The sequence below is a fragment of the Polypterus senegalus genome, chromosome 10 (assembly GCF_016835505.1).
Source record: "Polypterus senegalus isolate Bchr_013 chromosome 10, ASM1683550v1, whole genome shotgun sequence".
Lineage (NCBI taxonomy): Eukaryota > Metazoa > Chordata > Cladistia > Polypteriformes > Polypteridae > Polypterus > Polypterus senegalus.
The window spans coordinates 106,389,534-106,533,712 of NC_053163.1; the positions used below are offsets into that span (position 1 = coordinate 106,389,534).

The 144,179-nt window shown below is 39.0% G+C and overlaps 3 protein-coding genes across 4 annotated transcripts; all 3 read right to left on the reverse strand.

Moving 5' to 3' along the window:
- Positions 1-10,406: 10,406 nt before the first annotated feature.
- gjb1a (gap junction protein beta 1a) lies at positions 10,407-14,771 on the reverse strand. The gene is made up of 2 exons (XM_039766299.1): positions 14,656-14,771; positions 10,407-12,282 (listed from the first exon to the last, which is right to left on the reverse strand). Exon 2 carries the CDS (start codon positions 12,266-12,268, stop codon positions 11,456-11,458), a length of 813 nt encoding a protein of 270 aa, XP_039622233.1. The 5' UTR covers positions 12,269-12,282; positions 14,656-14,771; the 3' UTR covers positions 10,407-11,455.
- A 5,715-nt stretch (positions 14,772-20,486) lies between these two features.
- LOC120537394 lies at positions 20,487-71,717 on the reverse strand. Of its 2 annotated transcripts, XM_039766300.1 has the most exons (11): positions 71,533-71,717; positions 70,349-70,477; positions 64,063-64,112; positions 63,618-63,743; positions 58,163-58,301; positions 51,910-53,092; positions 49,206-49,336; positions 36,994-37,157; positions 32,089-32,243; positions 22,195-22,277; positions 20,487-20,885 (listed from the first exon to the last, which is right to left on the reverse strand). In XM_039766300.1, the coding sequence occupies exons 4-11, from the start codon at positions 63,735-63,737 to the stop codon at positions 20,803-20,805; spliced, it is 2,058 nt and encodes a 685-aa protein (XP_039622234.1). In that variant the 5' UTR covers positions 63,738-63,743; positions 64,063-64,112; positions 70,349-70,477; positions 71,533-71,717; the 3' UTR covers positions 20,487-20,802. The 2 variants fall into 2 exon arrangements, with proteins under 2 accessions (XP_039622234.1, XP_039622235.1); XM_039766301.1 differs by lacking the exon at positions 64,063-64,112.
- Positions 71,718-74,821: 3,104 nt separating this feature from the next.
- On the reverse strand, positions 74,822-93,139 carry igbp1 (immunoglobulin (CD79A) binding protein 1). The gene is made up of 6 exons (XM_039766303.1): positions 92,776-93,139; positions 89,071-89,376; positions 83,984-84,176; positions 82,845-82,927; positions 82,643-82,752; positions 74,822-76,592 (listed from the first exon to the last, which is right to left on the reverse strand). Exons 1-6 carry the CDS (start codon positions 92,988-92,990, stop codon positions 76,444-76,446), a joined length of 1,056 nt encoding a protein of 351 aa, XP_039622237.1. The 5' UTR covers positions 92,991-93,139; the 3' UTR covers positions 74,822-76,443.
- Between the last annotated feature and the right edge of the window lie 51,040 nt (positions 93,140-144,179).

Here is a 144,179-nt window from a genome sequence, read left to right on the forward strand (position 1 = left end):
GACTTTTATTAACCTATATAATTATTCAGTTCATGCTTAAACGTTTCTTCAGCATTGACATTAAGAAATGGTAGTAAACTATAAATGGCTATCTTAAATTCAAAATAATATTATTGGAAGTGCAATACATGCTTTGTCCATGCTTACATTAAACCAAAACAGTAATGATAGTGCTCTAAAGATATCTCCCTAATTGTGGATCCTGTGCACCCATGCAGGTCTCTGGGGTCTTAGGGAAATGACGTCATTGTCCAGACAAACCAAGTCTGAACGGGGTGGCACTTCATGTATGCTTCCATGGTCACTCATAGCTTGTCGGCTCAAAGTTAACACTCTGTCTTCCAACCACTCTTGGGGGGTTGATGTGTGGAAGTCCCCCGCAGAGACTGCTGCCAGTCCAGAATTCAGGATTGAAATGGCCTCACCTGGAAGTGGTAGGTACAAGTGCTAAGCACACAATTAGCTAATTCTCTGGGCTTTTATTCAATCACGATACGGTATATGAGCTGAATTTCCTTGTATTTGGAGCTCTCATTTGGGTCAACATGCAAGTTCAGGCTTTTGAAGGGAGTTTTGGGTGGTTGCATTTGTAAGTTAGCTCACTGACAAAGAAATGAAGAGTCTCTAATTTTTATGGTAGTTTCATTTTAATGGAGAGAGACAGAATCTCAACCAAAAATCCAGAAATAAGTATTTGATCCCTTACAACCCAGAGAGAATTCTGGCTCCCACAGATTGGCTGTGTGCCCCACAGATTACAATCAATCAATCGATCAATTACAGATACTCCCGATCTCAACTCAACTCGTTATATGTATAAAGCACACCTCTCCACAGAATCAATTTCTTCCATTCCAACCTCTCCACCAACAAGGACAAGACCAAAGAGCTGTCAAAGGATGTCAGGGACAAGATTGTAGACCTGCATAAGGCTGGAATGGGCTCCAAGACCACCAGCAAGAAGCTTGGTGACAACTGTTGGTGAGGTTATTCAGAAACGAAAGAAGTATAAAATGACAATCAGTCGCTCTCGGTCTGGAGCTCCATGCAAGATCTTGCCTCATAAGGTGAGGAATCGTCCCAAAACTACACGATGAGAGCTTGTTAATGATCTGAAGGCAGTCGAGACCACAGTCACCAAGAACCCCACTGGTAACACACTACACCATAATGGTTTGAAATCTTCAAGACTGTGGGCCCACAAGGTCTTGATCAAGAAGGCACACGTACAGGCCAGGATGTTCACTGGCAAACTTAGACAGGCCTGTATGTGTGCCTTCTTGAGACTCTTCATTTCTTTGCAAGTGAGCAAACGTACAAATTCAGCAGGGGATCAAATATTCCCCCCATTGTATATGTTGTATTTGGACTGTTTTCAAATGAGTAACTATCATACAAGGAGAGAGAGAGAGAATCATGCAATTATAAGCCTGCAGCCATTTTGTTCAAGTTGTATTTTGTTTTAGTGTGACAGCCAGTTTGTGTTGCCTTTAGTTTAATAAATGCCAGAGTAAAACAAAAATCAAAATTAGAAAAACTAGCTCTATGTAGCGATACATTTATAAAAGTCAATGTAAACTTATACATGATCCAAGATGACCTAATGTAATCGTGTTGGTACTCGTTTCAGCTCAACACAACTGGGTAGCCACTTGGATATTTCTCTCTATTACAAAAGAAAATCTAGAGACGAGACTATTGCCAAGAGATTTTTTTCAAGTCCCGCCCTCCTCTCAACCATTTCCGGTTAACAGCCCACGCCTGCGGTCCTCTCGCCTCTCATTTGTGTGAATGTTTTTGTCAGACACAGTTCCTGCGCTCTTAACTCTAATAAATGTTTACATTTTCCTCACATTAAGTTCCAATAAAAGAAGACTTCTGTCCAAATCTTATTGAAAAACTTCATCCCGTGGGGTTATCAACAGGAAAAATGAGTACACGGGCAATCCTAGCACCGAGAAACTATGAAGTCAAAAGCATCCATCCATTATCCAACCTGCTATATCCTAACTACAGGGTCACGGGGGTCTGCTGGAGGCAATAACTCAAAAGCATTAAAGCGAAAATTGTCGATCGGTTGCAAATTGGTTAAATGTGTATCAACAGACTATGCTGAAACAGTTGGAGGTGATGGTGCGGAAGATGAAAACATCAACTTACAATATGCCGTAGAATATCTACAATGGTTAACAACGTCCGGTCTTGCACCAGCTTAATTACTGTTGAAAGAAGGATGTATCGTAATGTTATTGTGTAAAGTATGTATGAGTGATGGGCGTGACAAGAAAGGTAATGTAGTACATCTTCCACGGATAGCATTAGACACCAAAGGAGATCTTGATATGCCATTTGTATTAAAACGTTTACTGTTTCCTGTTAGAATAGCTTTTGCTATGACAACAAATCACAGGGACAAACATTCGAAAAAAGTCGGTTTATTTATTAGAGAAAAAGAAACAATATTCACTCATGGGCGGTTATACATTACGTTGTCACGATATAAGTCCAAACATGGAATCAAAATTCAATGCGATATTGATGAAAAGTTAATTCCAAATATTGTTTTTACTGAGGTTTTACAGTAAAGGTTCGCGGGATCCCCTCAAGATGTCTGCATATCATGGCAGGCCTGTACACTGGTGTTGTGAGTGCTGTGCAGAGTAGAGGCAGAACCTCTGTGTTTTTCCCAGCTGATTCTGGGGTTCGTCAGGGGTGCGTTTTTGCTCCAATTCTGTTCAGTACTCGCATGGTCGTGGGGTCTGGCGGATGTGGGGCATCTGTTGGTGAAGAAAGATTCATGGATCTTGACTTTGCTGACGAGGCTGTGATCTTTGCGGAGTCAATGGAGCCTCTGATCAGGGAGCTCGAAAGACTGAGCGAGGAGTCTGTGTCTGGGCTTATGAGTGTCCTGAATAAAAACCAAGATCCAGGCCTTTAATGACCTCTTGGGCACGGCCATCAGCAGTGTGTCTGTCTGCAGAGAGAGTGTCGACATTGTCGAGAGGTTTACTTACCTCAGCAGTGATGTTAATGTCTCTGGTGACTCTTCCTATGAAGTCAGTAGATGGATTGGGAGACCATGGGGGGTCATGAGGTCACTGAAAAGGGGTGTGTGGCGCTCTTGATATCCATGCAATATGTCTTGCTATATGGTTGTGAGACATGGACGCTATCCAGTGACCTGAGACAAAGACTGGACTCCTTTGGCACTGTGTCTCTCCAGAAAATCTTCGGGTACCGTTGGTTTGACTTTGTGTCGAATGAGCGGTCGCTCATGGAGTCCCGAATGAGGCACATTACCTGCATTGTGAGGGAGCGTCAGTTACGGCACTACGGCCATGTGGCGCGTTTCCCCGAGGGTGATCTGGCTTGTAAGATCCTCATTGTTGGGGACACGAGTGGCTGGACCAGGCCAAGGGGTCGCCCACATAACACCTGGCTGCGGCAGATAGAGGGTCATTTCCGGAGGGTGAGACTGGACCACGCGTCTGCCTGGGGGGTTGCAAACCGGGATCCCGAGTTGTTTCGCCGTGTAGTGGGTGCGGCAGCGCACTGTACCAGTGCATGCTCCCCAACTTGACTTGACAGTAAAAGTGTACGCTTAAAAAGTATTACCGTGTTAATTTCAAAGCCAAAAAGAACAAAAACGTATAACACACCAAATACCTCTAACGCAACATGAAACATAATTTTCTTTCAATTTATTACGTTACTATTTTTTACTATGGTTATTTGCTGTAATGTAAAATAGTTATGCATATGTAATAATTACCATGAAAATAACAATCTGTTTAAATTGTACATCCGCTTCCCAATATGAGAGTGGCAAAGCCGTGAAGTGGCTAGCGTGTAGCGCACATACGGGGGCTGGCGAGCAAAGTGAGCAGGGGGCAGAGCCTCCTAGTCTCTTAAGAAATGGAGGATGCATTTCCTATTGAGTTCATTTCATTTCAGACAAGTTTTCACATTGCAAAAAGGAGTGGCAGGGCTTTATATACACAAAGGTGTTTGCGTTCTCATTCATCTTTAAGGTCAATTCAATCCAATTAAACACCTTTATACATTTCAAAACTCTTATTTTTGTCATTTATGATTTATCGTGAAGACAATGAAAATCACAATTTTTCCTTTGTGTTCTTTTCAGTTAACCTCACTTAAGTCTTGTTGAGAAATAAGGAGAGGTTACATATTTGCATTTGTGAGATATCTCCATTATAAATGAGGCAGTGTGGTGTAGTGGTGAAGGTTTTGGACGTGAAACCCTGAGGTGGTGGGTTTGAATCCCATTACTGACATTGTGTGACCTTCTAAGCAAATCACTTCACCTGCCTGTGCTACAATTGGAAAACCAAAAGAAATGAGCCGATTGTAGCACAAATGTTGGAAGTCGCCTTGGATAAAGGTGTCTCCCAGCTCTGACCCATTCAGGATACAATTTCATCATATGGGCAGGTTGCCGATGCCACTGTGAATATTCATAACGTTCGTTTGTAATGTACAACTCACATATATATTTGTGAGCTTCTGGTAGAAAATAAGGAATAGCTCCGAGTATTCAATTTTGTAGTAAAATTGTCCATCCTGTTAAAACAAAGGTCTGAGAACCTCAGCCAAGGATTACGGCGACACGAATGTGCAAACGCCCACGATGTATGTCGCATCGAAACACAAGAGCTTCAGTGCAGCGACAGCAACCACCGAACAGAGTCCACTAAAAGAGAACCTCCGGGCAACCTCTGAAACATGAGGCTCGACGCCAGTTGCGTTTGTCTCCAGAAGAACACGTTGTTCGAGTGCTTTATACCGTGTATAATTCAAATTTGGAATGGAATTGGATTTAATGTATTGCCTCGAGATTTTCCATTCGTAATGGAAACTGTTGCCAACAATGAGCCATACGTCAACGACAGTGGGTATATCCAAAATTATATGTATCTGTTCGCCTTTATTGGGAATTAACAATCTGAATTTAATACAACACCCGAATAAGATGCAGTTTTCTATTTCTTGCAAACGATGCTATAGTTAGTAGCGCTACTGCCTCTCGTATCCAGCGTCAGTACAGCAGATTCTCTACTCAGTTAACGTGTTCTCTTCGGAACTGCGTGCGATTTCCTATCATTTTCTGTTAGCCTTATGCAGTTATTCTAAGCTTACTGTTCTCATTAGCGCGCCACTGGAGGCCTGGCACCCGCACCACGATTGACTCCTTCCTTATACAATTGAATAACACCGGGACAGACATCACGAAACAACGCGAGTGTAACCACAGCCCGCAGTGGGCGGTCCGTGACTGACGTCATAGGTATTTCGGGCTACATTCACACCCAGGTTTGAGAATGTTGTTCGTGGGGTTAATTTCTGATGCTGATATGTGTCTTAGCATGCGAGAGCTGTAGCGGCAATAAAGTTTGATAACATCTGGAAGTTTCACGATTTGTCTTTGAAGTTTGTATTCACTCCAATCAATGAACATTATTCGGACATCTCGTTTTAGCAAAGCCGGAGTTTATATCATTCTTAGGTGAGTTTACTCCGGACCTTGTGCGTATGAGATTTCCCTTTCTTGTGTAGCTCTGAGAAAAGAGCGAGCCAAATAAAACTTAATGAGGCTAAAATCTTGGCAACAAGAAGAAGCGCGATTAAAAAGACTGGATTATAAAAATTAAATATATGTTACACAAAGAGTCGGAGTATATTTACAGACGTAACAGAGGCATCTTCTCTCCCAATGCAGTCACCGCGGCACCCCAGGATAGTTGTGACCCCACCTTCAGCCTCCGCGAAAACAATTCACAAAAGAAAGAAAGAAAGAAATGAGGCCAGTGGGCCACTAGATGTTCCTGAATTGCTGCCGACCTCTAGTGGTCGTCATTTTAAAATACTGTGCACACATCCCGGCTTTCTGAGCATCACTCAGGGCTCCCAACACACGCCTTATATGAGAACCCATAGTGCGATTTTCGTTAAAGCGCCTGTCGCTGCCGCCCAGCTTAACACACAGCAGTTTGTCACAAAAGCCACTCGTAGCCTTCAACAAAGGAGGACCGAATGTTTATTCAAGCACAGTTTCTAAATGATTGCCGCAAAGCACGACTATAAATCAAATGAATACGTTGTGATACTGAAAGGCAGGCAGACAAAATCGGCAGTGGTCTCCCCTAGACTTTCTCAGATAATGGGGATGGATATTTGAGGAGTAAACCGCAAGACAATGATTATATTTTTTAAATCATGTACATTACAGAACCATCAACAATAAATCAAATCAAATGAATAATATATTGAACAATTACTATAAAAGTAAACTTGAATAAATCGGACTCTGCAACTGCCTGAATAAAAGGTAAAGTATTACTTCTGGTTAACGGAAATCCCACAAAAGTTGATAGAAACCCACGTTTTGTACCTAATGCTTGAATGCACAATTTGGTTGACCGAACTGAAAGCGTATTCAATTACCGTGTTTACACACACACACACACACACACAGACATAATCCCAAAGATGGTATTTTCGGACTCGGGGAGGTCTAAAGCGTCGAGATTCATCAAAATCTCGAAATGGAATTTTTAGAGGATTCCAATACTTCGTATACCAGACGGTCGGTCCGCTTAGTAGGTTTTGAAGAGCCCATAATATCGGATTACTAGACGCCACCGTGCCGTGATAGCTACTCCATATTTTATAAACACCGTCTCTTGTCATTCAAACTATCTGATCACTCCTTGTATTAAAGGCTTGTTCGCGTGGTGTTTTAGTCAGAATATTTTCCCATCATGGCGCTAGATCACCAGTTTGGGCTCATAAAAATGGTGACAACACAAACCTGTCAGTATTTTAAGGCTTCCCAAACCGCTTGTAGAGGTGTGCCCAGTCCCACCCACTTTCAAGCTTTTGGATGGGGTGATCTTAGGCTGTGTAAACGGTGCCAGTCCTAAATGTTTGACATGCAGGACACACTGCAGATGAGCTCCTCTTGTAGTCTAGAAGCGCTGAAGCATCTCTCCCAATAATGCATACATCTCTGCCACAATGACTTTATGTAGTCACTAGTGTGCGCCTGCTCCTTCACATTTCTAAATCGATTTACTAGGCAGTTTTTTTAACCCCACTTACCCGGTTCAGGATTTTGAGCGGCTGCAGTCCCTCACAGGAATAAAGCCAGCATGCAATTAAAGCAGGAGCCACCCTGAAAGAGATGCCAGATCATCGCATGGCGAAAGAAAACAGCAACTTCAAACCTGCTCAGTCCGTTTCAGGGTGGTGAGGACGGAGGCCTTGTCTGGCAGCACTTGGCGCAGGGCAGCAAACCGCTCTGGACATGGCGACAGGCCATCGCAGGGCCCACTCATACGCACTGGCACACTCGCCTTAACACAAGTTCTTACTTTTGTCACATTTGTTTATTTAATTCTCCAGCTGCCTAAGTGAAAAAAATGTAACAGAGTATAACCAGACAAATACACAATGGATTTAATAAAGCTGGGGTTGAGCTGCTGTTGGGAGGAAAAGCGAAAAAACAAAACAACAACTGCTAGTGGAGTGTGGAGATCTCCGCCATCTCTGCCTTTGTGAAAGTCCTTCCTGTTTGATATCGGGGTCTCACTATGGCAAGCCAGAATAAAAAGTACTTTGGCATCTCTAAATTTTAAGAGGTCGTGAAAAACATTTAAGACATCTGAAAAAACTCTTTTTCATTATTTCTCACGATATCTTGTATGCACTTCGTTTGAGATCGACTGCCGTTCCTGTACGTGGTGAGATCATTCAAACACATTGTGAGGCATCTTAAAATACATTTGTGAACATTTCTAGGTATCTGAAATTCAAGTCCAGATATTTCAAAATGACTTTTCAATGGCAGTTGTTGGGAATCTTAAGATGTATGGAAACGCACGTGAGAAATCTCGTCTTACTGTATAATAACTTTAAGATATCTTAGGATGTATTGTGGCTATTTTCAAATAATCAGGAAGCTTTTTAAAAACATGTAGAAATGTATTTGAGGTATCCATCCATCCATTTTCTAACCCGCTGAATCCAAATACAGGGTCACAGGGGTCTGCTGGAGCCAATCCCAGCCAACACAGGGCACAAGGCAGGAACGAATCCTGGGCAGGGTGCCAACCCACCGCAGGACACACACAAACACACCAAGCACACACTAGGGCCAATTTAGAATCGCCAATCCACCTAACCTGCATGTCTTTGGATTGTGGGAGGAAACCCACGCAGACACGGGGAGAACATGAAAACTCCACGCAGGGAGGACCCGGGAAGCAAACCCAGGTCTCCTAACTGCAAGGCAGCAGCGCTACCACTCACTGCGCCACCGTGCCGCCCTGTATTTGAGGTATTTATAAATTAATTTCAGATCACTTAATATATTAAAACAACAAAGAGGCCTTAAATATATATTTGAGATATCTTCATAGTGAAGTATGTTTGATATCCAACATACATTTTTAAACATCTCCAATTGATTTCATGTCTTAATACAGATCGCTGCCCTCTTTCTGATATCTTAAGGGGCATTTCAAGATTTTAAGATTTCTTTAAAAATATATTCTCTTATTTTAAGATGTCTGAATTAGACTTTATGAAATCTACGATGCAATTCCAGATCATCTCAAATACATTTTCAGTTTCCTCAGAATAGCTTCCTGGCAAGTTCAGATATTTAAAATGTTGTTCAAAATATTTTAAAATAACTTCCTGCTCATTTTGAGACGTGTCAGACGCATGTCAAGATACCTTAAAAAAGAGAGGAAGTCCCATTAAATGACAGGGCTGTCCGACTCCAGTCCCGGTGGGCCGCCTTCTCCTAACCTGTGACCAGTTTTCACTGCTAATTCACTCCTTTTCCCTTCCTTTTAACAGCCCTGTTTTTAAGGATTCAGTCCTCTGAATTGATTCCTTTCTTCATTAAATGGCAGCCAAACAGAAATGAGACGTGAAACGAGCCAACAGATGACCAGCTAAACTGGAACATCAACCTCCAACCAGTTTCTTCATGAGAAGCCAATTCTTGTTGTGAATTGAAGCCGTTATTGAATATCATGACTCGTTGCTGCTCTCATTCTGCCACAGCAGGCTGTTCATTTTTTATTTTGGTGACCTGAGCAGATCCAAGATGACCGAGACCTCCACCTTTCTTTATGTTCAGGTTAACTGTTCATGAGGGGGCTTGTTTTGTGTCTCATTAAGGAACAAGAAATGACTAAGGGGTCGGAGTCACACCACTTAAAACTAAGGCAAAACGAGTTAATCGGCAGCAAAAAACAGCTCACTAATGAAGAAGATGGTTAGAATGAAAACCTGCAGCCACTGCGGCCCACCGGGACCGGCGCTGGCCACCCCTGCATTAAAAGGAATATTTTACAAGAAGTGATTTTAAGGTATCTGAAAATATCTGTTCATGTGACATAACTGAAAATGTAAACTTCGCATATCCTGAGGTGCATTTGACATATCTTAAAATGTAAAGGGGCATATTTTAAAGGGTGAACTTTGCTTTTAGATCTCTGGAAATTCGTTTAAAGTTATCACAAAATGTTCATTTGGCTTGCTGTCTCCCTGTTGTGCTCATAGATGGTTAAGGGGTCTTTCTTCCACTCATTTAACTGACCACCAGTAAGTGTGGCTTATCGCCCTGGTAGACACATGAATGGCTAGAACAGGGGTCCCCAACTCCGGGCCTGGAGGGCCGCAGTGGCTGCAGGTTTTCATTCTAACCCTTTTCTTAATTAGTGACCTGTTTCTGCTCCTAATTAAACTTCTTTTGAATGACTTTTATGTGACTTGCTCTTGAAGACTCCGATCCCTCAATTGTTTCTTTTTCTTTAATTAGCAGCCAAACAATAATGAGGTACAAACTGAGCCAAAATAGGACCATCAAACTGTGTCTGCCATACAATATCTGAAAACAAAGAATGATGAAGGTCGTAGAAATGCTGATCTGCTCAGGTCCACAAAACATTTTACCGGTGCTCTTAGAAAAGAGAAAATCAACAGTTTCAGAAATGTCTGCTAATGCACCACGAGAACAGCAACAAGCCATGGAATTAAAGAACGAGTTTAATTAACAACAAGAATCGTCACCTAATTAAGAAACTGGTTGGAGTTTGAGGCCCTGATTTAGTTGGTCTTCTGTTAGCTCACTCATTTCTCATTTCATTTCTGTTTGGGTGCCACTTAGGGAAAGAAATGAAGCAATTCAGAGGAAAGATGAAGAAATTCAGGGGAACAAATCTTAAAACAAGTCAATTAAAATGAATTCAAAAGAAGTTAATTAGCAGGAAAAACAGGTCACTAATTAAGAAAAGGGTTAGAATGAAAACCTGCAGCCACTGCGGCCCTCCAGGCCCGGAGTTGGGGACCCCTGGCTAGAACATACAGGAGGGTGGTAGTGGAAGAGTACCCTGAAAACCTGGTAGTGACTGTGCTGGCCCTCATTTCACTACAAACTACAAAAAAGTCCTGTAGGCGGTCAGGGTGTCTCGCCTGTTGTGCAGCTGGTTGAAAATAAATAAATATTCAGATGTGCCATTTTAAAAGATCACGTAGGAGAGACCAATTAAGTAGGAATACAAAGAAAATTAAACCATTTTGGCTGAGCACAGCTTTGAAAGGATCGCTACAGTTAATTTAAGTGGAAAGCAAAAAAAAAAAACAAAAAAACACACACGCAACCAACAAAAGGCCGCCCCACCTCGAGAGTCCTCAAGGAGTCCAACACCCGTGGCTGAAGTGCGAGTCGGAGCGGATTACGGAGTGCCCAGCTGGATGTGGACCTCAGAATGGGGCCTGCAAGTTCAGGCTTTTCTGATACAGAAGTAAACAGTGTAGCAAGAGGATGGTGAGGCACAAGAACTCAGCCTGGCTCCTTCCCTTCTTCTACAGATCTGAAATATGCCCAAGATAAGCCACTCCGGCCTAAAACATCGCTAATGCGTCTCCTTCTTGCAGTCCACCGAGCCTCTCCCAGAGCACACAGAATGGTTCAACCAGCGTCGCTTTTGATTCTGTTCACAGTTTAGAAATATGAAGTTGTCTCTTAAACGCAGCTGGTGTAGCCAACTCTCCAGCAAGCACTGTTTATTTTCACTGGAACTGATATTGCACACTAGTCCCTGGTGGCGATGCACTCGATTTTGAACTTGAAATCGAGGCTATCCAGCTGAAATTTTCATGTCACGTCAGCGGGCATAGTTAAGAAAAAAACGTTAAAGGGGCTAAACTGGCAATGACAAGTGGACTTGTAAATCTCTCTATAAGCTTGTGTGTCAAGTGGTGCTACTTAAGGTTTCTGGTCGCACAAGATGTGGAGCGTTTACCCGCTTTAAGAAAAGTTAAAAAAAAAAACAAAAAACAAAAAACAGTAATCAAGCTTTGATTAAATGGGTGAGAATAGGGACAAGGCGTCAACCACCAACCGCAGGCGGTACGTAGTCTAAGATGGAGAGCATCTCTCCCACTTATCGGACCCGGGGTTCCTCCTCATCTTGCTCAGAGCAGCGTGGTCCGACAGGAGCTGGTCACCCTGGCCTTCTTTGTATCCAGAGAACTTCTGACCATAGAAAGGGCCGGACTCTGTGTCCCTCACACTTCTCGAACAAGCCTTGGCAATCAAGTAGACAATCTCTGCAATATTCAGGAGGATGCAGACACCGGACACTACCAGCATGAAGATTGTAAAAATGGTTTTTTCAGTGGGCCGCGACACAAAGCAGTCGACAGTGTTGGGGCAAGGGTAAGAATCGCACTTGACCAGTCGAAACATCTTGTAGCCCGGGTAGATCATGTAGAAGATATACATGAAAGCAGCTTCAAAGAGCACACGGAAAATGACACTGATCATGTAGGTCCACCACAAGGCTCCAGTAATTTTCATTTTTTTGGTCTTGATTTGCTCCAGGTCTTTGCTGCTGGAGCGCCCTGACAGTCGGAGAATCTTCTTATCCATGTGTCGCCGGTGAGCTACGTGCATAGCAACAAGAAGGGCTGGGGTGGAAACCAGGATAAGCTGCAGGGACCAAAGACGCACATGAGAGATGGGAAAGAACTGGTCATAACAGACACTGTTGCAGCCAGGCTGCTGGGTGTTGCAGGTAAAGCCCGACTTCTCATCGCCCCACACCGTCTCTGCTGCCACAACCAAGATCATGATCCGGAAGATGAAGAGGACAGAAAGCCAGATGCGGCCGATCCCAGTGGAGTGCCTGTTGACGCCGCCAAGAACGGCATAAAAAGACGCCCAGTTCATTTTGGGTTCCAGGTCTGTTGGGAAGAAAGCAAAGAAAGAAAACCAGTTACTTTATACTTCATACATCCAAACTGCTCAGCTTTGTGCTCACAGTCCAAAAATGGACTTGAATAAAAGACGACATTTTTGTTTCCCCAAAGCAAAGTTGCTGCAGCTTTCTTATTAGTCTCTCGTTTGACTGCCTGTTTGGGAGAAATATTGTCTTCAAGGACCCTACGCCTAATTTATTTGTGTGCCCTAAAGTCACAGTTTCAACTGTCCCTGAGCCTAAATCAATCCTGAATGGTGCAACAAGGAGCAAAAAATGGCCACAGATGGCTGCCTTGACTGATCACCTCCTAACCAGAAAGAGCGATACGTAACAAAAATAGTGGTGCCCTCCACATGCCTTGACCTTTGTGGAGCTCGTAAACATTAGACTTATCCCACACCGTCTTCTCCTTCTTTTATTCATTTGCTCGGTTATTCTTGGTAACTCCCTAAGCCACAGAAATGCGTCCCCAAATGCCTTTGCAAGGGTCGCTGGAAAATGTTGTTGTCACCTGTTGTGGCTCAGTGTGACATACTGCTGTTAAGTGAAGCAGTGGCACCACCTCACTCCTCAAGGAAAGCAGAACTCAAAAAGTGTGTGCCAACTGCAAAATGCTTATGCCAGTGGGATGTGTTTTAGAACAATCGCTAGGCAGCATGTGAAGAGTCTAAATCCAGTAATACAGACAAATAAGTGACAAACCCCACTGAAAGCTACATTTAACAAGTACCTAAGCTTTATTAAGGTCACCAAGCAGTGAAATGACGTCAATCTATATCTATATACTTATATATAAAATACGACGTCTGTCTGTCTGTCTGTCCACTTTTCTCGAGAGAACTACTTAACGGATTTTTTCTATAATTTGCTTGAACTTCCTATCATAGTTCACTTGCAGTGCCGATTTATTTGTGTCAATCCAAGAGAGACTCAGGGGGCCGAGGGGCAGAGCTCTCCGTTTTGCGAGTCGCTGTACGTCTCGCCATGTGTTGGAGCGTACCTTGCCTCTGCTTAGCTAGCAATACCTGTTTGTTCAACAGACATTATTATCTACAGATTGATAAGGAGTGACGTTTGACATTTTTGACAGAGAGAGAGATCAGAGCTACGTGTGTGTTAGAGGGTAGCTGCCAATTGCCAGACATACCACAGTCACGTGCTTTTCTCCCCTTGCAGGGGATGCTCTCCCGTCAGAGCTGAACACGATCAGATACAGTACCAGCGTTTGACGTTTGAGCGTGCCTACCTCCCGCTTGGCCAGAATTACATTTTTTATTGATTTTGTCCTGTTTCACTACGAGCCTCTAATAAGCATAAACCTGAAAGGTCGGTGCAGGTGTAATTTAAGGTTACGTCTTTAGCGTGCGTCAGACTAGGCAGTGAAGGTATGGGAAACTGACTTTAACAGGTGAGGTGGGAGCACACAGTTGAGGAACGGGGACTACAAAGTGCAATACAAGTTTCTATATACAGTGCAGCCATACATGGAGTGCATGCAGACAGCCCAAGACCGAGCAGTCTGCTCAAGCATTTCAGAGACTTCACGTAACTACTGACACTTACAAATGATGTCATCTGTGGGCAAGTAACTTTACCTTCTGCAATTCCTTATACATGGGAGATTTCAGTGCATGCCTCCAGCCTTCCCTTACTTACATACCTGAAGCAGCAGTCCTGTTTTAACAGGCTTAGATACAATTTTTTAAATGAGCGGACACAATAAAGCAGCATTTCTGGGGCAAACGTCTAGATCAGAGACTTGAATGGCTGCCTCTTTCTACCCCGTTCTCTAGACTCGCTTCTGGTCGCAGGAAGCCAATCTACCTAGCAGATGTCTCTGCATGTTACCACTCACCTTCTCTTAATACCTACACCATCACATGTAAAGAATGGCTTCTTCATTAAACCCAAGACTTTTCAGTAAATGTACAAAACCTAAAAAAATGTTCATTGTATTAGTTAAAGATTCTCTGTATGAGGTCAGTCATGAAATTAAGGAGACAGATCAAAAATGTCTAAAGAGTCATAACCAACATCCTGATGGACACACAGATGTGATTTCGAAGAATACTTCTGAGAGGGAAGGACCAACATGTAATAATTGTACAATAAAGTTCAGTCTCATTTCATGATAGACATGATATCCACAGTATTTTACCTTGGTAAGTATTCATCTGTGAGGCAAATAAACAATTTCTCCGTAAGCCTCCTTCAGCCACACCCTACCATTCATCAATTTTGACTGATACACACTCCTCCAGTGTTTTATTTTACTTTCATTTACAATTCCATCTCTGACAGTAATATCCTAGCTGATCAGTTTCGTATACAGAGATATATGTTTAGATTGATTTACCTTCAGGTTAGTCCAAGCTCGACTACGTCCTTAAATGGAAAGCTCAGCATCAGAGTGGCCACTAGTCAGAAAGCAGCAGCTCCCCAGAACACCATGTCTCCAGGAATCGGTAATGAATTCCCTCACGCTAGACACTGCCCTCCACTGCCACAGTCATATGCTCTTATATAAGCCATTTGCATACAATGGATACTATTATGAGACTAACAAGACGCTTTAGAATTCAGATCAAACGCCTTGATTTCCGCCCACCCCACTTGCAAAAGAAAGAATCTGTGTGGACACACAAAAGCTGCGGCCCCATTATGCATTGTTTGTAATAGGATATGTGCTAAGGAAGGGTGACTTTGACATCAGTTGGAACAGAAGGCCATACACTCTGCAGGGAGATGGTCTGGCGCACTTTTGGCTGCTGAGCCTTCAAAGTTACATGCCACACTGACGTCAAAAAAGAAAGGAAAGGGTGCAGTGGGGCACACAGACACAGCACTCCATGTGTCTTCCCCACGCGTACAGTCAGCTAATCCATCACACATTTTTTGTTTTCAACTCTCACAATGTGTTTATCGGGTATTTCTGCGTCAGGACTGTCCTCAAACGTCATGCAGGTATTGGCTCAGGAGCAGAACAGAATCTGTCCGTTTCAGCGGGTGCATCAAATTAAAGATCTGGAAGTACAAGGCTTGTTGACAGGTGCACAAAATAAATGGTGACTACTGCTTCTCTTCAGGCTCAGCTTTACTTTCACTCTAAGACAAGTTCTCAGAACAGTCAGTGATATCACCCACCCATGAGAATGTGCAACTGAAATTCAAAAAACCTCTGACAAAAAAAAAAAAAAAAAAGGTTAAATGCCACGGGCTGACAATACAAAACAATTTCAGAGTCCTTCTAATGCCATTATGAATCATTTTTACTAAGTTATAGGGTGATAATTCAGTTTTAAGGTGGGGTCATGCACAGCAGCAGAAAAAAAGAGAACTACATTTTTTAACAATAGGATGAATTTTCAAGAGCTGGAGGATACATCTGAATGCTAAGTCACTCTCCTGTTGGAGCTTTATGCTTTCTGGGACCCAGTGAAGAACCTGCTTCAATAAATATCCACCTCTGCTTTTCATTGAGTCAGCCCCCCAAGTACATGCCACAGGCTAAGGGCCGAGGAGAATATCAATGGCTGAAAATGATTTTCCAGCCAGTATTAAGATTGTTTTCTTTCTTGGCTAGACCTTTCTATAATTAGGCTTCTCAGGGCATGAACTGGCACTACAGTACTGTCCTCCAAGGCCAAAGCTTTGGATCCCTAAACTTACTCAACTACATTGTTGCTAAGCTGTAATTCAGATGTTCCCAGAATTGCTCCTTTCACTGTTTGTGAAGTATAACTCAGGAGCCACATAATGACACCTTTTATTGGCTAACTAAAAAGATTACAATAGGCAAGTTTTCAAGGCAACTCAGGCCCCTTCTTCAGGCAAGTTGTAATCAGAAGGGGCCTGAGTTGCCTTGAAAACTTGCATATTGTAATCTTTTTAGTTAGCCAATAAAAGGTGTCATGTTGCTTGGCTTTTCTCTACATTCATAATGGCTAACACGGTACAACACCCTAGTACTACAGGAGCCACATAACTAATCAGCTGGAATGGGTCCCGATTTTAATTCATATCTTCTAGTTAGAATGTTGCTGTCATTGTCTTTAGTACAATACAATTTATTTTTTGTATAGCCCAAAATCACACAAGAAGTGCCGCAATGGGCTTTAACAGGCCCTGCCTCTTGACAGCCCCCCAGCCTTGACTCTCTGAGAAGACAAGAATAAAAAAAGGAAGAAACCTCGGGAAAGGCAGTTCTAAGACAGACAGACCCCTTTCCAGGTAGATTGGGCGTGCAGTGGGTGTCAAAAAGAAGGGGGTCAATACAATACAATACAATACAATACAATACACAGAAGAGAACAAATCCTCAATACAGTATAAAAATAAAAATTTTAGAAGTACAGAGTAGAATTTAACAGTGGATGACATCACATAATATGATTTAGATTTGTTTAGAGTCCTGGAGACCTCATCCATCAAGCTGCCTCCCCCATTTGGCCATTCCACAGCTGAAATAGCGCTAATCACTTGAAAGGACCCCTCTTTCCCATGATTCCTGCGATCCTCCATCAGGGATGACTTTACCTTAGGCAGTCAAAACAACTTGGCAGGTGGGCATACTTGCTTGGCAAGTATAAGTAACTTGTTATCATCTTTATAAATGTTGTTCTATTTAAATATGCATTTACTTTTAAATAGACTTTATGAAAAAAAAAAACTGACAACGTTTGCTAAACATAACAAAATTATCTAAAACACGCTTAATCCAGTGCAGAATAATGGCAGGTCAGATCCTAGCCGGTCAGTGCTGACCACAAGGCAGTAATCAGCTCTAGACAGGGTGCCAGTCTACGGCAGAGCCTGCTCACACACATAGGGACAGTTTAGAGTTACCAATCAGCATAGCAAGCACACACATACTGTGTATATGGAGGCAAAGGTCTGTGATATGGTTTGCATATTTGTAGCTAGTAATCCACAAGGGGATAAAATGAATCACGTATCTTAAAATAGTTTGTTCCTAAGCTTTTCACAACCTACAAGATGTCATCATCAGAGTTAAATGATTAAGCATACAGGAATCAAAGGCAATATATAGCAAATGAGCGTATGGGGATGCAAGGCTGGGGTCAATAAGGTGGGGTTTGAATAGTGTTGGTCACAAAATCTTTTTAATTATTTAGATGTTCTTCTTTTTAAGCCTGCATGCTGGGTTTATGTCCAAATGTCTGTTAATGGCATTTTCATTTGAGAGCCATGTTTCAGCCAGCTCTCTGGCACTTTTAATGTTAGCCCTGACTTTTACTTGCACCGTGTCCTGGTTAAATTTGTATGTGTGTATATCAATGTCTGTGGGTCCTTCATTTTGACAGCGTTGTGATGTTCTTGTATGTGTGTTGCGAGTGTTTTAGATGTTTGTCCCATGTACACATGGAGTTACTATGTTCTGGGTCTCTGATGCCGATTTCTTGCTTTTTGCATTAAAAAGAACTGTTTGGAGAATGTTTGCAGGTTTATGGGCTATGTTGCTGCCCGATTTGGAGAGGATAAGCACTATGCTTTCTGATACACCACTGTGATAGGGAAGGGTGTGCCAAGTAGGACATATGATCAGGTTAGAGTCGATTGTTTGCCGAGGTCTTTGGTGCCTCCTATATAAGCATTGTTTGATAAACGTCTTGGGGTAGCCATTTGATGTGAACAGATGAACAAAGATAATGTCTTTCATCTTTTGACTCTAACCTGATTTATGCTAACAGCCTGCAGCCACAAGCATACTGGAATTTAAAATGGGACAAAGGTAACTTTAAAAAACACAGCGTCCCGTGTAGATTTGAGTTAAATCATGGAATTCAGTGTGTGTAAAATGAAATGCCACAGAAAAAAAAAAACCAAAAAGAAGTTTTGGAAACATGTGCCCAGCAGCGATTAGGAAGAGACATGTGCATTGGCATAATCAATAAAAACAGCCAATTTGGTCTAATAAATTTACAGGTTTACATTTCAAATAAAATGTCAAAAATGGGAACAGCACTACATAAACAAAATGTACTACAGTAGAGTTTTGCTTATCCAACATTCTGTATTATAAGACATCCCACCGCAAAAAAAAAAAGAGCATCAATCGGCAACAAGAACTGCAAGTTGCAAGCGTAGTCTATTTTTAGTTGCTAAGTTCAATTTTTCAGTAAAATTTTTCTGTTTTGTTGTAAAACATGATTACAGTGGATTATGTGGCCAGCCCTCTCTGGCGTGTGCGCGTGTGTGTGCCTGTGTGTGTGTACGCGTGTCTCTCTTTCTCTCTCGTGTGTGTGTGTCTGTCTGTCTCTGTCTGTCGGTCTGTGTCTCTTTCTCTCTTGCTGCACAGGGAATGCACAGGGAGAGACTGAACACGCGCAGAAATCATCAGCACACACAAACCGAAAGGGAAACTGGCTCATTCGAATACCTAGTGTGTGGTCGTGAACAGATGCAAAAGTTTGTCGAACTTTTTGGTCATAACCTGATTTGTACGTGTCCAGAGATGTTCGTGAACCGAGGTTCGTAATGTGTAAAATTCTAACATAGTTTGACGTTTAATAGACTTTTTCTTAACACCTCCCATTATCCAACATTTTCGCTTATGCGACGTTCTGCCGGCCCATTTATGTCGGATAAGCGAGACTCTACTGTATTACCATTAACAACTATTACCTTAATACCAAGCAAGATGACTGAAAAATTAAATGCCTTTAAGAAAGGCTGCCTGTTTAAAATTAAAATTGCTGTAAATTTCTAATGTACTATATTCCAAATAACTACAACTGGCAAATGTTTCACATTCAGTGTTCATTCCAGAAATGTAAAAGGACAAAAATAAATCAACAAACTGTATATTGTAATCAATTAAAATCATGGTCATATCTTCTGCCAAAGTTAAAAGAAAACTGTAAATCATCCATCTATCCATTATCCAACCTGCTATATCCTAACTACAGGGTCCAGTTTTGCTAAAACAATACCTTGAGCACAAAACAATAACAAACTCAATGTAACTGTCTCCCAATGGCATGCGTTTTTTATATACACAGCATAGTGACTTTCACTGTAGACACTTACCTGTGGCAATCAGCAGCTTCACAACACTCAGCCTGGCTTATAACTTGTTGCGCAGTAGCTTATTTGTTTTTTTCTCACATAATTACTTTTTGGTACATCTACTTTCAGTTTTTTAAATAACATTAAAAGTTTAATTAAATGTTTATTATAGTTTTGTTATTTTAACTACCTTCAACACAATGGATAGATTTTATAAGTTACATAAGTATCATAATGAAACATGGATTTAAACTACTACAAAAGAGACATTAAAACAAGAACAAATTAACTCACAAAAACTTGTCCAAGTGAGATCAGAGCACTTTGTAACTCATACTTACAATGGAACACCAGCTGTTATTCTACAATCTCCTGAAGAGATGGCAACACTAACCGTTTATCAGCTGAGCACTGAACTTAAGACATTCTGGGCGAACACCACACTGACTGCCCCCGCTATCACTGTCAGGTATGAACACTTAAACATTTACTAGAGATATTGACTTTGCTGATGTAAACGGATTAGGATGTTTTCAAATAGCTGACTTGTTTTTAATATGATGTCAGGAATATGCTTAAGTTAAAACAAAAATGATTCTGGATAACATGTATAAAAACAAAACAAAAAGAAACACAAAGTAAAGTTTAATTACTGAATTAATGCTGTGACACAAAGGTTTAACTTTGTACTTTGTATGATAAGGAAGTGTAGCTGCCAAGTGTTTGACAACTGCCAGCACTGTCAAGGTCATATGTTTCTGCAGTACTAGCCTCTAGCCTAGGCCTAAAAAAATTGAGTTTTCAAAAAGGTATTTTGATGGTATGTGTGAAAATTGCCAATTTGTATTAATCTATATTATACTCATGAAAAAAAATATTTGGAAGAATACAACACATACATTAAACATAATATATTTATGAGTATACTCTGAGCAGACAGATCATGAAAAGATTCTTGCACATAAATTCCTGCTGTCTAGGAAGATGACATTATCCATTACATCAGAGTATGAAATCAGTAATATAGTCAGATAAACAATAGTATACAGTCTCCAATTTCCATGTAAATTGAATCAAAATATTATAATTAAAATAATATATATTTTACTCCTAGGTCTCTGGCTTAACATTTAACTTGATATGCATTTATTATAGACTCAACTTTAGCATCAAGTCAGAGAAGGAGACACATATATATAATTTAAGTTCCATCACTTTACCTTTTTAAAATACACTCTACTTCAAAAGAAATTGTATATATACACTAATGAATTACTGGCATTGCTACCTACATAAAACAGATACCTGAAGAGGTTTTGGCTATAAGTAGTAATCTATTTGTTTCACAATCTGACCAAAGAGGAGGAGGACATGGAATGAACAGACAATGTAATATGCTACACATTAGTGTTTATTACAACAGGCATCACATGGCACACTGTCAAACAATAGGATATCAAGGAATGACTGAGAATCATCTGCTGTCCTGGAAATAATAAGACAGAATCTTCTCTTCCCGTTTCGGAGACAAATCTGACTTTGTTCCAACTGTTCTGGCTGAAATAAAAAAAAAAAAAATGACTGACTTCCTCCCCCTCTCAAATAGTTTAATAGGGTCATTATTGTCCTATGTACAGAATACAGTGAAATACTTACTTGCATGTGCTAATCAGCTATAATATTATAATATTAAACAGAGTGGAACACAAACAATATTTCCACTCAAACAATCTCACTTTGATCCTAAATCATTGCTACTTAACCCACATGTTGGGTTCATGTTTTCATTGCCACCAATCTATTAGTTAACATCTTATTCTTGAGTGTAATTTGGCTTTTGACAATTTTGATTTACTGTGCATCTTTCTTTGCACTTGATCTGAAAAATTTTCAAAAATGTACGAAGAGGTATTAAGCTTTGCAAAATATTACTAGAACCATGTAAACCAACTTGTTATTGGGCATTAGTACATAACTCGATTAATTTTACCATCGAAGTTAAAGGAAACTTGTATGGAACAGGCTCAAGGGCAGTTTAAATAAGTGATTACCTAATGATTAAGCTTTATCAAAAAACAACAAAATGGTATGAGTCTGAGTGAAATTAAAGAAATATGTCTGTAAACTGCTTTAATTAAAAGAGAACAGACAGTCTTCCAGGTTTTTAATTTGTAATAAGTACAATGGAACCAAAGAGATAACAGAATGGATGGGTAGGTTGAGGTGCAGAGTGGAAGTGAGACCACATTCATCATGAACACTGTTCAGAGCTAACATTAAACGAAAAATAATGTAGAAGAACTGAATTAAGAAGAATTAAAACATCAAGATCAGAAGCATTAAACTGTCAATAAAAATGGGCATTAGTATGCTGTTTCAAAAGAGGGCCAAGGAGCTACTGCATACAGAGAAATGCAAATGCTACAAGACCAGCAGTACTAATGGAGAGCCTGAACATTTTAACTCCTCCAGTTTAAATCTGCTTAGGCATACTGAATAACACGTATGCCAAAATATTGAGCAAAATGATGAAGAAAAACAAAGCCCATTTAATGATCATATTCAAAATAATCATTCAGATATTAGGAGCTGGTAAAAATGAAGTCCAGTTAAACAAAGTTCAGTAAGACACACAAATTAACCCCTGATAAAGAGACCAGTGACAATGAAAACCTTCATCCACTGCAACCCATTATGGACATAATTGCTTAACCAGGGGCATAGTCATTACAAATAAAGAATGTAAAACAACTAAAATGTAGGATCTTTAAACTCTGCATTTTGAAACACTAGGATAGTCAAACCTCATGAAACCTAATGTTATGGAAGAATACTAATGCAGAAAAACAAACAAGCACATTCCTACCTTTGAACCCATAAAGATTTTTCATTTTACTATGCACTGCATGACCATTTTCTGTCAGTCTTACTGATATTGAAGGTCCCCGTCTAAATAAACAAACAAACAAAAAACTGTTGAAGCAGTTTAGGGAACAATGCACTTTGTATAGACACAACTGGGTTAGAATAGAATATGTTGCCAATATTAATACTTGCTACAATTCACTTTTGCTCAGGCTTATAGAAATAAACCTTGTAATACAAACATTTGACATACCAAAATACATATTAAATAATTTCACATACTGTATGTAATTTGAAACATTACTGTCATGTCAGTGTTTGGCAACATTACCTTTATATTAAAAAAAAGCTTATTAAAATAAAGACACATTTTAAAATATATAAAGAATGTTCCCCTCCTTGAACCGTCACCTTATCGTGGTGGAGGGGTTTGCGTGTCCCAATGATCCTAGGAGCTATGTTGTCCGGGGCTTTATGCTCCTGGTAGGGCCACCCAAGGCAAACTGGTCCTAGGTGAGGGATGAGACAAAGAGCGGTTCAACAAACCTCTGATGAAGAATAAAACCTTGAACGACGCTTTCCCTTGCCCGAGCGCTGGTCACCGGGCCCCCTCTGGAGCCAGGCCTGGAGGTGGGGCTCGATGACGAGCGCCTGGTGGCCGGGCCTGCACCCATGGGGCTCGGCTGGGCACAGCCCGAAAAGGTAACGTGGGTCCTCCTCCCCATGGGCTCACCACCTATGGGAGGGGCCAAGGAGGTTGGGTGCAGTGTGAATTGGGTGGTGGCCGAAGGCGGGACCTTGGCAGTCTGATCCTCGGCTACAGAAACTGGCTCTTGGGATGTGGAATGTCACCTCTCTGAAGGGGAAGGAGCCTGAGCTAGTGCGCGAGGTTGAGAGGTTCCGGCTAGATATAGTCGGACGCACAGCTTGGACTCTGGAACCAATCTCCTTGAGAGGGGCTGGACTCTCTACCACTCTGGAGTTGCCCCTGGTGAGAGGCGCCGAGCAGGTGTGGGCATACTTATTGCCCCCCGACTCGGAGCCTGTGCATTGGGGTTTACCCCGGTGGACGAGAGGGTGGCCTCCCTCCGCCTTCGGGTGGGGGGAAGGGTCCTGACTGTTGTTTGTGCGTATGCACCGAACAGCAGTTTGGAGTATCCACCCTTTTTGGAGCCTCTGGAGGGGTGCTAGAGGGCATACCTTCTGGGGATTCCCTCGTTTTGCTGGGAGACTTCAATGCTCACGTGGGCAATGACAGTGAGACCTGGAAGGGCGTGATTGGGAGGAATGGCCCCCCCGATCTGAACCCGAGCGGTGTTTTGTTATTGAACTTCTGTGCTCGTCACGGATTGTCCATAACGAACACCATGTTCAAGCATAAGGGTGTTCACATGTGCACTTGGCACCAGGACATCCTAGGCCTCAGGTCGATGATCGACTTTGTGGTCGTGTCGCCGGACTTGCGCCATATGTCTTGGACACTCGGGTGAAGAGAGGGGTGGAGCTGTCAACTGATCACCACCTGGTGGTGAGTTGGCTTCGATGGTGGGGGAAGATGCCGGTCAGACCTGGTAGGCCCAAATGTGTTGTGAGGGTCTGCTGGGAACAGCTGGCAGAGTCCCCTGTCAGAAGTAGCTTCAACTCCCACCTCCGGCATAACTTTAACCACGTCCCAAGGGAGGTGGGGGACATTGAGTCCGAATGGGCTATGTTCCGTGCCTCTATTGTTGAGGCGGCTGACCGGAGCTGTGGCCGCAAGGTGGTCAGTGCCTGTCGTGGCGGCAATCCCCGAACCCATTGGTGGACACCGGCGGTGAGGGATGCCGTCAAGCTGAAGAAGGAGTCCTATAGGACTTTTTTGTCATGTGGGTCTCTGGAGGCAGCTGATAGGTACCGCAGGCCAAGCGGAACGCGGCTTCGGTTGTTGCTGAGGCAAAAACTCGGGCGTGGGAGGAGTTTGGAGAGGCCATGGAGAACGACTTTCGGACAGCGTCGAGGAGATTCTGCCCTTAGCAGAGTTCTGGAGGGTGCATGGGAGTTTGCCCGACCAGTCTACATGTGTTTTGTGGACTTGGAAAAGGCGTTCGACCGTGTCCCTCGGGGAATCCTGTGGGGTGCTCCGGGAGTATGGGGTACCAGACCCCCTGATAAGAGCTGTTCGGTCTCTGTACAACCGGTGTCAGAGCCTGGTCCGCATTGCCGGCAGTAAGTCGAGCTCGTTTCCAGTGAGAGTTGGACTCCGCCAGGACTGCCCTTTGTCACCGATTCTGTTCATAACTTTTATGGATAGAATTTCTAGGCGCAGCCAGGGTGTTGAAGGGGTCCAGTTTGGTAGACTCAGGATTGGTCACTGCTTTTTGCAGATGATGTTGTCCTGTTTGCTTCATCAGGCCGTGATCTTCAGCTCTCTCTGGATCGGTTCGCAGCTGAGTGTGAAGCAGCTGGGATGAGAATCAGCACCTCCAAATCCGAGAGCATGGTCCTCAGCCGGAAAAGGGTGGAGTACACTCTCAGGGTTGGGGGAGAGATCCTGCCCCAAGTGGAGTTCAAGTATCTCGGGGTCTTGTTCACGAGTGAGGGAAGAATGGAGCGTGAGATCGACAGGCGGATTGGTGCGGCATCCGCAGTGATGCGGCTCTGCATCGGTCTGTCGTGGTGAAAAGGAGCTGAGCCGTAAGGCAAAGCTCTCAATTTACCAGTCGATCTACGCTCCTACCCTCACCTATGGGCATGAGCTATGGGTAGTGACCGAAAGAACGAGATCGCGAATACAAGCGGCTGAAATGAGTTTCCTCCGCAGGGTGTCTGGGCTTTCCCTTAAAGATAGGGTGAGAAGCTCAGTCATCCGGGAGGGGCTCAGAGTAGAGCCGCTGCTCCTCCGCATCGAGAGGAGTCAGATGAGGTGGCTCGGGCATCTGATCAGGATGCCTCCTGGACGCCTCCCTGGTGAGGTGTTCCGGGCACGTCCAACCGGGAGGAGGCCCCGGGGAGGACCCAGGACACGTTGGAGGGACTATGTCTCCCGGCTGGCCTGGGAACGCCTTGGGATTCTCCTGGAAGAGCTGGAAGTAGTGATCAGGGAGAGGGAAGTCTGGGCCTCTCTGCTCAAGCTGCTGCCCCCGCGACCCGATCTCGGATAAGCGGAAGAGGATGGATGGATGGATGGATGGATGGATAAAGAATGTTTTTGTAGTAATTATATTAGCGCAGCATGATGCACACTAATTATTGCTACTTCCTTAACGCACAAAATACCAAACCTGTACATTTTTTACTTATCTCCAAGATTTGTGGGTTAGTTTGAGTAGTAGACTGGTATCTATAAAATTGCCCTTTTTGGAGGTATGAGTTTTTTTCTGTGATGGATAAATGCTTTGTACATAGTTGGTTCTTGCCGTTCCCCGTGACTGACCATTTTAATATTTTCTTCCAGGATTTCAGCAAACATAATTCTATACACAAGAAGAAATGGTGAGGATGGATTAATGTAATATGCTTCTATTTATCTTTATTAATAAACATTACGCAGATTACAAAAGGTTTTCAGCTTGAACACAAAAGGGTATTATAGTGTTGTTTAAGGACCAAGTCAACACAGATGCCAAAAACTGCAAAATAAAGAATCATGTTATCACCAACTATCTAAAGCTGAAGAACAATACACCAACAAATATTCCTTTTTGCCTGGTACATATGTATCGCAACCTTCTTTTTGTCATAGTCAATAGGTGACCTGCCTATGTTTAGCTGTCCCTTGACACTGGTGACAAAAGAAAATATTTCTGTAATGGAAATATAAAAAAGTGACATTGACACTAGATAGAAGACACTACAGAAATTGGTTACAGGTCAGTTAGATTTATTGTACACTAGCAGAATACCCGCGCTTCGCAGCGGAGAAGTAGTGTGTTAAAGAAAGTACGAAAAAGAAAAGGAAAAATTTTAAAAACAACGTAACATGATTGTTAATGTAATTGTTTTGTCATTGATATGAGTGTTGTTCTCATATCTATCTATATATATATATATATATATACTGTATCTCTATCTATCTATATATATATATATACCCGCGCTTGGCAGCGGAGAAGTAGTGTGTTAAAGAAGAAAAGAGAAAGAAAAGGAAACATTTTGAAAATAACGTAACATGATTGTCAATGTAATTGTTTTGTCACTGTTATGAGTGTCGCTGTGATATATATATATATATAGCAAAATACCAGCTTCACAGCGATGTCATGTGTTAAAGAAGTTATGAAAAAGAAAAGGAAACATTTTAAAAATAATGTAACATGATTGTCAAAGTAATTGTTTTGTGTATTTGGCGGCAGCGTCACGAAGTTGTTTTTGGCAGCTGCATCAGAAAATGTACCATGACGTCTGACACGCCTCCTTTTTACTGTTTTCTCACAGCTTGGATTGCTGCTGTCATATATACACACACACACACACACACACACACACACACATACATACATACATACATACATATATATATATATATATATACACATACATATCTTCATATCTACATATCTATATACATATCTACATATACACATATATATATATACATACATACCTATGTACATCATATATACACACACATACATACATACACACACACAAATTATATATATGTGTGTATGTATGTATGTATGTGTGTGTGTATATATATATACATATACATATACTTGTGTGTATGTTTGTATGTGTCTATATGTGTGTGTATAGGTTTGGTCACTGAGTGCAAGGGAAAAATAATAAATTATAGTCTATAAGTTATTAAACAGTAAAACATTAACGTTTTAAGAAGTACAGGTACATTGAAATTACATTTTCTATGTGAACGTTCAAATTTGTGCCTCTGGTAATGTGCCTTACCGGCATTTAAAGAAAATTAGTTTTGTGTCCTCTGCAGTGTTAAGAGAGAAAGGTTTGGGATAAAAGGAAAAAAGGTGTAAAGAAAGGAAAGTTGCCTTTTTCTTTTATATAGTGTAGAGAGATGTCTTCGCTGATGATATGAGCCTTTTGGGACAGTCGCGGTGGGTCTTGTGTAGACTGGTGAGACGTCCCTGCCATTAATCGGCTGTGATGGCACTGTCAGTCCTCCACTCCTGTGCGTGTCTTCATAATTCGAGGTGAGGACCTGATGATCGTATACGTGCAAAAGAAAGTGTGAATCGCCTTAATATTATTTTGCCGTGGTGTAGAAAAGGGGTCCCGTGTTTGCACTTGTCTGGGCTATAGCGCAGGGGGAGGATGAAAAAAATTAAAAGTGCTCACTTTGACTTAAGGCAGAAGCGCAGTCAGCGTCTCAAAGGCCGGCACAGCTATGCACGCGCTGGCTGCTCGACTTTTGCTGGGCAGGAGACCCCAGTTTGCAGACACGTTCATGATATCAAAAGTCTCAGCGATCTTTGGAGGTCATTCATATATATATATATATAGCAAAATACCCGCGCCTCGCAGCGGAGAAGTAGTGTGTTAAAGAAGTAATGAAAAAGAAAAGGAAACATTTTAATAATAACGTAACATGATTGACATTGTCATGAGTGTTGCTGTCATATATATGCCTGCCTAAATAAGTCACCCTCGCTTTGCTCTTACTTTTTTACCGTTCATTTAATCATAGCTAGTGGCGGAAAAATTATAAAATGGAAGGAGGATGGCTTTACCAAAACAATTATTGATGGCGAATCGATTATTCATAAAGCTTGAATTGGTGCTGTTTTTCTTTGTTAACCTCATATTTTTTCATACTTCTTCTCAAACTAAGGTGGAGCGAGGGTAAAATAAATCGTGATGCGCTGCTCAATGTAATCCGTGTACCAGGAAATCATGCATTGACAAAAGCTCCCCTTTGCTTGTAATGCAAAGTGTGATTAAATGCATTATTTTTTAACGCGTTATGGAGCACATGCATCAAAGCTTCTCGGCTGTGCTTGTGCTAAGAAAAGGAAAGATTTTAAAAATAATGTAACACGATTGTGTTGCTTCGGAAGACAGCGTTAGCCGCGGAGCTCAGCTCAGAGCAAAATGAGGTGGGAGGGGAGATGATGACGTGACTCCCCCACCCGCCTTAACTGTCAATCCCCACAAACACAGTCTCGGAATTTGCATAAGCACACCCTTCACCTACAATTTTAACTTAGTTACAAAGTGATCAAAACTCGTTTATATCCCTGCGCCCTCTCATTAAACTTGTATCCCGCATTACCTGTGGGTATGTGAAACGCCAGCGTAGCCTGTCTATGAACTTAATTTAAAGTTTAGGTTTACACCTTACTTTCTTTCCGAGCTGGCAACACTCATGAATATGGTAGTATATGTCACTCGCTCACTTCTTATTGTTTCGCTGCCTTCTCAATTATAAAATGCATGTTTTCTTAAGCGCTTTTTGGAGGTCTTCCTGGTTTTCTACGCACGCGCTGACAGTCAGTTCACGTGATTACGGGAGGCGTGATGATGTCACACAAAACTCCGCCCCCCCACGTCATTCCAGCTCAACTCCATTACAGTTAATGGAGAAAAATACCTTCCAGTTATGACCATTAGGCGTAGAATTTCGAAATGAAACCTGCCCAACTTTTGTAAGTAAGCTGTAAGGAATGAGCCTGCCAAATTTCAGCCTTCTACCTACACGGGAAGTTGGAGAATTAGTGATGAGTGAGTGAGTGAGTGAGTGAGGGCTTTGCCTTTTATTAGTATAGATTTTGCATAAAAAAAGAAGTGTTTTTTTAGATTGTTTACTTTAAAGTTTAATAATGCTATGTGTATGTCATATGTATGAGACAATCAAATCTCAATAAATAAAGTAAATTATATTCATTGCATGTAAAGTTGTGTTTATGTGAATATTCTTAAAGGGGTCTGTGACTCAAAAAAGGTTAAGAATCTCTAGTTTAAGGTCTAGGCCAATGCTGGATAGATGACTTGATAATGTTTATGCAAGTATAGTCCAAACTGGTTTAATGCCCATAAAGGCCCCACAAACAGCTGATGTTACACTGATTTGCTTTGGTTTTTACAGCAGTCAGTCAAAGAAAAGCAATGCAGAAACTGCTTAACCATGAACATTGTGCTTCATGGCAATGTCTGTGTTCACATTGCATGGGTTATAACGGCTGCTTTGCAAAACTGTAGATCTAAAGTTATGGCACACCCATCCTATTTGTCCAGACCTAGCCCTGTATGACTTACTCTAAAACTAAAGCTGAGCTTCAAGTTCAATTATTATCAAAGTCAAAAAATTGAAGCTGACACAAATCTTACAGATAAAGATTAATTATAATAGCAGACAATTATTTTTATAATGCTCTTCACAAAGCACACAATAAAAGAAGCTTCATAAATAAGAACCCAAATCAAAGTAAAATGATGAAATAGACAATTAATATTTCATATATTTCTTTTTGAACTCCTTCATTAGCATTTGCACAAAATTATAACTTATTCAATAACTTATTTGTGAATATATTAAATATATATGCCCAGTGGGGGCTGGGTGGTCTCATGGCCTTGGAACGCTGCAGATTTTGTTTTTTTTTTCCTTTCCTCCCAGGTCATCAGACATTACTTTATTGTTTGTTAATTAGTATTGCCCAAGTTTTATATGTTATTCTTTTTTCTTTCTTCATCTTGTAAAGCACTTTGTGCTACATCATTTGTATGAAAACGTGCTATACGAATAAATGCTGTTGTTGTAGTTGTTATTTCATTGTTGCTCTCTTCTCATAGGCCAAGGTGTAAAATACAATAATTGAAATAAAACTGGTCCTGAGGTAGGTTGGCACCCTGCCCGGGATTGGTTCCTGCCTTGTGCCCGGTGTTGGCTGGGATTGGCTCCAGCAGACCCCCGTGATCCTGTGTTCGGATGCAGCGGGTTGGAAAATGGATGGATGGATGAAATAAAACTGTGAACTCAGTAAAATAAATATACAACGGTAAATGTAAAAGATAGGGGGCACCACTGAGCCCAAAAACTGCAGACACACTACACTAAACAGTCCGTAGTACAAAATAAAGGTTTTTATTTTCCACAAAATACCTTTACAGATTAATTCCATAGACTTCCAATAACTTACTCCTCCTTTTCCGCATGTAGCTGAATTTTGCCTTCTGCCTCATGACTCTGACTCACCAGAGACTGGACGGCTCCCTTTTATGTCAGACTAGGGAGTACTTCAGGTATTGTGGTGTAGTCTGACAGAAGCACTTCTGAGTCAGATGGAAGCCTTCTGAAACAGGGAGTCTTTCTCCCTGCAGTGCCCTCTAGCAGCACCCAAGGGACCCTGACAAATGTGTCTCTCTGGACTACGATTCCCATAAACCCCTGTGGGCACAGGTCCACGCCAGCACAGCAGTGCCATCTATTATACTGGGGAAGAAACTGCTCTGCATATCTCAGCTCCTCCCTACTGTCCACTAATTTATCCCTTTGCAGAGGATGTCGACCAAAGGCAATTTGAAAATTAAGTGGTACTTGCAACGGATAGAAGCTGATGCAATAAAACACATTCACATTGACTTATGGGTAGTTTGAACATGCACAGTGAGGCGTTCTGATGTTAGTCTAGTTGAAACCAAGGTGAAATTAATATGGTCGCTTTGCTGAAGGACTGCACTATTGTTAAACAATATGCTGTATTGAGATTTTTTTGGTCAGAGGGACTGAAATTTTCTAAAATTTATTGTGTATGGGAGCAACAGACATAACATTTCAGGCTTGAAATATTTCCTGCATTAGCACCATATCACAAGCAGATATGGCACTAACAAGATTATTAAATTGGAGATAATGGGTAAGTGCTTAGAGAAAGGTATACAGTGAAGAGTTTGAAAACATTTCAAGGGATTTTACACCATTCCCAGTAAAACAGTTTGAGGAGAAAATCAGGGTGTTAATTCTTTATTACAGCCATTGGTAATTTATCAATCAAATTATAAACTATGTACAAATGTTTATCAATAGTGTCTGGTTCTTTTGAATGCCATTGGTAAAACTATCACTGGAACTAGAACACAGAAGGGGCGATGTAAACATTGTGTGACCAAAATGTTTTGTTGAAAATGATGGAAAAAGAAAATAAAGAAAACTGCAGATAATTGGAAAATCAGCATATCCAACACAATTCAAGAGTATCCGTCTCTATGCAGACTTTGTGTACTTAAGAAAAGACTGGATGAATTCTTCATTGTTCCTGGACTTTGTCACAAAATTGAATACAAAAATATGCTGTCAAGAACGAAAGAGATGTCACTTGCAGAACAATGCATTAAGTCAGTCTTCCCACAGGATACTGGACAGTACAGTACAACATGATATTAAGTTTCTTTTCACTAGTTATCTTCACCCACTCAATTCAGGAATCGTTGAGTACTTCAGATCTCATTATTATGGGCTGCTGCATGCAGATTATAACAAAATCATGATCCAGACCTTGAACTCAAGCATGCAGCTTACATCATTAGAGATACCTCAAAAAACATCACTTACAAGGAAACTTCTGGGATCATAAAAAACAAAATGTCCTGAACTATTGAAAATGGACTTGTACTATTAAAGTACTTTTATAAAGGGATATTTTATTTCTCTCTTTATTAAAATAAACTAAATCCATCCATTATCCAACCCGCTATATCCTAACTACAGGGTCACAGGGGTCTGCTGGAGCCAATCCCAGCCAACACAGGGCACAAGGCAGGAAAAACCCCGGGCAGGGCGCCAACCCACCATCCATCCATTTATTTTGAATTTCCCCTTTTCACCTAATACCAAATAACACATTTATATACTAATATATGTCATTACCTGCTGTGCATTATATTCTCCCATGTTTACAAGAAAATTATCAAAGGTTATGTTCTGAATATGAGAAAAAGGTGTTCTTACCTCATAGAACAAAGTTTTCCTTTCTCCATAAACAAGTCTACTGCCACTGTGCCTTCTTTAGGATATAATCGTGCATACAATATCTTTGCTGCAACAATATTCTTGAACCAAGAGATGGCTTCAGAAGTCCAGCTGAGTCCATTAACTGGTGTAACCTACAGTGAATATTTTGAGATATTGGTGTTTTTTTCCCATATCCCACCACCTAAAACAAAAAATAACAAAACCAAACCCACCATAACTTCTGCCTAATTCTTCTCATGATATATATTGTCAACTTACAGATTTATATGTTTACAACAAGGTTCATATGTAACTTTTCACATTCTGTATTCCAAGTATCTAGGAATTTTTGTAGAAAAAAATTACATCTTGCCTGAAGGGACCTGAGTTGCCTCGAAAGCTTGCATATTGTAATCTTTTTAGTTAGCCAATAAAAGGTGTCATTTTGCTTGGCTTTTCTCTTTGTAGAAAATAAGGTATGGTTTAATACCTTGTCTAGCATGTTCAACATCAACTTTTAAGAAATAGTAAACTATATTAATTACTTCAGCCTAGTTTACTCTAAACCAGCACTGCTGGGAAAAATTCTGAAAATAACTGTGTGGACAAACATCTTACAAAAGCATCTCATCCCATGCCAGTGAAAATTTTTAGGTTATCTATCCGTTTTTTTCACCTTATTATGGAGTTGTAGGCAGTCAAAATTTATATTCATATTTAACATAATGCACACAACTTTAGGTTGTGTGAGTAAACTTGAGTAACAGGCAGAAATGAGGAAAACAGGCATACTAAATTTAGAGGACAGCTAGGCAAGACATTGAAAATAAGTTTCAGGAACTTTAAGCTAGCAATAGTCACTGCACTATAATGGTACCATAGAAAAGCTAAACTAAATTAAACAAAATAAAATTAAAGATAACTGTTACGGTTAATTGTGATACTTTTCCATGGCTTTCCTTTGCTGAGCCGACCAATTTCTAATATATATTTGACAAAATTGTACTGTACAAACTTCCAAGTGATAAACTGTAAACATGTTTTAAGTCTGACTGAGGATGGAGTTCTTAGTCAAAATATGCCAGCTTACATAAATATATGAATCCAAATATTGAAATTTTTCTCATGGTCTCACTGTAAACAACGTAAAACAGTTTAGGCTTAATTAGATAAAGCTTGTATATTATACTTTAAAGACTGAAGCTACATAAGCTCATGGCTATTTGAAAAACATCTAATTCCTTTCTGGTTGGCCTGGCACACTGCAAAATGCTGTATCAAACAGTAATAAGACAACTGAATAATTCACCTAGGACACAAACACAGCCCTCTAAAGAGGTTTTAAATAACTGTGTAAATGCTGTAGGACAAAGCACAGCTCCATCGTTAGGCTTCCAGGGGCACATAAGACCTGCTACGTAGAAAAAAGGAAAAAAAAAAAAAAAAAGACTCCTCAACTAATTTATAACTTAATTTATTATTACATTATTATTATTATTAGTGTTATTAAAACAGATTGAACAAAACTATAGGACACTGTACATCCAAGAAACCAATGGCAAAATGTTTATTTCTTCCCTTAAAACTCAGTTTTCTTTCTCTTAAATCAGCCAAGTTTAGATCTGACTTCTGCTTCATAGGGGAACACCTAACCAAGTGTAAAGTGATATGGAGTTTTTAGACTGATAACAATATTAACATGTGGGAAGAAAAGATGGCCGATTAATGATATTGCTGGTGCGTTTAAGCATTAATTTTCCTACGAAAATATGAATGAAAAGAAATGCACTACGAGTATGATGTTTACACATGAACATGTATTAATATTTCATCTTATGATGAATTGTAGTAAAATGTATAAAAATCCTTTTTGCTCCAATTGCTGAAAGATGATAAGAAGGTATAACTTAATAAATACAAGTTGGAATAAAATCAAATGTGCATAGCTGCAAGGGTCCAGAGCTAATCCCAAAGCACTGAATGCAAGGTAGGAAACAACCCTGCACAAAGCACCATTTCATCACAGGGTCCACTCACCCATACATCCACACTTGTGCTCAGCTGGGATTTATTCAACCTAAACTGCAGTTCTTTGAGGTTGTGGGAGATGAAACAAAGCATTCAAAATGTACTAAGACACAGGAGAACATGCAGACTCCACATCAAAAATGGCCAGGCATGCATTTCTAATTCATAATGATAAGCCTGTGAAGCATATCCATTAACTACTGCGATACCTTAATCTGTTTGGTCTTCTGGTTAAAAGAAAGCTTGACTTAAAAGCTGAGTAAGCACACCTTCTTTCCTTTGCAGTTGTCATCCCACATGAACATTAATAAGCACTAGACATGAAGACAATTAAAGACCATGTCACATTACATGACTTTTCCAATGATATTCAGTCATAGTCTTCATTTACATAATCTTAGAGAGTAGGAGGCAGTCAGCAGCGTGCCAATACCGTAATACAACATGTTCAGCAGCTCACTCCAATTAATCCAAATCTTGCTCCATCAAAATCAAACAGGTTTGATCAAGTATCACATTGCTTTCATCCTTCCATGTCCGTGAAAACTGTTGTGTGTGAGCCGCCATCTAAAGCTGTGCTCTTCACTTGTGGCTTTATTGCTCTGGTCACTTTGTATGATCTTCCTTTCCCACATCATATTCAAGCTGGCTGTGTACTTTGTAGTCCATGGTGTGTGAAAAACAATGTAATGTAATGCCATTTAAAGTTAGTTTATAGTGGTTTTTTTATCTAACTGAAATAACATCATCATGTGTAGTGAAACAATGTGACCAAGTACAAGTGTGACATTTTTTTTGTTGATTACTTTATAGTTCTCTGGTGAAGACAGACAGCAATTCACATGTGGGAAATAACGTTTTGTAATATCAATAACAGCATCAGGAAAAGATTTGTCAAGGTAAAAAATATATGCAAATGTGACCAAGTTCAAGTTGGAGGAGAGAGACAGGAATTCATGCCTGGGTACCAACATTCAATTAAATTGATTGTAGCAGTAATAGGTAGTCTTTTGTGTAATAAAATAAAGAAAAACATCAATCGCACCTTTCTGAAAATAATTTCAGAGTTGCAATAACATGGGTACTGGAACTGCAGCAATTTAGGAAAAAGTCAAGAAGGAGAAGAGTATGTTATGCATATGGATTGAATGATAAATATTTATAATTACAATGAGAATTGCTGTTGGACGTAGCACTTCGATTGTTGACAGTCAACTCTTATTACTATCACTGAGCAAGTTAAGGGATATCGGTTTTCAAACTGTGACGGCCTATACTAGGAAAATAACCTAATAAATAGACTTTTCTTTTAAGAGTTTCAATATCATATTAGGCGGAGTATCAATGAAGGTTACCACAATACATTTGCAGAAGGCTAATATCAGTTGATATTGGCCCTAGTGTAGCAAACAACAAAAGGCAGGAAGATAACCCATTCTTTGTGCAACTGGACACACTGACAGTCTTCTGAACACCATGTGGGGCTTACTAGTTCAGAGATCCACTCTTCTAAGCTTAACCTTTTTTCCAATGACTGAGTGTAGTCTGAGAAGACGTGGAAGCAGCACTGCTTCAAGAAGGGAACTTCTGGCATGACAGTTTAGGTGCTGATGAGTCACACTTTTACCTATGAAGTTGTTGAGGACATAACAAAATGTCTAACAATGAGCTAAAAAAAAGATGACACTGCACGTTGGACACAAAGGACCACTTCGTAAACACCACTATTACACTCCACTGAAAGCAAAGCAGTTCACTCAAACCCAGCACAATGACACACACATATCCGCACAGCTTTGGACCTAATTCTATTAGATTTGTAATTGTAAAACTGTTTATCCGTGGCAAGATAAATCAGAACTCTAAGTAGTTAGTAAACAGTCATCCAATGACTTATTTTGTTCAAGTTTGGTTGTTACTATGTAACGAGCTCATGACTATCTAAGGGAAAAGACTAGCTTTTTCAAGCGTTTAACTAATTCAAGGACAAAAAGGCCTAATGATTTAGTTCTGTCCCACCAACTGCTGGACACTAGAGTAAGAATGAGACAACTTTGATATCAGGCTAAAATTCCAAAAATGAAACACTAACTGAAAAACCTTGTAAAAATGAATATAGAAACCTTTAAATGTACAACAGAAAGCCAGACTTTTCTATGTCTGCCCCAATCTTGTGCTCCTTCTTTAATGTTGACAAAAGAGCTTATCATATATCTAATAATACAGGTATATCTAAACGTAATCTTATTTTATCAATAAATTGTATTATTCTCTTTCTTAAAACTATGGCTCAGTTACTGTGATACAAGTCTAATGACTGAGAACTCCATCTACAGAGAAAGGCAAGTAAAATAAAGTGAGAACCTTATGAATTTTCCAACTGTGTGCATTTCCAAAGGCCAAACTGATACATTTATTTAAATCATCAATGAATCCATTTCTCCTATTTTCATGTCCAGTTCTGCCAACACCAGTTTTGGCTCCCCATAACCCAAGAGATAACTTTGAAAAATGAGGCAGACTGGTCTTTTACTACTACTATTAATAATAATAATTTTCATTTCATCAGGCTATTTAGCCCAACACAGTTCATTAATCCCTATTCACCCGACTTCTGAAAACTAGTAGTGATGAAATTTCAAGGCCCTCAAAATAAAATTATGACAATATGTTGAACCTTATTGATATGAAGAAAAATGTTCTTATGTTTGTGTGTAATTTACCTTTCTACCAGTGTGCCATTTCCTAGTTGAAATACTAATCTTAAAGTAACACAAAAAACATGAAAACCTCTGCATGATTATTTGCAACAGTTTACATACATTTATTTTAAACACAGTGTGGAAAACATCTTTACAAAGAAAAACGGCTTACATGTTCAAGAGACACGCAAAGGGCTTGTCGTGGAGTAGCAAATAATTGTGAACCAAGTGGCCTCAAATCACTGAGCTGCAGATACTCGCAGTCTCCATAATCAATTCTTATCACTTCTACTAGGACATTTGGAATATCTTCATGAGCTTTACACGGGTTGTTACCTAAATAAAAAAATACAGGAATTAAGTACAATGCTTTTGTTAAAATTATAAAGTTGAAGGCTTTCTACTGCAATTCAGTAAGCTTCCATAGTAAAAAGATGTCCCACTCATTACTGAATAGAATACATTTGAATACTATTATTGTAATAACTTCAATTTCTTACTTGCGTGTTTTCCACAGACTTGTGACTGTAATACAATGCCAAGTACAGACAAAAAAAAATGAATTATCATATATAGAAATTCAGAAAAATGTTGAAATACAAGAAATTTGGTCAACATTTTGTATAAAGAATCAGAAATTATATACATTTACACAGAATTTCGAATAGCACATTATAGTAGTTCAAAATCAGCAGATTTAATTTTCAGGATATTTTTGAGTTTTCTGCTGTGCACTTGAAGACCAGGTGGACTCCTATTTATTCCATGTTTTCTGCCTATATAGCTAGTTGAAACTGAAATGTTGATTAAAGGGGTTCCAAATGTGCAGCATGCATTTTGTTTGCTATAAGGGCGCTTTTCTGCTTTTCCTGTTCTTGCCCTCTCACTGTGCACTCTCTTCTCTGTGCTGGATGCAGAAGCACAGCAGATATACAGCAGGCCAAGAAGCAGTCATGTGACATGGTGCTGCTTTTGCCTCATTCTGTTTGTTTTTTTAGCCCTTTAGCCTCAATTGAACTTGTCAAAAAAGGGAATTAAGTAAACTGGAATCTGAATGATTATGTGGGATGAGCTTTTGTAAACTAGAGAGGATCCATTTATGCAATACAGAGTATCACAATTCTTAGTTTACAAACATATGTGTGCTCACCTTCCATTACTGCTAATGTCAAAAAGTAAGTGACCTGTAAGGGAGGGCTACAAATACAAGTATTAATCATTCCAACAACATTCCATACGGAGAAAAATTACAATCTCCCCAAATGAGACATTTGTTTATTTAATATGGGAGCAAAAAATACACTGTCTTAAAAAAGTTACATTGGGAAACAGTAAGAAATGCAAGATGCTAAACCAAATTCATGAAAATGAATAGCTTGCTTAAGGTTTTTATTAAATTACTGAATCTCCAACATAACAGAAAAACCTTTACTTTTCTCATTGTTATTGTTCTAAAGTGCCTTTTGAAGAAGAGAAGGCCAACACATTTCTATTTCAACACTATTTATACATGTGGAAAGGACAGAAATATTAATTTGACAAAAGCTTGTTTCACCTATGCCTGTTATTCTACATACTACCGTTTTTCCCCGAGAATAAGATAGGGTCTTATATTAATTGTTCCTTCAAAAGATGCGCTAGGTCTTATTTTCAGGGGATGTCTGTTATAAAAAAAAAAAAAATCTTGGAAGGCTTAGAAGGACACGATATGTGATTTTCTCGGAGACACTTTAATGACCCACAAGGCAAGGCAGTGAGATAAAAGGACAGCTGCTGCACAGGATTTTAAATGATCGACATGCAGCGCGACAAGCAGAACACACAGCTCGTCAGCAGTAAGACAGTAGCTGATCCAACTGCGCCTCCTTAGCATGCGTTCAGCCTCTTCTTCACATCGCGAGTGGCAGGGACGCTAAGTGGCTGGTGCGCAGCGCGCCCCAGGGGGTGGGCAAATCAAGCGAGCCGGGGGTACAAGCCCCTAGTATTCTTGAACAAAAATCTACATTTATTCTTGAACAAAAATCTACATTAATTCAAATACAGTCATGTCATCATGTTCTGGAACATCATCATAACTCTCCAAACCCCGAATTCCATTATGAATTTCTCGCGACAATTGGCCCCAATCTCTCATGTCTAACAATAGACTAGAGCTTTCCTTAAATGAGAAACTCTTGTCCATGTAGCATGCTCGTAGTGCATTCATATATCCAACTTCTTCTCTTTGCAGAAAGTAGTAAGATTTTTGCCCTGGGACTCCTCCACAATTTCTTTCTTGTACTCGACAGAATAGCTCTTTCTTTTTGCACTCATCCTGTCGGGGCTGCAGCAAGTCCATCATGTGTCCTGTGCCAACTCGTGAATCTTGGCCACAACTCCACTGTTGCGGCCTGTCACAGCCCTAGCGCTGTCCTGCAGACTCCGACATACCTTTTCCAATTGAGTCTATTCCCTTGAACAAATGCATTCAGGAACTTGAAGATGTGTTCACCTGTAGTTCTGGTCTGAAGTGACTGACAGAACAGAAAGTCCTCTTGAGCTGCACTCTGATATTGAGATCTAATGTAAACAAGCAAACTGGCCATATCTACAATATCTGTAGTCTCATTTTTCATTCAATTTAAATATAGCAACTACTTTTAATGTACTAAATCTGCGTTTTTAACATGATCTGCCATGGCTCCTATTCTCTGCGACACCAAGTTCAGCTGTTTGGCAGCCTTCTCCCCACACGATGCGTTTTACCTCTTTGGCTAATGGTAGAGTTGTTCTCCAATTGTGTGTGGCTTACCAGCTTTTGTGATGATGAGACTGGCACAATACAAAGCTTCTTGCACTGTGGCTACGGGTGTAGCACAAAACTAAATTGTTGACTTGGACTGCTTTACGTCCTTGCGTTTTCTCAAAAAAAAAAAAAAAATCAACTAATTTGACAAGAAAATTATACTGAAACATTATTTTTCTGTAAAGGGCATTGTGATGAGTGGAGTTGGAAACGATTCAGAGCTTAGATACTGTTATTTTAAGTTCCTAAACAGCTTTCACCTTCAAATCAGCTGTGTGTATATATTAACAAATACAGACACACAAAACACAACAAGCTTCAATGTACACTTTAAAACTGTTGTACAGACCCGCTAACATCCCTTACATGCCCATGACTGTGTCATTTAATGTGTTAAGTAGCAGTGAGCATTTGCGTGGTGACTGGTGAACGTATTATTGGAAATTTCACTTTTACCCTTTGGTACTATTGTAAGAAAAGGGTTTCATATATATATATATATATATATTATGAAAAGGCTCTATATAGGCGCCTGACCCGACACAGACTGGACACGGAGGCACACATAAAATAAATAAACTATTTATTTATCTTCACCTGTGGGCACACATCTTCCCCGTGGTGTCCCTCAGGCAGTACACAGTCCCAAGCACAAACACACAAAGTAAAACACAAAGCAAAGCACCCTCTTCTTCCTCCAGCATTCCTCCTAGGCAAATTCATCCCCCGGAACATATGCTGAAGGGGCGTCCCGGCCAGGCATGGGCCTCGACCGCCTGCCACAGTGCTCCTCTCTCAGCTGAGCCCCATGGGGGCTGGTCCTATCTAGGATGGGGAGTCGGCATCCTCCAGTCCACGGCTTTGTCCTGTGGAGACAAAACAAACTGACTGGGAGTTGTCCCAGTGCCCGCGTCCTCCGGACATCCTTCATGGACAATCCCTCCAGTCGTGGCCACAGCGGTTGCGCTCGAAGCAACGGCACCTCCCTCCGGATTGACCTCTGCGGGACCGGAAGCAGGATGGGAACTCCTGCCCCTTCGTCCGCTCAGCTGAGGGCACCTGGCACCTCTGCCCCTTCGCAGTGTAGCCCTCCTCTGGCTTCGAGCAGATGGGCTCACACTGTGCACTGTTAGGAGTCCCCGTTTTCCTTTCCCGGGTTCTCCTCTTATTCTGGGGTGCACCAATGGTCTGGGTCCCTTATGGGAAGAAGAAAGACCCTATAACATCTGCGTCCCTTTGGACGCCCTTGAGACTGATGCCGGAATGCAGGCTGATTCAGTTTGACAGCCGGCATCCACCAGCTGGCTGTCTGCATGGTTCTCTATCAGCCCAGCCCCAGCTGTGCTCTCAGTCATCGCCGCGGTGTCCTGTGTTGGAGGTGTGGCTACTCCGCTTGCGGAACCAATCAATACCGCAGCCCCTTCGCTCAACTCTCCCTTTTCCTGTATGGCACAGGCGTCACTCACCTGTACCACCACATTCTGCAGGCTGGAGAATCCAACACTGCGCCACTTCAGCCACTCAAGTATGGCTCCTAAATGTGTGCCGAGCTTCTTCTCTAGCCTCTCCTTAATCTCCTGCAGTGTTTGCAATACCTGAAAGAGGGACTGCATGGGTAGGAGAACGCCCTCCAATTCCCATACAGCCCGAAGTAGGTTAGTTTCATTGGTGAACCATTGAAGTCCTGAACATTCCCCACATGCCCCTTCGGGTGTTCCTCGGGATCGGGGTGAAAGTTCGTCATCCCTGCCTCTGAGCTTTTATCGGCAGAAAGCCCACACACACCCTCCACCCCCTTACCTGTCATAGGGAGGCATTCCTGCTCCTCCACCGCCCCCGGCTCCATGGGAACATCCTCATCGGGGAGATCATCCAGGCTGCCATCCTCACGCTGTTGCTCGGCGGCGTAAAGAGGCTGCAGATTGATCTTGCTCTCTGTACAAAATCCCTGGGTCTGTCATCTACCTCATCATGGATCCTGTCATAGGGAAATGTCCGCTCCCGGGTGGCCCATCGTCAGAGACCGCCGGCCTCCAAGTCAGTACTGATGGCGCTGGCACGTCTGGACGCCGATCACTGGGCCCGCCTGGCTCTTTTCCTCCTCATGAGGTGCGGTGGATGAGGGAGCTTTCTGTGGTCCTCCTACCACGTGAGAGCGCTTCGGTACGCTGTTGTGGGATTGCAATTCGTGCTCCTGTGCTGTGCCTCGCGCTGCTGTGCCGGATTGTCACACGAATTTAAATGCAGGTCCCTGTCTTCCAGACGGCCAGGAATCCTGCCGACTATGCCAGTGTGAAAAGGCGCTATATAGGCACCAGACCTGACACAGACTGGACACGGAGGCACACATAAAATAAACTATTTGTTTATCTTCGCATGTGGGCACACGTTTTCCCCGTGGTGTCCCACAGGCAGTACACAGTCCCAAACACAAACACAATGTAAAACACAAAGCAAAGCACCCCCTTCTCTTCCTCCAGCACCTCCTAGGCAACCTCATCCTCCTCCTCCTGATTCTGGCCCCTGAGTGGTGGTCGCTTTACCAGGCACCTGAAAATGCTCCTGATACTTGATTGGCGACACCGGGCTGCATTTCCGAGTGTGGCGAAATAACTGCCCAGAAGAGCCCAGCAACACCCGCTGCAGCACTCCCTGGTGGCGCCTGCGGGACCCAACAGGGCTGCACCAAACTCCCACCCCCATGAAGCCCTACGGGAGTCCAAGGCACCGCTGCAGCCCAGGGAGGCTGCCATCTAGCATCCAGGGGGAGGTATTGAGTGTCCCATCCTTGCTCCCACGGAACATATGCTGCAGGGGTGTCCCAGCCGTTTACCTCAACTATATATTATATATATATATATATATATATATATATATATATATATATATATATGTATATACTCTATACACACACTCATACATATACATTTCTTCAGCTGAGTGGTGAGAAGGTATTAGGAAGAGAAATAGGGCTTGCCAATTTAAACAATTAAGGGCAACCAGCAAAAACAAAGTGGAAGGGTGAAAACACGCAGTACTTCTTATGTACTCCTCAAAATGCAGAATAAAATACATACAAATTTGAGCCAGGGGTGCTTTGTCCTCCATGGATTTCCAACTGTGATAATATAATATATTTTAAAGAATGGAAGAAAGTGGGTGGAGGATACGATTGGTGGATTAGTTCTCCCTTGGTGGTATAATATGTATATGCAATATTGCAGAATCTTGGCGTGTCCTTTCGAGGTCACAGCGCAATATACCACCATGCTCCAGGACACAAGCAGAAACAGGGAACTGCCGGTTGCTGAGTTCATTGCATGGACCACATGAATGTCAATGATGTATTCAAAAAATGAAGGTAAACCATGATTCAGTATATATTGCTTTTGATCTAAATCCTCCAAAACTTTGCAACGTTACAAGGTCACAGATCCAAAATGTTATATTCAACTCTGATTGAAGTTACCATTTTTACAGGATGTGCTATAAAATTAAATTATTTTTATACCCAAAAATGTTCATTATTTCAGCTAATTAAATGTTTTAATTCAAAACAATACAGTTTCCTATAAAATTGTGTTTTGCAATGTGCCCCAACAAAAGCCAGTCAGTCAGTAGGAATAGCAGGAATTTATCCATGGCAGTAATGCTGTACTCATGGGCAAATGTTTGTAGAGTGAGTAAGGAGCTCCTGTGATCTCATAATATTAGTCCGAGTATTAAAAAAAAAAAAAAGTGCTCCTTCTCTGGAGTGTGTTCCTGTAAAGCCTACTTCTCAGACTAATGTTTTCAAGGCACCATTCTTGTCTTCTGTCTGCTTTTATACATCTTGCCTTTGATGGTGACTCTCTTAATTTGCTCTTCCTTGCGTATCTGACACTTGCACTTCCTCTTTCAATTACTTCACCAAAGCCAAGCTGACCAATGATATTGCTTTAAATGATAGGACACACACACAGACCATAGTGTTTTATTATATAGTAGACAATATACAGGAAAGTACTTGGTTTGTTGTATAGTGCTTGTGATACATACGATTAACGACAGCACTATAACTGAGGTCCACCGTTTTAGGTAATCTCCTGGCCGAAGCTGGGTAGTGCAAATTATTTAATAACAACAAAAAGAAAATCAGTGCCCTATTCTGGAATATGAAAATATAAGAAGCTGCCATTTTGTTTAATTAAGACAAATTCCTGGATTTAAGCAAATTTTCTTTTAATTATACATCTTATTTTTGTTCTCACTCTCTACATTACATGTACAGAATACTGAAAAAAAGACTAATACTATGCACAAAATTACTTCAGATTGTAACCTTAAGGGCAGAAAGACAGAAGGTTCAAATCAACAGGAGACCTTTTATTAATAAATTCATAAAAATGAAAACCAGAAACCAATGATAGATGACATAACAGTAAATATGAGATCCTTCTGCACATTCATCCATCCACCCATTATCCAACCCGCTATATCCTAACTACAGGGTCATAGCGGTCTGCTGGAGCCAATCCCAGCCAAAACAGGGCGCAAGGCAGGGAACAAATCCCAGGCAGGGTACCAGCCCACCGCTGGGCACACACACACACACCAAGCACATACACTTGGGACAATTTAGAATCGCCAATGCATGTCTTTGGACTGTGGGAGGAAACCCACGCAGACATGGGGAGAACATGCAAACTCCACGCAGGGAGGACCCGGGAAGCACTACCACTGCGCCACTGTGCCGCCCCTTCTGCACATACTTAAATTAATTACATTTTTAAAGATTGAAAAGAATAAAAACCAGAGCAACAAAATTTTGGAAGTCCTTTTAGAAAAATCTATTACTTTATAGCATCTAGTAATTCTGATAATGCCAGAGTTTTATCAAGTTCCTCCGCACTAAAAGTGTCTATTTGTGGTATTTGTAATGTATTCAGAAATGCATTAGATTGTGTATTGTCTTCTTTAAACTCAGTAGTATATAGGGATTTATATTAGTCTCTAAAAGTGTGCATTACATTTTTGTAGTCGATGATTTTATCTCCGCTCACGTTAGTGATTACCGAGATTGCGTTGCGCACTTCTTGCTTTCACTTCAAGGTGGGAAAGCAGCAGGCCCTGATGGCTACCCTGCAGAATTTTACAAGAAATTCTCCGCTCAGCTAGCTCCCCTCCTATTAGCAACATTTACAGGAGCCAGAGACAACGAAACTCTTCCTCAAACTTTTCGCCAAGCACTAATCATCACTTTTCAAAAACAAAATAAGGACTTATTACAATGTGCATCATACAGACCAATTTCACTTCTGAATAATGACGTTAAAATACTCTCTAAAATCATAGCTAGAAGGATGGAGAAAGTACTCCCTCGTAATATCACAAGACCAAACTGGATTTATTAGGGGCCGACACTTATCTTCAAATCTTCGACGGCTGTTTAATGTAATATACTCACCAACTAAATCAAACACCCCAGAAATATTATTATCATTGGATGCAGAAAAAGCATTTGACATGATTGAATGGAAATACCTTTTTACTACATTGGAGAAGTTTGGGTTTGGCCTGAACATTTGTGCATGGATTAAATTACTGTATACTAACCCAGAAGCTTCAGTTTGCATCAACAACATTTGCTCAGACTACTTTAAACTAGAACGTGGCACTAGACAAGGATGCGCCTTGTCACCACTGCTGTTTGCAATTGCCATTGAACCACTGGCAATACATTGTGAAATACTGAACAGATAAAGGGGATTAGCAGAGAAGGACTGGAACAGAAAATCTCATTATATGCAGATGATATGGTACTGTATATATCAGACCCAGAAAATTCTGTGCCTGCAGTCTTAGCAGCACTCACAGAATTTCAAAAGATCTCTGGTCTCAGAATTAATCTGAATAAAAGTGTACTCTTTCCAGTGAATTCTCAAGCATATAATATTAGATTAGACACCCTACCTTTTATCATTGCAGAACAGTTTAAATACCTCGGGGTAAACATCACAAGTAAACATAAAGCTCTTTATCAACAAAATTCTGCGTCTGCATGGAAAAAATTAAACAAGTCTTGCATAGATGGTCAACCCTTCATCTCACACTAGCTGGAAGAATTAACACTGTTAAGATGAATATTCTTCCTAAGCTCCTTTTTATTTCAAAACATCCAATATACATTAATAAATCATTCTTTAAGCAATTAGATTCAACAATAACCTCATTTATTTGGAATTCAAAACATCCACGCATCAAAGAGCGACCCTACAAAGACAAAAGGCAGAAGGCGGCATGGCTCTACCTAACTTCCAGTTTTATTACTGGGCAGCAAATATACAGCGATAAGAACCTGGACACAAATAGAAGAACATACACAGGCATTGGACCGCAATAGAAGTAAAATCCTGCAGTACTTCTTTGTATTCCTGCTCTGTGCTCCAATAAACACACGTTATCGGCAATATACTAATAACCCAATTGTGCTCCACTCACTTAGAATCTGGAACCAATGTAGAAAGCATTTTAAGACGGAGAAGCTTCTATCTGTGGCACCTCTGCAAGAGAACCACCTCTTTCAACCTTCACAAACATATGCAGTTTTAATATCTGGAAAAATTTGGAATTAACTTGCTTAGAGATCTTTATATAGACAACGTCTTTGCATCCTATGAACAATTACATTCCAAATTTAACATTCCAGCTACACATTTCTTTCACTATCTTCAAATCAGGAACTTTGTTAAACAGAACCTTCCAGATTTTCCTCATCTTGCACCCTCATCCACGCTGGAAAAATATTGCTCAATTTCAAGGATTAGACTCCATCTCTACAATATATAAAATCATTTTACAATCCCTTCCTTTCAAAGATCCAAGAGGACACTGGGAAAATGACCTCTCAATTAATATATCAGAAAAGGAGTGGAAAGTAGCAATGCAGAGAATTCACTCGAGCTCCATATGCAAAGCATACAATTATACAACTCAAAATTATATATCGAGCACATCTGTCTCGACTAAAACTCTCCAAAATGTTTCCAGGGCATGATCCAACCTGCGAACGTTGCAACCAAGCCCCAGCCTCACTGGGTCACATGTTCTGGGCCTGCACCAAATTAACATTATTCTGGACAAAAATTTTAATTACCTCTCAGACAGCCTTGGACTCACAATCCCTCCTAACCCATTAACAGCTGTGTTTGGGGTTCTTCCAGAGGGCTTAAAGTGGAGAAGACAAACAAATTGTGATTGCATTCACTACACTGTTGGCACGCAGACTTATTCTGATAAACTGGAAGAACCCAAACTCTCCTCTTTTAAGTCAGTGGGAAACTGATGTGTTATACTATTTAAAATTGGAAAAATCAAATACTCAGTTAGAGGATCTGTACAGACTTTTTTCAAAACATGGCAGGATCTAATCAGTAATATTTTAAAATAAGTTTATAAAGCACAGAGAATTTATTAATTTAGGTATTTTACAAGCCTTAAATTTTACACGTTTGGCTTGCTCTCTCTCTCAGGGTGGGGATCGATCTGTTCTTAACATAATTCTTTTTTTGTAAAAACTTGATTGCTATGTATTGATTGTAATAAAATTAATAAATAAAAATTAAAAAAAAAAAACATAAACAAGGCCAAATGAATTTACTGATTTAATTTTTATTACAGTTTAAATATTATTGGAATGTATGTGACTCACACAGAATCAAAGTACAGGGTGGGCCATTTATATGGATACACATTAATAAAATGGGAATGGTTGGTGATATTAACTTCCTGTTTGTGGCACATTAGTATATGTGAGGGGGGAAACTTTTCAAGATGGGTGGTGACCATGGTGGCCATTTGGAAGTCGGCCATTTTGGATCCAACTTTTGTTTTTCAATAGGAAGAGGTTCATGTGACACATCAAACTTATTAGGAATTTCACAAGAAAACAATGGTGTGCTTGGTTTTAATGTAACTTTATTCTTTCATGAGTTACTTACAAGTTTCTCTTTGTTTACAGCCATTGAGATGTCGCAGAGGTTAACACGTGAGGAGCGGATAGAAATTGTGTTGATGTCTGGTGAACGCAGTAACCGGGTCATTGCTGCAGATTTCAATGCAAGACACCCTACGAGACCACCCACCTCCCATGCTACAGTTAGCAAACTGCTTGCTAAGTTTCGTGAAACTGGTTCAGTGTTGGATTTGCCAAAATGTGGACGCATGAAAACTGTCACTAATGAAGAAACATCAGTGGCTTTCCTAGCTTCATTCAGCAAGAGCCCACAGCGTAGCACTCGCCGCATGTCACTGGAGAGTGGCATTAGTCAAACATCCCTTCGGCGGATATTAGCTACTCACAAATGGCACCCTAACAAACTCCAGCTACTGCAGCATCTCAACGAGGATGACCCAGATTGGCGCACTGAATTTGCAGAATGGGCAAAACAAAAATTGGAACAGGACCCTCAGTTTAAGCAGAAGATTTTGTTCAGTGATGAGGCAAACTTTTATGTGAATGGTAAAGTTAACAAACAAAACCACCGCTATTGGTCTGACACTAACCCACATTGGATATATCCCTCCAAGACTGTTGGAACAAAAAAACTGATGGTATGGTGTGGCATATGGGGTACAAAGATAGTGGGGCCATTCTTCATCAATAGAAACCTCAAGGCCACTGGATATGCGAAATTGCTACATGATGATGCGTTTCCCTCTTTATGCACTGAAGCTGTCACGTTCCCTGAGTTTTTCCAGCAAGATGGTGCACCACCACATTATGGGTGTCAGGTCCGAGCATTCCTAGATGAACAGTTTCCTGGAAAGTGGATTGGTCGTCGTGGGCCAGTTGAATGGCCCCCAAGGTCTCCCGATCTGACCCCCTTAGACTTTTATCTTTGGGGTCATCTGAAGGCAATTGTCTATGCTGTGAAGATACGAGATGTGCAGCACCTGAAACTACGGATACTGGAAGCCTGTGCTAGCATTTCTCCTGCGGTGTTGCTATCAGTATGTGAAGAGTGGGAGAAGAGGGTTGCATTGACAATCCAACACAATGGGCAGCACATTGAACACATTTTATAAGTGGTCAGAAACTTGTAAATAACTCATGAAAGAATAAAGTTACGTTAAAACCAAGCACACCATTGTTTTTCTTGTGAAATTCCCAATAAGTTTGATGAGTCACATGACCCTCTTCCTATTGAAAAAACAAAAGTTGGATCCAAAATGGCCGACTTCCAAATGGCCACCATGATCGCCACCCATCTTGAAAAGTTTCCCCCCTCACATATACTAATGTGCCACAAACAGGAAATTAATATCACCAACCATTCCCATTTTATTAAGGTGTATCCATATAAATGGCCCACCCTGTATATGCAAACTATTACAAAATAGTTAAAACTGCAGGTTCAAGATTAATTTACCAATGAATTATTCAACCTGAGTCACAACATCTGACAAACTGTAAATAAATATTTCACAAACAGATCCTAGTAACTTCCAAATTACACTTTGCAACACATACTGTATATCGCACATGGTTTCATATATAAATTACCACCCTCTGCACCAATATTATACTAAGTAAATACAAAAAATTCAGAGTACATTACCTCCTTGAAGACCACAAATCTTAATCACAGAAGCTCGACACCAAAGAGAATCTTTAGCAAACCAGCCGCAAACAAAGGAACCAATGTAAGGTATACCTTTGAGTTGGGCATTAGATACATTGCATTCCTTACTGCAAAAAAAGAAAAGGCACTTCAATTAGACATTTTTTGGGTTGAAATATAAAAAAAAACTTAAAAGCATTTGGTCTCATACATGTCATTTGGAGCAAAGGAACATAGTATTTCATGTCAGATTTACTGGAGATTAATTATTAATGCATAAAAACACCACTTCACAGTGTTTTGCACCTACAGTCAGTGAAGAGTGCTATAAAAATAAACTGAATGTCAAGCAAATATGCCAAATAAAATTTGAACTACCTAAACTGGCATGTCTGTGTTATGGGCACTGCACTTGGGTTACTTAATTTATCTGTTTTCTAGCCAGCTTATTCATTTCATGGTTGAATGTTCCTCAGACAAAGTAAAAAACCAAACTTCTATATAAATGGCTTATGAACTAAAGTTCTACCATATTCAAGAATTTAGAAGACTAAAGTCACTAAAGCCAGAAAAAAAGCTGTGTTCTCAGTATATTTTTTTTCAAAATAACTTATCAAAGCAACAAATTGTTAACTTTCTTTTAATTTCAACACGTGTGTCAAAAACTTCTACACTGTTTGTAATGATTTTGTGACTGTGCCAGACCAGCCAGCTATGAATAGACATACCAATTAAGTTTATGACATACTTGGCGCAAACCAAAGAATTCTTAGTGAGCATAAGGACGCAATTCAGGGACGGTAACAACAAAGACAACAGTCCACTCCATCACTAAAGTTTAACTTTTTGCCAATTTGTGCTAATTTGTTGTTGATATGCCTGCATTTGCCTGTCCAATAGTCGGTTATAGCCAGAAAACATAGCATTTAATCTCCATTTGCTAGAGACTTGAAGGCTGGGGCTTTGATGGATGAAGAGCGACTTTTTGCATTAATTTTTAATAATATCAACATACACCATTTTTAATACGAATTAATAAACAGTTTTATCAAGATCCTAATTTTAATCATAAAGATGCATTTCATTCCAGAACTGAACCCCGGTAATTCATTTGTCTTGGTACACTTCAAGCCTTAGGATACAAATCTTTAAATTAACAATTTACATGCATACGTTTCTAAATTGATGTAACAGATGTGATTCTCCTCCTGTTTTTGTTTTCTTTTTACTGTATGGAGAAAAAAAAACCAAGAAAACAGACCAAACACTTCCAGGATACCTATCCATTACTAATAGCCTCTTTTTGTGTTTCTGAAAAACATGAACATATTAAATGAACTGTCTTCAAATGCAGAGGACTAAATGAAGCCTTCAAACACAAGTACACTTTCACTTCAGTGAACCAAATTAACTCAGTATTTTAAAATGAGTCTTCACTTAAATAGAGTTTAACAATAGAGTTAAACCTTCATCTAGGATCAAGATCTATAGCATATCTATTACACACACTTAAATAGTTTGAGAAATAAACTGGCTGTTCTGGAGTAGCCAGTAAAGAGTTCTGATGAGAATGCCATTGTATATTACCTTGAATAGCACTATGTCATGTACTGCCTTTCATTATCTGTCTATGATGAGTGCAAACTTGCTTGCTCGTATTTGCTGATGGTTATGAAATTCACGCGACATTTGTCTGAGTGAGAGTATTTGGAATTTATTCTGAAATCCTTTTATATTAGAATTGCCTTTAAACTATTAGTTAAATACCTTTTAAGCTGTTGCCCTGTAATGACGCCCGTTTCCTGATGCGGATTGCTTTGATAACCAAAGGACAAACTGTTATCACCACATACATCTTTGTTTACCTGCCAATATGTAAGCAGTGACCGAGTTTTTTATTCTTAAGTTAGAAGACAAGGATAGCATAACTAATGTGCCTGCTTACTTCTCCACAGTGCTGTGTCTGTTACTTGATGTTTTTGCTTCATGATAAGGAAGCCATATGAAAGAATACAGGTTATATTAACAGGTCAAATGTGAAAACCTCAAGTTGGAATTTTTCAACAACAAATCTATGGTGAAACCTGAACATGGCAATAAGATGTACACATCCTTTAAGTAGTGGAAAGCTAGAATAATGTGCAGCTGAATAGCATGGGCAGATCCCCGTGACCCTGTGTTCGGGTTCAACGGGTTGGAAAATGGATGGATGGATGAATAGCATGGTCAAATTTCAGATGAGAGAACAAGGTAGTTAACTGATGCAACCAATAATTATTTACAGGTGGCTGTCCTATCCAAAAGTGTGCAACTAAGTACTAGCACCTGGGACCAAATAAAATTGTTCTTTTTTCTTGACTTTTAAACAAAATAGTAAACATTTTTCAAGCTGAAAGTGAAAATACAATTTAGAAATTAAAAGATGGTTAAAAAAGGGGAATATTTAATTTCATTTCCAAGGGTATAGTTAAAATTGTTTGGGTGCCAATAAGTTTAAACGCAAATTTTGAAACTCATTAAAATACATTTATACTGCTTTTTGACTGTAATTTTCCATAATTATTAAACTTAGACTTTTGGACAATGTAAATGAGCATTCTAGATTCTATTTCAGATAAAAACATTTACATTTTTAAAAAGAAATTTCTTATATTTATACTGACAGATCACCAGGAAAAGTAACACTTTAAACTTAACTCACTTTAATTGTGCAGATAGATCCTGAAAAACCGTGCCTACATCCTGAATAAAGAAGCAGCTGGGGCTGTCCACATGAGTAACCTTGACTTTCATTTCCGCAAACCTCCTAATTACAAAATCAGGAATATCTTTCTTCAGGTGAACATCATCAAAGGCACAACTTTCTGCATCATCCTTTCTAAAATTGCTGTCATGGGACAAAGGACCTTGAATTTCAGGAAAGCAATGTAGATCTCTGAGGGACATGCTACAGGCAACTTTGCAATCTACAATGGGCAATGCCACATCCTGAAGAGTATTAGTAGCTGTACCATTTTCAGGATGATTTTTATTCTGAAGAAACAACTCAAACACATCCCATAATTCTGTATTTGTGGCAGTTAGATAATGGTAAACAATTGTGTTGTTTTCAGCTTTGGATTCAATACAGAGCACTGGAAAAGCAGATTTCTGGTTTGAAGGGGTATTATTATCCTGTCCCTTACTCTGCTGAGTTAAGATACAGGGATCCATATTATGTTTAAAACCAACTGGTGAAATTTCTTCATTTTCAGTAGTCAGCTTTCCTGGTGACTCAGAGACATTTGTGTTAAATACGTGACTCTTTAGGTCTGATGTTAAGCTCCATTTTTTATTTTTGAAAAATGAAATTAAGCCTAATGAGTCAAGTTTCTGGCAATTGATTGGTGTTTCATTAAGAAAGCTTGAATCCAGTAAAGAATCTGGTGACTGGCGATGGCTTGTGTTGTCTTGATCTGCTTTATAGAAACTATCATTGATAAAGTTGCTACTTGCTTTTAAGCAATCAGGTTCTTGTAAAGGTAAATCTTTTTGAGGTTGTACAGGGCTCTTTGTTTTTTCTTTGTTAGGCAAGTTGGTTTCCACAGTACATGGTTCAGATTCTTGTGGTTTATGCTGACATGTCAAGGGTTTCCAGCATTTAGCACATTCTCTGGGAATCCCGAGAGATGTCTGTACATGGCAAAAAGTCACAGTGTCCTCCAAAATCTGTGTTACATTTGTAATTGTGTTAGCCAAAAAAGTATTGCACAGTTTAGGACCATACATCAGATTATCTCTTGATAAAAATCTTCTTCCTTGAGATAAACTGTTAAATAGAGGCATATAATATGAATGGGCTTCAGTCTCTGGCTTCAGTTTTAACTGGGTGATTGGTCTTACACCTAAAGAGAATTAAAATAAACAAGTGCACTAAATTTCAAACACAGCGACACACAATGATATTTATAAAACAACGAGGACAACATTGTTGTATATCACATGGTTGTGGATTTTTAAAACAATGAAACATTAGCTTTTAAATTGTCAGTTTACAGTAAAATGTGTATTCAATTTAAGTATACTATACAGCACAAATCATGAAGTTCAATATTAAATCTGATAAAACATAGTTATTGTAGTTCCAAATTATAATATAAAAAATATTTTTAATTAACCATCTATCTTGCAACAACCATTAAGGCAGCAAGATTAACAATTTTTCCACAGCACCAAATGCCCTTGTTTAAAAATCTGTTCTGGTGCTGCATTTCAAATGAAAGAAAAAGGTTTTTTCTATTAGACTAATGATTTTAATAAATAATTTGCGCTCCAACAAGAAAATAATTTTAAAACACAGGTAATAGTAAGTTCAACACAGAAAACAAAAACACTTTTTCAATTGTAATCGTGTAATTTTCCGAGAAGTCTGAACTTACTCACACAATGCCATTGTAGACACCAAATAAACCAACAGGTTCATTAGAGATGGGCATGTCAGGCAAGGCTATTATTTCAATTTTCAAGGTATTATTTGAAAAATATCTGGGGCCTCATGCATAAACGGTGCGTAGGCACAGAAATGTTGCGCAAGAACGTTTCCACGTTCAAATCGCGATGTATAAAACCTACACTTGGCGTAAAGCCACTCACTTTTCCACGGTACCTCATACCCTGTCGTACACAAGTTCTCCGCTCGGTTTTGCAGACAGGTGGCACCCAGTGTCAAAGCAGTGCTACTGCTCCTGTGTGGTTACCCTCTATTTCTTAGAATCACATTTCTGATGCAGCTTTATAAATACACTGAAACTAACCGCATATTGTTTATTAGTGTAATGCATCTGCTTGTAGATTACCAGCAACAATATAATGGCCCAGGGAATAGACATAGTATTCCAAATATCATAACTGCTTTAGCGTTGTTACTCTCACTGCACCATCTTCTTCTTTTTCTTCTTTCAGCTGCTCCCTTTAAGGGTTGCCAAAGCGGATCATCTTTTTCCATATTACTCTCACTGCACCACTCGGAGTATTTATATCACTGTATCTGAGTGGGGAATCACAGCAGCAGCTGATCGGAAAGAGAATTATCGGTATACAGCATCAAGCACATGCTGCCAAAGCCACGGCAGAAACAGTTTCAGCCCAAGAACTATAAATGCACTCAATCAATTGCTCCTTGTAGAACTGTTTGTACTTATAAGTACAATTACCCCACTGTAAACATGCACTACAGTTATAATATTACACAACCTGCGCCACTTTATAAAGCGCGTATTTACATATGATGACGATATCATTTTTAAGATGAAATGCAGCAAAATATGTTGATTATACAGATAAAACTTTACTCATTTAAATAATCTGTATTGTTAATAATTAAACATATGAGGACACAGTGCCACAGCGCTAGCAAGTTCACGTATCGTTCCTGCCTTGCGCGCTGTATATTTGCTGAGGCTGGCACGACACTGGAAGGATATATGGATAGAATAATTAAACACATACTATGAAGATATTTCAATGTTCCTTAAAAGTTTTGAAGAATCTTCAAACAGATTCTACAGATGGTTTAACGTCTATTACAGAGCTGATTGTGTGGCGATTGGGTATTTGGGGAAAGAAAAGTAACAACAGGAATTAGAGGTTAGTACGTTTGAAAGAGACAGTACTGCTACAACAAATTGTTTCATCAAAGGTCGTGCATGGCGCAACAGCATCTTGTGTGAGACATGAACCATCACTGCGCCATCGTGTTCCCATGTTTAATAACATGCTTTCATTCCAATCATCATGAAAATATCATGTATACATCTCAGTATTTTAATTATTCAGAGAGCTGTAATATCACGAATGTAATGGATTCTGTGTCCTGTCGGAGAAAGGGAAAGAACGGAATCATGTAGTGATTCACACACATAGAGCACATTGAAGATCAAATATAAAACAAAGCACTTAACGTACTACTTTAGTTACGATGGAATCTGAGAAACTAGTAAATAAGTTTTATGATGTTCTACTTTAATGACAAAATAAACTACGTGATTAAAGTGGAAATTTCGAGATTAAAGCTGAAATTTCGTGCTTTTTTCTCCACTGCGTGCATATTTTTTTTTTGTCTGTACCCTAATAAGCTCAGATGGGGGGCTACAACTCGCCTTTTCACGGCGAGTTTGATTTGTGACTTCTTTTTTATTTTGGCACTATGTGACTTTGTGAACTTGAGCTTTCGAGTTTCTCCGACATGCTATGTCACTCGATCAACTTCCTTTTGTTGTTTATTCCACTGTTTAAATCAACAAATAGTATGTTTTTCCTTTGCCTCCACTTGGTATTCACTGAAATTTTTATATTTTCCCCCGTGCTTTTCCCATTGTCTTTTCACAGAACGCTGAGCTTAAGGGCTATTTATATTGATTTGCATATTCAAAGAGGCATAATTCTGGGAGGAGTTTGGTCGGGACAGCATGCGCATGCACGAGCATTACTTTTCACGCTGACCGGGATTTATGGAGCGGAAGAACTGGAAAGGTGGAGTATGCACAGATTTCTGCATCTGGATTTTTCAGTGCGTAAGCACAATTCGGCTTTTGTGCTTACGTCATGTTATAGTGCGAATTCTACGCATGGCGTTTTGCATGAGGCCCCTGGTGACAACCCATTGCCACATAACTATGATGCTACTTTACCATTTTTCAAAATCAAAAAGTAAGTTAACAACCGTTTCATTGAACACTTCTGACTAACAGGCTACAGTTATGGTAAATTTAATTTACAGTAAACTGCAACACAAGTGTTTGATATATATTCTAATAACATTTTAGGAATATTTTAAGCATACTGCATAACTGCTATCGACTTAACAAGAAGTCCTTCTTTAGCCTATATATCTATGTTTCTGTTCAGAAAATTAACAATTTAAGGTGGCCGGAGGAAAGACAAGAGCATGGTCTTTTTAGAATGAGTAATGCTGTAGACAACATCCTCTCTGATGGTAGGGATGTAGCAGGCATGCATTAAGAGTACGCTTACCAGTTGTGTATATCACGGATAGATTATTTCTGAAACCTTTCTGCGTTAACAGTTATTAGGAAGCACATTCTTTACAGTTGTAGTTGTGATGAGCACTGTTTGCTCTGCAAATCCGTTATCACAATGACATCTGTGAAAAGACAAGAACTTCTGCTAGGTGCTTCACTTTCAAATTACTGTCAAGCTGTATTGATATATAAAATGCCAATTTTAAACAGCAATATTTACGTTCACCTTTCTGAAGAAGTGGCACACATAAGAACTCTGACAGCCGCAGCAGTAATAAGCCATCAGGTGAAGGCTATAACTATGCTGCCCTCTAGTGGATTATAAAATCAAAGAATATATCAAGTTAATTAGATTTTTTTAATGAAAGTAAATGTCCAATTTACTATTTAATATTTTAGACATTTGTGACTATTTGAAAATTCAATATATTTGACCATTACAATAACCATCAACAAGCTGTGACAGGAAAACATTCTAACCTGGAGAAAAAGTCATATACAGGGGGAAAATACACACATACCACACGAAGGATGCAACATTTTAGTGTTTTTTGACTCAGTATGTGACGGGACATACAGCCCTTGTTCTATACACAGCTGATGCATGTGGTGGTACATTTAAGATTCATTCTTAGCACATCAACAACTTATTAAGCTATTGGTCGTTTATCATATAATCCATTTTTTAACACATTAAAATAGGTTATTCTGGGTCAGATTTGCTGATAAATTCAAATTTCTGTGTTACAGTTGCAAGCTTACTCCTCGTAGATCAACAAAAATGAAAACATGACTGCAAATCTGACAAGGATCTATGAAACTTGGAAACAAATGTAAAGAAGAAGAAAAAAATGTAAGTACTGCATATACATGAAATTAAACTTAGAAAAGTCAGCTTTAAGTAATTTATTGGAGATAGATACAGTGGGTACGGAAAGTATTCAGACCCCCTTCAATTTTTCACTCTTTGTTATATTGCAACCATTTGCTAAAATCATTTAAATTAATTTTTTCCCTCATTAACGTACACACAGAACCCCATATTGACAGACAAAAAAAATAATTTTTGAAATTGTTGCAGATTTATTAAAAAAGAAAAACTGAAATATCACATGGTCCTAAGTATTCAGACCCTTTGCTCAGTATTTAGTAGAAGTAACCCTTTTGAGCTAATACAGCCATGAGTCTTCAGCACCATGATGCTGCCACCGTCATGCTTCACTGTGGGGACTGTATTGGACAAGTGATGAGCAGTGCCTGGTTGTCTCCACACATACTGCTTAGAATTAAGGCCAAAAAGTTCTATCTTGGAGTTTGCTAAAAGACACCTGAAGGACTCTGAGATGGTGAGAAATAAGATTCTCTGGTCTGATGAGACCAAGATAGAACTTATACCTTTAAAGGAATGAAATAGGGCTTCTTGCAACACTGAAACATATTATTTTTAAACATTTACTTTTTGTCTTCCACATAATTAGTGATCTTGTGGTATTTTCTCAACTAACATACTGCACACTATGTTCAAAGTGGCTCACACATTACAGTCCTTCAGTGCATTTGACCAAAACTTTGAAGGCAGTGTAAGTCAATTAAAAGGTACTGCTGAAATTCTCATACAGTGGGGAAAACAGGGATGAGCATTTCACTTCTGGAAGACCATAATGCCAATAGATTTTGATTCCAATTGATTAATTTGGGTTTAGATTAATTTACATTTAAAATTCTCTGAAGTATATAATTTGCTCTTTTATAAAATACGCAAGAGAAAGTTTTAGCCATTACCATACCTTAATAAATTGTAAGCAATCTTTTTAATGTAATCATTGAGGTATAAAATTCAATGCATTTAAATAAATAATAGACACTATCAAATGTGGCACAAAATGATTTTCAAAGTAACAAAACACATTTATTTTAAATAATTAGCTTGTTTACCTGTTTTGATTTTCTGAAAAAAGTGAGAGACTTGCTGAATGACTAAATATTCCCAATCAAGAGTTTTCAGAAGTGTTGAATAATCTGCATCAGGATCTGGTTTACCATTATTCAGAACTGTCTTTACTTCTCCAGACACCTGAAAAAGAGTTTTCTGAAAAATACTGGTAGACTATGCAAACTAACTAGTATTAAACATGTAATGATACATACATTACAAAATAAGCTGTAATTAGAAATTTCATAATAAACTATTATCACATATTAAATGGTACAAACATGGTAATATACAGCTGTCAATGTAGACAAGATTTTTTTGAAACAGTGAGTCTAGATGCATTTAATAATGATGCCAAGAAAGCACAGAAAAGATTACAAACCATAACAGACTATGACTTTGAAAGACACTGCACGATTATTGACAGTAAACTGCTGGATTGATGCAAAGGATTTTATTTTAGAACAATGACCATCCACAGCAAAGCAAACAATGAAATAACTGTCAATGATGTTAAATCACTGTTTAAATACGCAAAAAGCAGATAAAACTTGTGGATAGTACAGGTTCTGAAACCTTACATGCTGCAAGGGCCTGCTAATGTATTCTTTTTCAGAAGGTTTTTTTCAACAGACAATAGACAATGGGTAGTCCCCGTGTTTTGAAATGCAGAATAAAAATCGGATACAAGATCTTCCGGACCTTCAGCAATTAGGCTGCCAAAAAAGAGCTGTAACCTACTGTAAAATGTATATAAACCAGCATTTTTCCTGCATTACGTTTTTTATTTTCTCTTTCTTGTATCCGATATGTTTGTAGTTCAACTGTAACACACAAGCAAATGAATTTCCCAATAGAGACAAAGTGGACTCCGACCTTGACACATGTACTTTGGATTAAAAATCCCTTTGTACTATAGAATCTATACTCGATGTACGTACTTATTTCGATGGTATGACGCCACTGTCGGCCACCATATTGAACTTTCCAACGTCACTAATTCTCTAACTTCCCATGTAGGTAGAAGGCTGACCCCATCTTCACGAAATTTGTTAGGTAGCTTCCCTGCGCTAACCAAAACCGATGTACATACTTATTTCAGTGGTATGATGCCACTGTCGGCCGCCATATTGAAGTTTACAATGTCACTAATTCTCCAACTTCCCGTGTAGGTAGAAGGCTGAAATTTGGCAGACTCATTCCTTACAGCTTACTTACAAAAGTTAAGCAGGTTTCATTTCGAAATTCTACGCGTAACGGTCATAAAGGTCGACAACGTCCGCCATGTTGAACTTTCTTATTTATGGCCCCATCTTCACGAAATTTGGTAGGCGGCTTCCCTGTGCTAACCAAAACCAATGTGCGTACTTATTTCGGTGGTATGATGCCACTGTCGGACACCATATTGAACTTTTCAACGGTCTTTGTTACTTATGGGCCCATCTTCGAGAAATTTGGTATGTGGGTTCCCAATGCTAACTGAATCCTACTTACATACATATATACGTCCATAGCCTGCAGCTCGGTCACCATGTGAGGCGCCGTTGGGTCCCCCATCCCAACGCCTCCCACATTGTTGGCTGCCTGCCTATATAAGGCCGTCCGTCGCTCCAGTCTCTACATTCCCTTCCTTGCTACGCCACGGGATTCGCATCTCCCTGCTGATAACTACAGCCTTTTAATTTAATCCACGGCTTCTCCGCTGTTTTATTGTTCATTTATTACGATTATAGTTATGGTGTAGGTATTTTAGACTTACTTTACATTGTTCAGGTACCCATTTCCTTTATCATTCCAACCGTACCCCCATTAACATGTCTATTGCGGTGATCACCATTGATCAAAGAACTGTCACTTACTGAGTTGTTTCCATGCCCGGAGATAGCACCTACCTTTTCCTTTCTCTTTGTCACATATTGCACTGCCATATCAGGCTCACTCTTGATATCCGGAGGAACATTGTGTCTTATGTATTGAATGACGGTACAGGAGATAATTATACTACACAGGAGCACTATAAGAGTGAAATCCTTAAGCCCTTCACCTATGGATCTGCATGTGAGTTGATGGCTGCCGCTGAAATGTTCGGTTGCTGCTTTCAAGTGTACCGAAATGGCCAAATATTTTACACCTTTCGACAACAGCCAATGCCTCTTAAACATCTTAGATTCACAGGTGACGATTTCAGTAGTGGACATTTTGATATTTATGAATGTTTAAACTCTCAAAAGCTGGATGTGAAGTTATCGATGAAACCGGTTGTATGCTTACAACGCTTGACAGAATGTCTCTTCAACACAAGTCCTACAAATACTGTCATAATTGAAACAAACCATGAAACTCAAACCGATTATGACAGCAGCAATCCAAGCTGTGGGATTTGAAACAAGATTACTTTTCACATGGCCAACTGTACGTTGCATGCTCAAGAGTAAGCTCAGCGCACAGCACAGCACAAATTTTAAGGCAGTACTTCGCCGTTACGAAGCTCGGGTATTTTGCTAGTTTCTAATAAAAAGTACTGTATATTCTCTACAGTTTAAGGAACAGTATGATGCTACAATGCACTTATATAAAAACTGGGATTATGCTGGTAACCCTGATAGCTGATGCTTGTACCTTTCACTAGATTACATATTAAAGTTATATATATTTTCAATAGGAAAGCTGCAGGTGTTTAGTAGTTTACAACATGTAATTTTTTTCTATTTGTTTTTTGCTGGTTTTCAATAGTTTGCCATTATAAATGAAAGATTAAAAAGCAAAGGTTTCAGTACTGCTTTTCATCTTTGATTATCCCCCACATAAGCATCATGCCAATGATCAGGCAAGCAGGCAAATAGAAACAAACATATAAATAAATAAATCAAGTAAAATGAAAAATTCAAATGTGAATTAGTTTCCATTCTGCTTAGAGTCCCTACTCAGCACACAGTAATTTTTAAAGCACACAGTAGTTTTTAAACACATAAAAACATAATTATAGAATATTTACAAAAATTGATAAGTCACTTATTTCAGTATACTGATGCAAGTACCTTTAAAAGACCTTCCTAAATAGACAACTCTTGTAACTATTAATTAGTATTCAATAATCTGTCTGTGAAGAAAAATAAAAACCAGGGGCCTCATATATAAATGGTGCGTACGCATAGAAATGTTCCGTAAGAACTTTCCACATTCAAATCGCGATGTATAAAACCTACACTTGGCGTAAAGCCACGCACTTTTCCACGGTACCTCATACCTTGTCGTACGCAAGTTCTCCGCTCGGTTTTGCAGACTGGCGGCACCCAGCGCCAAAGCAATGCTACTGTTCCTGTGTGGTTACACCTTATTTTCCTGACGCGGCTTTATAAATACACTGAAACTAACCGCATATTGTTTATTATTGTAACGCATCTGATTGTAATTAACTTGTAACAATATAATGGTCCAGGGAACAGCCATAGTATTCCAAATACCACAACTGCTTTAGCGTTGTTACTCTCACTGCACCTTCTTTTTTCAGCTGCTCCCGTTAGGAGTTGCCACAGCGGATCATCTTTTTCCATATTACTCTCACTGCAGCACTCGGAGTATTTATATCACTGTATCTGAGTGTGAATCACAGCAGCAGCTGTTCGGAAAGAGAATTATCGGTATACAGCATCAGGCACACGCTACCTCAGCCACGGCAAAACATTTTAAAGCCTTTCCTGTACGGACCTCGTGGTTCAGAAACAGTTTCATCCCAAGAACTACAAATGCACTCAATCATTGCTCCTTGTAGAACGGTTTGTACTTAAAAGTACAATTACCTCACTGTAAACTTGTACTACAGTTATAATATTGCACAACCTGAGCCACTTTATAAAGTGCGTATTTACATATGATGACAATATCATTTTTAAGATGAAATGCAGTAAAATATGTTTATTATATTATACAGGTAAAACTTTAACTTAATTTAAATAATCTATATTCTTCACTGAGACTGGCGTGAAGGATAGAATAATTAAACATGTACTACGAAGATATTTCAATGTTCCTAAAACTTTAAAGAATCAGCGCTCTAAGTTTACAGATGGCTTAACATCTATTACAGAGCTGATTGTGTGGCAATCGGTTACTTGGAGAAAGAATAGCAAGAACTGCATGGGCGGCCACGCCAATACATATTGAATATAAAACCGAAAGAGAAAATAACGACACAGCTAAAAATGCAGCGGCAAATTTCGACAAAAGTTAAATGCTTGTGTCATGAGCACGAGGCGGCTATGCAGTGTCTGCAACAGACGTGGCCATCCGCCGTGCATAAGCTACCTCACTGACATTGGCGAGCGAAGGAGCCACCGATTCTTTTTCTGCCCAGTGCCACCACAAACCTAGAGCCGCCCCTGTTACTGCTGCAATAAATAATTTCATCGATGGTCGTGCACAATCGCTGCGCTGTAAAACCCATGTTTAATAACGTGCTTTAACTCTTAATGATATCACGTATACATGTCAGTATTTTAGTTATTCAGAGAGCTGTAATATTACGAATGTAATGGATTCTGTGTACAGTCGGAGGAAGAGAGCCGGTTTAAGAAGCAAGTAGTGATTCACACACATAGATCACATAGAAGATCAAATACAAAACAAAGCATTTAACGTGCTACTTTAATTACGGTGTGATTTGAGATACTGGTTCAGTAAATGATTTTAAGATGATGTTTATGATGTTCTACTTTAATGATAAAATAAACTACGTGATTAAAGTGGAAATTTCGAGATTGAAGTTGACATTTCGTGCTTTTTTTCCCCAATGTGCCTTTTTTTTCTCTGTACCCTAAAAAGCTTTCATATGACACTCAGACGGTAGGCTACGACTCGCCTTTTCACGGCGACTGATATCTGAGCTTTCAAGTTTCTCCAACACGCTATGTCACTCGATCAACTTCCTTTTGTTGATTATACTACGGTTTATTTGAACAAATAGTATATTTTTCCTTTGCCTCCACTTGGTATTCGCTGAAATCGTTATATTTTCCCCTGTGCTTTTCCCATTGTCTTTTCACAGAAGGCTGTGCTTAAGGGTGATTTATATTGATTTGCATATTCAAAGAGGCGTAATTCTGGGAGGAGTTGGGGCGTTATATAAAGCGCGTGCACGAGCGTTAGTTTTAACGCTGATCGGGATTTATGTAGCGGAAGAACGTGGAAGTTGGAGTACGCACAGATTCCTGCATCTGGATTTTTCTGTGCGTAAGCACATTTCGGCTTTTGTGCTTACGCCATGTTATAGTGCGAGTTCTACACACGGCGTTATACATGAGGCCCCAGATCATCAATGAACCTGTTTCTTTGCTTACAACTTCCATGCTGTTTGTGTTCGTATTATGAGAAGTAACTGCTTTAAAATGATAAGTAGACTGTGCACCTTTAAAATTATATCACCAATCCTTAAGTCAAATATAATTCATTTGCCTCTACCTGGTGAGTAAAAGCTCTCAGATCCAACTCAAGTGATGTTCTGAGATGTTCCAACTGTAGCAACTTCCAAGATAACGTTTTATAAACATGTTGATTACTCCAATCCCGACTTCTATCCATTCTACCCTGGTTAAGAAAGACACACAATGCTGATGAAAGATTGAATTGTCAAGGTGTACATGTGCCAAGCCATGAGAACCAATTCTTAAAAGTATCGTGCCAAGACTATTGAAACTAATCTCCAGCAAATAAAAAAGCAAAAAGATGTTTAAAAGTTTGTCTACTCCTGACCAAACCAGATAGATAGATAGATAGATAGATAGATAGATAGATAGATAGATAGATAGATAGATAGATAGATAGATACATACTTTATTAATCCCAAGGAGAAATTCTGCTTTTAAAAATATGCTTTTACATTTGTAAAATTAGAAAAATCTCATACCTGAATTTTGATGCACAAACTGTTCCTACAAAGTTCAAATCTTAAGATTTCTAAAAAAAAAATTCATAATGAAGAAAAAGGGTGAAGTTATTGTTATCTTGCTTTTGAAAAGGAAAAAAGGTTATACAGGCAGCCTTAGGGTTACATATGAGTTCTGTTCCTGCTGAAGTTAATAACCCGATTTTGGTATGCAAGCTGGAATTTGCACAGAAAATGACTGTTAATTGAAATTAAGTAATAAAGCCTTACAAATTTTTACTGTCTTTACAGAAAACTTTACAGATAAATGTTTCAAATGTATTATTAAAATTACAGTGAAGCAATATTAGGAAACTTTAAACAAAAAAAACAAAAAGTGTATCTAAAATATGTTGACCTTATGCTTAAACATTCTACAGTTATTGATAATGACATATTATGCATATAGTTCAAAAAAGCTTAATGGTAGTCTGAGATTAACTGACAACTGATACCTTCTCACGAGATATAAACTTATTTATTTTGTAAAAAAAAAGGGGAGTATTATGTCGTTGTTTGTATCTGCTGAACTGCCATAACCTAAGATCTGACTGTTTTTAGTGTACCCTGTTTACAAATGTTACATATTTATACATGTGTATTTTATTCTATAAGGACATTTTGTATTTACTAAAATTCAACCATATAGTCTTGAACAGTATTCTGCAATTACTATGGAGTTTTTTAAATCTAATGTTGTTTCAAGCTGTACATTAAACTATATATTCGTCTTCCATATCTTCAGTTTGCTCCACCTGCACACAGCATATGCTATTGGGATAGGGTCTACTCACTGCAAGGTTATTATAAGTTTACGAAAACTAAAATCAAAACTGAAACTATTATTAAAAAAACATTTTCATAAACTGAAACAAAATAATTAAGAAAACTGAAATGAAAAACTAAAACAAATGAAACTATTAAAGTAGCTGGAAAGACTAACTGAAATAAAATAATAATTTACTAAAATATTTTTAGTTTTCGTTTTTGAATGAATATTCTTGCTGTTAGTCTTTAACCCTTGTAAGTATTAACTCTAAAACAGAAGTAATTCCCCACGAGCTGCCCGCACATATTCATCCAGTGATTGGTGGCTGTGACGGGGGGCGGCTGTTCATACAGCATTTGTGGTGTCAGAGTGAGTACGGGTGCGTAAAATGTGTGAAATAGAAAGTGATTTATGTGCCGCCTTTCTTTGCGCTTGTTGTATATCAAGATGTAATTCAAATGGCTGAAATCAGACTGAGCTGGTTAACAAAATCTTTACCATTTGGACAGAAAAATCATGAGTAACGTTTCAGTTTATTTCTCAGGTGACTGCTTTTTGTTGACAGCAATTCACCTGCCACTTCGTACGGGAGAAACCGTTTTTACTTTCTCATATACGAAGTACAGATAAAGTATAGTAATCATGAAAAAAATTTAACCTCATGATTTTGATGAATCTTGACGTTTTAGACCTCCCTGGGTCTGAAAATACCGTTTTTAGAATTATGTCTGTGTGTGTGTAAACACGACAACTCAAAAACACAACTAGATGGATGAAATTCGGCATGTGGTTGTTACACCACAATTGTAGATCTGTATTAACTTTTGGGCCAAATCCATCACCCAGAAGTTCAATTTACCTGAACACATACTCATTTTTTTTTTATTTATGCAGCTGCAGAGACCGATTAAATCAACTTTACTTTTACAATAATTGTTCAATATATTATTAATTTGATCTGTTGTTGATGATTCCTTAATATACATAATATAAAAATATAATTCTTGTCTTGGGGTTTACTCCTCAAATATCCATCCCCATACCTGAGTACACAAGAAAGTCTAGGGGAGACCATTCCCAGTTTTTGAAAATAAAACGGCACTGATCGAGAGACTGACAAGGTCATCATACAAGATCAGCATATTGTTGCTTACCAATCACTTTTGCTTTAAAAACATCGTTTAACAAGTAGTCTGACAAGTGATGAAAAACTAAACATACTAATGTTTTTTTTATTTATTTCATATTTATTAAATTTAATCTTTTTTAGTTCATATTCACAACTCATCCATCCATCCATCCAACCCCCTATATCCTAACTACAGCGTCATGGGAGTCTGCTGGAGCCAATCCCAGCCAGCACAAGGCAGGAAACAAACCCCGGGCAGGGTGCCAGCCCACCACAGGGCACACACACACCAAGCACACACTAGGAACAATTTAGGATCGCCAATCTACTTAACCTGCATGTCTTTGGACTTTGGGAGGAAACCCACGCAGATACGGGGAGAACAGGGTGAACCCGGGAAGCAAACCCAAGTCTCCTTACTACTACTGCGCCACCATGCCACCCTGAAAGTAATTCATTAGCAGAATTATATTTAAAAATATTTGTCTCCCTTTTTTCAATGTTTTTCTCTCTCTCTTTCTCAAAATAGATAGTTGAAATAGCATATTCTTTTTGTTCTTAACATCAGCCTTATCATACATATTGCATACCAGGGATTTTTCCGGCCTTACAACCAAACCTGCTGGGGTAGACTCCAGGTTTCCTGCGATCCTGCTCTGCATAAACAGGTTTAGATAATGTTGTAGATATTGTTCTTAATCTCAGATGGTGTCTTTGTTGTTTTATGCCTGTCCATACTCTTATTACCTGCTCTTGCTCTGCTCATTATGGGTTTACTGTTCTTATGGTGGGCTATTCAAGTCTCACTGCCCCTAACCTTCACACTACATGCTTGTTTTTCTTTGTTTCCCTCAATACAGCTAGGTGGGTTCCTCACACTGATTCAAGCCTAAGACCCTGTTCTTCCTAAGCCTCTGTGATTTTCATGAGAAAATATTTTACAAATTACAAAATTGTGTAAAATTGTTCATATTCAGTATCTAGTTTTGATTATGTTTGTTTTTATCAGACAAAAACAAAACCAGATATTAAACCATGTGGTGAAGTAAGCTTCCACTAACTTTTAAACTTGTATCCAAATCTGTGTACAGTTCTGTCTGATTGTGACACAAAACTAAACTCTGTAGGAGCTCAATGCCATAATTACTAAAACTGAAACTAATAGATATAAAAATAAAATAGAATTGTCATTGTGAAATAAAAACTAAACTGAAACTAAAAATACACGATGAAGGAAAACTAAAACTAAACTGAATTTCCAAGTAAGGTCAGAAAAAATATAGAAATAAAAACTAATATAAAACGGCAAAACTATAATAACCTTGACTTACTGTACATTTTTTAAAATTTCTCTACACATTCTGTATAAGATTTGAAATACTATTGTTGGTAAGAATATTATGTTAATTATAGCAAACAACTAGCACAGAAACAGGAAAAGTAAAATCTGTATCATACAAGGCACGTGATTTTTTTACTGTCAAATGCTAAGGTAAAGATACAATACTAAAAATAAATATTTAGGAAACAGAAACACAAAAATAAATTTGTAGATAACAATACTGATGGATATGTCTTAAAAAGATCAGTACTTGAGGATTCTGCTGCCTACTTTTCTTTCCAACCAAGTTTCCAGTTGCTGAATAACACAGATACCCTCCTTCACTTATACTGTATATTTTATTTTGAGCTAAAGTGAATGATTTTTAATAAAACAACTTTGAGGTCTGTGCTTGTATTCACTGCCAATATAATCTAAAGAATTACATAAACAAATCAATGAGATCTTTACAGCATTCCATAGTGTTGAAGTAGACAATGTGGTCTAATGCTTTAGGAATGTGAAAGACAAGTCACAAGTTCTCCAGTTCAAACCTAACCTCAAACTCACTATTTGACCCTGAGCAAGATAATTAACCAGCCTAGAAGGTATGGGTATACAGTGCATCCGGAAAGTATTCACAGCGCATCACTTTTTCTACATGTTGTTATGTTACAGCCTTAATCCAAAATGGATTAAATTCATTTTTTTCCTCAGAATTCTACATACAACACCCCATAATGACAACGTGAAAAAAGTTTGAGATTTTTGCAAATTAATTAAAAATAAAAAAATTGAGAAAGCACATGTACATAAGTATTCACAGCCTTTGCCATGAAGCTCACAATTGAGCTCAGGTGCATCCTGTTTCCCCTGATCATACTTGAGATGTTTCTGCAGCTTAATTGGAGTCCACCTGTGGTAAATTCAGTTGATTGGACACGATTTGGAAAGGCACACACCTGTCTATATAAGGTCCCACAGTTGACAGTTCATGTCAGAGCACAAACCAAGCATGAAGTCAAAGGATTTGTCTGTAGAACTCCGAGACAGGATTGTCTCGAGGCACAAATCTGGGGAAGGGTACAGAAAAAGCTCTGCTGCTTTGAAAGTCCCATTGAGCACAGTGGCCTCCATCATCCGTAAGTGGAAGAAGTTCGAAACCACCAGGGCTCTTCCTAGAGCTGGCCAGTCATCTAAACTGAGCGATCGGGAGAGAAAGGCCTTAGTCAGGAAGGTGACCAAGAACCCGATGGTCACTCTGTCAGAGCTCCAGAGGTCCTCTGTGGAGAGAGGAGAACTTTCCAGAAGGAAAACCATCTTAGCAGCAATCCACCAATCAGGCCTGTAAGGTAGAGTGGCCAGACAGAAGCCACTCCTTAGTAAAAGGCACATGGCAGCCCATCTGGAGTTTGCCAAAAGGCACCTGAAGGACTCTCAGACCATGACAAACAAAATTCTCTGGTCTGATGAGACAAAGATTGAACTCTTTGGTGTGAATGCCAGTTGTCACGTTTGGAGGAAACCAGGCACCGCTCATCACCAGGCCAATACCATCCCTACAGTGAAGCATGGTGGTGGCAGCATCATGCTGTGGGGATGTTTTTCAGCGGCAGGAACTGGGAGACTAGTCAGGATAAAGGGAAAGATGACTGCAGCAATGTAAAGAGACATCCTGGATGAAAACCTGCTCCAGAGCGCTCTTGACCTTAGACTGGGGCGACGGTTCATCTTTCAGCAGGATGACGACCCTAAGCACACAGCCAAGATATCAAAAGAGTGGCTTCAGGAAAACTCTGTGAATGTCCTTGAGTGGCCCAGCCAGAGCCCAGATTTGAATCTGATTGAACATCTCTGGAGAGATCTTAAAATGGCTGTGCACCGACGCTTCCCATCCAACCTGATGGAGCTTGACAGGTACTGCAAAGAGGAATGGGCGAAACTGGCCAAGGATAGGTGTGCCAAGCTTGTGGCATCATATTCAGAAAGACTTGAGACTGTAATTGCTGCCAAAGGTGCATCGACAAAGTATTGAGCAAAGGCTGTGAATACTTATGTACATGTGATTTCTCAGTTTTTTTATTTTTAATAAATTTGCAAAAACCTCAAGTAAACATTTTTCTCGTTGTCTTTATGGGGTGTTGTGTGTAGAATTCTGAGGAAAAAAATGAATTTAATCTATTTTGGCTGTAACATAACAAAATGTGGAAAAAGTGATGCGCTGTGAATACTTTCTGGATGCACTATATCTAAACAATCGTGTTATATCTTTGTACTTTTAAATAAGATTTTGATGCTAACATCTAAACTCTGTGCCTCTTATCATTTGAGATCTTCTATACTCTTTGAATTATGATAAAATAATCAATATTTATAAATCCACAAGCCTCAAAAACTACTTCCTTAAACAGCCAATAATCATAAACTGATTAACAGTATATTAAAGTAATGGCAGTACATTAAAAATGCTAGTTATTTGCAATATACCTTCAATACTGATATAGAATAACTGGATTCAGAATAATATTTGTATCTGTTAAAGTCAGTAAATACATAAAATTTACATTAATATGCAATTTTTGTTACACTGCTGTGTGTTTCTAGAAGGCTTATAATCATCAAAAAAACCTGTTTAAGTAACAATTAAATTGCAAGGTACCTTTAACAATTATTATGGCTCATTATAAAATCAAGGCATATTCACAGGTAAACAAGAAACTGAGCAATTACCCCCAATATAGGATGAAAGTAACGTAAGTAACATTGGGAGAACACACAAACTATACACAACACGTAAACATAAAGCCAGAATTTGAAATTAGGTGTTCTAAGGCTGTGTGGCAATAAGGTTATGCATTGCACTTCCGGCACTTTTAGGTCATTCAGTTTGACAGCATTAGGCCTTATTAGTGCAGATATGCAAGCATTTTATGGTAGCAAGAGATGTACAACAGGAGTACAATGCTATCACACGGCAATGTGTACCCAGAAAGGGGCATTTACGTATCTGCCAATTATTCCCTCGCTGATCCAGGGGGTAGAGTCTTACCTGACAAAACTTCTTCCCTTGTCTTGCTGTATGGGGTAAAGCCAAATTATAAATCTAAGGGGCAGCTCGCATACAGTGGCAGATGCTTGTTTTTCTCTACTTTTGGGCAGACTTCTTCAAGTGGAAGTCCTGAACGGCACAATGGAGAGAAAAAAAAAGCTATGTCAGTCAAGATAATATTTTGTATATGCCTAACTAATTATACATCCTTTTGGGACAGCTTGGCTATTAACAAACGTGCTTGATGGACTGAATGGTCTCTTCTTCTTGTAAATGTAAAGATTGTTTATTTTTTACAGCATTTGGCAATGCAGTAAGTCGAGGGTGGGCTTGGACCTGATTCAGCTCTACATGTTGAATTTTGGCCTGGCAGCCAAAGACCTTATCAGGGCGACTTAACACGGGAAGGCACTGTAATTCCATAATTCGTACCGGTACGTTTCCGAACTGCCAACTGTCAGCCCAACCAATTCATTAACTGAAGACGAAACTGTGCCTATTAATAGACTCCAAAACAATTTTTTTTATATTCAGAATGATTTGTAAATCAATAACAGTTTTTACTTTAAAATGTAGAAGGGTTTTGTTAATGCTCCTTAAATTTCCTGAATATGCAAGTGTTTGCGTTAATCAAGTAACTACTCGTGTTTGGGGCATACCGTCCTTTGCTGCTGCTGTTGTCGTCGTCGTCGTCGTTATTAATAAAGGAACCAATTTCGATGCCTTCAGGAAACAATCCAAATAAAAATGTGAAATGTTAAAATACACCCAATGATTCTGCGTGCTAACAGCTACGATAACAATACCTTGACTCGTCCTTATTTCGTGCTTACTAATTAGCTAAAATAGGGCGTTTACCGCAGACTGAAAATAATATTTTAAAGATAATGGGGGGTAAAGGTAAACCTGTTGATTGCGACTTATACTACAGGTTGGGACTGTATTCGATTAATTCGGAAAAAAGAAGCAACTACGATATTTCCGGCCCTACTTTCCTCAAAGATTTAAACGCCAAAAGTCACTTGGGGGCACTATGAAGAAAAAACTTATGATAATGTCATAAATACGATAAACTGATTCAACACTTTTAACATTAAAGCCGTAATTAACCGATTCGACTTGTTTCTATGAACTTTTAAGTGTTTATCTTAACCATTAAAAACATACAAGACAAAAAAAGCTACCTGTTTAACGGCTTTTCTACGTTTAATTCCTCACCAAACGTTAGTTAACAGCTGCCCGCCTTATTCAAACACAAACTGCGGGCAGGCAAGTCGGCGCCTTGAAGGGCGGAAGGAAGGTAGTACGTTTCTTTCTTTCTTTAACAAATACGGACACGTAAAACACAACAAACCCACTTTAAAACTGCTGGCTGTTACAGACCTGCTTACATCTCTACGTGCACGTGCGTCATATAACGTGTTAGGTAGCTGTGAGCGTTTGCGTGGTGACTGGTGAACGTATTATTGGAAATTACACATTTACCCTTTGATACAATTGTAAGAGAAGGGTTTCATATATATATATATATATATATATATATATATATATATATATATATATATATATATGTGTGTGTGTGTGTGTGTCACAACGAGACGCGCACCATGCCGAGAACAAATCCCTGTTTTTACTGAACAGTGAACACGCTAAATCTGAAACTTGGGCTACATCGCCCTCTTCGCTTAGGTCAAGAAAGCAATAATCGATTACCAGTAGAGTCCGTCTGGGCAGTTCATCTGTGGTGATATACGGCCCTCCACCAAAACATAAAAAACTACCCTCCGCACCACAGAAATTCCCACAAATACAGTATAATCGTGAATTGTGATACGAATATTTGAAAATACTATACTAATAACAAAAAGAATGTAAAGTATTTCCATTTAGAACTTAAAGTAACAAACAACTCACTGAACTTTATTAACCCAGGTCATAGTCCTTTGAGATATGGAGGGGGGTGCAAAACCCTCCTAGCATGAGTCACAGGCAGACTAGGTGGTACAGACAAGAAAAGATAACTCCCAATAGAGCACATATTATCCTGGATAACGTAAAGCATTGAATCAAAGTACTGATGTGACAAGGAGTCCAAGAGTCCAGCTGTTGATGTGGCATTGTTTTCCTGGATGGTTCTCCATCAGAATCACGTACTAATTGTAATGAGCTGCCATATACAGTATACTGTAGCTTGAGGATATCAGTAACAACCAATTAACATGACATTTCAGAGTGAGCCACTTAAAGATGGGTGCATTTACGTAATGGTAGGCACTACTCTTCTCACACGAGTTATGCATTTTTAGGCCAGTAGCACACCCTGCATACCTAATATGTAACTTTCAGAGGTCTATCATGCATATGTTTTAGTTGTTCAGGCACCGAGCAGAAACAACAATTTGTTGAGTTTGTTTTTTATTTAACAGTGTGCACATCCACCATCCTAGAAAACTATCCATTGATAAGACTGAAATGTGGAAATTCAACCTATATTTGTGGTAGCGTACAAGAGGCTGCTTTCTGTTTCCACCAGCATGGGATGCGCATAGTGCCAAAACCAAAAATATGTCAGCATCCTCCTGATGAGTGATCCATCTTGCTAGAGACCTGTGTGGTTTAAAGGTGATGGACCTTCCGTTACCATCACAGGTATTCTTTTGTATATGTCATTTATAGCATATGCCACAGCAATGTCAAAGCTTTTCTGAATAGCAGACACTCACCGGGTCCGTTTTATGCACTACACACCAAATCATACAGATAAAGCTTAACAGTCCCGCTATAGTGTCTGCCTGTTATTTCATTGTCTATTAATTAAGGGGAGTTTGTCAGTCCATTGAAAACATAACATTCTTTCCTGTAAGGCAGTAGATATTTAAGTGATGCATAAGTGGCAAAACATTATATAAACCTCCTGTAATAGTAGCACACACCAAGAAAAGTCCACATCTCTGTATCTGTTTTAGGAATGGACCATTTCTTATTCCAGTTCATGTTACGTGTTCAGGACAGTCCTTTCTGGAATATGACTTGACCTGAAAACATGACATGTTCATAAGGCTAGGTTACCTTTCTTGGCCAATAGTTTCAGTCTAGCTAAGCCTATTGTTGTAAATACATTATCTAAAGTAATGAAGTGATCCCAAAACACAAGGCCATGCAAATCTGCAACACTATGTGAAAAATATTTTCTTAACAACAGGTTAGATTTGTTGGTTAAGGGTTTGAAGGGGTCTTTTCAAAACACAATTTTCCACTGTAGTAAAGGGGATCATGGCTTTCACCAGAATTAGTTTTTTCATTCCATCTGCATGAATCTTTTTCATATGGAGTGGCATTAGCCACAAGTGCCGAGTTACTCTTATTATACCTAGTTGCACCAGTATATTTACAACAGAGATTACGCCTGATTTTCATTTCTCCAGTATCCCGTTTCCAGAAGCCAAAATATGACCAGACTATCAAAACCGGGCATCTTTTTTACATACAAGTTTGTCTTTATTTGTATTTAACTCATCCCTGCCCACCCTTATCACTCATGCTTTCTCATGTTCAGCACACTTTTTTGTTTAAATGAAGAGTGAGGGCTAGATGAGGAATAGCTTGGCAATGGGCAGGGTGCTGCAGAGTTTAAGGGGACAGTTTCTGTAGGCGTACACCTGATTGTCATCCCATTGAGTCAAACAACTGACTCTTGGATTATCAGTTCATTTGAAGGGAAAAATTAGAAATTCCCTTACATTTTCACACATAAATATGTAACACTAGATTATTTCCTTAATAAATAACATGTCATTTATTTAATTGGGTTCTCTTTGTTTTAGGAGTTATGCAAAATGTGATCACATTTTAGGTAATGTTTAAGCAGAAACAGAGAAAATTCTAAAATAGGCTGTGGATTTTCTAACACAATTGTATTTCTGTTTTATCAGTGAACAATCATTGTGATGTTAATACTGATTATATCTTGTATTGCAAACAAAAATCCAAGTTGTTCTGTTATTTGTTGGCAATAAAAACACTGACGTCATTTCTTTGTCAGGAGATTCACAGAAAATGCATTACTGTATAAATAAAATGTTTTCTTCATTTATTATATACAATTTCATCAAATATTAGGTTTTGCAAAAAACATTGGCAATTATATTTTAATTGTTTAAATTAATAAGAAGGATATGCTATTTCAAATAACAGTTTCTGGGGAAAAATCATGCTGAATGCCACCTTCTTTAAACTACTGCTTACATTTTGTTTTACCAAAGTGCAGACAGTCACAACTTAAAGTTATTACAAACAGAGTGGAGAAGTGTGATTTACAACTCAAAATGTAGTCATATAGGAACCCTTTAGTTTCCTTGTTGACCGCAGAAATATTGAGGAGACATTTTTGAAACTCTTATTATGAACCCAATATTTGTATGTATGACAGTGTGAGGGGAATATTCTACTGGAAAGAATTATAATCAATATATATCAAGGAACAAACTTAGACATTTAATATAACTTTTACCTGAGATTAAAAATAAAATTGCAGACTTTTTTGGTAACTCCAAGTCAAACATTTAATAATGGAAGGTTCACATTTACTAAATTCTAAAGTTTACTTTATATCTACACACTCATTTTTGCCAACAACTAATTTTTGAATGTATAGAAAGAAGTATAAATATTTGCAGTATTAAATGCAATATTAATATGTAAGTTTTATTTATTAAAAATAAATACATACACATCAAGGCCAACAATTTTCAGTCAAGTTGAATGATATAAAGTATTGCCCAAAACTCTGCTGTAGAGTTATAATTCATACTGGAATTTATTTTGGTTGAATCTCTATTAGCAACACACAGATCTGAAAATCACAGGTGGATTAAATATTTTGTTTGACGTCTCTTGACTAAATATTCTAAAACAAGGCAAAATCCAAAAGTTTCCATATTTTTCTAAATGTTGTAATTATACTTGTATCACAGCATTGCTGGTAATGTTCATTAGTTTATAATTCTATTTTTTTATACTTGGAACTATTCTATAACAAACTGGGATAACAAAAACATTAAAACTGCGTCAGATTATTGCAAATTTAGTTTATAATGCTTATGCTAATATTAACATCTTTCTTCTACATAATGCACAAAGCAAATATATCATTTTCAGAAAACACTGTAGTTCTCCAGCACATAAGCATCATATAAATAAATCACAAAAGGTTAGCTGTTTATGCCTAGCAGCCGTCTCCTAGTAAGACTGGTAAATATCTGTCTAGTTAACCTAATCCATCTGTAATAATGTTTATTTTAAAGTATGTTTCATTATGAAATGTAGAACACTAAAGAGTCCACACACTAACAATTTTATTATTAAAAATGCTAATACCATTGTTCTTAAACAAAAAAAATAATAGATATATCAAAAGTATTATTAAATAAATTAGATTTCCTGTTCCATTTCTATAAAGGTAACCCGACATCTAAGTAGACAGCTTTTGGCATTTAAAAGTGGTGAAAAGTGATTTAAAAAAAAAAACACCGCAAATTACTAATCACTATCCTCATTAAAACACAATTATTGTTTTATACACAACAACTTACACTGTGCAAACTGAATGAACTGTGAGCAGAGAAACTGGATTTGCAAAAAGCTAAGACCAGAGCATTGACAACATTTTTGTACAGTTCTACACAAGCATTTCACAAATGTTCCTCTGCGTTAAGGCTTCTACATACTATTAGACAAGAGGTTATCAGGGTACAATATATTTACAGTACAACGTGACCAGCCTCATTTACCTCGAGGAATCACATAGCCGTAAGGTTAACTTCAAGATCATGCTAGTACTTTCTTATATAACCTTTGTAACAGCTGCATACTGTACAATCTTTCACCATGCCTCAAAGGACAAGTAGTTCAATGCTTACATAGGTTTGTAATTAAATGGATCACACAGAACATATCTGAAGTCACCAAGTGCTTTTCATATACATACAATACACAACCAAAAAAGTTTAACTGACTCAACTCCTTTTTTTTCAAATAGTTCAATTCTACATATTTACTGCTGTTTATAATTGTTAACAAACTGCTGCACAAGGTCATTAACCCATATTTTGCCGATTGCCATAGCCTCTTCTATGTGTGTCTTTCCAGTTGTCCCAGTCCCTTGCCTTCTGCAAAGCTTCATCATCATCATTTTCTATCTGCCTCTCTTTCTCCTCCTTTTCACGTTCTTCGTTGTCCAAGTCGTCTTAAAAAAAAAAAAAGCAAAATTTGAAAAATAAGTACCTATAACTAGCTATTAGAAAAAAGTTACATTTAGGAAAACACTGGGGTCACTGTGAACTGTGTGGTGTGTGCATTCATTTCCATTGTATGGACACTACTGTAAAAAATCTGCACAATTCAATTTAGAACAGCCATCATATGTATGTTCCTAATTCAGCTGACACACTCAACCTCCTTAAATATCTGTGGCTTCATTCATTCACACTCATACAGTGCGCTTTCCACCGGCAGACTCTGAGCAATGTAGCTCTAATCACAGATGCACAAAGTCAGCTATTTCTTTTGTACTTTTGCCTACACCTTAAGTTAACTGACTAAATACTAAACTATAGTAGGACTTCTCTCTTTTAAATGTAGAAGCTCCATAAACATATAGTAGTAAAAGCAAAAAAAATTCAAACAAATGATTCTGCAGAGAAATTAGTACAAGTGTATCTTACCCTCATTACACATCCCGATATACTGTATCAAATATCTGTCATCAATAAAATGTAAATATATTTCATATCCAGTTATCTTGTTAGACTACTTTTTTCTATTTAAATAAAATCATGACAGCCTCGAGCCGTCTTTTGGAATTTTCGTCATCATTTATCCGTCTTGCACACTAGACCTCTTTTCACCCCTTAAACTGCACTGTGTCTCTTTATTCAGCAATTGCACAAAGAGTTGAAGTTCATAAAATTTTGCAAGCATATCATGGTTGATACACCTTAAAATCTAGACTTAAGGACTTTCAAAAATTGCATTGATAAATAGGGTTGTGAACAGGTGTAAGCTGCAAAGGTTTTCACAAATCCAAAACCACATTATCATGCCAAAATGTTTCAGCTGATGGTATTGAATTTGGCATATTGTTTAGGGTTTCCTCTGCTTACAGTGGAGGCTACATTCCATGTTAGTGGTTCATTATAAAGACAGCGGGGATGGGGTGTGTGGTTGTGGTGTGATGGGGAACACAAAAGTTGTGCATTACTCCAAAACTCTCTTTTCAAGAAGGTTTGCATTTACAAATTTATCTTTATGCAGGTTTAAGATACAAGCTTCACCGAGTTTGAAGAATTTTTTAGAGAGGTGTCACAAAGACCACGCATTACTCCAAAAATGCTCAATGGGTACTCGTAAAACTTTGCATATATTTTACTTATCTCAACTTAACATATAGAGGTTATGGAGTTTCAAATGTTTCATCAATAATAAGGATATGGTGTGCATACTTTATCAGCAATTAGATTTTTTTAAATAAGGCATCCTGTTCATTAATGTGGGATTACACGTCTGTTTGTGATACCACAGTAAATCAGGAAAGAAATAGTAGCATTCATTGTTTCAGTCCAGCAAGGAGTTACATCAATTATGGAATCCAATCATACACAAAAAGAAATGCTTGACTCGTGAGAGCAGAGAAATGGATAGAAAGGTGGTGCACATGATGGATGGAATATTTCAAAAATGTGTATAATGGGTTAAGATACACATTTTCTTTCTAATCCATTATACAAATGTACCTGGCTCTGGCTAGTATACAATAAACTCTATATACTATAAAATCTATAGTGATGTGCTGTCCCAAGTCATTCAAATTAAAACGTCGGTTTTGCTTGTTTTATAAACTATACTTGGGGCCTTTTTTTTTTTTTTTACACTTCCTTAAATGCAGTTACTTCAGTGTAAGTGGAGAAACTACTTAAGTGCAATCTAACTGACAAAAAGCTCCTGTTGTCATATTTAAACAATTTTGCAGCAGTGTTATGTTGATTATTTATTTTTTGGCAAAAATGGCAATATTTTTGGTGCCAATGTTCTGTAAGTATATAAAAGAAATTAAAAGGTTATTTTCTAACTAGTTATTGATATGTGAGTACATGCAGAATCCATTCAAGAAAGAGAATGTATGTATGTATGTATGTATGTTTGTGGGTGTTTTGAACTTGGTTGCTTTATACAGACTGCATTTTGCTAGACATGATCAGTCAGGGTTTTGCTTAAAAATGTGACCCCGATAGGCAGAGCAAATGCATAAACCACACAAATAGCAATGACGCTACAGTAAACCTACACTATAAAGAATACAAGGAATGCAAACTTTCACAGAACTCTGAATTTGACTATTACTTACCATACCACTTGTACTTCAGAACAACTGAAGCTAAGCATGCTAGGACCCCGCCAGTACTTGTATGGGAGACCATCTAGGAAAAGCTTGGAAGAGCTGTTGGTGAGACCAGTAAGGGGATCCACATACAGACCACAGGGTAAGTGCCCAATGCCCCAGTGTGCAGTAATGGGGACACTGTACTGCAAGTTGGGCATCAGATATAATTTGTGAGTAATGTAAAATATATACAGTTATACTACTGTACATATTTTACTTACAGCTATAGGTAATATATATACTGCTCAAAAGAATTAAAGGAACACTTTTTAATCAGAGTATAGCATAAAGTCAATGAAACTTATGGGATATTAATCTGGTCAGTTAAGTAGCAGAGGGGGTTGTTAATCAGTTTTAGCTGCTGTGGTGTTAATGAAATTAACAACAGATGCACTAGAGGGGCAACAATGAGATGACCCCCAAAACAGGAATGGTTTAACAGGTGGAGGCCACTGACATTTTTCCCTCCTCATCTTTTCCGACTGTTTCTTCACTAGTTTTGCATTTGGCTACAGTCAGTGTCACTACTGGTAGCATGAGGCGATACCTGGACCCTACAGAGGTTGCACAGGTAGTCCAACTTCTCCAGGATGGCACATCAATACGTGTCATTGCCAGAAGGTTTGCTGTGTCTCCCTGCACAGTCTCAAGGGCATGGAGGAGATTCTAGGAGACAAGCAGTTACTCTAGGAGAGCTGGAGAGGGCCATAGAAGGTCCATAATCCATCAGCAGGACCAGTATCTGCTCCTTTGGGCAAGGAGGAACAGGATGAGCACTGCCAGAGCCCTACAAAATGACCTCCAGCAGGCCACTGGTGTGAATGTCTCTGACCAAACAACCAGAAAGACTTCATGAGGGTGACCCAAGGGCCCCATGTCCTCTAATGGGCCCTGAGCTCACTGCCCAGCAGCATGCAGCTCGATTGGCATTCGCCATTGAATATCAGAATTGGCAGATGCACCACTGGTGCCCTGTGCTTTTTAAAGATGAGAGCAGGTTCACCCTGAGCACGTGACAGAAGTGAAAGGGTCTGGAGAAGCCATGGAGAACATTATGCTGCCTGTAACATCATTCAGCATGAGCAGTTTGGTGGTGGGTTAATGATTGTCTGGGGAGGCATATCCATGGAGGGTCACACAGACCGCTACAGGCTTGACAAAGGCACCTTGGCTGCCATTAGGTATCAGGATGAAATCCTTGGACCCATTGTCAGACCCTATGCTGGTACAGTGGCTCCTGGTGCACGACAATTCCAGGCCTCATGTGGTGACAGTATGCAGGCAGTTCCTGGGGGATGAAGGAATTGATACCATTGACTGGCCACCACACTTTTCTGACCTAAATCCAATAGAACACCTCTGGGACATTATGTTTTGGTCCATCCAATGCCACCAGGTTGCACCTCAGACGGTCCAGGAGCTCAGTGATGCCCTGGTCCAGATCTGGGAGGAGATCCCCCACAACACCATCTGTCATCTCATTAGAAGCATGCACCGATGTTGTCAGGCATGTATACAAGAACACGGGGCCATACAAAGTGTTGCGTACAATTTTGAGTTGCTGCAATTAAATTTTGGCAAAATGGACTAGCGTGCCACATAATTTTTCACTCTGATTTTTGGGGCGTCTTTGAATTCAGGGCTCTGTAGGTTGATCATTTTCATTTCCATCAAACAATGTGGCATCCTTTCGTTCCTAACACATTACCCAGCCTATATCAGTATAGATATCCAGGAGGATTTCTTTTTCCCATTGAGATCTGATGTGTTTTCAAAGTGTTCCTTTAATTTTTGAGCAGTTTATATATATATATCTCCACCTCCCCCCAATTTTAAGTCATTTCACTCTTAAAAGTTAGATGCCAAATATAATTTGTTACATTTATGCGGTATGGCACAATTCCACCATGCAATGCAATTTTTCTTTTCTGAAAATTTTAAGTCAAGAAATGACTGTCAGAATACACATGCAAACATTATTAGACGATCTAAAGGAAAATTTTGTATAATGGAGGTGCACAGTGCACTCTGTAATTAGTTTCAGTACGTAGGAAACTATGGGCTAAATTTACTTATAACTAACCTGTAACTTCTAATTTCCTCAACTACCCACAGGTAATTCTGACTATGCCCACTGCTAACTATAATAAATTACCAATTTATCTCTTTGGGACAGAATCATACAAAAGTTTGGACACCCCTGGCCAAATTATTTTCAATCAATCAATCAATCAACATTTATTTATATAGCACATATTCATACAAAAAAATGTAGCTCAAAGTGCTTTACAAAATGAATAGAGAAATAGAAGACACAATAAAAAATAAACATAAGTCAACATTAATTAACATAGAATAAGTAAGGTCCGATGGCCAGGGTGGACAGAAAAAACAAAAAAAAACTCCAAAGGCTGGAGAAAAAATAAAATCTGTAGGGGTTCCAGACCACGAGACCGCCCAGTCCCCTCTGGGCATTCTACCTAACATAAGTCAAACAGTCCTTTTGTTGACATCTGAATTAAAAATAGTGCATACAACTTTGACAGGAAACAAAAATCTTACTGTCTAAATGTATGGTTACAAGTTATGTAAAAAAAAAAAAGACAGTAAATATGACATTTTCCAAAGTCTGGGCACCTATTCAATTGTAAGGTCTAATAAAAACAAAAAAATATATAATCAAGAAAATCAAACCCCAACATAAAAAGTGTCATTAACAGAAATTCTTTTTAAATACATTAAAATATAAAATGTTTACTATTCCTTTTGCTGACTTTTTAAAACAGAAAACCAAAAACAGCAGCATTTTACCTTTATTTGCCTCGCAGTAAGGAGACCCGGGTTCACTTCCCGGGTCCTCCCTGTGTGGAATTTGCATGTTCTCCCCGTGTCTACATGGGTTTCCTCCCACAGTCCAAAAACATGCAGGTTAGGTGGATTGGCGATCCTAAATTGTCCCTAGTGTGCGCTTGGGGTGTGTATTTGTGTGCCCTGCTGTGGGCTGGGATTGGCTCCAGTTACAAGGGGTTATATTCTCTCATCTTTAGATCTCAAAGTTAGAGAGTTGGAGGTTTGCTCTGGAGAGGAGCAGAATGAAGGTCAGTAGGAACAAGACAGAATACATGTGTGTGAATGAGAGGGAGGCCAGTGGCATGGTGAAGATGCAGGAATTAGAGTTGGTGAAGGTGGATGAGTTTAAATTCTTGAGATAAACAGTTCAGAGTAACAGGGATTGTGGAAAAGAGGTGAAAAGGAGAGTGCAGGCAGGGTGGAATGGGTGGAGAAGAGTGTCAGGAGTAATTTGTGACTGACGGATATCAGCAAGAGTGAAAGGGAAGGTCTACAGGACAGTAGTGAGGCCAGCTATGTTATATGGGTTAGAGATGGTGGCACGGACCACAAAGCAGGAGACAGAGCTGGAGGTAGCAGAGTTAAAGATGTTAAGATTTGCATTGGGTGTGATGAGGATGGATGGGATTAGAAATGAGTACATTATAGGGTGAGCTCAGGTTGGAAGGTTGGGAGACAAAGTCAGAGAGGCGAGATTGTGTTGGTTTGGAAATGTAGAAGTTTTTTTTCTCAAAAGAGGTTGTCTTTTGTCTGTGGAAACAAATGAATTTCTTTGGTGGGTTATGGTATTTTACCTATTTACACAATTTAGGTAGATGTTTCGATGAATGAGTTTGCGCAAAAGAAACTAAATTCTATCTTGCCCTGGAAAATAAAACATTTTAAACCAGATCCAAGAAATTGTGTAAAATGAAAATGAGGCAAAATTTAAAACATTCACTACATTGCTAAATTACTGTGATAAAAATCAAGTATTATTATCAAGATATAAAATGTTACTTAAGTACCTGAACATTTTGGAATACCCCGATCAGGAAGGATCGCCTCCCGTCTATGCTGCTCATACCAATCATTAACTGTCATGGTTGGAAGGCTAGGATACCCAGCACCAAAAACTCTGTGGGTAGGGAAAGATTTTATCAGATTGTTAGTAAAAAATAGGAAATATTAATTAGCCTTATTATAAAAATCTTAAATACATAAACATACTTAGATTGAACTGCATCTTTTGTAAGAATGAAAGGCTTCATTGGAGGCCTCTGTGGATGTGGGCGAGACTGATTTGCAGATTCCTATATAAAAAAAATATGCAAATTAGTTACTGTAGAAGAACTGCCATACAGACTTTAAATAGGATTTAATTTTCACGTTTTACATGACAAGTTATAGGTTGCTAGCTCTCAATATGATTTCTTATCATTGCACTTTTCTTTCTGATATCTCTTATATGTAGCCAGTTAAGTCCAATTTCAAAACAAGCAGGATGGCGTTTACCAAAAAACACCCCAATGAAGCTGGTCATATTAAATTGGTAATTTTTAAATTTTACATTAAAAGCTGGGTAAAATTAATATGCATAACTCAAGGTGTAAATTCTTAAATGAAGCTTAGGCTAGTATCCAGTGTTTTTATACCTTGTGTACTACAACTTTACACAATTACAAAACAAGTGATATTTGAGTTATAAAGAATGAATCAACATATGTTTCCAACAGATAATACCCAAAAGCTAACAGTTCTAAGTTCTACATCATAATATATTTCCAAAACTCCCTTCATAGTCACTATATCTCACTCTAAATGCAACACTGTGGAATGTATTCTATTAACTTTGGATTTTTTCATTTTTGTGTAAATGTATGCCAAATGACAGACAGACACCCCATCGAGGGTTGTTACCTGACTTGTGCCTACTGCTGCTAGACCCTTAACTAGATTAAGAGGGTTTAAAGATGTATGCATGAAATGAATGAATGATTTCTCTCAGTCAGGTTATCTGACATGCACACCTGCTTATGCAAACTGCAAAAAACAGTGAAAGCACATTATTGACCTTAATGAGGCCAGTTACACAGCAAAAACATGAATGGCGTTAAATGAAGGAAATGTTCTGATGCATTACTACTACAAGCAAAATTCAATACTAACACTGAAGTGAAAAGAATAAGTTCCTACAGGAACGGCTTAAATTCATCCTGGGAGTGGACTCATTGTGTGTTCTTTGTACTTCGCAGCCGGGGCACTATTCATTTTATAAGTGACAATCATAAGAATAGGGGGAAAAAACACAAGTTTTAATTGCAAGCAGAAACATAAAAGAACACATACTGCAAAAAAAGAGAATTTACTTTTTTGAATGTGCCCATCTTCAAGATTTCTGACTCGTGGTCTATGCTTTCTACCTCATCCAGGGCAATATTAATCCATTTTCTCACAGTCAAAAGGTAATAGTCTCGCACAATTTCATCTTCGGCCTGCCCACTGTCCACCGATGCTTTGATTTCTGTCAATTTTGCTTCTGCCTCCTTAGTCTGTTTATATCTGTTTAGTGAAATAACAGTAAAAAAGTGCATGTTTTGGCGTAAGCACAGACTGTACTGAAAGTTAAATAATATATTAAGTGTTTAATCTTAAAATAATTAATGAAAGTTCTTGTAATACAATATCCACATGAAAGTAATTTTTATCTAATACAAAGGACATTTACACAGTAACAAAGCACTTTATCATGCGGTTCCTTGGTTTGTGTGAAAGAGATTACAGCCGAACTCCGTATTAAAGTGTGTCACACATGTGCGCTTAGGGGGCAGCTAAAGGGCCCAAACGAGCGGGAAAGTACGAACAATGGGGGAACAGGACAGAGTGCTAATGCTTTTTTCTTCTCATCAACAGAAAAACAACCACCATAAAATATCTCAATTCCACACGACTACAATACTTTCTACTTCCAATATCCAAGATGTCACCTCTATCCCGTAACGATCTTGTCAGTTCCGGTCCCACGCAAATTACTTCACTTCCGGCTTAATCTAATGACTTTGACCGTCCACCACAGAAGACATCATTTCCTGTCAACTCAGTTCAGTTTATTGTTTGTCCTAGTTCCTCTCTACTTATATAAAAATGCCTCAGAAATCTCAATCCCTCAGTCAAATGTGTTTTTGTGTCATTTATGACCCAATTTTAACCATAAACAAAGATGAAACAAAGGAAGATATTATACGGGGAATTCCCCCAACCCTTAATGGTATTTGTGTCTTTTTATTGTTCACCAGTGGTATTTGTTAATGTTACAAAGGTGACTTAAAGCTGATACTGATAAAAAAGCTACAAATTTCAACTCTCCATTAGCATCAAAGCCGTAATTAGTCCTGCCTGATTACATAGCGAGTTTAAATAAATGCCTACCAATGGGAGAACAAAAAAAAAAAAAAAGTTGAGTTGGCTTTGATGGTGGGGGAGGATGCCGGTCAGGCCTGGTAGGCCCAAACGTGTTGTGAGGGTCTGCTGGGAATGTATGGCAGAGTCCCCTGTCAGAAGTAGCTTCAACTCCCACCTCCGGCAGAACTTTGACCATGTCCCGAGGGAGGTGGGGGACACTGAATCTCAAGGGGCCATGTTCCGTGCCCCTATTGTAGAGTCGGCTGATCGGAGCTGTGGCCGCAAGGTGGTCGGTGCCTGTTGTGGCGGCAATCCCCGAACCCGTTGGTGGACACCGGCGGTGAGGGATGCCATCAAGCCGAAGAAGAAGTCCTACCCGACACTTGTCCTGTGGGACTCTTGAGGCAGCTAATAGGTACTGACAGGCCAAGCAGAATGCGGCTTCAATGGTTGCTGAGGCAAAAACTCGGGCATGGGCAGAGTTTGGGGAGGCCATGGAGAATGACTTGCGAGGAGATTCTGGTCCAGTGTCCGGCGTCTCAGGAGGGGGAAGCAGTGCAGTGTCAACACTGTATATGGTGGGGATGGTGCGCTGCTGACCTCGATTCGGGATGTTGTGGGTCGGTGGGGGGAGTACTTCGAAGACCTCCTCAATTCCACTAACATGCCTTCCAATGAGGAAGCACAGCCTGGGGACTTGGAGGTGGGCTCCCCCATCTCTGGGACTGAGGTCACCGAGGTGGTCAAAAAAACTCCTTGGTGGCAGGGCCCCGGGGGTGGATGAGATACGCCCGGAGTTCCTAAAGACTCTGGATGTCGTAGGACTGTCTTGGTTGACACGTCTCTGCAACATTGCATGGACATTGGGGACAGTGCCTCTGGATTGGCAGACCGGGGTGGTGGTCTCTTTAAGAAAGGGGACCGGAGGGTGTGTTCCAACTACAGAGGGATCACACTCCTCAGCCTCCCTGGAAAAGTCTATTTGGGGGTTCTGGAGAGGAGGGCCCATTGGATAGCCGAATCTCGGATTCAGGAGGAACTGTGTGGTCACAGAACAGTGGACCAGCTCTACACCCTTAGCAGAGTCCTGGAGGGTGCATGGGAGTTTGCCCAAACAGTCTACATGTGTTTTGTGGACCTGGAAAAGGTGTTCGACCGTGTCTCTTGGGGAATCCTGTGGGGGGTGCTCTGGGAGTATGGGGTACCGGACCCCCGATAAGGGCTGTTCGGTCCCTGTACAACCAGTGTCAGAGCTTGGTCTGCATTGCCTGCAGTAAGTCGAACCCATTTACAGTGAGAGTTGGACTCCGCCAGGGCTGCCCTTTGTCACCGATTCTGTTCATAACTTTTATGGACAGAATTTCTAGGTGTAGCCAGGGTGTTGAAGGGGTCCGGTTTGGTGGACTCAGGATTGGGTCACTGCTTTTTTCAGATGATGTTGTCCTGTTTGCTTCATCAGGCCGTGATCTTCAGCTCTAACTCTGAATTGGTTCGCAGCCGAGTGTTTAGCGGCTGGGATGGGAATCAGCACCTCCAAATCCGACACCATGGTCTTCAGCTGGAAAAGGGTGGAGTGCCCTCTCAGGGTTGGAGGCAAGATTCTGCCCCAAGTGGAGGAGTTCAAGTATCTCGGGGTCTTGTTAACGAGTGAGGGAAGAATGGAGAGTGAGATCGACAGGCGGATCGGTGCAGCGTCTGCAGTGATGCGGGCACTGCATCGGTCTGTCATGGTGAAAAAGAAGCTGAGCCATAAGGCAAAGCTCTCAATTTACCAGTTGATCTATGTTCCTACCCTCACCTATGGTCATGAGCTATGGGTAGTGACCGAAAGAATGAGATTGCGAATACAAACAGCTGAAATGAGTTTCCTCCAAAGGGTGTCTGGGCTTTCCCTTAAAGATAGGGTGAGAAGCTCAGTCATCCGGGAGGGGCTCAGAGTAGAGCCGCTGCTCCTCCGCATCGAGAGGAGTCAGATGAGGTGGCTCGGCATCTGATCAAGATGCCTCCTGGGTGTTCCGGGCACGTCCAACCGGGAGGAGGCACTGGGGAAGACCCAGGACGAGCAGGAGGGACTATGTCTCCCGGGCTGGCCTGGGAACACCTCTGGATTCTCCCGGAAGAGCTAGAAGTAGTGATCGGGGAGAGGGAAGTCTGGGCATCTCTGCTCAAGCTGCTGCCCCCACGACCCGACCTCGGATAAGCGGAAGAGGATGAATGGATGGATGGATAATAGGAATTTTGGGTATAAATATATTTTCATCCTTTAAAAGGTCATCGTGCATCAACGTTGCCGCCATATTGCGAGTGGCACTGTTTTGGAGTGAAGTAATGGATAAAGATGCCTCACACATATGCTGCTTGGGTTTTGTACAAATTGCTGTATGTACGCTCTAAACCAGATCCCGGGGGATTACATTTCATAGGTAAGGCTGAACAATTGTTTTGGTTATATTTGGCCATTAGAAAATCCCGTTTTATAACCTTAGCACTCAAGGTCACCTTACAATAAAATTAAACAACATTAGTAAAATTAAAACAAGAGAATGATAAATCAAAAAGCAATAATTAGCAAACACACAAAGATAACTGGCACTAACAGTGCAAAATTCACAATTGGTATGTCAGTTTGAAAAGATAAGTTTTGAGGGCAGTTTTAAAATGTGTTATTGAATCAAGCTGATGTACTGTACATGAGAGGGAAGAGAATTCCCGAGTTGAGGAGCACTATGAGAGACAATTGAGCTCTTGGTCTGATGTGTGGTACAGAAAGTAGAGCTGCAGATGAGGATCTGAGTGAGCGAGAGGAGTGCAAATCTGTAGGACTTTAAATGTTCAGGGCAGTATTTATTATTGTATTCTGTAGTTAACAGGGAGCCAGTGAAGTTGAGAGAGAGTAGGTGTAATATGTTTAGTGAATTTAAAACAGCAGGTTATTATCCTGGCAGCAGAATTTTGAATAAGTTGTAATCGATGGATATGTTTTTGTGGGATGCGAGATAGAATAGCATTACAGTAATCTATATGTGAGGTGACTCAGGCATTAACCGATACTTCAGTACTGTGTTGCGCAAGAACAGGACAAATTCTAGAAATGTTTCGGAGATGGAAGAAGGCAGTCCGAGAAATGTTACTAATATGGGAGGAATTATTTAATAATAATAATAATTTAATAATTGCCATTATTACTGTATAAATGGATATGAATAACTGCATGCAAACGATTCACCAAAATCTGTTGTATGTAAATGATACTGTTTTAAACGTTAATTGTTTTTTCATCAGAAAACCCGGTTTTCACATCTACCTGTATTAGTTTAAATGGCACTTTTGCCACTAGTAATAGGGCGGACGCCCTGACGTACCGTGTTGACTGGACAACACAGTGAATGTGAAGTCTATCTGTATATATCTATGCCCACGCCGCTTTTCTCGATTCCTATTCCTCCTTCGGACTACCACGTTCCCCACTCCTCTGTTCGTCCTGCTTCCTCTTCAAAACCGGTCCCGCCCACACGCAGCCGACACGGCATTTCTCGATTCCTATTCGTCCTCTTCCAAACACATCCCTATGCTGCCTGTGGCCTCCCATACACCCCCACACCACTTTTCTCGATTCCTATTCCTCCTTCGGACTACCAAACACCTATTCACAATTATATTTCTTTCTTCTTGATTTCTGAATTCCTTTCTCACTGTTTTCCGTTCCTATTCTTACACCACCATATGCTACGGCGGGCGTCAACTAGTATATTTTTAACAGGCTAAAATTGCCCTCCACAACAGCACTGAAGCAACAATGAATATTTAGTACTGGTTATAAAATCATTCAGCTACAATAAATTGCAGTAGTTCATCCTATAAAATTTTATAAAATGTCCTTTCAGAACCAAAGCATCACAATACAGTGCTCAACAGAAAAAGGTCCAAAAAAATCTGTTAATAAACTCACAACATAAATTAAACTTTTCCCCTTCCCTTAGAGTACATCTGTCATTATCAAGTACCCTCAGACCCAGCAAAAAATATTTTATGGAATTCAATCCCATAGACTTACCTTTCTATTTTTGCCTGTCTGTGGGCAGCCATGGCATATAGATCTGGTGCATGAAAACCTACAGAAGCATTTTGGCTCAAATTTTCTGGGCTCTCTTTCTTTTCTTCTGACTTTGGAAGCTCAAACTTCATTATGCTATAGTCTTTACTGCGTTTCAAAAAGTCCATAAAGTAAACTCTTGCCTTCTGCACTTGTTCAAGGCGATTTGTCAGGTTTACCTCCTTCATTGTAAGTGCACCCAGGAGCGCTGGCAGCATCAAATACTTGATATCTGCTGTTGCAAGTTCCTCTAGTTCCTCATTTTTGCTGTAAAATATAATTTGGTATATCAAACTGATTTAGTACTGGTTTATGAATTTAAAGTTGTCTAAACCTTGCAAAACATTAGCTATGTCATATATTACTTATCTATAGGCTTACATCTTTGAACATGAATTACAAAATTATGTACTACGTGTCATGCTAAACTTGTTTTAACTGCAATCTGTCTGATACTTTTTTTCTGCAGAGAATGTAAGAGTTGTCTCTTCTGATTTAAATTATAAGAATTCTTGATTTGCAGCAATAGTGATATCTCCTACTGGCCCTTTAACAAGATGATTCGATGTTAATCTTTCATAGCTTCTGAGGGGAGTAAAATTTGGAAAGTTTAATGTCTTAACTTAACAGGTCTGCAAAATTGTATTATTAAGGGGTATCTGTTGATAAAAATACCAAAAGCAATGAAAATTGTCAGTCATTATGATTAAACTATACATGTTAAAAATAGTCAGTGATACACATTAAGTCTCTGAATATCACAGTTTATTAAATGTATTTCAGTTTGAAGGGGCAGATCCCCTATTTTGACATATGCAATCATAACATTTACTAGGGTCTAAATTGAGAGTTTCTGTTTTATTATCTATTACTTTTAAGGAAATCTCCATTTTAGGGAGTTTAAGTTACCACCTGGGTTTAATAAAACCCCTGTTAAAATTACATTACATAAAAGCCTCAATTTACACACCTGCCTATAGCTTCAACAGTCCCTAAAAATTGACTGCTCATGTATTATTTGTATTTATACTGTCTAATGTTCTATTTACATTCTAAAAAATGAGAAGCAAAGATTCTATACAGGTGCATCTTATGGCTTATAGCTAATGAAAACTCAAAATTCAGTATCTCGGTAAATTAGAATATTACATAAGACCAATAAAAAAATTATGCTTAATACAGAAATGTTGGACTACTGAAAAAGATGCCCATGTATGCACTCAAAACTTGGTCGGGGATCCTTTTGCATGAATTACTGCATCAATAAAGCGTGGCATGGGGGCAATCAGCCTGTGGCACTGCTGAGGTTTTATGGAAGCCCAGGATGCTTTGATAGCTGCCTTCAACTCATCTGCATTCTTGGGTCTGGTGTCTCTCATCTTCCTTTTGGTTTAGGTCAGGTGAGTTTGCTGGCCAATCAAGCACAGCAATACCATTGTCATTAAACCAGGCACTGGTACTTTTGGCAATGTGGATAGCTGCCAAGTCCTGCTGGAAAATGAAATCAGCATCTCCATAAAGCTTGTCAGAACAGGGAAGCATGAAGTGCTCTAAAATTTCCTGGTTGACGACTGTGCCGACTTTGGACTTGATAAAACACAGTGGACCAACACCAGCAGATGACATGGCTCCCCAAATCATCACTGACAGTGGAAACTTCACACTGGACCTCAAGCAACTTGGATTCTGTCCCTCTACACTTTTCCTCCAGACTCTGGGACCTTGATTTCCAAATGAAATGGAAAATTTGCTTTCATCTGAAAAGAGGATTTTGGACCACTGAGCAATAGTCCAGCCCGTTTTCTCCTTAGCTCAGGTAAGATGCTTCTGACGTTGTCTCTGGTTCGGGAGTGGCTTGACACAAGGAATGTGACATTTGTAGCCCATGTCCCGGATACATCTGTGTGTGGTGGCTCTTGAAGCACGGACTTCAGCCACAGTCCACTTGATGTGAATCTCCCCCCAAATACTTGAAGAGGCTGCGCTTCACAATCCTCTCAAGGCTGCAGTTACCCTTGTTGCTTGTGCACCTTTTTCTGCCACATTTTTTCCTTCCACTCAATTTTCCATTAATATGCTTGGATACAGCACTCCGTGAACAGCCAGCAGTCTTCCCCATGATTGTGTGGCCTACTGAACCAGGCTGAAAGACCATTTAATGGCGCAGGACACCTTTGCAGGTATTTTGGGTTAAGTAGCCGAGTGGAGTGTGACACCATTAGTCTACAATATTGAACTTTTTCACAATATTCTAATTTTCTGAGATACTTAATTTTGGGTTTTCGTTAGCTATAAGCCATAATCAGCAAAATGAAAAGAAATAAACTCTTGAAATATATCACTCTTTGTATAATTAATCTATATATGAGTTTCAATTTTTGAATTGAATTACTGAAATAAATTAACTCTTCGATGAAATTCTGATTTATTGAGATGCACCTGTATATTCAACATGCAATATCAAATGTAGGCTTTTTAAAAATTATGCACAGTAAACTACCGGTCAAAGGTTTTAGAACACTCAGTTTTTCTTCAGATTGAATTAGTTGAAAAGTAGTGAATAACCTGCTGCCATTGGATTAATTTACAGTACAGGTTAGCAAAAACTGAAAAAGGAAATTTCAAAATATTGCAAATGGGCCTTCTTCATGGAACAACTAATAAGTTACAACCTACACATGTTCTGCAGCAATAAATGTAAATAACAAAATATGTAAAATGTAAAGGAGTCTATAATCGGTGCAGAGCGCTACACAAAAATAAGTGAAACTGTATTGTCTGAATACTTTCTGAATTCACTGTAGGTGTGCATGTTCAGAAATAAGTTGATAGTATCTGAATATATTGGCTTTATATTTCTATTACTCATAGCCAGTATAGTTATATACTTTTTTTATTAATATGAGACTGTAAACCGATTATCTTGCAGATGGTAAAGATAGCATGTTTCCATATGCAATAGTAGTAAATTAGAGATACTGTCTCAAGAATATAGCGTCCTGGGTTTAAATTCCACACGTGGGCATTGTCTGCATTCTATATATACTGTATATGTATGTGTGAAAGAAAAAAAAATATATATATATATATATATATATATATATATATATATATATATATATATATATATATATATATATATATATACACACACACACACACGCATATATTAGTCTAAATGGCTTGTTTCCAAAGTTCCAGGACACAAAAACAGGAGATGAAACAACCTAACTTTAATGTTGATAGACATTCCAACTCGTCCATTTACTTTATGTTAACAGACCAGGTAATCAAGATGGATGGAAACATCGTTCATGTATGTAAATCGCTCACTAGCCTGGTACTGTTACTGAAAGAAAGGAATTGCTAAACGTCATTATGGGTTCGCATTTAGCAGAATTCAAAAATATAGGTTTAAAACACATCAAGCATGACTTATACGTCATAACTAATGATTCCAATCATCAGATTGCTTTATTTACATTCTGCCTTAAAAAGCAGTCTATTTTGAGCTGCAGTGTTTTATAGCGCTTCTTAATACACAAAATAGTATTTTCGTTGCGTTTATGTATGAAAGCATTGACTGCGTGTTTGACATTTATTTTTCAAATCGCAATCGAATTAGGCCTTATATAAACCGTTAAAAAAGTGCGACAGCACCCATACCTGAACAAATCGAGCTGCGCTACCAGCCGAGTGGCCTGCTCCAAATGGGCTATTCCTCGCTTCACCTTCACTTGTACTGGGTTTGATCCAGTCGGCTCACTCGTATTGGAAACATCTTCGAAAAGTTTCCACCCAGCATCTAACAACTGAGACAGCGTTGGGGAATCGGCCTCAGTCATTTGTCCATCGCTTTCTTCCGTCGCAGCGGCAGCCATGCTGTTTTTCCGCGTTTTCAAAACATAAAGCCACTTTGAGGCTTCCGTACCGTGTGTTGTGTGACGTCAGTTACCGCCTACTGCCATCATTGTACAGGTATGGAAACTGTCCACAAGCCGCTTACATATACTTTGCAAACTCAGATAGCGTTACGTGGGCGGGTCTGAAATCCTTTCGCGTATGTGCACGCCCCTCTGAACTGAGCACCCCGCCCCCCTGAGCTCAGTCTCCGCGCCTAGATCCAACAATTATATCCACTTGCAGAGGGCTACTTGGGCTCTTCCGGTTTAATTTAAAGGTCTACTAATATTCAAACACCGAGCAATCAGTTTTTTTATTCACCAATCACCCTCGTTTTTTTGTTATTCCCAAGCTGTATGAAGTAGTTGTAAGTTTTATCTTTTCAAATGTTATTGTTCAAACTAGGAAAAGACAGGAATAAATTACCCAGCCAATTGAACATTTGATCCATCCTTCTTATTTTGCTTCTAAAACAAGCATGCCAAATGTGAGAAGGCAAATAAAATATCCCTCTCTTTTTGTCTGTACAATGATAAAACCACAATCATTTGTTTGTTTCTTCTTTAAGCGCAGCTTTGTGATTAATCTACAGATTTAAATTGTATTTCGATTACTTCTTAAATTAGGTTTTTAACATATAACTTTCGGTAATCCCAGGGCGAGACCAAGAGACAGGAAATGCTATGGTGCGCTTAGTATGCTTGACTTTCAAACAAAATATCAGGGTTTGATTCTCACCCATTACATTTATTTAACCTTAGTCATATTGTTTTCGGAATTAGAATTGCAATAAAGGTTTTTTTCCACCAGAGAGAGCGAAAAGAGCATCTAAAGCATTGTGTGTATGCATTTTTCTTAAAACATTGGACTGTTTTATTTGATGAGTATAGTCATTATTTCAAACTGCAAAATTGTAACTGTGAGATGCAGTTCATGTTTTTTTTTTCTTTGTGTAGAGCACATGTTATAGTGAGAGCACATGAATCAAAGACATTCAGGATAGGTCAGTTGGCTAACTGGTGTCTCTGAACTAGCTTAGCGTGTGTGACTATGTGTGTGCAAGTGTAATGAACTGGTTATGTGTCAACATCATGTGTTGGTGGGTTGGTTTATGTTGGATTGATGATGGAGAGATTATTATTTTTATTATCATCCCTCAACCTGTCCAGGTTTGCTTCCTACCATACAGTATACCCAATGCTGCCAGGATATGCACTTGCATGCTGTGACCCTGAAGTGGATGGATTGGTTTGAAAATGGATAAAAATTGTGTCTAGAAAATTTTGGATCAATTAACTAATTTGTCCAATAGCAAATTTAGGATTCATTCAATACAAAAGTCCTTGCTAAAATTGTGACTTTGAACATTAGAACATACAGTATACTGTAGAACATCAGAACAATTTTGACAAGAACAAGCCATTCAGCCAAACAAGATTTCAATCAATCAATCAATCAACATTTATTTATATAGCACATTTTCATACAAAAAATGTAGCTCAAAGTACTTTACAAAATGAATAGAAAAATAGAAGACAGAATAAAAAATAAACATAAGTCAACATTAATTATCATAGAATAGGTAAGGTCCGATGGCCAGGGTGGACAGAAAAAACAAATGCTGGAGAAATGCTGGAAAAAAAAAATAAAATCTGTAGGGGTTCCAGACCAAGAGACCGCCCAGTCCCCTCTGGGTAATCTACCTAATATAAATCAAACAGTCCTCTTTGTATTTAGGGTTTTCATGGAAGGACCTGATGATGATGGTCACATAGACTTCTGGCTTTTAGTCCATCAATGTTGGAGCATCATGATGCTTTGAGTAGGTGGTGGTGGCACAGGCTGCCACCACAAAGAAACCGGAAAAAGAAACAGAAAAGAGAGTAGGGATCAGTACGGATTTTGGAGCCACTGTGAGTAGTTATTATGATGAATTGAACATACAGAGTATCAGGATTAAGTTAAAGTGAAGTTATAGAAAGGCCATGTTAAAGTAATGTGTTTTCAAAGTGCTCTACTGTATTTGCCTGGCGAATTCCTATTGGCAGGCTATTCCAGATTTTAGGTGCATAACAGCAGAAGGCCGCCTCACCACTTCTTTTAAGTTTAGCGTTTGGAATTATGAGGAGACACTCATTTGAAGATCTAAGGTTACGATTTGGAATATAACGTGTCAGGTATTCCGATATATAAGATGGAGCACGATTATTTAAGGCTTTATAAACCATAAGCAGTATTTTAAAGTCAATCCTGAATGACACAGGTAACCAGTGTAGTGACATCAAAACTGGAGAAATATGTTCGGAATTTCTTTTCCTAGTTAGGATTCTAGCAGCTGCATTCTGCACTCGTTGCAAGTGATTTATGTCTTTTTTGGGTAGTCCTGAGAGGAATGCGTTACAGTAATCCAATCTACTGAAAACAAAAGCGTGAATTAATTTCTCAGCATCTTTCAATGATATAAGAGGTCTAACTTTTGCTATGTTTCTTAAGTGAAAAAATGCTGTCCTAGTGGTCTGATGAATATGCGATTTAAAATTCAGATTACAGTCAACAGTTACCCCTAAATTTTTTACTTCCGTCTTAACTTTTAATCCTAATGCATCAAGTTTATTTCTGATAACCTCATTGAATCCATTATTGCCAATTACTAAAATTTCAGTTTTCTCTTTATTTAGTTTGAGAAAATTACTATTCATCCATATAGAAATAACAGTAAGACATTGTGTTAGTTTATCGAAAGAGTCAGTGTCATCAGGTGCTATTGATAAGTACAGCTGTGTGTCATCAGCATAGCTGTGGTAGCTCACGTTGTAACCTGAGATAATCTGACCTAATGGAAGCATGTAGATTGAGAAAAGCAGCGGACCCAGGATAGAGCCTTGTGGAACACCATATCGGATATAATGTGTCTTTGAGATTTGATTACCACAACTCACAAAGAATTTTCTACCTGCCAGGTAGGATTCAAACCAATTTAAGACACTGCTTGGGGATGCAAAGAGGGAGGGTGGGGGGTTAAGGGGGGGAGAGAAAGAGAGCAGGCCTGATCTATACCTAATCTATCTCTCAATCTTTATAATTATAACTACCAACGTAATAATAAGCTGCATGGCAACAACTCTTGGGGAAATAGGAAATTAAGACCTAAACTATTCTCACTTCCAGTTAAGACTATAAAATGACATCAAAAACTCAGAATCAGTGTCTCCATGATGGGACAGTTAACTTCGTAAGCTGGAATGTTAAAGGCCTGAATCACGAATTAAAGAGAAAGAAAGTACTCTCTCACCTAACAGGTCTAAATGCTAAAATAGTATTTTTACAGGAAACCCACTTACTAAGCAAGGATCAGTTCCGGCTGCAAAAAGACTGGACTGGCCAAATATTCCATTCTAGTTTTACAAAGAAAACTAGAGGGTGGGAATTCTCATACATAGAACAGTACCATTTGTAGCATCAGATGTAGTATTGGATCCTGAAGGGAGATATGTAATGGTCATGGGAGACTTATCTAACTGTAAAATGATTTTGATAAATGTTTATGCACCTAATGTTGATGATAAGGAATTTATACAAAATTTATTTGCATCCATTCCCAATCTGAACACTCATAAAGTTATAATGGCTGGGGACTTTAATTGTGTTTTAAATCCACTTTTAGATAGGACTTCCTCCACAGGGGAACAATCTAACACTGCAAAGATAATTACAAAGTTTATAACTGATCACAACTTATCAGATCCCTGGAGGTTTTTAAACCCAAATTCAAGAACATATTCTTTCTACTCACCAGTACATCATTGCTACTCAAGGATTGATTACTTCTTTATAGATAATAACTTCTTGCCTAAGATTAAATCTTGTAAATACGATGCTATTGTTATTTCTGACCATGCACCTATGATCTTGGAGCTGAAATTACTAAGCCCCATACACTCACCCGCAGATGGCCTCAACCGCTTCTATTAGCTGACGAGAATTGTACTGAATTTATATCCAAACAAATCAAATTCTTTCTAGAGACAAATACATCCCCTGAGATCTCTGCAGGAATACTCTGGGAAACTCTTAAGGCCTTCTTAAGAGGACAGATTATCTCATATCTTTCCCACAGAAATAAATCCGAAGCCAAGAAAGTAGCAGAGATAAAAAGCGAAATTACTAAAATAGATGAAGAACATGCCAGACTACCAAGCGAGACTCTACATAGAGGAGGCAGGCTCTACATTCAGAATTAAACCTCTTGACAACTAAAGAAACTGAACAACTAATTTACAAATCCAGACATCATTATTATGAACATGGAGAGAAAGCTAATAAGCTTTTAGCTCAACAAATTCACAAGCAAGAAGTGCAACGCAATCTCGTAATTACTAACACGAATGGAGATAAAATCATCGAACACAAAAATATAATGCACACTTTCAGAGACTACTATAAATCCCTATATACTACTGAGTTTAAAGAAGACAATATACAATCTAATGCATTTCTGGATACATTACAGATACCACAAATAGACGCTTTAGTGTGGAGGAACTTGATAAACCTCTGTCATTATCAGAATTACTAGATGCTATAAAGTCACTCCAAGGTGGAAAAGCAGCAGGCCCTGATGGCTACCCTGCAGAGTTTTACAAGAAATTCTCCGCTCAGCTAGCTCCCTCCTATTAGCAACATTTACAGAAGCCAGAGATAACCAATCTCTTCCACAAACCTTTCGCCAAGCACTAATCACTGTCTTTCCAAAACAAAATAAGGACTTATTACAATGTGCATCATACAGACCAATTTCACTTCTGAATAACGACGTTAAAATACTCTCTAAAATCATAGCTAGAAGGATGGAGAAAGTGCTCCCTCGTAATATCACAAGACCAAACTGGATTTATTAGGGGCCGACACTTATCTTCAAATCTTCGACGCCTGTTTAATGTAATATACTCACCAACTAAATCAAACACCCCAGAAATATTATTATCATTGGATGCAGAAAAGCATTCGACATGATTGAATGGAAATACCTTCTTACTACATTGGAGAAGTTTGGGTTTGGCCCGAACATTTGTGCATGGATTAAATTACTGTATACTAACCCAGAAGCTTCAGTTTGCATCAATAACATTTGCTCAGACTACTTTAAACTAGAACGTGGCACTAGACAAGGATGCCCTTGTCACCACTGCTGTTTGCAATTGCCATTGAACCACTGGCAATACATTGTCGAAATACTGATCAGATAAAGGGGATTAGCAGAGAAGGACTGGAACAGAAAATCTCATTATATGCAGATGACATGGTACTGTATATATCGGACCCAGAAAATTCTGTGCCTGCAGTCTTAGCAGCACTCACAGAATTTCAAAAGATCTCTGGTCTCAGAATTAATCTGAATAAAAGTGTACTCTTTCCAGTGAATTCTCAAGCATATAATATTAGATTAGACACCCTACCTTTTATCATTGCAGAACAGTTTAAATACCTCGGGGTAAACATCACAAGTAAACATAAAGCTCTTTATCAACAAAATTTGCGTCTGCATGGAAAAAATTAAACAAGACTTGCATAGATGGTCAACCCTTCATCTCACACTAGCTGGAAGAATTAACACTGTTAAGATGAATATTCTTCCTAAGCTCCTTTTTTTATTTCAAAACATACCAATATACATTAATAAATCATTCTTTAAGCAATTAGATTCAACAATAACCTCATTTATTTGGAATTCAAAACATCCACGCATCAAAAGAGCGACCCTACAAAGACAAAAGGCAGAAGGTGGCATGGCTCTACCTAACTTCCAGTTTTATTACTGGGCAGCAAATATACAGGCGATAAGAACCTGGACACAAATAGAAGAACATACACAGGCTTGGACCGCAATAGAAGTAAAATCCTGCAGTACTTCTTTGTATTCCTTGCTCTGTGCTCCAATAAACACACGCTATCAGCAATACACTAATAACCCAATTGTGCTCCACTCACTTAAAATCTGGAACCAATGTAGAAAGCATTTTAAGACGGAGAAGCTTCTATCTGTGGCACCCTGCAAGAGAACCACCTCTTTCAACCTTCACAAACATATGCAGTTTTAATATCTGGAAAAATTTGGAATTAACTTGCTTAGAGATCTTTATATAGACAACGTCTTTGCATCCTATGAACAATTACATTCCAAATTTAACATTCCAGCTACACATTTCTTTCACTATCTTCAAATCAGGAACTTTGTTAAACAGAACCTTCCAGATTTTCCTCATCTTGCACCCTCATCCATGCTGGAAAAATTATTGCTCAATTTCAAGGAGTTAGACTCCATCTCTACAATATATAAAATCCTTTTACAATCCCTTCCTTTCAAAGATCCAAGAGGACACTGGGAAAAGATCTCTCAATTAATATATCAGAAAAGGAGTGGAAAGTAGCAATGCAGAGAATTCACTCAAGCTCCATATGCGCAAGCATACAATTATACAACTCAAAATTATATATCGAGCACATCTGTCTCACTAAAACTCTCCAAAATGTTTCCAGGGCATGATCCAACCTGCGAACGTTGCAACCAAGTCCCAGCCTCACTAGGTCACATGTTCTGGGCCTGCACCAAATTAACATTATTCTGGACAAAAATTTTTAATTACCTCTCAGACAGCCTTGGACTCACAATCCCTCCTAACCCATTAACAGCTGTGTTTGGGGTTCTTCCAGAGGGTCTTAAAGTGGAGAAAGACAAACAAATTGTGATTGCATTCACTACACTGTTGGCACGCAGACTTATTCTGATAAACTGGAAGAACCCAAACTCTCCTCTTTAAGTCAGTGGGAAACTGATGTGTTATATTATTTGAAATTGGAAAAATCAAATACTCAGTTAGAGGATCTGTACAGACTTTTTCAAAACATGGCAGGATCTAATCAGTAATATTTTAAAATAAGTTTATAAAGCACAGAGAATTTTTAATTTAGGTATTTTACAAGCCTTAAATTTAACGTTATTTGGCTTGCTCTCTCTCTCAGGGTGGGGATCGATCTGTTCTTAACTAATTTTTTTTTGTAAAATCTTGATTGATTTCTATGGATTGTAATAAAATTAATAAAAAAAAAATATAAAAAAAAATAAGACACTGCTAGAGAGGCCCACCCATTGACTAAGGCAATATCTAAGAATATTGTGATCAATGGTGTCAAATGCAGCACTCAGATCTAAGAGGATGAGAACAAATAAATGGCCTCTGTCTGCATTTACCCGCAAGTCATTTACTACTTTAACAAGTGCAGTTTCTGTGCTGTGATTTGTTCTGAAGCCTGACTGAAATTTATCAAGATTTGCAATTCTATTCACCTGAAATCTCTAAAACAACATCAAGTTGAGATTTATTTATTCTATGTTGTATATGGTTCTTTCTCTGGAGAAAAGAATATACTGACAATTGTGCAGAATTTACCCTTTACATGTTTCCATTTATGTTTTTGTGTTCTTGTTGAATAATTTATTTTAAAGTAACAGCAGGGATTCACTGTACTGATTTCTCTCCATTTTTAACACTTTAGTCGTGTCATTTCATATCCATTTACTTCATAGCTCATACTGTACCTCTCAGTACTAGAATCAGCCTATTCACTCAACTCTGGACTTTTTCCAGCATTGTAATATCTTTTTTGTATTATGAAGTTTTAAACTGTGCACATGCCCTTAGTGAGCCCTTACTAGTCTGTTATGTACATACTGTATATATTAAGTATGTCCTTAGTAACTTAGGTGTCACTTCCTTTGGCTTGTAATCCAGACCATGATATACTGTATATAACCTAACATTCCTTTAGCATTCTTAATGGCTTCTGTATACTGCCTAGATGCTGATAGTGATTATTCTATAATGACACTTTCTGATTAAATGTACATTCAAGTTTCACATTTTCCATTGTGTATTCACATCTAATATTTTACTTCCTATGTGTAATAGCTTGCATTTATTCCAATAGATTTAATCTGTCACAAATCTGCCTCAAGTCTGTATGTTGTCCAGCTCACCTTGTAAAAATTTAACTGATTCTACTCTCTTTGCCTTAACTCCTAGTTTAGTATTATCTGTAAACTTGACCAGCTTGTTATTTATTGTTTTGTTCAGATTGTTTTTATAAATTAGAAAGCACAGCAGCCCTAACACTGATCCTTGAGGGACATCACACTTTAACATCTCCTAATTCTGAAAAAGTTCTTTTCACCATAACCCTTTACTTCTGTGTTTAAGACAATTTTGTTTACCCACTGTGACCAGCGGTCGGGTCTCATGCCTGGCTGGGTCGCTCCTTCAACACTGGATCCGGGGGAGCTGCCATGGGATGCACTCTACGTCCCCCGGAACGTGTGGTGGCAGCCCTCCTGGGTTACATTGGGGCCACAGGTGTGGGACTTCAGGACTCAGACCTTTTGGGCTCCATGGCCACCACCCAGGGGAGCTGCACGGCTTAACGAGCCTCTGTGGGCTAGAATGCAGCCACACCCGGAAGCGCAGCCTCACCCGGAAGTGCAGCCTAATTAGGCCAATTACCACCTGGAGCACTTCCAGGAGGGCTACAAAGTAAGCCTACAGCCACTACTCGAGGACCAGAATTGGGAAGAGGAGGAGGAGGATGATGATGATGATGATGATGATGATGATGAGGAGGAGGAGGAGGAGGATGAGGATGATGAGGATGATGATGATGAAGCTAGACGGGAGGAGTGGTGGTGCTGCCAGAAAAGTGTTTTTTGTTGCCTTAAAGTGCTTTTGGGACTGTGTATTGCCTGCGGGGTTCACGGGGAAGACGTGCCCCACAGATGAAGAAAAATAAAAGTTCTTAGTTTTACACATACCTCAGTGTGAGTCTGTGTCGGGTCGGGTGCTATATAGCATCCATATCACACCACCTACATACAGAACCTTGAATTAGCACTTCTCAGTTTGAAAACTAATCTCTCACATTTTATCTTTTTCAAAAGTCTTCTTAAGATAAATAATATATCCACCACTCTGAATATATGCTTTTGTTGCTTCCTTATAGAGTTCCAGCATATTAGTGAAACATGATCTCTTTATTCTGAACCCATGCTATTTGCCAATGCACCATTTCTTGACATGTGTTGTTCAATCTTTTCCATTAAAATTGTTTCCACTAATTTACCTATGAAGAATGTTAAGTTAACTGGCCTTTAACTGTGTTTAACTCAGCCTGATCACCCTTTTTATATAATGGGATAATTTTGTGATTTTCCAGTCTTTAGGAATTACTACCCCAGTGTGCACAGATTATCAAAATGGGCATGGTGGGGCCTCAATAATGTGCACCTGATAGGGTTATGACTTTCAGATTGGTCAAATGAGAGGGACCTAACAAGGAACAAATTAAATACATGAATTTACGATAGGCTTATTATAATAACCTATGTAGCCTCACCTGGAACAGGTATACCAGGACCTTGGCCTTAGAGGGGTGTCTTTACTGGAAAGCTCCTGGAGATATAGTAGGATTTATTTGAATGCACTATTTAGAAATTTTGTGAACAATCAAGTCAAGTTGGGGAGCATGCACTGGTACAGTGCGTTGCAACACCCACTACACGACAAAACAACTCGGGATGCCGGTTTGCAACACCCCAGGCAGACATGCGGTCGAATCCTACTCTCCAGAAATGACTCTCTATCTGCCACAGCCAGGTGTCACGTCGTCGGCTCCTTGGCCTGGTCCAGCCACTCAGGTCACCAACAATGAGTATCTTACAAGCCGGATCACCCTTGGGGAAACGCGCCACATGGCCATAGTGCCGTAACTGACGCTCCCTCACAATGCAAGTAATGTGCCTCATTCGGGACTCCATGAGCAGCCGCTCATTCAACACAAAGTCAACCCAACGATACCCAAGGATTTTCCGGAGAGACACAGTACCAAAGGAGTCCAGTCTTCATCTCAGGTCACTGGATAGCGTCCATGTCTCGCAACCATATAGCAAGACTGGAAGCACCAGGACTCTAAAGACTTGGACCTTCGTCCTTTTGCATAGATATCGGGAGCGCCACACACCCCTTTCCAGCAAGCTCATGACCCCCCATAATCTCCCAGTCCATCTACTGACTTAATAGGAAGAGTCACCAGAGACATGAATGTCACTACCAAGGTAAGTAAACCTGAAGATTGCTTGCAATGCCAGGAGGACAACCTTACCACCAGCCTGGAGAGGTTCACCCCAGATACCACAGATCCCTGCAGCCTTTCCCCCCCTCAGCTGGTTCACCACCTGTGCAATCTCAGTGAGATTGGGTGGTTCACAGCTAATTGGAGGATCAGCCCCAAGAACCATGGACCCAGAGATATCCAACGTCCCAGCTGGAGGATCAGCTTTGAACAACTGCTCAAAGTAGCCAGCCCAGCGGGTCACAACTTCAGTGTCATCCGTAAGGATCGTTCCATCAGCTGCCCTGACTGTGTTGGTGTTGCCGATGTTCCCAGAAGGAGGTGGTTCATCTTGCAGGGCACCCTGGATATCATCAAGAGGAGTCGCAAAGCATGGCTAAATGGCAACTCTGGTCTGTACCGGAAACTGAGACCAAGATTCAGGTAACATTTCTAGGATGTATCAATTAACTTTTACAGAACTCATCCTTAGAAGATCTCAGGTGATGACGGGTAATGGGTCCTTCCTTAATGGTAAATAAGAATGGGTCTCAGATATTTAGAAAATATACTGTTCAGTTTTTGTAAGCCATACTATACTTATGGCACACATGTTTAAACCTGTCTAAAATATATCCACAGTAGGATATGAATTGTGGATGCTGGCAATAGATGTCTGCTTTAATAGATCATTTGTTTTGGATTGCTCTACATTAACTATTTTGGGTCAAATTGCTTGTGTATCTATTGGATTGCATCTCAACTCCTTAACATGAATTTATGGACTAGCACCAAATGGTACAACATTATTTTATGGAAACTTTTTTGTGATATCCTGTACTATATTGCTTACATGAGAACTGTTTTACTGAAATGATCCTAATCCACCTGTCATGGCTCACTGGGAAAATGATGTGCTATATTATTTTATGTAAATTATGAAAAATTTTCTCCAAAGGCTGGTTGAGGATTTTTTAGAAGTTAGCAAGGATATGTTAATGTTAGGGCAGCATGGTGTTACATTGTTAGCACTGCTGCTTTACAACAAGGAGGCCAGGGTTTAAGTCCTACATGCTCCCTGCATGGACTTTGCATGCTCTCCCTGTTTTCACATGGGTTTCCTCTGGTTTCCTCCCACAAACAAAAGACACATGGGTTAAGTGAACTGATAATGCTGAATTGGCCCCTAATATGTGTGTTCAAAGTGCAATGGACTGGCATCCTCTGTAGGAACTGTTTCTGCCTCGTGCTCCCTGCTTGCTGGGACAGGCTTCAGCTTCCTCACTACCATGCACCGGATAATCAGGATTAGGAAAAGCTTTTTTTTTTAAATGTACTCCTTCAGTTGTCTTTATTTCCTGATCAAATCCTAATTGTTTACATGTGTTATAGTATTTTACATGTAATTGTTGTATTGTTATACACTGACATGATGCTGACTTAAAACACCAACTCATTTATTGAATAATACAACTTATTCTCTCAAATATGAACTCACAAAGTTGTTTCCTTTATACAGCTACCTTACACTAATTTAACTCAAAATGATCATATTTAGGGCGGCGCAGTGGTAGCGCTGCTGCCTCGCAGTTAGGAGACCCGGGTTCGCTTCCCTGGTCCTCCCTGCGTGGAGTTTGCATGTTCTCCCCGTGTCTGCGTGTGTTTCCTCCAGGCGCTCTGGTTTCCTCCCACAGTCCAAAGATATGCCGGTTAGGTGGATTGGCGATTCTAAATTGGCCCTGGGGTGTGTGGGTGTGTTTGTGTGTGTCCTGCGGTGGGTTGGCACCCTGCCCAGGATTGGTTCCTGCCCTGTGTTGGCTGGGATTGGCTCCAGCAAAACCCTGTGACCCTGTGTTCGGATTCAGCGGGCTGGTAAATGGATGGATGATCATATTTACTGACTTTATGTGGTTGTTTCTAACAATGTCACTTTAGAGTATATGTGAACCTGAAGAAAAAATAAGAGTGTGTGGTTTGCTGTATACAATATAATGCAATTTCTCAGAATGTCCTCTTCATTTCCTGGGATACTTTTTCTTGGCAGAGAAAAACTCATTATTTGCATAAATGTATGAGAGTTGCCACCTTTGGGACAATGTTCCACATTGTTCCTGGTGATCCCCACACCTTTGTATAGTGAGAAAAAACATTAAAGATAGTTAGAATAACAGCTTTCTGCTGAGTGCTGCAGGTTTTGTGTGGTTGTAGAAGGTGATACATGATGAGTTGCTTTTGGTGTATAGGAAAACTTGTCACACTTCCAACATCACAAAAGCAACCTTTCTCTCCCCCGAGACCACATGGCTGCTGTCCTTTAAACATTAGATTAAGTTTATTGTATAAAAGTATACATCTTTATGACAGTAACTTCATCAAATATAACTAAAATTTACAAACAGTTCAATCTGATGCATTTTTGAGTATTATAACAGTTTGTCAATAATATAGTTTTCACTGATTCTAACTATTAAAACTAAACAAAGGGAAAAATGCAAAATAATGAGTGAATTTTGCAAAGTTAACATAATTAGCAAGAAGTTGAAAAAATGATACCATGCTATAATAACATAACAAATTTATAAAGGACTAACTTTATCACAATGTATATATTTGAAATAATTACAAATAGTTACAAATACTTAATATTTATTTATATTTATAAAAATTTAATATTTATATACTGAAAATATGAAAAATTATCGGACACTGTAAAAAGCAAACAGTTTATGTGGAACCAATGTCCACAATTCCACTGAATAAATTGAATGGATTTTTTTTCAGTATTGTCAGAAGCAGAAAGGGTATGGATATGACATTGGACAGTAAATTGGAGTACAGTAGCTGGATTTCATACTTAATTTAAAAACTAACACATTGCTTATACAGTATACAATATTTCTTTAGCATGGAACAATCTACACTACTTACTGATTAAATATGGGCTTAGAGCTGATGCCTACAGTATATTAATTTTCTTAAAGCATGTTAAAGAAGTTAACAAGATGCATCTACAAAAAAAGGCAAAAGGCAAACTAAAAATAGTAAAATAAAGTCAAGGAAGGAATGTTTATAGGGAGACTACAAATTACTGATTAAACAGAAAACCAGCACATCTAGACTCTGTGTTGGTCTGTAAATCAGCGTTTCTCAACCTTTAAGTATTTGCGACCTGAGTTTTCATAACAGTTTTAATCGCACCCCCCTAACATTTTTTTTAAATGTAGATGCATATTTTATTATACCTGCTTAACTTTTATCGACATTTATCTAACTCTATATTTATTGTTCTAGTATCAGAATGTAGTCTGAGTTAATTTGTTGTGGTTTCAACAGATTTTTTTTCATATTTATGATTCATTCTCTTTTTTTCACATCTTCGCGCCCCCCCTAGGGGGGCCTGCCCCACAGGTTGAGAACCACTGCTGTAAATTGCTGTTATACACTTGGGTATTTGGTGAATTGGCTTGTTCATTTGTCAAGCACAGTACTATTCCAAAGAAATCCTTTTTTTATTGAACCCCCCACCTCTAGTGCAACCCAACGGGATCTATCTTCTTTTTCTACCATTAGTTCAGAGTCCACTCGACTCCACACTTGTCCTGGAAAGCAGCTTTTAAACCCTTGAGGGTCGCTTCAGGCCAAGGCCTTGAGTCACGTATAAGGTCAGATGATGCCAGTTTGCTACAGGAACACCAAGCTGATCTTAAAGCAGATCCCATTAGCCTTCTCTATTAGTGGGACAGCATAGTCTTATACATTCTTTTCTGGGGCGTTGTGCCCTCTGGTGCCCAGTAAGCATTGCAACTTCTGGTGTTTCTTCCCTGGCTTCACTTCATTTTCAACAGAAGATGTAGACATCTTTCATGTGCTGAAATGTACAATATTCTTCCAAAAAGGCAGCAACTGTCTGTCTCTCTCTCTCTGGCTTTTGCCTATGTCTTTCCAAAGTGTCATGTGCAGGGACTTTTTTGCTATCTGCATGGCTCTCCCTCTCCTTTTTGGGAAGGCTTACAATAGGAATTAATAATAACTTGTGCTATAGAGGTAGTGCACTTGCTCTTGGTAATTTACGAGGAAGCTTATGATGGTGCCGACTGGTGTGGCTGGCCGTCTGCTCGTCTCGCGAATCAATGTTTTAACTTTGTTTTTATGTTTTAGTTTATCTCAACGGCCACTGTCCTAAGATCGTGATTCTTTACTTAACATATTTTCTTGCTTGCTTTCCTCTCAGTTTTCATCTCCTGATGGGATATTATGTGAAACTCCACCTTTGTTTTATTCATCTCCTGACTTCTTCACCTGGACGCCAGTGTTCACCTGTATCAGTGAGCTGAATGCCTCTCAGAGACGCAAACGCACCTGCCGCCGTGGAAAAAGAGCCGGCTCAAGTCCCAGAGCTTGGATTCCCGATACCTGCGAGTCGTCTATGACCCATTTTCTCTTGCTCAGGACTCCATCCCTGGTTCATGGGTGCTGGATACCAGATTTAATTTCTCCATTTCAAAGTGGCATCACTCTTCCTCGGTGTGCTCTCGGGGAGTAAATGCTGCTAATCTTCGCACGCTCACCCGTGCTCATCCCTACTGCTATTAAGGCTGCTCTCTTGAACGTCAGATCAGTGTCTGATAAAACTTTTATTCTGCAAGACTTTATTATCTCAAATAATCTGGATTTCTTTTTCATCACTGAGACCTGGATTGCAAATGGTGACTCTTCATGTTTTACTGCCTTGGTACCATCAGATTATTCATTTTTAAACTCTCCTCGGCTGACTCGTCGTGGTGGGGGCATTGCCACTGTTTTTAAAAGTATGTTCTTTTGTCTGAGCCTTACAAGGGGTCCATTTAGTAGCTTTGAACTGCAACTTTTTGAAGTGTGCAGCTCCCCTTCTTTGTTGTTTGCTGTGGTTTATAGACCTGTAATTAACGATATCTTTGTTTCAGAATTCTCTGATCTTCTGGCTGATATCACCCTCTCCCATGACAAAGTATTTATTGTTGGTGATTTTAACATTCATGTTTGCTGTCAATCAAAACCTTTGGCTAATGACTTTTTATCACTATTGGACTCATTTGATTTTATCCAGTATATTAATACGCCAACTCACTCTCTCGGTCACACCCTTGATCTCATTCTTACACATGATATTTCAGTTAATAATATTGATTTATGCAATGTTTCTTTTACTGATCATTTTTCTAATTATTATGGATTTGAATATTACTGTTGATGTCCCTACTACTAGCTGTGCTCCACGCTGCACTTGCTTTTTAAATTCTTCTATTATATCCGAATTTAAGACCATATTCTCTAGTCTTGATGTACATGTTCAATATGATGATATTGATGATTCTGTCTTAGAATTGAATTCTTCTTGTAAAACGGTTTTAGACTCAATTGCTCTGCTCAAGTTACACTGTATTAAGGGAAGATCTGCTCCCTGGCTAAATGAAACTACAAGATCGCTGCGCCACGCCTGTCGAACTGCGGAACGGCGTTGGAAAAAAGATGGACTGATTGTTTCTAAACAGATTTTTAGTACTTCTCTATTCAGCGTCCAGGTTGCAGTAAAGAAAGCTAAACATGATTTTTTCGCTGATTTAGTATCCCTTCATTCTAAGAATCCTAACGTCTTATTTAATTCAATTAATGCAGCCATTTACCCTCATTCTGTGATGGGATTAAATAGCACTGTTCTTTCTTGTGAGCAGTTTCTTTCATTCTTTGTCAGTAAAATTGATACAATTCGCTGTGGTATTGTTCCATCTGGCTATTAACTTCCTACTATTAATTATGGTATTGTCTTGGAATCTTTTGATCTTGTCTCACTTTCACAGTTAAAAAGAACGACTGATGCCCTTAAACTAGCACTCAGTCCTCTTGATATTGTACCACCACACCTCTTAGAGGAAGCCTTTGATGTTTTGGGTCCCTCTTTACTAGCCATTATCAATGATTCTATTAGTGAGAGGGTGCCATCTTTCTTTAAACATGCTGCGTTGCGTCCCTGTCTAAAAAAGGCAGAATTAGATCCTGGAGTTTTAGCCAATTTTCACCCGATTTCCAAATTGCCATTTCTGGCGAAAATATTAGAAAGAATCATTTATAATCAATTGGTTGATCACCTTAACACCAATAATTTATTTGAGATCTACCAATCTGGCTTTAGGCATTATCATGGTGTTGAGACGGCCCTCCTTAAAGTATTCAATACATCTCTATCATTACTGACTCGGGTGATGCTGCTGTCCATTTTCTTAATTAACCTGTTCGCTACCTTTGACAATATTGACCATGAGATATTGCTGTTGCGGCTTGAACATCTTGTTGGGCTTAAAGGTGCTGCTCTTAACTGGTTCAGGTCACATCTGACTGGTAGAAACTTTTCAATGACTTTAAATTCCTCTTTTTCATCTACTGCTCATCTTAAATGTGGTGTTCCTCAGGGATCCATTTTGGGTCCTATTTTATTCTCTCTATACCTCTATACCTGGAGCTATTTTTAAGAAATTTAACATTTCTTTTCACTGCTATGCTGATGATACATAGGTTTATATTCCCGTCTGCAACTCTGCAATAAATCAACTGCACAACTGTCTTTTTGAACTAAGATCCTGGATGGCTAATAATTTTCTTCATCTGAATCAAAATAAAACGGAGGTGCTTATAGTGGGCCCATCAGCTAAAGCCCAAATTGGTCTTGGACTTCTTGGCTCTTTCTCTGTCTTTTGCAAACCTCAAGTCTGCAGTCTTGGTGTTATCTTTGACAGTAACTTCTCTTTTGAGAAACAGGTTAATTCTGTAGTCAAGAGTTACTTTTTCCTGCTTCGTCTATTAGGTAATATCAAGCCTTTTTTATCTTCTAGGGATCTTGAGAAAGCCACTCATGCTTTTATCTTTTCTCACCTTGATTACTGCAACTCACTGTATTCTGGGATTAGCAAACCCCTTATATGCAGGTTACAGTTGGTCCAGAATTCTGCCGCTTGCTTTCTGGTTGGGGCAAGAAAGTATGACTCTGTTTCTCCAATATTAGCTTCTTTACACTGGCTGCCTGTCAGTTTTCAAATTGATTTTAAAATCTTGTTGCTAGTTTTAAAATCTTTACATGGGCTTGCTCCTGCCTATTTATCTGAATTGTGTGTTTTACACCAGCCATCTAGAGTGCTTAGATCTTCTGGTCAGTTGTCTCTTGTTGACCCTCGTACCAAGTGTAAAACTAAGGGGGACAGGGCTTTTGCAGCTGCTGCTCCTCGCCTGTGGAACTCTTTACCTCATTACATAAAGGAGTTGTCTTCAGTTGAACTGTTCAAAAAAAGATTAAAGACTCATTTCTATTCACTTGCATTCCATGACCTTCAGTAATACTGATGGTTTCCTCATTATGATTATATAACATTACTTCTGTTTATTATTTATTTTTATTTATGTTCATTTATTTTATTTCTATTTATGTTATTTAATTTAATTGTATGTTTTTTCTTTTATTCAACTATTGTAAAGCACTTTGGCCACAGCATTCCTGTGTTGTTTTAAATGTGCTATATAAATAAATTGACATTCACATTCACATTAATTTCTTATCAGCAGGGTACTGCCATCAGAATAAGAAGCTCTCTGACTACAAATGTTTTCTTTTCTTACTCCAAGCTAGACAAACACCTATTCTACATACACTATAATTGAAAGAAATAAAGACTGCAAAGACATCTAGACACTGAAGACTTCCAAAAGGAGTTGACTGATCTAGTTATGTCAGCGGATTCAGTGGCAGTCTGTGATGAAGGATCATAGCAAAGGAGGTTGCTAAGAAAGAGACCTTTCACACATAAATGATACTCATTGAATCTCAGATTCACAGTCCTTTTTTTGTAACTTTCCTAATCTCTAGACCCAAATTGTGACTTTTATCTAAAACATATCCTCAACTCCTGAAGGCTAAACGTCAGTCTCTCAATTGAAGGCAACATAAATTTTAGTTCTTTTTGGGGATGTACCCATTGTTGCTGGGATAGGCCTTGGCAACCCCTGACTCTTAATTGGGATACTGTTTCCCGAGAATGTTGTGTTTCTCTCATACTGGTATCTGAATTTGGACAGGGCACTGTTTAAATGGAAATGTGGTGTGCAGCATGAGCACAAGAGACTTGATTTATTATTTTTATTATCATGTCTGCTATGGTAAGATGCCTTCATCATGGCCAGGCTACTAGCTACGTGATAACGGTTACAAACATATAATTAATGCATAGCATATCTCTATATATACAGTCATATGAAAAAGTTTGGGAACTCCTCTCAGCCTGCATAATAATTTACTCTACTTTCAACAAAAAAGATAACAGTGGTATGTCTTTCATTTCCTAGGAACATCTGAGTCCTGGGGTGTTTTCTGAACAAAGATTTTTAGTGAAGCAGTATTTAGTTGTACGAAATTAAATCAAATGTGAAAAACTGGCTGTGCAAAAATTTGGGTACCCTTGTAATTTTGATGATTTGAATGCTTCGATGATTTGATGATTTGAATGCATGTAACGTGCAACACCAAATTGGTTGGATTAGCTCGTTAAGCTTTGAACTTCATAGACAGGTGTGTCCAGTCATGAGAAAAGGTATTTAAGGTGGTCAATTGCAAGATGTGCTTCCCTTTGACTCTCCTCTAAAGAGTGACAGCATGGGATCCTCAAAGCAACTCTCAAAAGATCTGAAAACAAAGATTGTTCAGTATCATGGTTAAGGGAAGGCTACAAAAAGCTATCTCAGAGTTTGTCAGTTTCAGCTGTAAGGAATGGAATCAGGAAATGGAAGGCCACAGGCACAGTTACTGTTAAACCCACCAGGTCTGGCAGGCCAAGAAAAATACAGGAGTGACATATGTGCAGGATTGTGAGAATGGTTACAGGCAACCCACAGATCACCTCCAAAGACCTGCAAGAACATCTTGCTGCAAATGGTGTATTTGTACATTGTTCTACAATTCAGCGCAATTTACACAAAGAACATCTGTATGGCAGGGTGATGAGAAAGAAGCCCTTTCTGCACTCACACCACAAACAGAGTTGCTTGTTGTATGCAAATGCTTATTGAGACAAGCCAGATTCATTTTGAAACAAAGTGCTTTGGACTAATGAGACAAAAATTTAGTTATTTGGTCATAACAAAAAGCGATTTGCATGGTGGAAGAAGAACACCGCATTCCAAGAAAAACACCTGCTACCTACTGTCAAATTTGGTGGAGGTTCCATCATGCTGTGTGGCTAGTTCAGGGACTGGGGCCCTTGTTAAAGTCGAGGGTCGGATGAATTCAACCCAATATTAACAAATTCTTCAGGATAATGTTCAAGCATCATTCACAAAGTTGAAGTTACGCAGGGGTTGGATATTCCAACAAGACAATGACCCAAAACACAGTTCAAAATCAACAAAGGCATTTATGCAGAGGGAGAAGTACAATGTTCTGGAATGGCCATCAGAGTCCCCTGACTTGAATATCATTGAAAATCTATGGGATGATTTGAAGCAGGCTGTCTTTGCTCGGCAGCCATCAAATTTAACTGAATTGGAGAGATTTTGTATGGATGAATGGTCAAAAATACCTCAATCCAGAATCCAGACACTCAGCAAAGGCTATAGGAGGCGTCTAGAGGATGTTATATTTGTAAAAGGAGGCTCAACTAAGTATTGATGTAATATCTCTGTTGGGGTGCCCAAATTTATGCACCTGTCTAATTTTGTTATGATGCATTTTGCATATTTTCTGTTTATCCAATAAACTTAATGTCACTGCTGAAATACTTTGTACTACTGTTTCCATAAGGGATGTCATATATTAAAAGGAAGTTGCTACTTTGAAAGCTCAGACAATAATAAACAAAAATCCAAAGAATTAAGAGGGGGAGGGGTTCCCAAACTTTTTCATATTACTGTATAAAATCCAATGTCTGTCTGTCTATCTGTCCGCTTTTCACAAGAGAACTACTTAACGGATTTAAATCGGGTTTGTTTCTATAATTTGCTTGAACATTCCAGTTGATTTTGCAACTTCTCTCATTGCGCTATGTATAACAGTTCACTTCTGGTACCGATTTATTTGTGTGAATCCGAGAGACACGCATAGGCCCGTGGGGGGGAGGGGGGAGAGAACTTCTTAACGGATTTAGATCGGGTTTGTTTCTATAATTTACTTGAACATTGATTTTGTAACTTCTCTCATCGCGATAAGATTTGCAATTGATTTTGTAACTTCTCTCATCGCGATAAGATTTGCAGGAGCGATACATTCGGACTAATCCGAAACAGAGGCTGTGGGCCGAGGGGAGGGGGAAGTGGGACGTCAGTAGAGGGGAGCCGGGCAGGGCTCTTCTCACTGTCCTGTTTCACTACTATGTGGGCGAAGCTGCAGGGGAAGGCTAGTATGGAATACAAAGGTCTTACCCGTGCAGGTAAGTTTAAAAGTATTTTATCATTGGAAAATGTCAGTCATGTAATTATGAATTGATTTTAGGTATTTTGTTTAGCTTTTCCATGAATATGTGTAAAAGACATGCATGCATGACATGCATACATGATATGCAGTGGTCTAGATAGAGTTTTCTGTAAAATTACCATTGAAGTAGAGGACACATACAAAATTGGGCAAGAAAGCATTTCTGTTTGGTGTTCTGGTGTACTGCTCAGTTGGTGATCAAAAGCTGCATAGCTTGAAACCAGTTTTGATGAATAATAAATTGTTGGAATATATATTGTTTGCTTAGAAATCATTAAAATTTCTTATTGGAAAATATGTATCTAAATTCTTAAAGTAAGGCAGTCAGTAGTAAGAGTATAACAAGAACAGAGAAGTCAGTTCTGTATAGTTTGGTAATGCCTATTCACTGTGGAAGGAAGGATGAACATGGGTTAAAAATTTTGCAGTACCAAATCGGTAATCCCCATTTAATTAAAAGAGAAGCAAATTAGAACAGTTATATAATAAATCTCTGCCACTGACATTAGCAAATAAGGTAGCTTTTCTAAAGTGTAGCAATTCCACTATGTTCTCTCACACCCTGTTCCAAGTGAAGTTACTCTCTACCGCTGGATGGCTGTTTATATACCTTTGAGCCTGGAAAGGGTGGGGCTTGTAAGGTCTGGGGGGCATGGGGACAGATGTCTTCTGGCTGCACTATGTAGGAGCTGCAAATGGAAAGATAAGGTTATTAACAACAGCACCCCTTCTCTTGCCATGGTGGTATCACTTACCTTGTCTGGGCCTTGAAGATGCCTCTTATGCACACATTTGTGACATCACATGTCCAAAATAATATAAAGTTAAAATTAGTGAAGATTCCTCACCCAATTACTCTTCTCACAGTCCTCTGCGTGAAGAATTATCTTCCAGAATTTGTGTTCAATTTTCCTTTAGCCAACTTACACCTGCATTGTTATGCCTTCATCAAAAAATTCATTTTAAAGTAACATCAGACATCTACCTTACTTTACTCTTTTTAATAATTTAAACACTTCTGTCATGTCTTCTTCAAGTGTCTGATAACTTAGATTGAAAACATTAAACTTCTTCATTATTTTCTCAATGCTCAGTATTTAAATGTTCTTAAGGATATTTAGGCATCATTTGGAGTTCACATTCTACAGGCAGGATTAACCCCAGGGTACTGTTAGAGTTGAGTACCTGACCTTGAATTTCACAGGACAGCTATTGAAGCATTAAATGAAGGCTTCATTTAAAAAAGAAAAATATACACGCTGAGTATAGAGAAATGTGATTCAGCACAACTTGACAAAATTAGGTCAATTCTTTTCTTCACTATTGTAAAATAGTTCTTTTTCAGCATTACCGAAAATTGCCTTTCTTTAGCGTGGCAAAGACAAAGGAGTTCTTTGATGTCTTAACATCCTCATCTCTGCCACAAACCGTAAAAATAGAAAATTACTGCAGCGTGAAGATCATGCCAAAGACACTGACATGTAGCAGCAGGTTTAATTCAGCCCTGATTAAACTATCATCTTTCATTTGAAACAGACTGCAAAAATTGTCATGGTTGTCGGTAGCCGTAAGCCGAGAGACTGCAGTTTAATTTTTTGTAATGTGGAGAACAACACTGGAAAAAATAAAAAAATTAAAAACCCTTTCATGCGTAATAGGAAATCTGTCACGTTGGCCTTTAAAATTATCAACACTCTTTTGGTGAGTTTAAAAAGACAAACAATAAAATAAAGCATGAACCCATTATCTCTTAGGAGTTTAACTTTGCAAATGTATTTTATAAAAGAAGTGTAATATTTCAATTAGAATGTTTATGTAGAGAGAGGCTGAAATACAGGGATGTCTTTTGAGGTTCATTAACAGTTTTGTTGACAGTCGTGTTTTTTTTTTTCTTTTACCCAAATTGTGTGGTGCTAATTGATTGTTTGGCTGTATCCATGCATCCACCCATCCAATTTCTAACCCACTTATCAGGTTCAGGGTTATGGTGCTTGGAACCTATTCCAGCAGCACTGGGTACAAGGCAGGAACCAATCCAAATGGGGTTTTGTCCATCCTTCTCACCCCCACACTCCTTTATTCAGGGTTAATTTAGAGTGACCAATTCATGTAAGTTGCACATATTTGGGATATAGGAGTAGAACCAGTTTGGATGAATTTTTGAAATTTGAAATTTGAAAAAAGAATTAATGTGTTACAAAAGATAATACATTGTGCTGCTAACTGGTAGCACACAAACGTGGGCACGTATGCTAAAGAGAGTGCTCACAAAGTGAGACCCTGCACAGGATCTTCACTGCTATAACATGAGATCACCATGTTCTGCTTAATCACAACTTCCATATTTGTAATTGACACTGACTAACACCAAGTTAGTTAAGCCTCAGGGATATCAGTCTGCCCAGTTTCGAAGCCTAAGCGATTGTGAATCAACTTCATCTGCTGTGTTGCAATTGAAAGTGACAACAGGTGCACTGGAGATGGAACAGCAAGACAGCCCCCAAACAGGAAATGGTTTTGCAGGTGGTGGCCAAAGACAATTGTTCTCTCCTTATCTTTCCTGATTGATTCTTCTGTAGTTTTGAGTTTTGCTCGTATTCTTGTCAGTACTTGTAGCATGAGGTGGTACCGGCAGCCAATTCAGGTTACTCTGGTAACCTGAAGAGCTGGACGCTCCTCCAAGATGGCAAATCCATAAATGCCATTGTGAGAATGTCTTAGGAGCATGGAGGAGATACCAAGAGATGGGCCATTATAAATCAAGAAGATTTTGTGTTTGAACCCAGGACTATGTTGTGTAGTTGTGTTAGGGTTTTGCGGTGCTGCTAAATCCACCTGGTGGTCACAGTGCATATATGTTGAAATGAGCATAAATGTGTCATATAAATATTTTAATCTTGTTGAAGCACCAATCACAGTGGTGTAGCCATTATTTTTCAATTCTTGCTAGTTGGGTAAACGTTTATATCCCACATTAACTTCTGCTACATTCCTAAAAATGATTAATTTCAAAATTGTCAATTTTTTCTTAAACCCGTTAGGGTAAGGAAAACGAATAAAGATAATCTTTATAATTAGTCTCCTTTATGTACAATTTCTTTCTAGTTTCCATAGGCAAGAAAAAATTAACTATACTACACTTTTTTAAACATAATCAAGCCAGGTCTTTTCACTGACTCACAAAAAACAGTCTGGATACATAACTTTCCTTAGATGTTGAACTCTTGAGAGGGAACCGTCCTGGTTTTTCCACTGGACAATATTAAATTGTCAGAGGCAAAACTGAAAATTTATAAACCTGCCATTCAGCCTAAAAAGTGGAGAACGGAGTGTTGGAAACAGCCTGGACACAGAGAGGTAGATGTGATTGATTGCACCACAACACATTTATTTACACTATTTACAAGATTGGTGAACACACACAACCCAGTGCCACAGCACCAATCACCCCAAAGTCCAGGCCTCTTCTAAATGCCTTTACTCTTCTGGCCGCCTCCACTCCTCTCCTCCAAGACTCTGTCCACTTCCACCCGACTCCATCCATCGAATGGAGGGAGGCGGCCCCTTTTATAGTCCCCCGGATGTGCTCCAGGTGCATCCCGGCAATCTTCCACTGGCACTCCTCAGTCTGGCGGAAATGCCGGCTGTGCAACCGGAAGCACTCCGGTTGTCCTCGGTCCTTTTTCCCCCAGCATTTCCGGGTGTGGCGGAAGTGCTGAGGTCCCGGGCTTCAAAGGCATTGGGGCGCCCCCTGGAGGTGATCATGGGTCCCTACAGGTTTGAGCTGCAAAGCTCTGTACCTGTGGTCCCCTTAGGTACCAGGGAAGTCGCCTCCTCGTGGACTGGAGGAGGCGCAAGCCCTCCTCCGGTCTTCCTGGGCATCCCGGCTGGGTACCAACCCCAGCCGCATGAGACACACTTAAGACAGACTTTGAGGTGTCAAATAAGACTTTGAACATTACCACAAACTTGGTGGACACTACCCCATTTTAAATAGTGTTATTAGTAATAGTAATATGAAACTGATAAGTCTTTTGCTGTAAGAAAATAATCAATAACAGACCCTTCTATCTAGTCTGTGTCTGCATGAAGACTTCTTTTTATTGGGCTTTCATCAGTATTAATTTTTTATCCAAAATGATTTACATATTCCGGTTCTACAGATGTTTTCATCTTCATTTTTATTGTATACTTGAAGAAGTATCTGATATTACCTTCATATAATGAGTTAAGGTAAGAAAGCAAATATTTGTGTGTTTTTTTTAATGTTTACCCTTTTTATTGTTGCTGGCTAAAAGAGTTTCATCTGTCATCGACACTACCTCTTTAATAATTTGTCACTTCTCATGAATGAAGAATTTCTTTGTATTGTGTATGGTTGGATTCTATAATTGCAGTTACTCCTTGGTGGGTTGTAAACATTAAGGCAACTTCTTTGCATTTCCTGCTTTAGTGTGGTTTCACAAATAGATATTTAGCGCAACTTTAATAAAAAGGATGGTTTTAATAATTGAATCCATGGAACATGGAAATCTTCAAGTGGTGCGTGGGGATAAGGATTGACACACATCACTGCAGGTCTCCATAGTATAACAGGGAGAGCACAAATTGTGTATTCGATAATGCTATAAAGTTGATTGGAAATTACTGCAAATAACAAAGCTGTTTTGACATCAAAACCTAAACTAATAACTACGTCATCATAAAATTGACTTAAATACAGAGTGCAGACAACAACAACAACAACAACAGTATTTATTTATATAGCACAGTTTCATACAAAGAATGTAGCTCAAAGTGCTTTACAAGATGTCAAAGAAAAAGGTATAATAAAAGAAAAAACAAACAAGATTAGTTACTATTAATAAATACGTAACAAAGAAAAAGTAAATAAATAAGTCCATATGGTTTTATAAAATATAGATACAGTATATCATTAGTGTAACAGTAGCATCCTTATGTACAATACTTGCTCAGGGTCACAAAGTAAGTTAATATTAGGAATTAACTCAATATCAAGTGCAATAGTCTGGTTTGTAAAAATGTTTCCAATTCTGGAATCCTTAAGAAAATTTATAGTAATGCAGAGAATCATGATTGATTTAAAAATTCACACTGTAATTTATTTTTAAAATAGCACTGTTTGTTCATATAAAAAAGGGGCAAAATAATTTGTAGTAAAAGGAACTTTAAGCCATTAAAAAACATAATAGTCTTAAAAACGTTTTATGCAAGGGGACAAGAAGAGTCTAAATGAATAGTTCAAGTTCAAGCACTTTATTGTCATTGTGTAACACAACGAAATTACTTTCTGTGGCAGCCCCAAGGTGCATTTAAAGAAAAGTCAAATAATTCCAAATATGTCATATACAGTGTTAAGTGATCAAGTAACCAGAGCAAATTATTATTGCTCAAAGTACAGCAGCATAAATTGTTACATCTGTTAATGGAAAGTACATTACATATTCTATATTGTAATACATTGGTATATTGCACATTACCAATATAGCTTATAGCACATGATCAATTAAAAATTATCTCAGACTGAGGAAATTCAGAGTTCAGAAAGTTTTTGGCAGATGGGGAAAAGCTATTTTTTAGTCTGTTTGTGCATACACGGATTAACCTAAAGCGTCTTCCTGACGGGAGGAGCTCAAACAAAGAATTTCCAGGATGAGTTTTGTCCTTGAGAATGTTTTTGGCCCTTCTCACATAGCAAGTCTTATACAAGAGTTCGAGTGATGGCAGTTCAGTCCCAATAATGGCCTCTGCTATTTTTACAACCCGCTGCAGGGCTTCTTTAGCAGCCTTGGTGCAGCTGTTATACCAGGCCATCATGCAGTTAGTTAAAATGCTCTTTATAGTGTATCTATAGAAATTAACCAGCAGCTTCTGGGGAGGTCAGCTCTCCTTAGCTTCCTGAGAAAATAGAGGCGTTGTTGTGCTTTGCCTATTATAGCCAAGTTGTTGTCAGCCCAGGACAGGTCCTGTAAGATGGTGACTCCTAGAAAGCTGGAAACTCTCTCCACAGCATCTGCATTGATTGTTATCGGACTGTGATTGGTCCTTTTAGTGGTCCTAAAGTCCAGAATAACTTCTTTGGTCTTTTTGGTATTTAAGACCAGGTTGTTGGTGTTGCACCATGCTGTCAGATTCTGAACCTCTTCCCTATATGCAGCTTCATTGTTCTCTGTTACAAGCCCAATGACAGTCGTATCATCTGCAAATTTAACAATAATGTTTGATTGGTGGATGGGTTGACAGTCATGGGTGAAGAGTGCACAGAGAAGGGGACTTAGTACACATCCTTGCTGCACGACAGTGCTGTGGGTAAGGGTGGAGTATTTGTGTTTGCCCATCCTGACAGACTGGGGGCGGTTGGTGAGAAAATCCAGTAACCAGTTGCATATGGATGGAGCAAGTCCTAGTGCATAGAGTTTTTGGATCAGCTGGTTAAGTATGATGGTATTAAATGCAGAGCTGTAGTCAATGAAGAGCATCCTAACATAGATGTTGGGCTTTTCCAGATGCGAGAGATCAGCATGTAGAGCCACACAAATGGCGTCCACAGTTGATCTGTTTGACTGATAGGCAAACTGGTGTTGGTCTAGATCAGCTGGGACGGAGGCTTTGATGTGGGTGATTACCAGTCATTCAAGGCACTTTGTGATGACTTGGGGTGAGAGCAACTGGTTGATAGTCATTAAGACAGGTAATCCTCGGTTTTGTGGGAACAGGTACAATAGTTGTGGATTTCAGGCACAAGGGGACTATACCTGAGGAGAGAGAGAGGTTGAATATCTGTGTAAATACTTCCACTAATTGGTCAGCGGAGGCCTGGAGCACACATCCTTGCACATTATCAGGACCTGCTGCCTTCCTTGTATTGATGTTTTCAAGTGCCACAGGCTGTGAGTCTCCGGTCAGCTCGAATCAGCTCGAATTGTCCTTGTCAAACCGTGCAAAGAAACTGTTAAGTTCCTCTGCTAGGTTGGCATTGTTATTGGCCAATGTGTCTTGTATGTCATTTTTCTTTTTGTAATCGGTGATTAATCGGATGCCTTGCCACATCCGCTGTGAGTTTGAGTTACTGTCAAAGTTTGTACATTAGTTTAGCAGGCTTGATGCACTTCTTGAGGTTAGCTCTGGCAGCTCTATAGGCTGAGATGTCTCATAATTTAAATGCTTTGTCCCATTCCCTGATCAGCTGTTTGACTTCACTATTCATCCATGGTTTCTTATTTGGGTAGACCTTAATCCTTTTGTTGACAGTGACATTGTTCACACAGTAATTAATATATGACAGCACAGATGAAGTATATGTCTCTAAGTCTGTCTGACGAAAAAATATATTCCATTCTGTTTGTTCAAAGCAGTCCTGGAGTTGGCAAATGGCCGTTTCAGGCCAAACTTTAACAGTCTTGCTAATTGGATTAGTACTGCTGATAAGGGCTTTGTGCGCTGGAACAAGAGACAAAGAGAGATGATCAGGTTTGCCGAGGTGGGGACATGGAATGACCTTATAGGCATCTTTTATGTTTGTATAGACATGGTCTAATGTGTTTTCCCCTCTGGTTTTACAATGTACATTCTGATAAAATCTGGGGAATACATCCTTAAGATTCACTTGATTAAAATCCCCAGCAATGATAAAAACTGCATCAGGGTTTCAAAATAGTAAAAAGGCATGAGTATTATAAAGTACAGTGAGCTCAAGATTATTACCAAGGAATCTTTGGAAATGAAATCTTCAATTTGTTACGAAAGGAGCATGTTTAGAAAAAAGTAATGGAAAGGTAGAGGAGTACATACTGCATTGTTATCTTGTAAAGCCATAAGAGTGATAGAGCCAGCAATTGTGATGGTAATGTTTGTAAACTACAAACTGTTCTAACTACTCTGTTGAGCATTTGCCATTCAATGCGGAGGAGGCCCTTGACCAGAGATGTTGGACATTTTTATGGCTTGTTTTACATGATAATTAATATAATCATGAATATAAAAATTACTAATTTGGGACAAATGTTATGAACATGGTCCAGATTTTATATATTGCCTATGGCAGTGGTGCTTACTAATTCAAATTTTAAAGGCATTAGACAGGAGTGTCTTCTCTCCTTTTTGCTTTCAGTCTTTTGGTTGAACCTTAGCTATTAATTTAATTGGATGAATTAATCTCACCTATTTCTGCTCATGGTTCCAACCATAAGAAATCGCTATGTGCAGAAGGCACCTTTCTCAAACTTGGCAATGCACCCAAAAATCTTCTGCATATTTTAAACTTATTTTATTACTATGAATGTCTTTCTGAATACAAGAAGAACTGGTCAATAATTCACTCTTGCCTCTAAGTTCTCATTGTAAACATTCTCATTGTGCTTTCTCAAATCTATTCCTTTAGCCACTGCAGTGAAATATCTGGGTATAGACTTATCCCCTTTACTATTAAATGCAATTACTTTTAACAAAAGGAAGATCTCCAATAGTGTGAAAAATACATGGGCATCCTAGTTGTCTGTTCCTCTCATTTGATGACAGATTATTAATTTTAAAACAAAATATTTTTCCCTTTCTTTTTGTTAGTGCAGTGCTTCTATTTTCTCGTCTCATGGGGTACTGCTCCAAATTTAGGTTAAAGGCATCTAATCTCTGGTGGAACAACAAAAATGCCCTGATTCACACCGTGGACTGAGATGGAGTTTCTTTAGCACACCTTGAATCATATCACTGAGGTTATGCATTATGGTTTGGCAAAGATTGCCCCCTCCATAATCAACTCCCATTGAGGGAGGATTGTCTTTTATATATTATTATTAAGTAGTTGATTTCTCCATTTTAGGTTTTTAAATGTATTTGTCTTTAATAAAGATCTGATCTTAAGAAAATTGTGTGATACTGGCCAGCCTGTGGGTTATATTCCTGTGCCTTAGCCGCAAGACCACACTGCCTGTTTATAGATTAATTAATCCTGCTTAGGCCTTTCCTCTTGATTCAAATCCATTTTTTCCCATTTGAGTTCTTGTAATTTAATGTTAATTGCCTTGCAAAGTGCTCTGTGAGTGTGTTTTATGCAAAAGTCTCTATAGAAATAATGATTGATGGATTTTATTGAATGCTTTTCATTTTAATCATTGTACTCATAAGAAATAAGAAGTGATAATTACCAGATGTGGCCGGTCAACTTGCTTTTTTAAATTTCAGATAGCAGATTTTTTTAACTCATATTAATTGATAGAAGATAAGCTTGATAATATGAAGGTTTTTCACTTTGGCTAAAGTATCCCAATGACAGCATTAATAAAAATCATTAGCTAATAGTTTATCAAAATGAACATTTATAGAATGAATTTCCATGCTGCAAAGGTGGAAAATATATTCATGACTTAAGTAAAGCAGTTGTGTTGAATATGATGATGCTGATTGTTAGAATTTATGCTCATTACCATGCATTTGAACAAGTGGGCAATTTGAGATCACTATACACTAGATAGTCTTGCCCAAAAATGAACCCATACCCCACCCTCAGCAAATCTTACCTACTACATAATTTCACCAATGAACTATCAAGTACTTGTACTCTTAGACTGAAAGATATTTATAATTTAATATTGTATGCAATTTGCCACTTTTGGAGTTGATTCTTGAACTGTGCCTAACATTTTCAAAATGAATGCTGGAAAAGTTAGCTTAGAAAAATAATAGATTTAATGCCATTAAGTGTAAAACAAAGACTGTTTGAAATTACACAAATAGTAGTGCTCCCATTTTCAATTCTATTTTTTAATCTATGATTTACTTGTTAAACCTTCAGTTATTTTCTAACCTTGTGTATTACTTATACAGAAGATTTGGGAGATAAGATTATATCCTGTGCATGAGATAAATGGAGTACCCACCAGTTACACTTCTGTACTCAAGTTATACTGAACTCATTTTTAGTCACCAATTAGCTTGATGTACATACTGTACTGTATCTGGTTGATATGGGCAAAGACTGGAATACTGGGAGAAAACCCACGCTGGCTTGGGAAAATGTGCTCTTGGTTGGGGATTTCATTATTCTAAGCATGGTATCATTACAAACTGATTTTTTGAATGTATTGCATTACTTTTTAAATTATTAATACACCATACCTAAAACAAAACATATGCACCTTCTTGTTGCATTTGCATTTTCTAGTTATTTTAAAATAACCAAATCAAAGCTCTGAAAGTTTCCTGTGAACTAAAAACCTTCAAGGTCTTTTGCAGGATGATATTTATTCCACTAGATGGTGCTGTTTAGCAGAGTACTGTGTATTGATTTAGCAACTGATGTGTTTGTGTAGTGAGTTTGATTAGGTGTGTACATGAGTAAGTTAATCTTTGTGCTTATGGCTTTATATGCCTATGCTTGACTGAATGTGTATTTAAATATTAAATGTAAGTTTTCCTTTTATTTTGCAGTCAATGTGTTGTTTTAATCCTTTTGTATATATTCTTTTTGCAAAGGATTTGTGACAGCCCAAATAGAATAATTACTGATTCATTAAGAAGGAAAATATTTGTGTAATTGAATTCATTAGTGATATTTGTGTGCGCATGTTGATGCTGGAAAATGAGAGTAAGCAGTAAATAAATATTAATGTGTGTCAAAGCGTTTGAAAATATGCGTTTGTGGCATTGTGCATAGGTCTGCATGTGCCTGTCTGTGTCTGCTTGTCTGAACTGGTGTCCAAGTATGTTAATGTGACTGCTCAGGAAAAGATAAAGTTCAGTTGCTGTAGACATCAGACCTGCTAACGTCATTGTTACCCCAGCATTGTCAGCATGCTTAAAACACAGCGTCTTGGTGTACTGACTCGGATTAGAAGTTAGCCTTGAGGGCCACTGAGGAAAGAGGTGCATATTTGCTGTTATTTTTATAATGGTTATTTGGAATGAGACGAATAGCTGAATACTTCAGGAACATAAACTCAAACCACTGGAAATGTAAACTTTTTGCATGACTAAATATATCCTTATTTTATTCTAGTCATTTTCAGAAATACTGTTTATTACAAATAAAGCTTTTTCTGTGTTTGTTATTGTATAGCTTTTTCATTTGCTTCTTCATCGCAGGACAAGAAAATTTGTGAATTCTGCAGTATTTTCCAAGATGCTCCATACTTGCTCACTGCTTCACTGATTAACATTTCAAATTTTGCTGAAGAGGGCGCCATAGGCTTCAATATATTGTACAACAAAAAATTGTACAAAATTTGTATTTTTCTTTCATTTTTTCTTGAGTTTTTGCATATACACTTCCTTCAAATAAACTTGGAAATTAAGGTACATTCTGTTTTGTTTGGGAGGATCGGCTGAGTGGCATTTAGGAGAATCTGTGTCAAACACTCCATAGCTAAGGTTTATGGAGCTGATGTCACAATTTGGCCAAGATGCTGCTCAGCAATAATAAACTAAAATAAATCAATTCATCCTTCTAACATACTATGTGTCTAGATAGCCCAATAGCCTCCTCAGTGGCATTGCCACCTCATGTGTACATAGAACTGAGGTCACTGATGGGGTCTTTGATGTGGTCTGTTTATGTATTTTTGCCTAGGAAGTGTAGTTCCCTCTACTGCCCAAAAGATGCTATCAGATTAATCTAGCCTGGGATGAGTAAATTGAAGTTTGTGTTTGGGCATGAATGTGCCTGGTGATGAACTGGCAACTTATGCAAAGCTGATTCTTTCCTTATGTTTATTATGGCCAGGACAGTCTTTGACTGCTTCGAATGCTATGCTGTAAAAGCAGATATTGATAATATCTGGATGAAGAGGTAAGCGTTAATTAGAGGTGAGCAGAATCTCCATGTTCTTTTGAGGGTTTAGTCAGTTGTAAGTAAGTCACAACTGTTGGTCACACTAGAAGTAGAGTCTTGAAATTAAATGGATATACTGGTTTTGTGTAGTTCTTTTCCAAGATCAAAGTAAAAAAAATATTTTTGCTTAAAATGGCATTATGCTAATTACATGTTTAATCATATAAAGTATACATTATAATTATTGACATACAGTTTTTTCAGTTGAATTACATGCAGATTAAGTGGCTTGGTTTAGTGTCACACAGTGAGACATAAGAGGAAATTGAACCCACTACACCACACTTGAGCCTATATATATGAATAGCAGGCAGTATGAACTAATTGTTTTGGTTGCTTGTTTTGGTGAATTTACAGATTACCTGTGTGACCACGGTGGTTAGTGCTACAACCATACAGCCATAGGAGAATAGGTTCAAACCCAAAACTTGGACACTTTTTGTGAGGAGTATGCACATTCTTTTTCTGCCTGTGTTGACTTCTTCTCAAGGTACAATGATTTTATCATATTATCAAAAATATCTGTATAACTAATGAAACTAAATTTGACCTGTCTAATTTAATGACAGTTTGCACATTAGGATACCTTGCAGTGGTCTCAGGACTGGTTATTTTATGTAGTAACTTTTTTATGTACAGTATTTCTACTTTAATGTTTATGTTCTCCTGTGTATTGTGATGGGGCACACCTCTATGTGCCATCCTTGCCTGGAATGACGATGTCAAAAGAAGGAAGGGATTACTACAGTGTTTAATCCTAATAAACATGAGATAATCTTGTGAGCATGGTACCATATCTATCTATCTATCTATCTATCTATCTATCTATCTATCTATCTATCTATCTATCTATCTATCTATCTATCACAGATGTAGCCCACTTTTCTTTCTTATACTTCATGCCTTTTGAGTGGATTAAAGATTGACTGAAAACTCATTAAGTATTCTGTCACTGTCTTTCTTAAGGTTTGAGGGACATATTCCACTGCAAAGCAGATGCAGAAGTAAAACATTTTACATTACAACTCAAAGTGGAAATCCACATCATATAGAGAGATTCATTGCTGATGCCCCTTCTGTAAGAGTGCAAAACAACAACAAAACCATTACAATTAAGCAGGGTTGGAAAATTTCAAAACATATTAATTTTCTTACAGTTTGGATGAGAGCACATTTATATTTGCATTTTTTATATTTATGTCAATATATATGTAACAGAATCCAGTGGAAATCATCTCTTATTTTATAACCAGGATGTGATGGGTTTGAACCTCTTTTAAATTCTGACGAGTTTTCATTATTCTCATATGCCAGTCTCATCTAACAGATGGTAAAAACTGAAATGCTTCAGAATGTTAACAAAGTGTACCAAACAGCCTCCTGCTGGTAAATTCTACTTCCACTGCGTCTTTAATGAAGACCCAGGAATCTGTGTTCTCTTTTTCTTCCTCACTTGCTAAGTGGCAGCAAGTTCCGTCAGTGTGTCAGTGTTAGGTAGTGATTTCACACAAACACAACAGTTGCTTTTGATTATCTAACAATGTTGCAATTCTGTACATGAACATGCAGCCCCTTGATGCACTATTCAGCCCCCATATATATCATGTATGTATGGTATCTGCTTGTGTACATGTTCTGTATATTAATTTAGGATTTATTCATTGGTCTACATAGCTTTGGGCATCATGTCATATGAAGCTGAAAATGTCATGCACTTTCAATAGTTAACATAAAATTGTGCACAGAAATCATCCGTTTAAAAATATTCTCCCATTTATGCCTATAAGCCTAAATTCTCTCAGATGCAATAAATTACTTCAAAAAGTAATCTATGATGGACTACATTTGTGTGGGAAATTAGTGGATCATCTGCTTTACACAATTATGCGAGGAAAAATACCCTCCGTTTCCTTATCATGCCTTAAAGTATGATAAAAAAGGCTTCTAATTTGAGCAAAAATGGTCTTTTTTTAAACGTCAGCAATTTGGTTGAGGAAAAGCACAAGTATGGAATATGTCACCTGGAGGATAGTGCAGTGTGTATAAAAAGCATTCACCCCTTGAATTTTATATTTTATTGTTATGCAACATTGAATCATAGGGGATTTAATTTGGCTTTTTGACACAAAGTCAAAACAAATTGCTGCAAAGTGGTCTAAAGTAAATATACATATAAAGCACAAAATAATCAATACCCTAAGTATTTACCCCTTTTAAAAAGATTACACACCTAAATCATTCCTAGTGCAGCCAATTGGTTATTAGTTCAATGGAGATCACCTGTTTGGGGTTTCAATTGATTGTCATTTATATGCATCTTCTCCGGAAAGTCCAGTTTGTGGTGCAGCAAGATGGTGGCCTAAATTACACAATGAAGACAAAGAAACACTCTAAAAACCTCTGAGAAAAGGAGACTGAAAAGCAAAAGTTACAGGACAGGGACAAGAAAATATCTAAGTCATTGAATATCCCTTGTGGTCCAGTTAAATCGATCATTAAGTAATGGAATGCTTATGGCACAGCTATAAATCTACCTAGAGCAGGCTGTCCACAAAAAGTGAGTGGTTGTACAAGACTGAAGGAGGCCAACAAGAGATCTATGATAACTCTGAAGGAGTTGCAAGCTGCAGTGACTGAGATTTTAGAAACTGTGTAGACAAGTGTTGCCTGGGAGCTTCACCCATCACAGATCTATTCGAGAGATGTGAGGAGTATTAATGTACAAAGAGTTTGGTAAAAAACACAAATTGGAGACTCTCAAGTCAACAGGAAAAATGTTCTATGGTATGATGAGACCAAAATCAGGCTCTTTGGTCATCAGACTAAACATCATGTTTAAACACTGCCCATTATCAAACACACATACCATCCACACCGTGAAGCATGGTGGTGGTAGAATCATGCTGTGGGGATGCTTCTCTGCAGCAGGTCCTGGAATGATTGTGAAGGTAGACAGTAAAATTAATATACTGTAGCAAAATACATAGAAATCTGATGCTGCCTGCAAGAAACATGTACCTTAGGAGATTTGTTTTCCAGCAAAACAACAACAAGCATAAAGCTGAAGCTACACAGGAATGGCTTAAAAACAATAATGTTTATGTCCTGGAGTGGCCAAGTCCAGATTTTAGTACAAAGAAATTGTGGCTGAATTTGAAAAAAGCTGTTCACTCATGATCTCCATGCAACCTAACAGAGCTTGGGCAGTTTTGCAAAGTTTCAATGTCCATATGTGCCAAGCTGATAGAGACCTGTGCACACAGACTCAAGACTGTCATGGCTGACAAAGATGCATCAGCAATTATTTTGTGTATATTTGTACTAGCCGTGTTACCCAGCTTTAACCAGGAAATTTCCTAAGGCAATGGGCCTTGGTTATAGTGCAGAGGGTCAATCGGATGTATCAGAAGTAATATGTAAGTAACTGAATATTTTTCTGTATGCAAAATTTGTTTTTTATATTGTTAGTTTACTGCAGCTCTTTACTCTTGAACATGCTACATACTGTACATTTGCAAATGAGTAAAACATTCCTGCTGTAGCTCAATTCTTGCTTTGACTGACCTTGGCTCTTGTTGATGGTCATGGCAAAATACAGTTTTACAGGAAACTGTATTCTTTTGAATTCAAGCAGGCAGTTAATACACATAATCAGAATTTTGGGTAAAGTAAAATTTCACTATGTAGCAGATCCTATAAAAGTGGTGAATTCAGTCAGATTTGAATACAATTTTATTTTTATTTTATACTGCATTGTGAGTAATAAGAATGAGCCAACAGAATAGGAAGTACTGTGTTTACCCATGGAGGCCAGTTTCTAACCACGTGTTTTTTGAGTTTCGCCCAACTTTTCTTTGTCCATTTCACATCTCATTTTCCATGCAGCTCTCTACCTCATCTGTTTTTTCTGTGCAGTGCCCTTTTTCACTTGCCAGCAGCCACATTTCTCTGCATGATTACAACATTAGATTGTACAATGGTGCTGTCCTGCTTGCGGCATTCATTTTCTTGAACTACACGTCAACCTTCTCCATGCAGTCATTGCTGAAACAAAAAAGGATGTGCTGCCTAAGGATGTCCTATTGTATTTGGTAAAGCTTTATTACTAAAAAAATATCAAGGAAATAACAAAAATGTGTTGGATAATTTTGTTTCTTCTATAACTTCACCAAATTTCTATCAAATCCATCCATCTTTGAGATTTTGAGGTACTTTGTATTTAGTTTTGTGTATTTTAGTCAGTGGTTTTACTCTGTCCTTTCTTAGCAGATACCTACTAACTTAGATGATCCATCCTTGCAAATTTCAGATTTTTAACTAAATGAGAAAAGAGAGTATTTGTTGATAAGTAAGTGAGTGAGTGAATGAGTCAGTCACCTTTGCATTATACAGTAAATATATAATTTAATTTGGACCACTTTGCAGAGATCTGTTTTCAGTTTGGCATTAAAGTGTCTTTTTTGTTGATCAGTTTCATAAAAACATATTAAATCCACTGTGATTCAATGCTATGTGATAATAAAATATGAAAACATCTAAGGCGATGAATACTTTTTATAGCCACTGCATAGTAGGTGTCAACTAATTTTGCCGTGGGTATGACGTTAAACTGCATCTGGTGCAGCGGTTCTCCAACTTGCAGGGAAATCATGAGGGTTGGTGGCAGGATTGGCACTCCAGCCACTGTAAAAAAATGTCACACAGCTCCAAGAGGACAGAAAGGACTCCTTTTTGCTCTCCGCAGGAGTAGTTCTGTTGCAGTTGCCCATAGGAAGGCTGCTTGCATCATGTAGGGGGGGAAAACCCTCGGGAGCCCCATCCCCGGAAGAGTCGAAACCATTGGAGAGCCAATGGGGTCAAGTCTTTCGGGGATCAGAACTGCTGCACCCGCTGCATAACAGTACTTGGGTCCCAATTTGAGTCGGCCCATTTGGGTAGGTGCATGGAAAGTTTTGTCTCTCTGTTAAGATGATCATCTTCCTGTGCTGTCGGAGGAGGTGCGTAAACTCCGCATTTCAGTGGCGGAACTCTCTGAGGTGCACAGACCGAGGACTGGCCAGATCTCTGTGGGTGGTTACACCTTTAATTGGTCTGGTCGGTCTGATGGCTGTCATACTTGGGGAGTAGCTGTTGCTGTAGTGGATTGGCTTCTTATAATGGTGTCTGATGTCACTCCTTTCAACAAGCTTATTATGAGACAGATTACGGCACTCCCTGGGTGCCTTGTCTGTTGTCTCAGTGTATGCTCTGACCGTGGTGAGTGATGTCTCGGCGAGGGAGACATTTTATTTGTAGCTTTGCTCGGTAGTTGATGGGTGACCGCGAGGTGACACTCCTCTGGTCATGGGTGACTTCAATGCAGCCGCTGGCACTGACAGGGCTGGCTATGAGGATTGTCTGGTGATCATGGTGAAAGTGGCTCCATGTTCCTTGCAATTGGAAAAGGTCAGGGGATGGGATCCAGCGCCCAGAACCGCATTGTTGGATTTGGTGCTCCAATACTGTTGGTGCGGTGAAGGAGATTGACCACATCCTCGCAGGCAGATGCTGGAGGCTCTTGCAAAACTGCAGGGTTTACAGAAGAGCCCAGTTTGTGAATTCTGACCACAGACTTGTTGTTGCTACTCTTAGGATCCAGCTTAGGTTCAGTAGGTTACCACCTACTAGGAAAATGAGCCTGGACTTGGCCAGACTCCAAGATCAGGCTGTTTCTAATGAGTTTGCATACAGTTTATGTGAGGAACTTGTAGATTTGGGTACGACTGCCGATCCTAATGTGATGTGGGAGACCTTCCATGACAAGACCCTGAAGATTGCTGAGGGTTATGTTGGTGTTATCGGTGTTCGCAGAAGGAGGTGTTTCATCTTGTAGGGCACCCTGGATATCATCGAGAGGAGTCGCTGCACAAGGCACAATGGCAACTCTGGTCTGTACCAGGAACTGAGAAGGACGGCTGCAAGGCCTCTTTGGGCAGATAAAGAGGCGTTTGTCAGAGGAATCTGTAAGCAAGTGACACACCATCTGTGGTCTAGAGACCCACGTCCTGCTTACAGAGAAATCGAAGCATTATGCACATCCGAATCTGTTCCTTGGAGAGTTGCAGTCAGGACGGCTGATGGAATGGTCCGTATGGATTACACTGCAGTTGTGACCCACTTGGCCTGCTACTTTGAGCAGTTGGTCAAAGCTGATCCTACGGCTAGGACGTTGGATATCTCTGGGTCCACGGTTCTTGAGGCTGATCCTCCAATTAGTTGTGAACCACCCAATCTCTCTGAGATTGCACAGGTGGTGAACCAGCTGAGGGGGGGAAAGGCTGCAGGGATCTGTGGTATCCGGGGTGAACCTCTCCAGCCTGGTGGTAAGGCTGTCCTCCTGGCATTGCAAGCAATCTTTACTTCCATTTAGGAGACTGGCATCATCCCAACTGAATGAAAAATGGGACTTGTCCATATCTAGAAAGAAAAGGGTGATTGCCTGGATTGCAGCAACTACAGGGGGATAACACTGCTCTCGGTGCTGGGTAAGGTCTTTGCTAGGGTTGTCCTCAATAGGATCTGTGATCACTTGCTCAGCTACCAGTGACTGGAACAGTCTGGTTTTACATCTAAGAAGTCTACCATTGACTGCATTCTGGCACTGAGGGTTATCATGGAGGGAAAACGCGAATATTGGCAGAGTTTCTTTACAGCCTTTATCGATTTTCATTAAGTGTTTGACTCAGTTGATTGAGCTACCCTGTGGGACATCCTGAGGGTTCGCGGGATCTCCTTGAGGTTGCTGGATATCATGGCTGGCCTATACACTGGTACTGTGAGTGCTGTGCAGAGTGGGGGCAGACCCTTTGTGTTTTTCCCAGTTGATTCTGGGGTACTTCAGAGTGTGTTCAATGCTTGTATGGAATTGGTGTTAGGCAAGGTCCAGCGGCTGTGGGGCATCTATTGGTGAAGAAAGATTCACAGATCTTGACTTTGCTGACGATGCTGTGATCTTCGCGGAGTCAATGGAAGCACTGATCAGGGCGCTCAAAAGACTGAGTGAGGAGTCTGATTATCTGTGCTTGTGAGTGTCCTGGATTAAAATCAAGATCCAGGCCTTTAATGACCTCTTGGGCACAGCCATCAGCAGTGTGTCTGTCTGTGGCGAGAGTGTCAACCTTGTCGAGAGGTTTACTTACTTTGGCAGTGATATTCATGTCTCTGGTGACTCTTACTATGAAGTTAGTAGACGGATTGGGAGAGCATGGGGGGTCATGAGGTCGCTGAATAAGGGTGTGTGGTGTTCCCGATATCTATGCAAAAGGACGAAGGTCCAAGTCTTTAGAGTCCTGGTGCTTCCTGTCTTGCTATATGGCTGTGAGACATGGACGCTATCCAGTGACCTGAGACGAAGACTGGACTCCTTTGGTATTGTATCTCTCCGGAGAATACTTGAGTACCGTTGGTTTGACTTTGTGTCTAATGATCGGTTGCTCATGGAGTCCTGAATGAGACACATTACCTACATTGTGAGGGAGTGTGAGTTACGGCACACGGACATGTGAACCGTTTCCCCAAGGGTGATCCAGCTCATAAGATCTTCAATGTTGGAGACCCGAGTGGCTGGACCAGGCCAAGAGGTCGCCCACGTAACACCTGGCTGTGGCAGATAAAGGGCCATTTCCGGAGGGTGGAACAGGATCATGTGTCTGCCTGGGGGTTTGCAAACCGGGATCCCGAATTGTTCCATCGTGTGGTGTGTGCAGCAATACACTGTACCAGTGCATGCTCCCCAACTTGAACTTGAACTTGATAGTAGGTGTGAGGAAAATCTTTCTGGCTGAAACCGTTCAACTCAAAATAAAGTGGAATGTGTGGTTTAAATTTCCCTCTGCTGCTCCCACTGTAATGTATGATATTGTTATGGGAATTTCATTCAGAACCAGAGCAGTGTTGATGGTAAAATGAAAGGTGCTAAATACAGGGAAATATGTAACCCACTTCCAAAGAAAGGAGTGGATAGAAGGTTGTGCTTCAATGGGACAATAATCAAAAGTTCAGTACTAGAGTGACACTATAGTGACTTGTCCTGAGCTTAATCAATTTAAACTTCAATTTGGTTTAGTTCAATTTAATTTATTCTTATTAAGAATGCAATCACCTATGAGTCCTACATACACCAAAGAGTACTTAGAATATAAAAAATCAAGATGCAACACAAGCACAAAATAATCTGTGATAGGATTTGAACACTTCTGTTTGTCACCTTTCTTCTACTTATTTGATTGAGTTTCAGCAGTTTTGCTGAGAGTTTAGGAGAGATGAACAAATACTGCTTTCTCGTAATGTGCAAAATTAATAAAGTCAAAAGCAAAGAGATAGAGTTTGATTCCAGGGCTGGTTTAACAAAATATAAACCCAGGGCAGTGATTGATGCACAAATGATAACATTTCACTTGCTTAATTCGTACAATTGTATTCTTTACATTTTTTGGGTTTTGGTAGAACAATCTGAATAAATCCAAAATACAATTTGGCAATGTAAGGCATTAAAATTACAATTTGGGAGAATTGAAAAATGATGAGTGCTGAATATTTTTAATACATTTTTGTATTCTTGCAATCATGCTGATTAGTTCATAGCAGCTTATTATATGTATTCTTATGAATATAAATTCCAAAGAATTAGTTGAATATGGCAACTGAAATTGACCTTGGCTTTCCTCTGAGATAGACTTTGGTTTTCCAGTTCTGTAGTTCAAAGCTATTTTTGCTTCATGAGCGTAGGTAAGGGGTGTATGTTAAAAATAGGTTTGACCACTGGCTTTTTTAGAAAACAGCAAGGTATTTGCACCTTGTTCTTGGTGGCATTAAAATTAAATCTTTGGAATAATGTCTAATGTGGGCAGAAGATGGTGCTCTTACAAAACCAGAATGGAGAAACTGTAAAAAAAGATGTATTATTAATAAAATAACAGAAAGGAAGGGTGTAAGAGTTATTGTGAGTGACATAAGACCAGTTTTTGATATAGATAGGCAGAAATGTGGTCAGAGTAATCGAAGGGTCAAAACCATGTAATCAAAATAATCACTTAACCAACAATCAAAAGAGTATAATGTAAAATTGAAGGCAAAATTAAGTCAAAATGAAAAGCACAGTTCTCAGGCTAAAACAAATGGAAACTAACTACACTGAGAGAGAATCTAAAATGTTGTATATCTAAATAAATAAACCTTAGAAACGGTTCTTAAAATGTCAAAAAAAAAAAAAACCCCACAAAAGTGTTATGTTATTACGGGGTTTCTACCCTGGCTAGTAATTATTTCCTATTTTATGGTTGTTTTTGTTCCGTTAGTTTTATTTATTACGTGTTTTATTATGTACTGTCTCTTTATCAGGGTACCCATTCCATGTGTATTGTGTGTGGAGCATCCCAGAAGATGGGGCCACCATGACATCCACCTCTACTGGGTTCTGTTTCTGGATTTATATATACACTAGATATAGTCTCCAGCAATCAGCGAAACATTGCTATTTCTCTGGTTACTCAATTACTTTTGCTTCTGGTTCTCAGATTCTGCTATTTGGATTGTGTTTTGGGATTTGTTTGTCTTGAAATGCCTTTTAGGCAAAGACTGTTGGTCTTTGTGCATTTTTCCTTATTTTTCAATTTCTTTTGTAAAGATGCATTGTTGGATTATTGGGGATTGTGTTTACAAGTGAAGATTTCAATGTTTCTTTCCCTTGTGAGATATATTTGTAAAGTTTAGGACTTTTCTTTACATTTTTGAACTTTAAAAGCAACCTCCCCATTGCTAGGCCTGTGTAGGTCACAGCCTGAAGGTAGCAGTTTGGGATCGTTCAGCCTTGAATTGAGTCTATACTAAGCCTGCTTTTGTGGATCTTTTGGAGGCATCATACCCTTTTCGCCATGTTCCTGTCTTTAAATCACAAAAAACATAAAGAAGCATTAGTTTTTAATATTACAATGGAATAGAGAAGTGAAAAATTTTAAACAACACAAACTGTAGTAATAAAAATAATCCTACAGTTTCTCTAGGCCCACTTCTATGGTTGTGTGTCTTCTGTCTGACAGGTAAAGTGGATCATTTGCCCTCAATGTGTGCACATCAGTTCCTTACCTCACCTTCTGCCTTCCTCAGTTGAGTGCTTGCCTTTCTCTCAGTTGGGTTCTGGCTCCAGAACAATTTTAATCCTCATAATTTTACTTCTGTGGCTACAGGCAACTATCATGATATTTTCATGGCTTGCAATCCACAATGCCCTCTGTGAGCACAGTACCATATCTATCTATCTATCTATCTATCTATCTATCTATCTATCTATCTATCTATCTATCTATCTATCTATCTATCTATCTATCTATCTATCTATCTATCTATCACAAATTCTCTTAAGTACTGTCTATGTAACTTCTTGTGGTGTCTTGACCACTCTAAAGCTTTAGATTGTTGTTCTAAAGAAATGTGCTTCTTCAATCTACGGCAGTTAATAGTAAATTTTCTGCAGTGGCTTACATGGCCAATCGTGCAGGCTTTTACTATATAATCCTTTAAATAGCAGAATGCAAATGTAGCCAGGAAAAGCATGTAATTAGCCCTCCTAGTTATATTAGGTTCTTGGAGCCTAGCTTAGTGAGTTTTTTTTAAATTTTGTTTTGATTGTATTGACCATGCAATGTTAAGAAATTTAAACCACAGGCAATTGATTAATTTGTAGATTTCCTTTGATAATATGTTTCTCCTGACCCTGAATCATTTTAATAGATTTTTAGTTACATTTATGTACACTCCTCTCTTATTGCCAAATTCAAATTTTTGTACTTCAGGACCTAAGGCCCTTTTCTTCTGGGCCACAAAATGCATCAGGCAAGGAGGTACAACTAATGCTGGCCTTATGTCAGAGTGAATATGATGCCTATATTCAGGAATCATCCATCCATCCATTATCCAACCCACTATATCCTAACTACAGGGTCACGGGTGTCTGCTGGAGCCAATCCCAACCACCACAGGGCACACACACCCACACACTAGGGACAATTTAAAATCGCCAATGCACCTAACCTGCATGTTATTGGACTGTGGGAGGAAACCGGAGCACCCGGAAGAAACCCACGCAGACACAGGGAGAACATGCAAACTCCATGCAGGGAGGACCCGGGAAGTGAACCTGGGTCTCCTAACTGCAAGTCAGCAGCGCTACCCACCTCGCCACCATGCCGCCATTCAGGAATCAGTCAAACAATAATCTGGTGCCCTGAAAATCTTTGTTTGCAAGTGTGCATGATATGACAGCACTTTTATCACGATTCTGACTCTGTCACTGATTTAGTTCTCAATCAACTGGGATTCTTGGATGTTCAGGGCTCTTTAACTGTAACCTTAACAACAAGAAGGTGCTGTGGCTTATTGATCCTAATTTTCTGCGTGGTGCCTGATGACCTTGAAGTAACTTTGGGAAATACTCCAGTTAATAAGGGTTTATAGGTTTAAATACTGTAGCTGATTCAGGAAAATTATTTTTGAGTTTAGGCAGGCATTTGGGAAAGCATTTTAGACTGGTGGAGCATCATTTGTGTCTTGTATGCTGGTTAATGGGGGAACACCATACATACATAGGGGTAAGTACATCAATAGTTGTTTCTAAGAAGACAACAGCATTCTTGATTATGTTTTTAAAAGTAATCTTTATTTTTTTAATTCTGACCTGAAGTTTTATTTATAATTTTAATAGAATATGAGTACATAATATCTGAGGAGAATGTAAGGATCTAGTAGTCATAATTTGAGTTTAGTATGTTCAAGTAGCCTCCTTTTTAAAACTTTCTCATAGAAGCCAAACCTTATGAAGCTGAGCTCACAGCTCCCTTGGGAGAGGATGCTTTAAAGCCAAGTCTGCCATTAATCATGACCTCCCACATACTGTGGTATAGCTGGCCCAAATGAAAAGAGGCTATCGTTTTCTATCTTTGCTGACCATTTTCTGATAAACAATTATAAATGACTCTAATTATCTGGAGGTGCTTTTGTAATTCACATTGTAGCTGAAAACAAGGAGGACAGAACACATCTGTAATGCCAAACACTGTATTTTCTTGTTCTTGCCTTCCTCCTACATGCTATGTGTATGTCATTGATCATCAGGGAAAAGCATGTCTTGTTATGAAACTGATTTCAATATGTCAATGATTCAGGCCATCCACTCAGTCCTTTTATCTCATTTGAATGCCTAGTCTGGGGTTTGCAAGTCAAGCAACATTTTGGTGTTTGTCCTCCTTCCTCAAGAAGCTAAGCTGGTATTTAATTTTACTAGTTGTGTCTTGTTTGTTATACAGAAAAGGGTTGGTGCAGGGCAAAAAGACTGCAACAGCTGCAAAAGGGGGGATCAGTTAAAGTTTTATTGCAGCTTGGTGGTGCAAGTGGTTAGGGCTGCTGTCTTATGAACTCAGTGTCCTTTGTTTGAATCTTGTGCCTGGTTGTTGTATGTGTGAAATTTACATTTACTAATTTAACAGAGGCTAAAATGATAGGCTAAAAAATAAACAACCTTGTCTCGCACCTTAATAAGTCTGAAATGGTTGAAAATATTCACATTGATCAGAATTATGGCTGTAGAGGAGAAGTACAGCATGTTTTAACCATGGCACAATAACTCTCAACAAAGCCATTGAATACATAACCTGTCAAGAAAAACTGCAGCTCATGTAGTTGAAAATATCAAATGATAAAAGAGGTAGAGGATGGGACAGAGTAGTGGCTACATCCATGATATGTAGGAGACATCAGACTTTACCTGCTACAAATAGTGAATGAATTAAAGCAGTCCTTTGAAGAAGACTACGTGACCATCATCATCATCAAGCCCTTCCGTGAGAATCCTAAATCCAAAGAGGACTGTTTCATTTATGTTAGGTAGAATGCCCAGAGGGGACTGGGCGGTATCATGGTCTGGAATCCCTACAGATTTTATTTTTTCTCCAGCCGTCTGGAGTTTTTTTGTTTTTTCTGTCCCCCCTGGCCATTGAACCTTACTCTTATTCGATGTTAATGTTGATTTATTTTGTTTTATAATTATGTCTTTCATTTTTCTATTCTTTAATATGTAAAGCACTTTGAGCTACTGTTTGTATGAAAATGTGCTATATAAATAAATGTTGTTGTTGTTGTTGTTGAAGTGGATTAACTTGTGAATATCCATTTGCAGATGTCTCACTAAAATAATGTTTTAAAATGGAAGATGATCATGGTAAAATTTATTGTAAGTTTCATTTTGATAAAGGTGATGCCAGAGTTAAACACCTATAGATATGGGGTCATCATATTTTTTTTTTACTGCACCTTTGATAACTGGAAAGTCTTAGGAAAGAAAAAGTTCCTCATAAAGGAGTCAAACTGAAGAGGAGAACAATTTGATTTTTCAAAAATTACTGAATGAAACTCAAAATAAATATTAACCTGTAGAGGGATGTTGGTTTTAAATGGTGTAACAATAATGACGAAAAGACATTGCAAAGATCTGGGGCAGCCACCCGTATTGTTTGTTGCTGCAAAACTTATTCAGAATCAAGTCCATGTTCACACGACTCAGTCCAAAACAGAACTGACTTAGTATTAACAAGATGGTGGCTTTAAAGGCCATTAAAGGAAGTGATGTCATCAGGACCAGAACTGTAAGTGACGTCGTTGGCTGCCCCAGCCGAGCGGGATTTCCCTAGAATGGTCTGCAAGAGATCGAGAGAGAGAATTTGCACACTTCGCCACCCCCTGCTCCGGCATGGAATTACATGTATTCAAGCCCTTTAGTTGTCTCCTAAACACGCTTGAGTGACAATGGACACCAATACATGCCATTTCTGCAGCTTCAGTGCCAGTCATTTAATGTGCTTAGCACTTGAGACATAATATTGTGCCCAGGTAAGGTGGATTTCAGATTCATCCATGCAAAGATGTGAGAAAAGACTTATTTCCATTACTCACAGGCCAGGCTAGTGGCATATCTAATTGTAAAACCATGTATAGCAGCTGTGATGGCAATCCATACATGTGCAGGCTGTCAGCAGGCCTGGAACTGACTGCTATGACCTCCTTCAGCACAGAAGAGAGTGTACCTCAATATTCAGAGTTTTGGGCCTAAGATGAATTCAACTGTAGGTGAGTAGCAAGTAAAGAAAGCAGCATAAGGTGAAATTGTGGGCAAGTTTCTGCACTACACAACACTGCATGTCTTAATACTTTCTTTCTAATAGCTGCCACTGAGTATTTCCCAACACTTTTTACCTCAAGATCTGGATACTTATAGGATATGCCTGAACGTTTCTATCGCTCATAGAAAATGAAATTCAGCTTGTGGCCTTGAGATGGCAATGGACGTAACATCACTAACACAAGCTCTAGGACTGAGTACTGTGTAGTATAATTGACACCCCTGTTCTCTTGTGGGAAAAGTCTTAAATAAGCCAAAGACTACAAGAAGGTAGGCAGCGACTGAGAAGTTAAAATATAATCAATTCTAGAGAGATAGAAATGGGGAGAGAATAAGAAATCCTTTGCAGAGATTTATAAGCCAAGAACAGACAACCAAATTCAAATCAGTAAAATTTGTGAAGTGAATGAGTTGAGTGTGCAAATTGCTTATAGAAGCAAGGGCAAGCGAGCAAAATAATACCACTATCTTTCAGTTTTAGGATTTGGTTAGTTACTTGCAAGAAAAAAAAATATTGATATAGGATCATAGAATAAACAGAGCATAGTGGAACCTTTTCCACCCATCATTATCAGCACATAGCTAAACTTACTAAATTCAAAAAATGTTGCACTCAAGATGTTAGACTTCATGTTGTAACAGGTTACCATGCTACAGTATGTTACCTTGTGTTGGTAGATGCTTAGGCAGGAATAAAATACTGACTGTTACAATATCTAGCATATGTGTATTAATGATTGTTTGCTGTGTTTATTGAAGTTATTATTTTTGTTCCAGTTTGTGGTGTAGTGGCCATATTATGTTTGCCAATGCTTGCCTGTTGCTGTTAAGTGACAGCAAGAAGTGATATGTCATTACAACTTCACCTAGTCAGCATTTAAAATGGCAGCACACTATTCTCAGTGTCCATTGCAGTGCTAGTTAGTGTTCTTTCTACTCAGGAAATCTGGACTGTATGTGTTGTTTTAGACTGTGATATTTGTGTAAGATTTTGGGCTTTAATATTTAACTTTTTGTTTGTCTTCCTGGCTTTTGACCACTTCTTGTTTGACTAAGAGTTCTTGATCACTTTGCCTTTTCTCATTGCCATTCAGATGTAACAGTACAATACAGTACATCGTGATTTGTTTGTTTCAAAATAATTCACTACATCTTTAGCCAGCAACTTGGAATCCTGTATGAATGTGACATAAACTCTTTTACATAACAAGTAGTCACACACAAGTAAAGGTTGCCCTCTTAATGTTCAGTTTCAGGTTTACACAAAGCAACCCATAGGTCTGTCACAACGGCAGAAAGAAGGAGATGAGAAGTAAGACTGTAGGAAGGTAACATAAAAAGGCAAGTGACAATGCCAACTCTGCCCACGGCCAACTGAAAGTACTAAATTAGCTTTCGGGAATTGCCTCCCAAACCCCAACCCCAACAATTCTAGAACTAAATAGTAATCTATAATTAATTGCAGTAATCAGAACATGTACCCGTCAGTACCCTTCACATCCATCCATCCAGCCAGATTGTGCAGTAAACAGATTGTAAGTTATGAAGTCAAGTAAAACGAAGCATCAAATGTTAGAATAGGGCAAGTAGGTTAAGACAACAAATATCAGCCATAACAAAGCCAACACAGAGGAGATGGCAGAGGTACCAACCTCTTGACACCTGAAGACAGAGCCTTTGTGTGAGAGTGATGGGGTCACCTGCAATTCTTAAAACCTCAGCACACTAAGAATAATCTAAATGATAGCAACTCTCCATTATATTTTGTTAGCCTAACCATAAAGGTGATAAATAACAGCAGTAGGATGAACTTTTAGCAGTGTCCACCAAGCTGCCATTTAACAAAGAAATATGCAGTGAGAGCCTTTGCTTTAAGAGTAAATGTCATAGAAAGAGTGCAAGGAGTCTGGGACAAAGAAAATGGAAGAAGCAATACAGAAAGAAATATGCCAGTTGCCTAAAAATTGTCAGTGGCATCCATAGCTTCCTTAGAGTCATTGCAGTTCACATGTCCAGGACAGAGTGATATCTTAAGGTGTGCTGGGTGCAAAAATATAGATTTCAACCCTCATTCACGCAGGACACATAACCTTCCTTTACTGAGCTTTATTCAGATTGAAATCCATAAAATGATGAGTATGATGGTCATTGTAAGTGAAATTGGGAGTTCTCTGAATTTTACAAGAACATACTTTTAAAAGGCATTTAAAGATGTTGGTCTAAAATGATGTTCATTTGGTGCACATCCAAAACATATCTTTGTTTTAAGCAGTCAGAAAATGTTTGTCAAACTCTAAAGGATTCATTAAATTGCAGCTACCAAAAAATAACAAAGTTGTATCCAGAATTCTTCAGATATTAAAAAAAAGATTGACTATGTGGCCATCCTGCTGTTGTATGGAAATGTCCTAGGACCCGAGACATCATTGCAGCCAAGTTATATAGAATAGCCAGACAGTGCCACATATAGCAACCAAATAAAAAAATGGCAACGTATCAAAATATAAAATGGCAGTGAGCATATAAACTAAAAAAATGAAGAATTATTTACATTTTTCTGTTACAAATCCATTCACTGCCACAGGACATATGGGTCTCCATAGGCATCATTTGTTAATGATATCACTTGTCTCTCTATTCAGTTTAGCTATTGCAATGAGGTTGTGTTATTTGCATGTGTGCAAAGATATGATTGCAATAGTATTTCAAGTTGAGGTGTGAATCATAACCTTGTTTAGTCTTTGTTTAAAAATAAAGAGAAGACTTCCTCATGAGAAATGTCTTTGCTATCAATTTTTATATATTATATAAAAAATTCTTTACTATTCAGATTATTATATAAAGAGAAACAAATCCCAGAAAGGGGCTCATCCACCACCCACCCATACATATCCTTCTATATAAAAGCGGTCGGGATTGTCCTTCCGTCCCGTGAGTGATACGCAGGCGCGGAGTTTCTCACACGCCCCGTCCATTTTGCAATGCACGATGGGATTTGTAGTTTCGTTTTTCAAGGTAAAAGATGATTTTCTACTCCAGACTGTGCAATATCTTCTTCTTCTTTCTTACTATATAAAAACGGTCAGGATTGTCCTTACGTCCCATGAGTGGAAAGTGTAGCGGTATTCCGCTTATCACAGACTTACTACTTGCAGCTTGCGGTACGAAGCGACATGATGTGAGAAGAGTTCTGGTGCTCCCATCGTTCCCTTGCTTTTGTGCACGATGCGCTGGAAAAATAGACAAAATTATGTCTCTGGAAATAATTAATGTTGATGGAGTAGAAATGCCTCACCGTGTAGTAAATATCAGGGGGGTTCAAAAGGGCGACCTCAATATAGAAAAAAAGTTTAAATTTCATCACAAAAATAACAGAAACTACGAGTATTAAAGTAATACCGCTCAAATGCAATATAACCAAATTAATGAGTTTGTATAAAATATCAAATTGATCTACATATTGAATTGCCTTAAGAAGTGGTCAACTTAAATGTCGGTCGCCTTAAAAGACGGGTCAGCCTAGTAAATGATAAATCTTGTCAATGTTTGATCACCCACCCAACCCCTCAACTCATCCCTGTCCCATTTTACTCTATCTTCATAATGATGGGCCATAGGAAGAGAGAGACTTAGCCAATTGAGGACATGTCAGGGCAGAACTTATAAAAAAAAATAAAGGTTCAAAAAAGGAAGCAGTAAATTATCCATACAAAACAAATACACACAAATTTATACATATATGTACAAACATACACACAGGTAAACATATGTAGGTACCTACATAAATATGCATTGTGATAGACGGCCTGGAGCCCTGCCCCGCCAAGCTGCCAGGAGGAAGGAGGAACCGGGAGAGCGTCACTTTTCCCTGGGCACCCGGACAATCCTTGATCCCTGGGGGACATCGCTTCCGGGACACCAGGAAGCGCTGACAGACCAGGGATGGTTTACGCCCAGAGTGCTTCCGGGTGCAAGGGCAGCACTTCTGCCACACTGGGGAGTGCTGCCGGAAGTTTATTGTCAGGCACCTGGAGCACACAGGAAAGCCGGAGTCGGGTGGAAGAAGGACAGAGCTTGCGAGACAGGAGTGGAGGCGGCCGAAGGAACCAAGGACTAGACATTGTGAATTTGAGTTGTAAATAGTTGTGTAAATAAACGTGTGTGTTGTGGACACTGCGTTGTCTTGTCTGTCTGTGGTCGAGCTAACCTCTTACAGCATATATTCACATAAATTCAATAGTTAATTTCTTGACAAAATTAATTTAAAAAAGTTTTAGCCAGCTGCTTGTCTAGTGATTTCAAGTTTTGATTTGCCCTTGCAGTTATAATGTTTTTTGTGGGTGAAATAAATTGCACTCAAACCAGACTCAAACAAATCCATGTGGCCTGCTACACACTTTGCCTTGGGTATTTTTTCATTTTTATGGAAAGTTTTACATTATTTCAACACCATCTATCTATCTATCTATCTATCT

What these genes read in the sequence shown, in the direction of transcription:
- gjb1a (XM_039766299.1), bottom strand. Translation starts at nt 12,268, where the DNA reads ATGAACTGGGCGTCTTTTTATGCCGTTCTTGGCGGCGTCAACAGGCAC.
- igbp1 (XM_039766303.1), bottom strand. Translation starts at nt 92,990, where the DNA reads ATGGCTGCCGCTGCGACGGAAGAAAGCGATGGACAAATGACTGAGGCC. An exon ending in GCGCAGCTCGATTTGTTCAG is followed by an intron (nt 89,377 to 92,775) that starts GTATGGGTGCTG and finishes TATATTTTACAG; the next exon opens with CAAAAATGAGGAACTAGAGG. An exon ending in AGATGGGCACATTCAAAAAA is followed by an intron (nt 82,928 to 83,983) that starts GTAAATTCTCTT and finishes TTTTTTATATAG; the next exon opens with GAATCTGCAAATCAGTCTCG.
- LOC120537394 (XM_039766301.1), bottom strand. Translation starts at nt 63,737, where the DNA reads ATGGATAGAAGTCGGGATTGGAGTAATCAACATGTTTATAAAACGTTA. An exon ending in TTTGCGTGTCTCTTGAACAT is followed by an intron (nt 32,244 to 36,993) that starts GTAAGCCGTTTT and finishes TATTCACTGTAG; the next exon opens with GTTACACCAGTTAATGGACT. An exon ending in AAATCTTTATGGGTTCAAAG is followed by an intron (nt 20,886 to 22,194) that starts GTAGGAATGTGC and finishes TTTTTATTTCAG; the next exon opens with CCAGAACAGTTGGAACAAAG.